Source organism: Pogoniulus pusillus, chromosome 9 (genome assembly GCF_015220805.1).
Source record: "Pogoniulus pusillus isolate bPogPus1 chromosome 9, bPogPus1.pri, whole genome shotgun sequence".
NCBI lineage: Eukaryota > Metazoa > Chordata > Aves > Piciformes > Lybiidae > Pogoniulus > Pogoniulus pusillus.
In genome coordinates, this window is record NC_087272.1 from 10,766,181 (window position 1) to 10,882,459 (window position 116,279).

A 116,279-nucleotide genomic window follows, 5' to 3' on the forward strand; every position below is an offset into this window, starting at 1 on the left:
AGCTGGGCAGCAGCATGTGACTACTCATTTCCTTTCATCAGCGAGCGCTACTTGGACTACAGCATCCCGAGGGAGCCGCCTTAGAGGTTTCCTCTCTAAGTGCTCTGCCTTTCAGAATTGCTTTCCAGCAGCACGCTGAGTGGTCTGAGCAGAGAGAATAGAGGTTTAGCAGGCAGGCAGGCATCAGCAGCACCCTGCTCTTCAGCCCAGGCAACCATCCCTGGCTGGGATCCGCCTGCCTTTGCCCCAGCAGCACGCAGCTCTGGTCGGTGACTGCAGGTACGTCTATGTGCGGAATTACCCCCAGCCTGTGCAGCAAAACCAGTTGAGCAGCATGTTTATAGGAACTGTCCTTAAGAGAGATTGCCCCTTGAAGGAGCACAGCTCCTCTAAGAGGAGTGGGACTGTCTCCAGCCAGCCCTGGGAGACGATGCTGAGAGCATATTGAAAAGCTGTCTCCAGCAAAAGCCTGCCAGTTTAACAACTCTGTTCAGTGTTCCTATTGCACAGTGGGCTCTTTGACGCAACAGAAAGGGCTGCCTTTTTAGGTTTGCTTCTTTCTTTTTTTTCCCCTTTTTGCTTCCTCTTAAATCTGCCTGCCCAATTTAAAGCTTGTGGATATTTCTTCCCCCCTTGGGGAAAGCTTATGTGAGCTTTTTATTTTTTTTTAATATTTCAGTCCATTAAACTATATTTTTTTCTTCTCTCTCTTTTTTTCCCCCTTCTTTCCCCCTTTTTTTTACTTGTTTGCTGTTAGAAAATGCTGGAGCTGAGGACAAAGCTTCCATTGCAGGTCAGTGTATGAACTCTTGACCATTTAATGTTTGAGCGTAGCTTTAGCAAGTGCTGTAGTTTGGGAGGAAAAAAGCAGCGAGTTAACAAGGTTGTGTCATGTGAGTCCATGTCTGCCTACTGCTGGAATAGGAACCTTTTAAGTGGCTGAATTCTGCACAGATGAATTTACCACCTTTCTTTTGCAGACAAAAGTACTAAATTAATATCTGGTGGAGATCTGAGGTGATGTCACAGTTAAAATCTGTATTCTTTAACCTCTGAATCTGCCTACTCCCTCAAAACACAATAAACCTCACTGTGAATTTTAAATCTAAAGGTTTTGCCATTTTATTTTGCAAGGACTGTTTTTTTTTATTTTGCAAGGATTGTGCCTTTGAATTGTATTTTTTCCCCCCACTTCTTTTCAGCACCCTGTACTGAGAAGCATGATACTCCTGGGCACGTGCTGTCTGCAAGGAAGATAGTTATTTGCTGCTTTGTATTTCTTCTTGGATTGCTATCAAAGGAACTAAGAAAGGATGTAGACATGCTGTTAATGTCTCTCTTCAAGCTGTATTTGAGGTAAGGTGATCTTTTTTTCCCCCCCTGCCTCTGAAATTAGAATATGAAGTAGATGCAGTATTGCTTTCATTTATAGCTACGAAGATCATCCTGTGCCTTTTTGCTTTTTCTCTTGATAGAATGTGAATATATTTGTCACAAAGCTGTTTCTTATCTGTGTGGCACTCGAAATCCTGTATTTTACTGTCAACAGTACCTGCCACACATCTGCATGCTTCTGTTAGCTTGTGTACAGTAGATCAATGAGAGATGATTTCGATGATTGCTTCTCCTTTGTTATCATCACATTAAGTGTGTGAGTGAGTGGATTTCTTGCCCTGGGCAGGCAGCTCTTAAGCAAACTTTATAAAACTGAATTACAAATTGTTTCCACTCTGAATCATTTTTTCCTTGCAAGAAGATGACTTTTATGGTAATGTTTAACTTGAGCAGAATTGTTTTCAAACGTACAGGGTGCATTGTTGGTGTATTCTTATTTTAACAGGAAAATAATGATTCATGTCAGACTGCTGGTTTCCTTCTCCACTTAATGTTGCCTCTCAGGGGAAGTTGATAGCTTTAAAAAGTTGAATAATTATTTATCAGGATCAGCATAGCTGAAAGGTGTTGCTGCATATGCAACTGCACTGGAAATGGAGTTTGTATGGGATATCACTTTTGGTGAGTTGCCATTGGTGCCTGGGCTATTAGAAAACACTATTTTTCCCCCAAGCAATTTAAGAAATTGCCATTCAGGGGAGATTTTTTTTCCTGTTACCTTTTTCTGTGGGAAGGTGGCAAATTTCATAATTCAAGATTCTCAGACATGCTTTTAATAATTTTAATGTTATTTAAATCAATCTATCTGACACTTTGTGACATCTCTTACAAGGAGAAATATGTTTTAAGAATGCTGCAAGTCCAGAAACATTCTGAATTAAGAAAAACCTGAATTTATCTTTTTTGCCTCCTCACATCTCTGAAACTGTTTGCTATTTGAATTCCAAGTAGTCTTGGCTCTCTTAACAGTGTGTCAAGAGGATTTTGACTTGGAATGGGGTAGGGAGTGTGGCATGGCAGAGTTATAGAGCTACAATGAACTATTTTTATCTCATAGAGCAAAAATATTTACTACTATAAGCCTTCATAACACAGAGAGAGTGATTTCCCATTGGAATGGGCTGCCCAGGGAGGTGGTGGAGGCACCGTCCCTGGAGGTCTTCAAGAAAAGCCTGGATGAGGCATTTAGTGCCATGGTCTAGTTGATTGGATAGGGCTGGGTGCTAGGTTGGACTGGATGATCTTGGAGGTCTCTTCCAACCTGGTTGATTCTATGATTCATATGAACCAATTCATTCAAAGGAAGCTTTAAAACCTATTGAGATTTTACTTTCTTTAGTCCACACCAAATCTTCTTGGCACTCTCCATCATGTATTTTTGGGAGATATGCACCCATATCCTGTCACAGTACAAATGCACAACTGGTGTTTGCAACCTGTTTTCTACTGTTAAACTACAGAAAGCTTATTCCCTCCTGCCATGAAGTTTTCTCAAGTTGAATGTGCCTTCAAAGCCTTAAAGTTAACTGGTGTAATAAATCAAGGCAGTCTTTATGTAACATGTTTCTGAACCCTTTTATCAACAACTGTCTCTGCTCCACCATCACTGTCAGGGAGTGTACTGGGCTGCATTCCTTCCCTTCTGATCTCTAGTTTGTGTGGCAGTCAGTCCTGCTTCAAGCATGCAACAGCTGTGATGTGTTGATATCTCTGCTGATATTACCCTGCCTGAAAGCATGAATGAGGCAGGTGGATATAGGAGATGGGTATCTTGGTGTGTTCTTTGGGATGTATGTTCTTGTTCTGGGAATTGCAGCAGATGTTGCAATGTCTCACTGACTTCCAGTTGTCTTGCTTATTGACAGTTACTGAAAGGAAATTGCGGTGCCAGCTTTCTATCTAGTCAATGTAACAAAGCTTGTGGCTTGCTGTGTTTCTCCTGAGCAAGGTCAGGTTAACGAGTGTTTGTTTTATTACCCTGGTGACCTTGTGTATGGATTGCCATGTCCTCAGCAAGGAAAGGTTAGCTATTATCTAGTTAGTCTAAATCATCCACAGCTTAGGCCTGGTTATGAAGAAATGCAGTAAGAACTTGTATTTGTAATGGTTAAAATAGGCAACACATTTAGAAACACTTATGCAAGATAGAGACAAAAAGAAAAGGCAAAAATGCTTCATCTATTTATACCGAGCTTGTAGTAGGAAGGTCTTGATCTGTCAAGACTTTCTTGTTTGCACACAGCTTATCTTTCAGGTCACATCTCTTAGAAAAAGCCTGTCCATGAGCCTCCATCAGTTACCCCTCTGATGAGAGAAAACTCCCATCCCACCATGTGCCTCAGCTCAGTTCCAAACTCCTGAGGAAGCCTTGATTTCTTATTCAGTCTTCTCTACATTTTTTTTCTGACAGTGCAGTGTTATTCTTTTATCTCCAAGCCCATTTTGCTTATGTCTATTCAGACAAGGTGTCATCAATGTTCTTAATTATTTCAGTATTAGACAGAAAGTTCTCTTTAATAGTGTGTGTGTGTTACCTTCTTACACCTGACTGGTTAGTCAAAAAAAAGGAGTAAATCTCTTTGCCTCCCTTTATAACTTTAGTTTTCAGGAAAAATGTCTTCATGTGTTCCCTACCAGTGAGGGTATTAACATACTCAGTGTTGTGCAGAGCAAGGGCTGGCTTTTTCCTAACACTGAAACAGAAGTTTGCTGTCAGGAGACAGCAGAGAGTTGTGTGCTACTATTTAAAGATGATCCCTGTACTGAATCAAGTAACAGAGTAGAAGACTTGGGGGGCATAAACTGAAGACTTTCAAGATTGAGGGCTAAAGAGAAATGACTCTGTAGTGCACTAGGCAAACATTTTCTTTTAACTCTTCAAGGTGCAAATATTTCACCCATATTACCTTTTCATGTGTGCATTTTAGGCTGAGTGTGCACCTGCAGTCTCTCTGAGGGCCTCTCGGCACTGTCATAATATTGCTAGTAAGAAATCATGTCTGAAGTCATGTCTTGGTCTGAAGAGAGGCCTTTGGCTGGATGCCATGCTGCTTGAAGGCTTGTCTGAACCTTTTCTTTGAGACTTGATTGCATTTAGGATTGAGAATAAAGGCTTGGCTAAAAATCCCCTACGCCGAAAGTCTCCCACAGCCTCAGGGAGCTTGACCAGCTCAATGGCAGTTGGCAGCATCTGCTTTAGGAAATGCCTTGAGCCTGTTGATCGAGCTGAAAGAGCTTTATTTCTTGTGTTCTACCTCAGCTGAAGCAAAGCATCTGAAGTTAGGGCCTTACTAACAGGTTTCCACTTGTTTTGGTTCATTAGCTACAGCTATAAATAGTAACTGCTCATGGGTGCAGAAAGCCTGTCTTCTTGGTTCACACCTTCATTAGGAATCACAGACATGGCAGGCTGCATTTGGAATTCTTGGTTGGGATGTTCCTTGTGTGGATGCCTAGTGTTTGTTAGGTTTTAGTGACTGGAAGGCATCAGAGAAATCAATGATAAGATTGTAGAGATTTTGCAAGTTTCTTTTGTGTTGGAGTCCATGCTTTGAAGGTTCAGAGCTGTAATAATTTCTAGCTACATTTAACTGCATGGACTGACAGAGAGGGTATAGATTATTTGCAGCTCTGTAGACTGTCAAAGGCAACCCAGACCACACACAGCTTCTTGCCTTTACTAAAACCTATGGAAGAAATGTAATAGTCAGTTCTGTAAAATTAGTACTTTTCCCAGTGCTGAAAGCAATAATTTTTAACCTTTGCTCCTCAGTTTTAGAATAGCTGCAGTCCTCTGTCCTGGTTTCTGGTTCATCATCAACAGATTTAGGGGGTGCAGGCTATAATGTATGGACATGGCGCATCAGGGCATGGTTTAGTGACTGTGGTGGTCTTAGGATGATGGTTGATCATGGACTTGATGTTAGAGGTCTTTTCCAACCAAAACAATTCTATGATTCTATGCTATTTCTGCTTGATGCCAAGCAACATTAAAGCCACTGGGAGAGTTCTTAAGAGTATGTTAGCATTAAGCATTGTTAAGACCATCACCTTAATGCCTTAAACACTTTGAAGCTGCATTCCTGCTCTCCCATTGAAGCCATACAGCTGTTCTGCCCAGTTAGTTGGTGGCCTGTTCCCAGCTTAAGAGAAGGGGCTTGCAGGAATGATATGAGCATAGCAGGGACTGCAAGCATCCAACTAAATTCAGTTTTGCTAGTGATGTCTGTGAGCAAGATCTGACAAACTCTAACAATGATGAGAGGCAAAGAACAGGAGAAACTTTGCAGGCAGTTGTCTTTTTTAGTAGCAAATAGAAGAGAGGATAGTTTTAATTTTCAAGTCTGTGTCTGGGTGGAAGTGGGCTGCCCCTCTGGGTACATGAATATCCATTGTCTTCATGTTGCATTGCCTTGATGACAGAGAAACATAAGCCTGCTACTTGGGCATGGGCATCATCCTCCTATTTGAAAAGGAAAATATAACAGGATGGTGATGGAAATGCTGCTGAAGTGAAATCCTGTGGAAAAAAAAATGTTCTTTTTTTCCTCTTTATTGAGTGACTGAAAGTGGTCCTGCAGCCTACTGTCAAGAAGATACAGAACAATATACACTCCAGCAACCTTGGAGAAGTGTGCGGATACCCCTGAGAGTTGTTTCTACTGGAGAGGGCTGAGGCAGCAACAGGATTGTGGCTTGCTCTTTCTGCAAAACCTTTTTTTTCCTTTTTGATATACAGCTAAAGCTATAAATAGTTGACAGTTCTTAAATTGAATAATCCTTTCTTCCTCTCCAGGATGAGAAACTGAATCAAGATTTTCAAAGCCAAAATGCTTGCCAGCAGATATCCTTATTAATCATCTGTTTGTAATGTCACTCAGATCTAGAGGGAGTTCTTTTATTGTTCCTGGTTTGTGTATGGTGAAAAGAACCACACAGAGTCTTTCCAGTGGCAGAAACAGAAGCAGGACTTGAAGTCTCCCACATTTGAGCTCAGTGTTGTGTCTGTCAGGTTATCTTCTGTTCTGTAGCCACCTCTGGAAATTAGAATTCCTTAATTTTCAGAACATTTGGGCCATCTCTAAGTCCACCTGATTTGGACATGGGCAATCACTGCCCTTGAAAGCTGGGTTGATAAAAAATTAGAGAGTAAAATATTCAAACTACAGGAGTCAATGAGTATGCAAAAGAGCTCCCAGGCACATGCAGTAATGCAGATGACTTCAGTGACTTTCACGTTACTCAGATCATCACTGGTGCTCTCTGGTTTGTGTTTCCCTCACAGCTTTAGCTGGGATGCAAATGCTGAAAGGCAGATGGACATTATGTCACCTATACTGCTACTTCTGCTGCGAAGGTAGTACTTCAGCTGCATCAGGGAGAGCTTACAAAGGAGAATATTTCAGTCCTGAAAATGGGATTTAAGAGGTTTTTCAGCATTTTCCCCTGTGAATTTATATTAGAGAAGATAGCTGTGAGAATACTTCCCGTGGTGATCATAATGGAGTCAGGTAGAGTTGCATGTGCCAGGGATCAGTGGTAAGCATTCAGTGTTGGAACAAGGAGGCTTTGTGTTAGGAAGGAGGCATCATGCACATTTTTATTTGTTACCTTTTGTAACCTGTCAGCCAGGCCCAATAAGGCTGGGAGGGCTCAATTTACCCTGTAAGAGTGTGTCTACACTTAGTCTCTTTGCCTTCATCTGTCCTACAACTGATGTTTCTGTTAGCATTTAGATCACAGAAGTACTGACATCCTTCACAGTGGGAAACTTCAGGAATTGTATTGATTTGGAAGGGAGAGCTTTGCTCTGGCAGATCAGACAGTCCTTCCTGTGTGCACTTTCAGTGTGCAAAACCTTTCCTCTTCAGTTAAAATAGCCTGAAAATAAAGGCAGCAGTTTCGCAGCACCCTTCTTTTACAGGAAGACTGCTGTTATTTGTGAGAAGGTGAAGCCTCTTGAATTCAGGGCAGGGATTTTAGACTAACTTTTGGAAAGCTTGTGTTACAGCAAAGTGTACAGCAGTGTGGATTGTGAATTAGGATACCTGCACTGTTTTTTTTCTCTCATCAGACTGCTATTAAGTAAATAAAACCAAAACTGAGTGGAGTATATAACACATCAGAATATTGACTCAAATACTAGCAAGCTGTAATACTTTAGACTGATGCACTTATTATGAAAGAGGTGGTTGCTAGCTTAGAAACTGATGAGATCTGTTTGAGCCACAGTGATAGGAAGCACAAAAGAACCTGTTCAGGTTGCAGGAGAGTCTAAGGCGATCCAATGAGATAAAAGTCAGTGGTGAGCTTTTCTCATGCCTAACTGAACCAAGCATAAACATTTATGAATGAATTAATAAGCTATTCCACAAATAGCCCAGCTCTCTCTGAGAGTTGTTCAGGAAATGAAAAGCACTTAGGTAATGCTGAAGGAATGAAAGGAAAATTTCTTAGCATTAGAGGAGGAAAAATAAAGCTTCGCTCTCAAAATCCTTAGGAGCTAACTATACTGGGAAGCTAGATCACTGCAAATGTGAAGTACCTGCAAAAGTGTAATTTTGAGAGCACATCTCAGAACCTCTCCAAAGTATCATAATGAAGCAGGAGTCCTAATTTTCAGGTGTGGCCACAAAAGCTTTATAACTCTGTGTACATTGAAGTTTGCATTTGTCCAAATGTAGCTTAAACTTCCTTCTTTTTGTCTCTATGCTGGATTTGCCTCCTGGTATCACAGCCAGATAGGAGCAGCTGAAGAAGGTTGCTGTAACATGTCTTGTTTGCTAGCAATTCCAGGTAGCAGTGTATGTGCTAAGAGGGCCAGAGCCATACAGAATGCCTGACTGTGCCATGCACTGCAGCTACAGGGAGTGTGTGGGAAGCAGACCACTTCTCTTTCATTAGAAGCACCTCTTACACTGGGGTAGTAGTTATTCTTGGTGAGCACAGGTGGGCAAGGGAGCCACGTCCAAGGAAAATGTAGGCTTTTCAAGGAAATTTAAGGGAGGTACATTGCAGATTTTTTTCCAGTAAGTGCAGGGCTGTTCTTTTCTTACCTTTTTTTCCCTTCCCCCAATTAATTTGCTTGAGCTGGCAAAACCAAACTTATCTGGTGGAAAAAGCTTTTGTTTTTTGGTGTTTTTTTGTTTTTGGTTTTGTTTTTTTTTAATAAGGCAGTTGTCCATTTCCTGTACTCTGATTAGAATCTTTTTGGCTGTGAACTACTCAGAGTCACAACTTCGGAGTCTGAGTGAAAAAAAGACTTGGCTGGCAACAGTTTAGTCATCTTGTAAACCTATTAAACCTCAGCAGCAAAAGAGACACAAAGGTCTAGATTAGGATTTAACAATTTCTCATTTTCACCTCTTTCCAAGGATGCCAGCCTGTAAAGAGCTTTTGAAAAGACTTTGCATCTCTGTTGGAACCTCCTGGCATTTTACTGAACTATTCCTTATTTGCTTTTTAACCTCTATCCCCAATACCAAGGGTTTTTCACTGATTTGAAATAACACTATGGCTGCACTCCAGCATGCCCTTTATGTGGGTCACATATTCCTCCTTCTCTGCATTGGTCTAAGATTTCCAATTATTTCCATATTCATTAAGCCCAGTCACTACACTGCCAACTGAAATGGGCAGGCTGCTCAATGTCTTTTCCAACTAGGTTGGACTGGATGCTAGGTTGGACTGGATGATCTTGGAGGTCTTTTCTAACCTGGTTGATTCTATGATTCTATGAATCCAAGACTTCACTTTTCATTGGTATAGTGACTGAGGAAGAGATTTGCTTTGTCTTCACAAATACATCCAGACACGACACATATTGTCATACCTTACCATTGAAATTTGTACGAGCATAGGCTGGGAAGTTCCTGAAAGATGGATAATAATCAGCAATTCCTATGAAGTGATGTTGACATGCTCAGTAAAGCACTGCAGTTATGTGGCAGGGACCTGGACTCCCACACTGTGGAAGGAAACAGAATGAGGCTGACACATAGACCAAACAGGCAACACTCACAACCTGCAAGGAACTGGAAACTTCCTCTTCAGGAGCTGGAGAGGAATCTGGGTTCAAGATTTTGACCGATAGGTCTTGCTCCCAGATGTCCCAGGAGCTCAGTTAGGAGTCTACAGTGCTGAGCTGAGGTTGGCTTTTGGTTGGAGACCAAGTGCAAATTCACTCCAGAGAATTGCTCAGAAAAATGCCACTTCCAGATGGCTTGTGGGAGATATCTAGGCTATGTTGTGACCTTACATTTCAGGCTTTATTGCTGCTCACCATGGCAATGGGAACATAAGTGGAGAAATGCTGGTGGTAAAGAAACACTGATACCTTTCATTCAGCTGCTCCACCAGGCAGATGGTTAAGAGCCCCGTTGAAATGGGCTGCCTGGAAAGGTGGTGGAGTCACCATCCCTGGAGGTTTTTAAAAGGAGGCTAGATGAGGCACTTAGTGACATGGTTTAGTTAATTAGAAGGATTAGGTGATAGGTTGGACTCGATGAGACTAGAGGTCTTTTTCAACCTGGTTAGCTTTGTGATTCTGTGAAGCACAGGGCTATGGGTCTAGGGAGAGAGGCAGAGCAGTCAGAAAATGCATGGGGAGACAAGAAGACCTTTAGCAGCCCCTCCCCAAAGTCAGAGATCACAGGATATTAGGGGTTGAAAGGGACCCAAGGAGATCATTGAGTCCAACCTCCCTGCCAGAGCACTACCACACAATCTAACACAGATTACAGAGGAACACATCCAGACAGGCCTTGAAAGTCTCCATAGAAGGAGACTCCACAACCTCTCTGGGGAGCCTGTGCCAGTGCTCTGGGACCCCTAAGGTAAAGAAGTCTCCCCTTGTGTTGAGGTGGAACCTCTTGTGCTGCAACTTACACCCACTGCTCCTCTCAGAGAGAAGAGCTAAGCTTTGTAAGGTGAAGTTATGTAGGGATTTGTCTTTTCTGACATTTGGGTATTTTTCCTCCCTTGGCTTATTAAGTTTCTATGAACAAATAAAAGATGTTGTCCTTCTGATGTAGCTTGCCTGAGTCACTCCATTTCATAACAGCCACAAATGGCCAGAAAGTTTGTTGTAGCTGGACTCAGGCCCATTGGGACTTGCTGAGATAAATATAGTTGATGGAAAAAGAAGTGATAAGAGCTGCCTAACACAGCCTGCCCTCAGAAAAAGCAAAGCTGGGAGTCCCTTGCTGCTCAAGACTCCCCAGGTAAAATTCTAGAGTCACTTCAGTAAGGCTCCCAGTCCACTCTTCACTTCTTTGTGAGAAGTGTATTGCTGGTGCAGGCCCTCTTCTGCTCTCTAAGGTTCTATGGATGTTCTATGTAAATTTGTCTTGGACAGGTGGATATTTTGGTGTTTTTTCTTCTCATTTTTGTTCCCCCCCCCCCCCCCCCCCCCCCCCCCCGCCCCCCAGACATATTTCAGAATCAGAGCCAGCTGCTACAGCTTCTTCTCTTCAGCAAAACCACTTGAAACTGCGTGGAGGTTTTGTGGCTCTTCGTAGCTACAAACCTACTGGCAACCCAGTGCCTTCACACTGCATGTTTATTTTAGCAACAACATGATTCAAGTGGTTCCCACAAACGCCCTCATCTTTTGTCTCCACTTGTTTACTCCTCAGTTTTATCTTCTAAACACATTTCCCCATCCATTCAGCGAAGCAAAGGAAGCTGTGTTAACTCCAGCTCGGGCATATCAATGCTAATGACCAGGCTGGAGGAATGCTTGAGGACAGCACAATCTCCTCTTCAGCCCAGTCCTTTCTGCTTCCTAGAGTGAAGGTTTCAGGTTGGAGTGTGTGGTTTGTGTTTTCCCAAACGTATGGCATCTTTGCACTTGTGTGGTCTGAGCACCCAGCACAGCCTGCTGCGTTGGGAAATCTAGGCTGTGCTGCATGTTTCCTCTGAGAAGAAATGTCATCTGCCCTCCTGCATGCACTAGCTTCATCATTTCATTCCTCAGTGAGTTGGCATAGCCTTGGCAAGGAATTCTAAAGCTCACGTTCCTTTTCTCTAGTGACCGTGTGTACGTGATGTGGAAGTGCAATGCAAATCCCATGAAGCTGCCTTCAGATGTTCTGCCACAGCCTATGTCTTGAGCTAGTCAGAGGCATTTGACATTTAGAGACAGGGTGGATGGATTAAGGAGAAAAGAGGAAATGGTTATGGCAATTTTCAGTGAAGTCATATTGTGCTCTAGTTTAAATAACGGCTCCTGGTTGTGGCTTCTTGTCAAGATGGTCTACTTGCAGCTTTCATTAGTAGCACTTTCTGCTACTGGTCTGGTGTCAGCAGTGTGCCCAGGTGGCCAAGCAAGCCAATGGCATCCTGGCTTGTACTGGAAACGTGGTGGCCAGCAGGAACAGGGAGGTGATCATTCCCTTGTACTCAGCACTGCTGAGGCCACACCTCGAGTTCTGTGTTCAGTTCTGGGCACCTCACTACATGGGAGACATTGAGGTGCTGGAGCATGTTCAAAGAAGGGCAACAGGGCTGGTGAAGGGCCTGGAGCACATGGCCTGGGAGAGGTATCTGAGGGAACTGGGATTGTTCAGTGTGGAGAAGAGAAGCCTGAGGGCAGACCTCATTGCTTTCTACAACTACCTGAAGGGAGGCTGGAGTAAGGAGGGGGCAGCCTCTTCTCCTTGATGACAAGCAACAGGACCAAAGGAAATGGTTCCAAGCTGCACCAGGGGAGGTTCAGCCTGGATGTTAGGAAATATTTCTTCACTGAAAGGGTTCTCCAACACTGGAATGATCTGCCCAGAGCAGTGTTAGAATCACCATTCCTGGAAGTGTTCAAGCAGTCTGTGGACCTGGCACTTAGGAATACAATTTAGTGTTGACCGTTCAGTGGCCAAGGCCTGGACTGGATGATCTTTGAGGCCTCTTCCAACCAGACATATTCTGTGATTCTGTGTTTGTATTTTGATCTGGCAGAACAGCTTACAGAGAATTGGTGCCAGAGAAACAGAATAAGATTCAGCAGTTGATACTGTTCTAAGCCTTGGAATCACAGAATGGTAGGGGTTGGAAGGGGCCTCTGGAGATCATCTAGTTCAACTCCAGATCACGTAAAGCAGGTTGCACAGGAATGTATCCAGGCAGGTTTTTAAAGTCTCCAGAGAAGGAGACTCTAGAACTTATCTGGGCAGCTTGCTCCAGTGCTTCAGCTCTCTCACAGGGAAGAATTTTCTCCTTAAGTTTAAATTAAACTTCCTGTGTTGCAGTTTGTGCCCATTACCCCTTGTCCTATCACTGGCCACCACTGAAGAGACCAGCTCCATCCTCTTGAACCCCTCCACTCTCTCCATATTTCATAGAATCATAGAATCAACAAGGTTGGAAGAGTCCTCCAAAATCAGCCAGGCCAACCTAGCACCCAGCCCTAGCCAGTCAACTAGACCATGGCACCAAGTGCCTCACCCAGGCTTTTCCTGAACACCTCCAGGGATGGTGACTCCACCACCTCCCTGGGCAGCCCATTCCAATGGCAAATCACTCTCTCTAGGAAGAACTTCCTCCTAACATCCAATTTATAAGCATTGGTAAGATTCCCTCTCAGTCTTGTCTCCTTCAGGCTAAACAGCTTCAAGTCTTTCACCCTCTCTTCATAAGAGAGATGTTCCAGGCCCCTCATCATGTCTGTGTCCCTCCAGCAGTTCCCTGTCTCTCTTGAACTGGGGAGCCCAGAACTAGACACAATACTCCAAGCGTAGAGGCAGAATAGAAGGGAAGGAGAATCTCTCTCAACCTGCTGCATAGACTCTTCTTAATGCACTCCAGGATGCTAGTGGGCTTCTTAGCCATGCCAGCACACTGCTGGCTTAAATCATTATGACATGGATAATATTAATTTCCTTTTATTTCATGCAGAAATACTCTCTGTCTTTGGGACATCAGTAAAATCCACTGGAGCCCTGATGCCTGATTAGGTCAATAGCATTCCAGAGTAAATGGGAATAGTTCACAGAACCACAGCATTAACCAGGTTGGAAAAGACCTTTGAGATCATCAAATCCAACCTATCACTTAACACCTTCTAATTAACTGAATCGTGGCACTAAGTGCCTCATCCAGCCTCCTTTTAAACACCCTCAGGGATGGAGAGCCTATTCCAATGGGCAATCACTCCTTCTGTGAAGATCTTCTTCCTAACATCCAGCCTAAGCCTGCCCTGGCACAGCTTGAGGCTGTGTCCTGTTGTTCTGTCACTGGTTGTCTGGGAGAGGAGACCAACCCCACCTGTTCTTGGGAAAGTGCATGTTTGCAGGAAGTAACAAAGGGTAAATAAACGTTTCCAGTTCCAAGGGCCTGGAAATAGTTTTCATGTTGTGGTTGTGGTGTCTTAGGAATCTACCTAGGAGGGACAAAATCAGAGGTGTGAAAAGGTTTGTGTTCCATTACTAGAGCTGACTCTTGTTTTCAGCAGGAAATGGTACTTTGTAAATTCCTTCTCATCTCATTTACCAGGAGTTACTGGAGTCATCTCTACAGCTCCCTCGCATTACCTGACAAGTGCTAACAAGCTGTAGTGTCTGTGTTGTTGAGTAGTGGGACAGAGGTTCTTTGTCTAGCCTGTTTTATCTCTGGCAGAGGAAAGCATGCCTTGATTTTCTGTTACAGTAGAATTAGAGCTACTGATTACAAATGTTCCTCTTTCAGCACTGTGTCATCACACACCTTAGCTCCTTGGCCACACTGTTAGTGCTGGGTTCAGTTTTGGATTCCTCATTACAGGAAGCCACGAGGATGATCAGAGGGCTGGAGCACCTCTCCTAATGAGGACAGACTGAAAGAGTTGGGGCTGTTCAGTCTGGAGAAGAGAAGGCTCCGAGGTGACCTTATTGTGGCCTTTCAGGATCTGAAGGGGGCCTACAAAAAAGCTGGGGAGAGACTTTTTAGGCTATCAGGGAGTGACAGGACTAGGGGAGATGGAGCAAAGCTGGAGATGGGGAGATTCAGAGTGGACATGAGGAGGAAGTTTTTCACCATGAAAGTGGTGAGAGCCTGGAATGGGTTGCCCAGGGAGGTGGTTGAGGCCTTCTCATCCCTGGAGGTGTTTAAGGCCAGGCTGGATGAGGCTGTGGGCAGCCTGATTTAGGGTAGGATGCCCCTGCCTATGGCAGGGGGGTTGGAACTAGATGATCCTTGTGGTCCCTTCCAATCCTGACTGATTCTGTGAGTCTGTGAAGACTGAGTTGCTGGAGCATGTCCAAGGAAGAGCAACTAAACTGGCAAAGGGTCTGGAGAACAGGTCTGATGAGGAACAACTGAGGGAACTGTGGTTGTGTAGTCTTCAGAAGAGGAGGCTGAGGGGGCACCTCATTGCCTTCTACAACTACCTCAAAGGAGGCTGGAATGAGGTGGGGGTCAGTCTCTTCTCACATGCAGCAAGTGACAGGACAAGAGTAAACAGTCTCAAGTTGTGGCAGGGGAGGTTCAGGTTGGATATTATGAGAAACACTTTTCACAAAAGGGTTCTCAAGCAGAGGAAGAGGCTGTCAGGGAGGTGGTGGAGTCACCACAGAATCATAGGATGGTTTGGCTTGGAAGGCCATCCAGTCTAGCCCCCTGCTATCCCTGGAGGTATTTAAAAGACACATGCTTAGGGACATTGGTTTAGTAGTAGTAGCTTAGCATTAGTGCTGGGGTTGTGAGCTCTAGGTGAGGGATTGAACTTGAAGATCTCAAAGGTCTCTTCCAACCTCAACAGTTGTGTATTTTTATCATTTTAACTTCCCTTTCCCAAAAAAGAAGAAGAGAATCCAGTGACCTTCCCAGCAATAACCTTTTTTCTGTTTGCCTGTCTAATGAAATGTGAATGCTAGCTGTACTTTCCACAGCACACCATCTCCTTTTAGCCAGCTCTTTGTTTCAGGAGCCTAGCTGCGCAGTGTTTGGATTGTGTGAGAGACCTCATCCAGCTCCATCACTGCCACACTGGTGAAAAACAGTGGCCTGTCATTCAGAATGCTTCCTCAGTGTTCTCTCCGTGATGGACACAGCATTTTCCAGCTGAGGTTGATCAGGTGTTTATAACACCAGGAAATGGGCATGCTGGGGTCTTTAAAAGCCTTTGGTGTGGCATATTTTTAAACTGGACAAGTTGACACATAGATGTGCTGCTGAAAGACATGATTTAGCACCAGACTTGGCAGAGTTAGATAATGGTAGGACTTGATGAGCTAAAAGGTCTTTGTCACCTGAAGAGAGTCCAATGGAGTGCTACAAGGATGACAAGGATTGGAGCATTGCCTTATGAGGAAAGACTGAGAGACCTGGAGCTTTTTAGTCTGGAGAGGAGTAGGAGGGGATCTAATAAATGTATATAAATATCAGAGGGCTGGGTGTCAAGAAGGAAGGGACAGATTCTTAGCACTTGTGCCCTGCAACAGGATAAGGGCCAATGGATGTAAACTTCAGCACTGAAGTTCCACATCAACACGAGGAAGAACTTTTACAGTGTAAGGGTCACTGGAACAGCCTCCCCAGAAGGGTTGTGGAGTCTGTGAACCTTCAGACTTTGAGCTGAACTGTCTTCTCTAGATGTGGTAGAAGCATTTTCTGGTCATTTTGTGATTGATCTTTTTTTTTCCTGATGGCTTGAAAGTGGAGGAAGCCTGAGAACCAACCTGTCCACTGAACAAAGCTTGTGTTGTGCCACAGTGTGGATTTGGGCTGAGGGAGGGCTGTATTTTGCCAGCACATTGAAGCATAAATGGTTGGACTTTATGTGTTTGCAGGCCATAAAGTGTGCTGCTAAGAAGTGCTCTGCTGCGTGAGCAGGTGGTGGAGTGTGTCCTCAGGGAATGACTTTAACTTGAATTGGTCTGGAAAAAGAGGCTGTCTAAAAGCAAGTTGTCTTGGTTCTAGTTTAAATTTTCCAGAAACTCAAATATAGGTAATAGAGTCACTAACAATTTCTAGGATGCCTTTTCCTCTTCCCTCCTCCCCCCCCCCTTTTTTTTTTGTTTCAAAGAAAAGGAATTAGATGTAGAGAGGAAAAGGCAACACACACCCAAATAAATAGACTCACTTCGATTTGGAACTTAAAAGAGAAAACTTTAACAACAAATAAAAGGTATTTGAGGTAGGGGAGTTAGAAAGAGGTATAGGGAAGGGAAAACAAGATACAATATATATATGTGTGCTAGTTTGAAGCTAGCTAGAATGTTTTGGTGAGAAGAACAAGATTACAGGCTGTGATAAGGAAAACAGAATAATGTCTACTTCACTCATAGGCTTACTGAGAGATACAAGAAGAAGAATCTAAACATAGATAAGGCTCTTCTGCTGGGGAACTGGCTGAACTGCATTTCTCTCTCCAGCCTCTCTGCCATTTTTCTGATTAATACACTTTGCTTCCTAACCCCCTGGCTGAACCTCTATTCTTCCTTGGGACTGGGGTAAGATTGAGAGGGGAAGGGGGAAGGTGAAGGGGTGGTTGGGAGCCCCTCCTGGGGACTCAGGTTTCTGGGAGGGCTGTTGTGTTTCTGTATTACCTTTTACCTTGTCTATTTCTGTCTATAACTGTATATACTGTAAATATCTGCTTGTATATTGTGCTAGCTGCAAATGTAAGCTTCATTCAATTTCCAGAGCCAGCTGAGTCTAGTCTAGGTGATTTACAAAGTGTGGGGAAGCAGGGAACACCCAAACCATCACTATATATATATATGTGTGTGTTGATCTATAATAGCCAAAACCTAGTATGAACTGCATATAAATTTAGTTTCTAAGCTGTGTTAATTCCCAACTCACAAGTGGATAATTTCTGTGTTTAATGTGAAAAGACTCTCACATATTATATCCCAATACCTTATTCTTCATAGATCCTCAGAGATAGTTGGTGAGAAGATTTGATCATCAAATAGAATTGTACCTGGTTGCCATATCAAAATGTTAGTAAAGAACCTTACAGGTACAATTCAGTGGATACAATAATTCAAATTATTTCAATGGAAAGGAATAAAATAGAAACTAATCATTAATTATTTGGGTATCTGATATCTCTTTAAGCTTGAATTGTGAGTCTAGCTTTTAATTCTCTGTCCTCTTCTGTGATAATTACTGAAACCCATACTTTATTTAACAATTTCTGAGCCACAGTTTGTATATCCTTCTTTTCTGCCAGAAGACTGTGAGATTGTTTAACCTGCAGAAGAGGAGGCTCAGGGCAGAGCTCATTGCTGCCTGCAGCTCCCTGCAGGGAGGCTGTAGCCAGGTGGGGTTGGGCTCTGCTGCCAGGCAAGCAGCAACAGAACAAGGGGGGACAGTCTCAAGTTGTGCCGGGTGAGGTCTGGGCTGGATGTTAGGAGGAAGTTGTTGGCAGAGAGAGTGACTGGCATTGGAATGGGCTGCCCAGGGAGGTGGTGGAGTCTCTGTGGCTGGAGGTGTTGAAGCCAAACCTGGCTGAGGCATTTAGTGCCATGGTGTGGCTGATTGGGCAGGGCTGGGTGCTAGGTTGGGCTGGCTGAGCTTGGAGGTCTCTTCCAACCTGGCTGATTGTGTGAGTCTGTGAATAAAGCCAGTTCTAGCTTCATTACAAAACAAAACAGAATTTTAGCTACTCTGACACAAAGGAGTGCCAATGAGATTGGAGTTTTGTTCCACTTCCCTTGTCAGGGACTCTCAGACGTTCCCTCCACGCTCATTCAGTGTTTCACAGATTCAGTCCTGCCCTTTCTACAGTGTGACAAGAGAGCAGAAGGCAGCAGCTAAACATAGAGGAGCTCAGCCAGCACCCCTTGGTGATGTTAGAGCAATCATCAAGCCTAGCCCTACATAGCCGGGGGGCCACCAGGCCCCCCGGCCTTTGATCACCTCCACCATTCACCCAGTGTGCACACACCAAGGTAGGAGACTCACCAGTGGTGACTGGAGGAGGATCCTCCGCCCAGTTGGGCAAGCTTAGGGCTACTGCCTCTTCTGGGGCTGATTATAAAGGGGAGCAGGGAGGGCAAAGTGGTCACACCTGGGGTGGGAGGAGACTGCAACAGCACCCAGGTGCTGTGGGTTTGGGGGGATAAAAGGGGAAAATGTGGGATGGGAAAAGAGCAAAGCTTATATTATTCACAGAGAGAGTGACTGGCATTGGAATGGGCTGCCCAGGGAGGTGGTGGAGTCACCACCCCTGGAGGTGTTTAAGAGGAGAGTGGATGAGGCACTTAGTGCCATGTGTTAGTTAATTAGAAGGGTTTGGTGGTAGGTTGGACTCGATGATCCCAGAGGTCTTTTCCAACCTGGTTAATTCTGTGATTCTGTGATATATATGTATATGCACATGCAACCAGATTGATGACAATGAGTTTGTCCACCTGGTGGATTGATGGCCATGTGGTAAAACAAAGAGTGGCAGGAACAGGAGGGTGGTGCTGTCAAGCAGGGAGGCAGGGCGAGAGGGAACGAAACAGGCAGTTGCTCTGTTTCTATAGGGGGCTAGCCAGGGAGCGGGAGTGGGCTAAACACTACACCTGGAATAATGGTCAGGCCCAGCCCCAGGGAGGAGTCAAGAGGACCTGGGGTCAGGGTCAAGACCACTCCCCCAGGCGGCTTAACCCTTTACACAAGTCCTCCTACCATTGCAGTTAGTTGTCTTTACTCTTACCCTCCCTTGCTGGTTATTAAGGAGGGACTATCTAGAGGGACATATCTAGAGGGACCTCCATGTGTAGCTCAGCATCTAAGGAAGTTGTTACAAAATCACAGAAACATTCAGGCTGAAAAAGACCCTAGGGATCATGAAGTCCAACTAATATCCCTGCTCTGCAAAGTTCACCCCTAAGCCATATGCCCAAGCACCATATCCAAACGGCCTCTACACGCATCCAGAGTTGGTGACTCAGTCATCTCCCTGGGCAGCCTATTCCAGTGCCTGACCACTCTTGCTGTGAATTTGTTTTTCCTAGTAGCAAGTCCAAAACTACCCTGTCACAGCTTGAGGCCATTCCCTCTTGTTATATCACCAGTTAACTGTGAGCACCAACCAGCACCAACCTCTCCACAATGTCCTTTCAGGTGGTTGCAGAGACCTATAAGGTTTCCCCTCAGCCTTCTCTTCTTGAAACAGCCCCAGCTCTTTCAGTTGTTCCTCATAAGTTTTAGTCTCCAGGCCCTCAACCAATTTTGTTGCTCTCCTCTGCTTGACTATGCAGCTGCTTCTCTTGTCTCTCTTTATACTGTAAATCTTAATTTTCTCCTGTGCTGATGGACATAGAAGGGCACATACTATAACTGCACCCTGAAGTTTTGGTCTGTAACTCTACTGCTTTAAACCACAATTTCCCACTTAAAACAGAGTGTGCTTGGAGGAAGTGAATTTCGTGGGGCATCTCCTGTGGAAGTCAAGAAAGAGTGGGCAGAGTCTCCACCCAGTCAAAGGCACACACATCTAAACAGTGAGCCTGAGGGCATGCACTTCTTGAAAGAAGGAAATGAAAAAATGGTGTCCTGAAATCCTGACCAAGGTATTTGCCTCACGTTTGCTCCTCAGATTCCTTCTCTCTGCTCCTGTATGACAGATTCATGTGAAATTCCAGCTATGCCAACAGCTGAGGGAATTCCTTGTGTAGCTGGAATATGTGCAGACTATTTAGTTTTAGGCTTCTCATTTTGAAGGCTAAGACAACATTCCAGAGGAGTCCTAATTTCCAGGTATTTATCATTTCCTTGCTGTTTTTCCTCTGGGCTGAAGCAATGGTTTCTATCATATTTGAAGTGATGACTGTCAGCACTAATATGTTGTTTCAGTAGACCACCCAGGATGGTTCTGCTGGAGCCTCTGAAGTGGCCAGTGCATCTTTTTGGGAGAATGAAGAAGGTGAATAAGCCACTATCTGGTATTTAATGCCTTGCAGTAGGTCTACTGGGGGGCCAAATGGATCTGATTTCCACTGTGCCAAGTGTCAAACAGTGAGCAACGTCACTGTTCTGGAGAGGTTCACTGTGCAGAGATACAAAATGTGGCAGGAATCTGTGCTGCTTTCATCTGGGGGAGAGCCCACTGCCTGGGAGCCTGAGTGTTCTGAAGGGTGTGCAGCAAGAAATCCCACATGAAGCACTTGGCTCTGACATCAGTGAGAACACTGGCAGTATTTGCTACTCGAAGTTGGGCCAAAAGGGCTTATTTATTTAACCATCTGTTTGCAATAGATTCTCACCATCTTTTCCTCTTATCCACTTTTATATCCATATGTCACAGCTTGCTGTCAGAATAGCTTCTCAAGGGCTTGCTATTTTTAAACCTGTACCAATGCAAACATGCATGACTCTTCAGCTAGCAAGCAGCTTCTTAACTCACCGTGGTGCCTGCTTCTTGCCTTTCTTGTGTTTTCAGTCAGCTAATACCTTCTGAGGTAGAATACATGAGATAAAGCAGCAGCAGGCTTATAAAACCAAAAGGGGGTTCAATAACGTCTGCTTTTTGTTGTATTCTTTGCCTTTATTTGCTGAGTTCATCTTGACTGTGTTTGACTTACTGCAGACATACTGTACTGTTGTACTGCACAGATTTCATGGTGCCCAGTACCTCATACGAGTGGCTGAAGTCAGCAATAAAATGAACAAACATAAACATGCTGGATGAGCCCAAGAGGAGGAAAGTCGAGGTGACAAAATTATTAGGAGGTTTCCCACTTCCTGGCACATTCCCTCAGTTGTGTCGTGGTCTTCTGCACTGTAAATATCTAACATAAGTTTTTTTGGCATAATGTGAATCATAGAACCATAGAATCATTTTGGTGAAAAAGAATTTTAAGACCACTGAGGCCAACCATTCTCTTACTTCACCAAGGCTGGTGCTAAAACATAGCCCTCAGTACCACATTCCTGCCTCTTTGAAACACCTTCAGGGATAGGGATTCAACCACCTCCCTGGGGAGCCTGTGCCAGTTTTTGAGAACCCTTTCAGTCAAGAAATTTCTTCTGATATCAAACCTAGACCTCCCCTGGTGCAACTTGAGGCCATTTCCTCTCATTTTATCTCTTGTTACTAGGGAGAAGAGACCAACACCCACCCAGCTCCAACCTCCCTTCAGGGACTTACAGAGAGCAGTGAGGTCTCCCCTCAGGCTCCTCTTCTCCAGGCTGAACAATCCCAGCTCCCTCACCAATTTGCTTGTCACCAGACCTGTTCTCCAGGTCCTTCACCAGCTTCTTTGCCCTTCTCTGGACCTGCTCCAGCACCTCAGTGTCCTTCTTGTAGTGAGAGGCCCAAAACTGAACCCAGTACTCAAGCTGTGGCCTCATCACTGCTGGCTACAGTGAGACAATCCCTTCCCTGCTCCTGCTGGTCAGACTATTCCTGATCCAGGCCAGGATGTTGCTTGCCTTCTTTGCCACCTTGGCACACTGCTGGCTCATTTCAGCCAGCTGCTGATCAACACTCCCAGGTCCTTTTCTGCTGGGCAGCTTTCCAACCACTCTGTCCCAAGCCTGTAGCATTGCATGGGGTTGTTGTGACCCACATGCAGGACCCACCAATTTGCCTTGTAGAATCTCAAGCAATTGGCCTTGGACCATTCATCCAGCCTGTCCAGGTCCTTCTGGAGAGCCCTCCTACCCTCCAGCAGTGCAAGCTGTTATTGTGTGTGTTATTTCATAACTCTGCAGGAAACATGCTTTGCTTCTGACTGGACTCTGAATTTGTTGTTTTAAGAGAAAGGCCCTTTGGAACCTTCCAGGAAATGCTGACCTGACTGCAGGGTGTACTTCTGCTGTGCAACAAAAGGGGGGAAAAAATATGGCTTTTACTGGCAAGGGAAACTGGCTTTACTTGTGTCATCAATCAGCTGTGACAGAAAACCAGGATGTCTCTTGTGTGAACTCTTAATATTTAACACTTTCCTAGCTGGATGGCCAGTGACAACTATACAATAACTGCTATTAGCATCTTCAATAGTAAACTACAGTTTGAACTCCAGACACCAACAGAGTTCAATAAAGAAACTGAAATTTCTTGATGATCAATGAGAAATTATGGCTGCAAACTAGGGTATCAGGCTGCTTGTTTAGACTGAAATATTTCATAAAGACATTGAAAGCATAGATGCCCTTTTCAGTGTGATCTGAGAATCAGAGATGAAATCCTGAAACCCAAGTAACTCTAAGTACATGTCTGTGATGGTTTGTGTGTTACCCACCCCCCCACACACTTAAGAAAATCACCCAGACTAGACTCAGCCGAACTGGAAATTAGAATGAAGCTTTATATTTACAGCTTAGCACAGGATCCAAGCAGGTATTTACAATATATACAGCTACAGACAGAAATATGCAAGTTAAAGGTAATACAGAAACACAACAGCCCTCCCAGAAACCTGAGTCCCCAGGAGGGGCTCCCAACCACCCTTTCACCTTCTCTCTACTCTTCTACCTTATCCCACACTTAGCCTTATGTTCAAGGTGAGTTTGGAGAGTTGGCTAGGGGGGGTTAGAAAACAGATTAGTTAGGCAGCAAGTTAGGGAGAGAAGTGCATACAGCCAGCACCCAAGAGCAACTCCCTTATCTATATTTGTGGTCTTGTTTTCATACATCTCAGCAAGCCTATGAGTGAAGTAGACATCACCACTGTTTCCTTTTCACAGTCTATAATCTAATTCTTCTCACCAGAATATCCCAGCTGGGCTCAAACTAGCACAACATCTCATTAACACTTGAAAAGGTGGCTTGTGTTACTTAACTAGACATAGAATCTAGATATAGATCATAGAATCATACATAGATATAGGAGATAGGATATAGAAATGTCCTGAGTTTTTCTTATAGCCATTTGACCCAAAGCAATGGTTTCTGTGGGCCTGTGTGCATTCTGGCAAGCTCCTGCACCTGGGCTGGGGCAATCCCAAGCACAAATGCAGGCTTGGTAAAGAATGGAGTGAACAGTGCTAAACAAAAGGACATGGCAATTCAAGAAGGATGTTGAGGTGCTGGAACATGTCCAGAGAAGGGCAACAAAGCTGGTGAGGGGCCTGGAGCACAAATCCTATGAGGAGAGGCTGAGGGAGCTGGGGGTGTTTAGCCTGCAGAAGAGGAGGCTCAGGGGTGATCTTATTACTGTCTACAACTACCTGAAGGGGCATTGTAGCCAGGTGGGGGGTGGCCTCTTCTCCCAGGCAACCAGCAATAGAACAAGGGAACACAGTCTCAAGTTGTGCCAGGGAAGGTATAGGCTGGATATTAGGAAGAAGTTCTTCACAGAGAGAGTGATTGGCATTGGAATGGGCTGCCCAGGGAGGTGGTGGAGTCACCGTCCCTGGGGGTCTTCAAGAAAAGCCTGGATGAGGCACTTAGTGCCATGGTCTAGTTGATTGGTTAGGGCTGGGTGCTAGGTTGGAGTGGATGATCTTGGAGGTCTCTTCCAACCTGGTTGATTCTATGATTCTATGATTCTATGTCCAGAGAAGGGCGACAAAGCTGGTGAGATGCCTGGAACACAGCCCTGTGAGGAAAAGCTGAGGGAGCTGGGGGTGTGCAGCCTGGAGAAGAGGAGGCTCAAGGGGGACCTTATTGATGTCTGCAACTACCAGAAGGGAGGTTGTAGCCAGGTGGAGGTTGGTCTCTTCTCCCAGGCAACCAGCAACAGAACAAGGGGACACAGACTCTACTTGTGCCAGGGGAGGTCTAGGCTGGATGTTAGGAGGAAGTTGTTGGCAGAGAGAGTGATTGGCATTGGAATGGGCTGCCCAGGGAGGTGGTGGAGGCACCGTCCCTGGGGGTCTTCAAGAAAAGCCTGTATGAGGCACTTAGTGCCATGGTGTATTTGATTGGTTAGGGCTGGGTGCTAGGTTGGAGTGGATGATCTTGGAGGTCTCTTCCAACCTGGTTGATTCTATGATTCTATGATTGAATGTAAGCCCATCCACTTTTCAGTTCCCTCATCAGAAGACTATGGTATTTCTAGGGACGTTAACACTTCTGAGGCTTTCTTGTTTTGTTTCAGGCTGCTTCTAATAGCGTTTGTAGCCTATTTGCAAGATGATCTGACTGTTAATTATAGAGATCAGGGTAATTGTCTTTCTCAGGCTTTTCTCTGAAAGAACTCCTGGTAATGCAAGTAAGATTTTATGTTGAAGATTACTCTGAGATCAAAGATTAGGAAATGACGATTTGTTTACTTAGCTTTCAAGTGCTTGTATCAGTTGCAAAAGAGATGTTAGAATTTTAAGTGGTGTGTTTGGGATGTGTCAGCCTGCTTCCAAGAGGGAGCAATGGGTGTGGTTTTTAACAGGGGACCATACAGAAAGGCTATGCGGGTGCACTCGGTCCATTTATCAACCAGGTTCTTTTTAATTCAGCCATTGACAGATGAACTGAGCTGAGAAGTAGCTGAGAAATCAAGATTTGGCATTAAGGAGAAATCATTTCTTTTTGCATTCCCTCCATGTGCACCTTAAACACTTGTATGAGGCTAGACTGTAATCTCTGTGACACGTCTCCTTCTAGCTTGAGTTTCTGTTGTGGGGGGGCATTTCTTTGTCCCTGATATTTATAGCAGACCAATTTGTCTGCAGGACTTCGTGCAGTCTTTCGTCATTTAAAAGTTCAAGGCAAATGCCAAGTGGCTGCAGAATGTGTTGGTCTTGTTTCTTTTTTCTTTTGGTATTCAAAGTCTCTGGGTAAAACATCTTTTTTCCTCCTCCACATAGCTTATTTTGGAGATTAATATGATACCAGTGAAATCTCCCTCTGATGTGTGCTGCTGCTCAGTGAAGATGTTTCAACACCTACAGGGAAAATAATTGCAACTTCTGCCATTCACTGCCTAAAAAAGAAAAAAAAGGCAAGAAAGAAAGAAAAAAAGCCATTCCAAAAGTTTTGTGAGCTACAATGGTTAGCTGTCAGTCTGCGATAGGAAACGGTGGCAGAAAGTATTTGGAAACATGGAATTATTGGCTTTGCCCATGCCTTATGTTCATAGAATCATAGAACCATAGAATCAACCAGGTTGGAAGAGACCTCCAAGATCAGCCAGGCCAACCTAGCACCCAGCCCTAGCCAGTCAACTAGACCATGGCACTAAGTGCCTCATTCAGGCTTTGCTTGAACACCTCCAGGGACAGTGACTCCACCACCTCCCTGGGCAGCCCATTCCAATGCCAATCACTCTCTCTGTGAAGAACTTCCTCCTAACATCCAGCCTAGACCTCCCCTGGCACCAGTAGAGTCTGTGTCCCCTTGTTCTGTTGCTGGTTGCCTGGGAGAAGAGACCAACCCCCACCTGACTACAGCCTCCCTTCAGGTAGTTGTAGACACCAGTGAGGTCCCCCTTGAGCCTTCTCTTCTCCAGGCTAAACACCGCCAGCTCCCTCAGCCTCTCCTCATAGGGTTTGTGTTCCAGGCCCCTCACCAGCTTTGCTGCCCTTCTCTGAACACCTTCCAACACCTCAACATCTCTCTTGATTGGAGGAGCCCAGAACTGGACACAGCACTCAAGGTGTGGCCTGACCAGTGCTGAGTACAGGGGAAGAGTAACCTCCCTTGTCCTGCTGGCCACACTGTTCCTGATACAGGCCAGGATGCCATTGGCTCTCTTGGCCACCTGGGCACACTGCTGGCTCATCTTCAGCTACTATACACCAGTACCCCCAAGGTACCTCTCCTCCTAGCTGCTCTCAGCCACTCTGTCCCCAGCCTGTAGTGCTGCTTGGGGTTGTTGTGGCCAAAGTGCAGAACCCTGCACTTGGCCTTGTTCAATGTCATCCCTTTGGCCTCTGCCCACCCATCCAGCCTGTCTAGGTCCCTCTGCAGGGCTCTCCTACCATCCAACAGATGTTCTGAGCCTGCTGCCTCTGCAAACATGTTCTTTTGCCATCCATTTCCATCCTCAACATGAAGAGTGAGAATTGTGTAAAGCTCAGGGTGGAGATACACATCGAGATAGGCTGGCTGCAGTCCCTTCCTTCTGCACAAATCCCCTTTGTTTTTTTGGGAGTCCAAAATTCAGGCTTGAAATAGGTTGCCTTTTCTGTGCAGAGAGAAATTTCCTGTACCTCTGCAGTCCACTGAACCCCCAAATGCTAATGGGGAAGCAGTGGTGAGTGCAGACCAATCAAATTTTCAAAGCAAACAGCTTTCTTGAGTTCTGCAGCTCCCTGTGAGGAGGTGCAGCACCATCCTGCAGAGCCATTTACATGCCACTTGCAGCGATGACAGAGCCTCTTTCCCAGTTTAGCTCATTTTCGGGCACAGGCTCCTTGAAAACAAGTGAAAAGCACCTCTGTGATCTGGCCTGACCTCTGGCTATGCTAACAGGTCGAGCTGGGGATGAAGATTTTTTTGCAAACAGGCTTTTTTAGAATCCCTGTCATTTTCCTCAGCTATCAGACTGGCCACTGCACATCCATGAAAGCTGCTCTTTGCAAACAGACTAACACAGCTGACTACTGCGAAGTACAGAGGTGGTTTTGTCAGTTCTTGGGGAAAAAAAAGACATTTCAGTTTGTCTCCCCTTCATCTCAAGCTCTCTCAGTTGGTATGAAACTGTGTAGGTCTGATGAAATCAACAGAATGGTTGTTAGGAGGAGTTACCATCCCCAGCTTGCTGGTACTGTCTGTGCAGCTGAGATGCCTTAGCTGTGACCACCTTCAGTGTTGACTTAAAGTAATCTGCTTTTTTTGGCACTGACATGGACTGGCACTGCTCTCATAAGCATGCCCATGAGATAGTAGTACAGTAAAGCTTATATTGAAATGTCAGTCAGTGTAAGGCAGTGCCTCCAAAGCCACTGATACAAGTTAATAAAATCTGGAAAGAAAGAAAAAAAGAAGGACAAGGATTGAGTGCCTGTTGTCAGGGTGCCTCCAGTCCTGCTGGTAAAATCCCCATCAAGAAGATGGAAATTCCCCTGCCTTTAACTTCTTGTTACGAGAATTGCAGTTCAAAGGACAAAGTGTCTTGCTTAATTTACTGTTCTGAAGTGTTTTTATAGATGTATTTTTTTGATAAGTGAGATTACAAACCAGAAAAGTAGATAGGAAAGGAAGAGTACCCTGAAGAGAGACCCAGTATGTGTTAGTGAAAGTAGCTCTATATACACATGTGTATTTTCAGGTCAACCCTTGAAGAGCTCTTTACCCAAACCTTGAATCTGCTGCAGCTTCCAGACATGAAATTGTGTATTTATCTAAGGCATTGAGATGTAATTTCAGTTTACACCATGTTAGCACAACTAATCCTTTCAGTGATGTTCAGCTTCTGCCAATTCAGTCAATGGACTAATTGTGTGAAGTGAAGCATACAAGCACAGCAGTGTTTTATGTGCTACATCTTACCACTTCCTGACCCTGTCTCGCTGCACACTACCTTCTTGCAGTCTTCTAGCCAGATCTGTTGTAGAGTTAGAAATGCCCAGATTAATTTCCCCTGCTTTGACAAGCTCTTTTACATTGCAGGAGACCAGCTTTTATAGTGCATCCATAGGAAGCGTTTCCACTACAAGCCTTTCACCACACAAGGAGACAGACTGAAGATGTAGGCAGCTGGCAAATGTGAAAGCAATGAAGAGGTGTGCTGAGGTTGGCAGTGCTTTTTATAGTACACACATTTTCTGGGAAAGGCATAAGAAGAGAGATAAGCAGGAGATGACTGTGGCAAGCTGAGAAGTAGCTGTGGCAGACCAAGATGTTCCACAGAGAAGATCACACCAAAAAGGTAAGGACATCGACTTCACCCTCTCCTTTCCCCTGCTGTTGATTATTTTCAATTCTTCCTCTGAAAACACTGCCATATTCTGGAGAATCCTATAAATCCTGCAGTAGCCATTCTGCATTAGTAGTAAGTTTTGCACCTTACTCTAGCTCCATCAAAAATGTGTGGGGGGTTCTTTTTTAGAATCTCTTCAGTCTAACAAAATATTGATAACACTTTGAAGATCAGAAATATCTCTGCATAACTGCTCTAAAGGAACAGTCAGTCAAGGCACAGAGAATAAGTCATGTAGCAGCTGATGAAAAGTCCTGCAGAAGACTGAGTCAAGGCTAGAAATAACTGAAAATAACTCTGAAACTCTTATTTTTAGGTGCTTTTTCTTGGTTTTTTTTTTTACTTAAGGATCTGATGGCAAGGACTGGGAAACTTTGTCATCAAAAGCAGTGTTGGAATGTCATTAATGCATCCAAGGGGACAGCAACAAGGGGTTAGTTTGCTTGTGCTTGAGCCTAACAATGTAGCCTCACAGTGCAATCTAGGATGTTACTCAGCTGTGGCCTAAATCTTTGGGGCAAAACTGAGAGATTTGGAAAATCACACCAGTAGTGTCCTCAGCACAGTTGCTTTAGTGTACTTTACAGCTAGATCAATATTCACATTCAGTCACCTAACTTTTCTTTCCTGTTGTTAACTAGACTTGAGGAAGTCTTACTAAAAATAATAATGTTCACATTTTTAACTCATTTTGAGAAAAAGAAGAAAAAGTAACTTTCACTAAACTTCCTCTGTGGCCTTCACTCCTTGAGCAGAGAGAATACCTGGAAAACACAGTGGCACTGTATGTTGCTGCCAGAGTATTTATTACAGTAGAAGAAACAAAAGAGGGCCTTAAAATGATAAGATAGGGTGCAGTAGAGCACTATAAGAAACAAAAGATGGCTTTAAAATTATAAGATATGTGCTAGTTTGAAGCTAGCTAGAATGTTTTGGTGCATTATAGCACTGAAGAGACAAGAGTGGCTTAAAATGATAAGACAGCATGCAGTATAGCACTGAAGAGACCAGAGGGCCTTAAAATGATAACATAACATGCAGTATAGCACTGTAAGAAACCAGAGGGCCTTAATCTGATAAGATAATGTGTAGTATCACAGTATCACAGTATCATCAGGGTTGGAAGAGACCTCACAGATCATCAAGTCCAACCCTTTACCACAGAGCTCAAGGCTAGACCATGGCACCAAGTGCCACGTCCAATCTTGCCTTGAACAGCTCCAGGGACGGCGACTCCACCACCTCCCCGGGCAGCCCATTCCAGTGTCCAATGACTCTCTCAGTGAAGAACTTTCTCCTCACCTCCAGCCTAAATCTCCCCTGGCGCAGCCTGAGGCTGTGTCCTCTCGTTCTGGTGCTGGCCACCTGAGAGAAGAGAGTAACCTCCCCCTGGCCACAACCACCCCTCAGGTAGTTGTAGACAGCAATAAGGTCACCCCTGAGCCTCCTCTTCTCCAGGCTAACCAATCCCAGCTCCCTCAGCCTCTCCTCATAGGGCTTGTGCTCAAGGCCTCTCACCAGCCTCGTCGCCCTTCTCTGGACACGCTCAAGCATTTCGATGTCCCTTCTAAACTGGGGGGCCCAGAACTGAACACAGTACTCAAGGTGTGGTCTAACCAGTGCAGAGTACAGGGGCAGAATGACCTCCCTGCTCCTGCTGACCACACCATTCCTGATGCAGGCCAGGATGCCACTTGCTCTTTTGGCCACCTGGGCACACTGCTGGCTCATGTTCAGGCGGGTATCAATCAGCACCCCCAGATCCCTCTCTGTTTGGCTGCTCTCCAGCCACTCCGACCCCAGCCTGTATCTCTGCATGGGGTTGTTGTGGCCAAAGTGCAGCACCCTGCACTTGGAGCTATTGAACCCCATCCCATTGGACTCTGCCCATCTGTGCAGGCGGTCAAGGTCCCGCTGCAGAGCCCTTCTGCCTTCCAACTCAGTCACATCTGCCCCCAGCTTAGTGTCATCTGCAAACTTGCTGATGACTGACTCCATGCCCTCATCCAGATCATCTATGAAGATGTTAAAGAGGATGGGGCCCAGCACAGATCCCTGAGGGACACCACTAGTGACAGCCGCCAGCTGGATGTGGCACCATTCACCACCACTCTCTGGGTCCGGCCCTCCAGCCAATTCCTAACCCAGCACAGAGTGTTGCCATCCAAGCCATGGGCTGACAGCTTAGCCAGCAGTTTGCTGTGGGGGACAGTGTCAAAGGCCTTGCTGAAGTCCAGATAGACCACATCCACAGGCCTCCCCACATCCACCAAGCGGGTCACCTGATCATAGAAGGAGATCAGGTTAGAAAGGCAGGATCTGCCCTTCCTAAACCCATGCTGGCTGGAATGTGATGTGATGACATCCCCATAGAGGGAAATAAAACTTCCTCTGATTTTGAGTAAGAACTTGCTCCAAAAGCTCCTGAAAATATCCTGTCTCTAGTTCTTTGGAGTTTGTGGCATCATCTGGTGGGATATGTCAGTATTAGTTGCAAAAATTGGCCTTGATACTAATTTCTGGGTCATCAAGTGGTCTTCTTCAAGCCAGGCATCATATGTTCAAATGGGACATTTTCCACCTGGTGTTTTGGAAAACATGCCTGGAAGCTGAAATGTGTATGGTGGCTGTGGGACCGACTGCCTTTAAAATAGGAGTGCTCCAAGAGTTGAGAGTGCTTGGACAGCCGTCATTGGCCACATGATTTCTCACCAGAAAAGTAACAGATGATGACTTCCTAGTATTGCTAAAGCATGGCAGACTTTGAGGCCTGGGGTAATTTTTCACTGGAATGGGCCAATCCTATATACATAATTGCATGCAGGATTTCCTGTGTAAGGGTCTTGGCACCTTTTTGGGTCTTAGCACTTCACAGCTCTGAGATCTGCCACAGCAGCTGAGAAATGAAGCAAATTCTTAGAACTGGACTGAATGACTCAATTCTAACCTGACTGAATGACTGTCCTTGTCATTTGTCTTTCAGGTCCTAGGGCTGCATCAACCACCAGCTGATCATGCTGCAGGAGTGTAGGTGTTGCCATGAGGATCAGAGGGTGCCCTGTCTGCTTTGCAGCTTGCCTTTTGGTCCTGCTGGGTAAACACTAGAGAGGCAGAGCAGGTGGTGTAAGAGAGCTGAGAAGCCAGTTCCTGCACATACATGCATCTGTGCAAGAGTACTACACGTCCAAAGGCCTCTGTGGCACTGCATGGTCATCAGAACTGTCACTTGTGGGGGATTAGACTTTGCTTTTGGAGAGATGATGTTCCGACGAGGATTTATTCTGTTTCTCCCCCGGCTAGCAGGCCTGCTAGTGGTGGCCTGCTGCTCAGTGTCTATTGTTTACATGTTGGCTTGCACACCCAAGGGTGACAACCAGCAGCTTGCTTTGCCCAGGGTGCACAGTCCGACTGCCAAGGAGGGATATGAAGCAATTCTGCAGGAGCGAGAAGAGCAACATCGCAACTACATCATCAGCTTGAAGAAACAAATTGCCCAGCTGAAGGCTGAGCTCCAAGGCAGGAGTAAGCAGCTTAAGAATGTGCAAGGCCAGCACCCAGACCCCTCAGATGTTCACAGTACTGACCACAGTAAGCCGGAGAAGGCCCAGGCTAACCTGCTGGCTTTCCTCCGCTCCCAGATAGACAAAGCAGAGGTGCACAGTGGCGTTAAGCTGTCCACAGAGTACGCAGCTGTGCCCTTTGAAAGCTTCACCCTGCAGAAGGTGTACCAGCTGGAGACAGGGCTGACACGCCACCCAGAGGAGAAGCCTGTGAGGAAGGACAAGCGAGATGAGTTGGTAGAGGTGATCGAGTTAGCTACTGGGAGTTTGAACAGTCCAGCGGGGGATGGCAATGCAAAACACCGTCTGTACACAGCTGCTGACTTTGTTGAAGGTTTGTATGCATACAGCAGGTTAGAAGGTCCACATGGTGCTGATGGCATTGCTGAGGGGGATGGATATTAGCTCAGAGCGTAGATGTAGGACAAGGGAGTTCTTCTTCCCCTGTATTCAGCAGCACTGGTCAGGCCACACCTTGAGTACTGTGCCCAGTTCTGGGCCCCTCGATTCATGAGAGATGTTGAGACACTGGAAAGTGTCCAGAGAAGGGCAACAAAGCTGTTGAGAGGCCTGGAACACAGCCCTGTGAGGAGAGGCTGAGGGAGCTGGGAGTGTGCAGCCTGGAGAAGAGGAGGCTCAGAGGTGATCTGATTGCTGCCTACAACTACCTGAAGAGAGGCTGTAGCCAGGTGGGGGTTGGTCTCTTCTCCCAGACAACCAGCAATAGAACAAGGGCACACAGACTCAAGTTGTGCCAGGGGAGGTCTAGGCTGGATGTTAGGAGGAAGTTCTTGCCAGAGAGAGTGATTTGCATTGGAATGTGCTGCCCAGGGAGGTGGCAGAGTTACTGTCCCTGGAGGTGTTCAAGAAAAGCCTGGATGAGGCACTCAGTGCCATGGTCTAGTTGACTGGATAGGGCTGGATGCTAGGTTGGACTGGGTGATCTTGGAGGTCTCTTCCAACCTGGTTGATTCTATGATTCTATGATTCCATGTCTAGGATGCTGTCAGTGCTATGACCCAGAGTTAGAATCATTTTTGTTAGAAAAGATCTTTAAGAGCATTGAGTCCAACCTTCACTTAACTAACAAGCCTGGTGTGAAACTGTCCTTCAGCGCCACATCTCTGCCTCTTTGAAATACCTTCAGGGATGAGGGTTCAGGCATCTCCCTGGGGAGCCTGTGCCAGTCTTTTAGTCACAAAGTTTCTTCTGATATCCAAACTAAACCTTCCCTGGCACACCTTTAGGCTATTTCCTCTCTTCATATCACTTGTTTTACTAGGGAGAAGAGGCCAACATTCTCCTTGCTCCAACCTCTTTTCAGGACTTGTAGGGAGAGGTGTAAGAAGGTTTCCCCTCAGCCTGCTTTTCTCCAGACTAAAGAACCCCATTTCCCTCAGCTGCTCCTCACCAGACCTGTTCTCTAGACCCTCCACCAGCCTTGTTGCTCTTCTCTGGACATGCTCCAGCATCTCAATGTCTTTCTTGTAGTGAAGGCCCCAAAACTGAACCATCTCAAGCACAACTGCAGAATGGCAACTATCCTGGGAATGGGGCTCTGTGGCATCAGAGCCTACCAATCTCTTATGGTGATCACCAGCACGTTTTTGCAGCTCTCTAGTCACAGGCTTGCCTCAGAACTGACAGAGAAAGGATGATTAGGCTGCAATACCGGATCAGACTTACAACTGCACTTAAAATTCAGACTCCACCGGTACCCTTACTTCCACTTGCACAGATCTGCCAGAGTCATTGTGACAAGTTAGCTTTTGAGGACAGCAGCTGAGGAGCTCAGTAACTCAGCTGGTATGACCTATCACTTCAAATGACTGGGAAAACTTAACCTTTACAGACTATCTCCTGTACCAAGAGTGGTGCACCTCAACCCTTGGATTCTAAAATGAGTCTTTTTGCTCTCATGTAATACTGAGGAATGGAATTCTCAAGTGCCACTTTTAACAGCAGAGGCTCCAAGCCTGAAAGTGTTCAAAGCCAAGTTGGACATGGCCTTGAGTGGCTTGGTCAAGTAGGAGATGTTGCTCATTATGGCAGTGGGGTTGGAACTAGATGATCTTTAAGGTCCCTCCCAACCCATTCTATGATTCTTTGAGTTGTTTGAAAAAGTAGGGATCCATGCATCAGGGCTGGAAAGAAGGAGCTGCCTTAGCAGAAGGCTTCTCTATGGAGTTCCTCTGAAAGTCTCTATTATCTCTTGAAAATCTATTTTCTCCTATCTTCCATTCTCTAAGAATGGCAAAAATCGCCAACCAAAGCACACAAAAATGCTATTGCTCTGCATAATTTGAGTAGGAGAAGGGTGGACTGAGTTTTCTATTCCAATTCTGCATTTCAAGTATGATTTGGACTCAGAATTTGTTTAGGAGACAGTGCTCTTCAAGTGCCACTGCCTACATAACAAGTTAGTAACAGACTGCATGCAGCTTCTGGCAGCTTTGTACCCATCCAGCAACACAGCAACCATGAGCAGCATTACCTAGCCAGCAAAAACAGCTGTTTCCATTTTCTGCAGCTGCCCAGGGTAGCTGGAGCTTTCTTGGAGGTGTGGCCCAGGTCTGCACTGAGAATAACACCACTTAACCCAGTAAGCTTTTTATCTTCCAGATGATTCAACAACAACAGCACACAAAAGCTGTATGCATCCCTCATGTTAAAAGTGGGGGTGCTGCCCTCATCTTCAGCTTTGAGCTGGTGGAGGGATGTGTTGAAATGAAAATTAGGTAATCAGGGTCAGAGACAGGATGCCGGACTGCTGCTCTTGACACGAGCCTTGTGTCTTTGTTTCTGCCATGTTCAGTGCAGCCTTTGATACAAGCTTTACTAAAGTGTGCTGCTGATTAAATTATAGAATCATTTTGATGGGAAAAAAACTCCAGGGTCATCATGTCCAATCATTCTCTAACTCTACCAAGTCTGGCGTTGAACCATGCCCATCAGCACCACATCTCTGCCTCTTTTAAACAGCTACAGGGACAGGAATTCAACCACCTGCCTGAGGAGCCTGTGCCAGGGTTTGAGAACCCCTTCAATCAAGAAGTTTCATCTAAAATCCAATCTAAACCTCCCCTGGTGCAACCTGAGGCTGTTTCCTCTCCCTTGTTTAATATCCTATGGACTGGTGCAAGTTATTCTTGTTTACTTGGCTCTTTTTGTGTGGAGTTTTCTATTCTTGCAGGGCACATCTGGTACCGGCTGTCACTTTTTCACTACTGGTTTGTTGCTAACATATGCCAATAGGCAGTGGTGGTGTAGTGAAAGAAGTCTGACTCGGGTCTTTCCCTCTTCCAATCCATGCCTTTATTCTTGTCTTTGCAGAGGGAAAATGTTTCTTCAAACACTTCTTACATTTGGGAAGAAATGTTTTGCCTCTGTGGCTGGGTTCTCTTAAAATAAGCGCTGCATCCTCTGCAGTTTCTAGACAGAACCACTTGTGCGTGGGAACGAGGCTGCAACCCCAGTACCTTACATCTGAGCTCAGCTCCTTCTCAGCATGTTTGCTGTTACATGAAATTTGGATGGTATTCTCATATGGTTCTCCTTCCAGGAGTAATAGCTGACACATGGTGGAATTTTCCACTTTGTCTAATTCAAAACCAGGAGAACCACACCTTCACCCTGAGGCCCTAAATGTTATCCATCTGGCAGCTACTCTGCGCTGCTTCTTTTTCCACAGAGGCACTTGGGCTGTCCAGCTGCTGGAATCCTTCCTTCCTCTCCCCACTCCCTATATTGCTCCCATTTCTATACCAAGTTCACTGCTTTTTTCTACAAGGAGTTAGTGAAGGAAAAAAAAACAACAAGGGAAGCATCAGAAATGACTGGGTATTATAAGCAGGCAAAGCTGTGCTCTGTTTCCAGTTGAAATCCAGTTGCTCAGTGGGCAGAATAATAGGCCTGGTCATTAATGGCAGCAGAGATGAATACCTTTAAAAGTCATTAATTTTCTCAAAGGTGGAGATAAGAATCTGAAGTCTCTGGCAAACTCAAGTAGTGTATTCATGAGTATCATTAGAGTATGACTCTGGTAATACTCACTCCCAGTAGGAACAGTTTCAGAAATTCCCTGGTTTGCTGCAGAAGTGCTCTGCCATGGCACTGCCAGATAGGCTGTACCACAAGCTCTGCAGCTTGGCATGGCTGTCTAGTGACTGGAATATTAAATAAGGCCTCAGAGACAAATGAAAAGGATCTAAAAGTTCTCTTCCAACCTCAAGAGTTTTGTGATTCTATGAGTAGCTTTGCTTTGTCAAATTGATGGGTACTGGTGATGAGCTACCTGATGCAGTTTTACCCTGGAAGCTCACTGAGAGAAAGGATGATGCCCTTCCTCAAAAGGATAAGGTGTTGCATTTTACTGTCTGTGAAGTGGGAACACCATGATAATATTGAGCTACAATGGGGACGATATATATTGGGAAATGCTAAAAGCAGTTCCTACAGCATCTAATGGAAGGCAAGTTGTGATGGTTTGGGTGTTCCCTGTCCCCCCACACTTTAGAAGTCACCCAGACTAGACTCAGCCAGCTCTGGAAATATGAATGAAGATTGTTATTTACAGCTAGCACAATATACAAGCAGATATTTACAGTATGTACAGTTATAGACAGAAACATACAAGGTAAAAGGTAACACAGAAACACAACAGCCCTCCCAGAAACCTGAGTCCCCAGGAGGGGCTCTCAACCATCCCTTCACCTTCCCCTTACCCCTCTCAACCTTACCCCAGTACCAAGGAAGAATGGAGGTTCAGCCAGGGGGTTAGGAAGCAAAGTGGATTAGTCCAAAATGGAGGGTGAGGTTAGAGAGTAAGATGCAGCTCAGCCAGCAGCCCAAGTGAGAGTGGTTATCTATGGTTTTATTTCTTGTTCTTACACATCTCAGCAAGCCTATGAGTGAAGTAGACATCACCATTGTTTTCCTTTCACAGCCTGTAATCTAGTTCTTCTCACCAAAACATTCTAGCCTGCTTCAAACTAACACACAAGAAATGAGCATGGGATCCAGGAAGTGTTTCTATTGCCAGGGAAAGGCCTGAAGCCTGTGGAACTGAGGCTAAAACTGTCATCCACTCAACAGCATTTTCTCCAAGTTCTGTGGCTGTTTGCTGGTTATCAGTTCCATGTAGATCAGAGAACTGTCAGGGTTGGAAGGGACCTCAGAGATAATCCAGCTCCAACCCCGCTGCCACGAGCAGGAACACCTCACACTAAACTGGGTTGTTCTGAAATTTGCCTGCCTGCCCAGCTGAACAGAGATCAGGTATTTTCCACTTCTTTAGAAAGCCCTGGGAGTTGCTGCTCTGAAGACTTGATACTTCCTACTCTCCACCAACCCTTCAGCCCAGATTTTTTTTTGCTTCTCACTTGTCCTTTCCCCTCATTTTAGGGCCAGTCTCTCTGCTGACCCAAAGCTCACTATTTTACACTGGGTTTCCAGAGGCCTTGACTTTTCCCCCTGCTTCTAGAGGGAGAAAGAGAATGGGCACGTAATGCTACATTTCTGAAACACAGCTACTCTAAAGGAAGTGACAGATGGTCATAGAATCATAGAATCAGTCAGGGACCACAAGGATCATCTAATTCCAACCCCCTTGCCATGGGCAGGGACACTCCACCCTAGAGCAGGCTGCCCACATCCAGCCTGGCCTTAAACACCTCTAGGGATGGGGCCTCAACCACCTCCCTGGGCAACCCATTCCAGGCTCTCACCACTCTCATGATGAAGAACTTCCTCCTCATGTCCAGCCTGGACCTACCCACCTCCAGCTTTGCTCCATCAATTAGCCTCCATTGATCCAGAGTGAACATTTAGCCTTTCCAAAGCTTCTGTTTCAGAAGGAAGCTTTTCAGGAAAAGTTTTGGGGGGTTTAAATTTTTTTAAGGGTTCCTTTTTCTGCCTCCTTGTAGCTCAGGTTGCAGAGCTGAGGCTGCTTTGACACAACTTTTGGATTCATGTAAAAAGTCCTGATGACATGAATATATTAGTGCCTTTGGGAATGGAAGAGGTGGGTGAGTCCCCAGAGTGACTCCACATCATGCAGGCTCACTTCCATTGGCAAATCACATAGTTCTCTGCTTCTAAAAAGAATCACACATTCAAGGGATTATTTTGGCTGGATATGTGCTAGTTTGAAGCTAGCTAGAATGTTTTGGAGAGAAGGATTAGATCACAGGCTGTGAAAGAGAAACAATGGTGACGTCTACTTCACTCATAGACTTGCTGAGATGTATAAGAACAAGAACATAGGCAAGGAGGAAGTTCCTCACAGAGAGAGTGATTTCCCATTGGAATGGGGTGGAGGCACCATCCCTGGAGGTGTTCAAGAAAAGCCTGCATGAGGCACTTAGTGCCATGGTCTAGTTGACTGGCTAGGGCTGGGTGCTAGGTTGGACTGGATCTTGGAGGTCTCTTCCAACCTGGTTGATTCTATGATTCTATGATACTTTGTCCAGGCTTTAAGCTGCATTTTTATCTCTAACCTCATCCTCCAGCTCTCTGATTAATCCACTTGCTTCCTAACCCCCCTGGCTGACCTCCATTCTTCCTTGGGGCACAAGGCAATGTCTGGGGTAAGGTAGAGGGGTGGGATAAGGTGGAAGGGCAGTTGGGAGCCCCTCCTGGGGACTCAGGTTTCTGGGAGGGCTGTTGTGTTTCTGTATTACCTTTTACCTTGTCTATTTCTGTCTATAACTGTATATACTGTAAATCTCTGCTTGTATATTGAGCTAAGCTGTAAATACAAGCTTCATTCAATTTCCAGAGCCAGCTGAGTCTAGTCTGGGTGATTTCCAAAGTGTGGGGGGGTGGGGAACACCCAGACCATCACACTGGAAAAGACCCTTAAGGCCATTGAATGCAAACATTATCTAACTCTAGCAAGTCTGATGATAACCCATGCCCCTCAGTACCACATCTCTGAGGCTTTTAAACACCTCCAGGGATGGGGATTTGACATATCCCTGGGGAGCTGTTTCAGATTATCTCAGTTGCAGGCTCAAGTTCAGTAACAGATGAGGTTCATGGTCTCCACCTTGGGCAGCCTGTATAGAAAAGGGAGTCAAGGGCATAGCTTTAAAAGATAAGCAGTGAAAGAATGATGGAGCTGCAATCTCATTAGATTCATCTGTTCTGCTGCAGGAGGATTGGGGCATTTGTTGAATCAGCTTATATTAGAAATAAGACATGAAGGAAATAACAGATCGGTAAATCTGCATAAAATATTAACCAGATCAATGTGCACTTAAATAAACCACACAGCCATAATGAAGATAAGACAGTCCACAGAACTCTGGCCAGATAAAATCACACCTCATTAATCTTTCAGATGACTTGGCCATAGCTATGTAAAAGCTGCAATACAACTACCTGAAGGGAGGATGTTGCCAGGTGGAGGTTGGTCTCTTCTCCCAGGCAACCAGCAACAGAACAAGGGGACACAGTCTCAAGTTGTGCTGGGGGAAGTATAGGCTGGATGTTAGGAGGAAGTTGTTGGCAGAGAGAATGATTTGCCATTGGAATGGGCTGCCCAGGGAGGTGGCAGAGTCACTGTCCCTGGAGGTGTTTGAGAAAAGACTGGATGAGGCACTTACTTGACTGGATAGGGCTGGGGGATGGGATGGACTGGATGACCTTGGAGGTCTCTTCCAACCTGGTTGATTCTATGATTCTATGAAGAGCTTAAAAGTCACTGCTGTTCAAAGAAACCTTCAACCCAGACTTTCACAAGAAACACAAAACAGAGATGATGGTCTTTGGGTCAGGTGCACAGCAATGTGCACATCAAAAAATGGCTAAGATTTAAAACCCCCAATATTATTTTGGCCAAGCTGTTCTTCATAGCCAGATGTGGAGAAGAGACCCCAAAGAAACAAGTCAAGCAGAGCAGTTTTCTTCCAGACCCATTCTGCTTTTCTCTGAAGTTCTGCAGGAGATGGAAGGCAATGCAATTACACTCATCTGCTGCTAAAGGTGTTAGGATATTTACAGTGGCTTAACAAGTAGTTAGAATTCTCATTTAATTATGTCTTCCCAAACCTACTGGGCCTAGCGAGGACAAAGCTTTGTTTCAGTATGCACTACAGGGACACATTCAATAGGTAAAGTCTGCAAGCTTTTTGCCAACTTTAGCTCATTTAAGGTAGCAGAATAGTATTCTAGTGGGACATGACAGTACTTCTACAGTTCATGACAGCCCTCAGCATAGGTTCAGGCCAGATCTTAATGGCTCTCACTACATGAAAGAGAGAATGTCCAGAGAAGAGCAATGAAGTTGGTGAAAGGTCTGGAGAACAGGCCTGGTGAGGAACAGCTGAGGGAACTGAGATTGTTTAGTCTGGAGAAAAGGAGGCTGAGGGAAGACCTTCTGGCCCTGAAAGGAGGCTGGAGTGAGGAGAATGTTGGTCTCTTCTCTTTAATAATAATTCATAGGAGGAGCGGAAATGGCCTCAAGTGTCAGCAGGAGAGGTTTAGGTTGGATATTAGAAGAAACTTCTGGACTGAAAGGGCTCTCAAAGATTGGAACAGCCTCCCTCATAGGGGTGGTTGAATCCTCATCCCTGGAGGTGTTTAAAAGACACCTTGGTGCTGAGGGCCATGGCTTAGCACCAGCCTTGGTAGAATTAGACAATAGTTGGACTTAATGGTCTTAAATGTCTTTTCCAACCAAAATGATGTGATGATTTTGTAGGACCAACTGCATCCATCGAGTATGTTTGAAGTTCTTTCTACACAGGATGTGGTGGTTTGGTTTGGGTGTTCCCCACACCCCCACACTTTAGAAAGCCACCCAGACTAGACTCAGCTGGCTCTGGAGATAGAATAAATCTTTATATTTACAGCTTAGCACAACATACAAGCAGAGATTTACAATATATATACAGTTATATACAGAAATATGCAATTTAAAAGGTAATACAGAAACACAGCAGCCCTCCCAGAAACCTGAGTCCCCAGGAGGGGCTCCCAACTGCCCTTCCACCTTCTCCTTCCCTTCTACCTTACCCCAGATGTTGCCTTGTGTCCAAGGAAGAATGGAGGTCAGCCAGGGGGGTTAGGAAGCAAGTGGATTAATCAGGTTAGGTTAGAGAGAGAGAAATGCAGCTCAAATCTCACACAGAGAGCGACTCCCAACTACCTTATCTATGTTTGGATTCTTGCTCATATACCTCTCAGCAAGCCTGTGAGTGAAGTAGACATTGCCACTGTTTCCCTTTCACAGCCTGGAATCTAGTTCTTCTCACCAAAACATTCTAGCTAGCTTCAAACTAGCACACAGGGAATGTATGGATTAAATATCCTTGGAGACTGTCTGATGCAGTCTCTAGGACTGTGTCCAGAGTCAGGCCTCTGACAAAGCCTATAAAGTGATCCCTGCAGACCATTTTGCTTGCCCAGGAGTGGGTATCATCACCACAAAAGGAAACTGGAGTCTCTCAAGATTGGAATAACATCATACTTTTGTCCTGTTTGACAGTGGGTGAAGGTGATGACTGTGGGGGCCTGGGTGCATAATTTTCTTAGGGGACTTTGCTGAAAACCTCCCAGACAGGAGGCAATGTATGTGCTCATCAGGAAATTGCTTTCCTGGTAGATGGTCTAATCACTCATCCAGCAAAGAGGCAGGCTGCTTCTTTCAGTCTCTCTGCACCACCATTACCATGCATGCCTGCAGTGTGCAGTTGAAGCAGTTTGAAAAACTAAGGACAGTTTGTCTGCAGGGTTATACTGAGTGTGAGCAATTGGTGACCTTCAGGGGTCTGTCACTCTGCCAAGCCTAGCAGTGTGCCTGTGAGAATAACAAACAGCTCCCGCAACCCGGGGCGGTGTTCCTGCCTGACAGGCTCCTCCAAGGGATGGTGGCGTGTGTGCTGATTTAAAATGCAATGTCTCACACCTCTGCTGCTCTTCCAGCTTAGATGTGAGGTATGGAGACTGCATCCTATGAGAACCTCCCCTCTGGGGACAGACTGCAAGAGCTGGGGTTGTTCAGCCTGGAGAAAAGAAGGCCTGGGGGGAGACCTTACAGTGGCCTTCCAGTATCTGAAAGAACCTACAAGAAAGCTGGGAAGGGACTGTTTACAAGTGATAGGATCAGAGGAAATCAGCCGAAGGTTGAGGAGGGTAGGTGTAGACTGGATGTTAGGAAGAAATTATTTACAGTGAGGGTGGTGATACACTGGCACAAGTTGCCCAGGGGTGTTGTGGATGCTCCCTCCCTGGAGCTGTTGAAGGCCAGGGTAGATGAGGCCTTGAGCAACCTCTTCTAGAGGGAGGTGTCCCTGCCCACAGCAACGGGGTTGGAACTGGATGATCCTGAAGGTCCCTTCCAATCCAAACCAATCCAAACCAAACCATTGTATGATTATGTGATCTCTTTCTCCCCACTAGAAGCCCAGGTTTAACCCAAAATCTGCTCTCTGTTTTGACGCAGGGATCTACCGCACCGAGAAGGACAAAGGCACGTTGTATGAGCTGACTTTCAAAGGAGACACGAAACATCACTTCAAGAAGGTTGTTTTATTCCGGCCATTTGGCCCTGTAATGAAAGTGAAACATGAAAATATCAATGTAGCTGATACCCTTATTAATGTCATTGTGCCCTTGGCCAAGAGAGCCAGCAAATTTCGGCAGTTCATGCAGAACTTCAGGTGGGTTTCCATTCCAGGGAATGGTTTTTTTTTAGGGCTTGGAAGATACAATTTCAGGAGTTACCAAGGCCTCACTCAGTAAGAATCCTGCTGCTTTTATGTAACATTTCACTGTGCCACTAGGAAGTCATTTTTAGAGATTGCAGACACTGAAAGGCTGCTTAACTCATTGTGATTAGCAGTAAAAGCAATTACAGTCCCAGTCTTCAGGGTTTCTGATTTGCATGTATCTGGCTTATGTGCCTCAGTCTGTTCTGTTGGGGCACACACAGCTGTGGCAACATGATAATTTTGTCCCATTAGTTGCAAAGGAATATCTTTAAGAAAAAAGGGAATTAGTGTTCCCAGACACCTAACAGAAAAGATGAAAGCAGCAAGAGGAAAGAGGGAAATGTATTGAAATTTTCAGGCTAGCTGTTGCTGAACTTTTTTTCTCTTTTAGTTTCAGCAGAGTAATGTTTGGAGAGAGACTTTAATTGAGATGTAGCTTTAAATAGCTGCCTAGAAAACACTGTGTTAGCAGCAGATCCTAACTCTTACAATGGGATTTGTTTTGCCTAATTACAGCCATCTAAAAATAGATTCTTTATCTAAATTAGTCATCTGATAGATGCTTGATTTAGGATGGGAGAAATCATCCTCTGATCAGGCTGATCTCTTTGCTGACTGTAGATGAATTCTTGCTGACTATGTGCATGCAAAACATGATGCCTAACTTTAGTTCAGATTTGTCCTACCCTTAAACTACTGGTTCCATCTATGGTTGATACTTAGAGTATTGTAACTAGTTCTTAGTAAAATGCCAAAGGATGGGAGAAATCATCCTCTGATCATGCTGATATCTCTGGTGACTGTAGGTGAATTCTTGCTGACCATGTGCATGCAAAACATGATGCCTAACTTTAGTTCAGATTGCTCCTACCCTTAAGCTACTGGTTCCATCTATGGTTGATACTTAGAGTATTGTAACTAGTTCTTAGTAAAATGCCAAAGGATGGGAGAAATAATCCTCTGATCATGCTGATATCTCTGCTGACTGTAGGTGAACTCTTGCTGACCATGTGCACGCAAAACATGATGCCTAACTTTAGTTCAGATTGGTCTTGCCCTTAAGCTACTGGTTCCATCTTTGGTTGATACTTAGAGTATTGTAACTAGTTCTTAGTAAAATGCCAGAGGATGGGAGAAATCATCCTGTGATCAGTGGGAGAAATCATCCTCTGATCATGCTGATATCTCTGCTGACTGTAGATGAATTCTTGCTGACTATGTGCATGCAAAACATGATGCCTAACTTTAGTTCAGATTTGTCCTACCCTTAAACTACTGGTTCCATCTATGGTTGATACTTAGATTGTAGTAAATAGTTCTTAGTAAAATGCCAAAGGATGGGAGAAATCATCCTCTGATCATGCTGATATCTCTGCTGACTGTAGGTGAACTCTTGCTGACTATGTGCATGCAAAACATGATGCCTAACTTTAGTTCAGATTGGTCCTACCCTTAAGCTACTGGTTCCATCTTTGGTTGATACTTAGAGTATTGTAACTAGTTCTTAGTAAAATGCCAAAGGATGGGAGAAATCATCCTGTGATCAGTGGGAGAAATCATCCTCTGATCATGCTGATCTCTCTGCTGACTGTAGGTGAACTCTTGCTGACTATGTGCATGCGAAATATGATGTCCAGCATTAGTTTCAATTGGTCCTGCCCTTAGGCCACTGGTCCCATCTTTGGTTGATACTCAGATTGTAGTGAATACCTCTTAGACCAAAGATCTGAACCCTGGAACATCTTTTATCAAAAAATAGAAATTAAAAATATGATTGAAAAAAACAAAACCAAGGTTAAGAAGTGGTTCTGTGCAGCTCCTTTAAAATCCCTCTTCTCCTATATTCTCCTAAGTGCTGGAATTATTGCCTGCCTTGCCATTCTTCCTGGGGCTGGCTAGCCTATTTTAAGTGTCCTCCTATTATAACAAACACTGTTTCTAGAGGTAGTCTTTTTTCCCAGCTGAAAGAGCCCCTTTGTCAGGATAAACATCTCTGTCAGTGCAGTCAGGAATGCCTTCCAAGGTTCACTCTCCTATGCCTTCCCTCCTGAGTGTAGATTATTGAAGCAAGCTAACTTGTGGGACAAGTCACAAGTCTGTCTCTGTTCTCTAGGGAAATGGGCATTCAGCAGGATGGGAGAATTCACCTCACTGTAGTTTACTTCGGAAAAGAACAAATGAGTGAAGTTAAATCAATACTTGAAAATACCTCTAAGTAAGTACCTGAGTATCTGATGGGTGCTGTTCCTACACACTGATTGTGCCATGAACTGCAGGCTGGACAGCTGTCCAAACTCATAGTGGTGCCAAGAAAAGTTCTACACTGCATTGGAGAAAATGGCTTTCTTTTCTTGGTATCAGAGAAAAACAGTGATAGCCCAATGGTTCCACACCTGTGGTTGGGTGATGCTGGTTGTTAGAACCACAAAGCAGACCTTACTGACTTGACCTCAGTGCAGCTTTTGTTTGTTTGTTTGTTTGTTTTTAATTATTTTTTTTTCACATTGGTAACTTTTTTAGTGCTTTTGCAACAGGCTTTAACTGTTAGGACAAAGTAGCTTTAACTGTTACGACTTTCCAAGGGCAAGTGCAGGCAGTTTCATCACAGCACACAGGAACTGGATGCATTTGGCCAGTTCTGGTCTGTTGTGTTTGTTGCATAATTGTGTTTGTCAAGATCATGTGGCAGTGTAGCCTTTTGTTACTATCTCCAGGTGGGAATAGGACCTTTGCATAGATAGAGTACTATGAACCCAGGCCATTTATATTTGCCTACTAAAGACAGTTTTGTCCACCTAAGTGCTGTCAGGATATTTCTGAGGTCTGCCCAAGGAAGGTCTACGCCAGGAATGCCATTATAGGATTATGCAGGTCAAGCTCTGCATCATAGAATCATAAAATCATAGAATTATTTTGGCTGGAAGAGAGCTCTGAGATCAAGTCCAACACTCAGCCTAACACCACCATGCCCATTGAACCATATCCTGAAGAACCATGTGAATGCAGGCATAGTGGAAACCTCTGCAAGGTTCAAAAAGGGCATCTCTTCTCTCCAACTGCTCTCAGAACTGTGATTTCTAGGCTGTTTCATGAACCAACAGTGTGCTCAGGTGGCCAAGAAGGCAAATAGCATCCTGGCATAGATCAGGAGTAGCATGAATCGCAGAAGTGATTGTCCTCCTGTACTGAGGAGTGGTGAGGCCACAAGTTCAGTCCTGGGCCCTCACAATGAGAAAGGCATTGAGGTACTGGAGGGAATTCAGAGAAGGGCAAAAAAGCTGGTGGAGGGTCTGGAGAACAGGTTGTTCAGCCTGGAGAAGAGGTAAAGGAGAGACCTCATTGTTCTCTACAACTCCCTAAAAGGAGGTTGGAGCCAGGTGGGGCTTGTTCTCTTTTCCCAAGTTACAAGTGATAGGATGAGAGGAAATGGCCTCAAGTTGCACCAGGGGAGGTCAAGGTTTGATATGAAAATAAATTTCTTGACTGAAAGGGTTCTCAAAGACTGGCACAGGCTCCCCAGGGAGGTGGTTGAATCCCCATCCCTGGAGGTGCTTCAAAGAGGCAGAGATGTGGTACTGAGGGCCCTGGTTTAGCACCAGATTTGGTAGAATTAGAGAATGGCTGGACTCAATGATCTAAGTATTCTTTCTAACTGCAATGATTCTATGATTCTATATTGGGTTCCTGCTCTCTACCTGTATGAGGAACTGGAAGAACAGGCTAAGTTGCTGAATATTTTCCTTCTTCTAGGTCAGCCAACTTTAAGAACTTCACCTTCATCCAGCTGAATGAAGAATTTTCCAGGGGCAAAGGATTAGATGTTGGTGCTCGATTTTGGAAAGGAAACAATGTTGTTCTCTTCTTTTGTGATGTGGACATATACTTCACAGCTGAATTCCTCAACTCCTGTAGACTGAACACACAGCCAGGTACTGTTGTTGTTTACCTATTGTCTTGCAGCCTTTTCCAGAGTAGTTTTGCCTTCAAATTGGTAATGAAGCTGCTGTAAATCATTCTTGAAAGCCATAGAACTAATTAAGACATGTATAAAAATTCCACTGCTGGCTGGCTTTTGAAAGGTTGTAATACTCCTGCTCCCACTGTGACTCAATTTCTTGCCTTCAGCATCTGTGACTTCTGCAACAAGATATTTTTGTTAATTATGCCTTCACATTCACATTCTCATGCAAAGAACATAGGCTCAGTCCAAAACTTGTGTGACTTTGTCTGGATTCAGTCTGATGTGGACAGCAGCTTGCAGGAGCGAGAATTATGTTTTATACAGCTTTTAGTCAAAGAATCACTCATTGTCATTTCCAGGGAAGAAGGTGTTTTACCCTGTCCTCTTCAGCCAGTACAACCCCAGTATAATTTATGGCCACCATGATTCCATCCCCTCTTTAGAACAACAGTTGGTAAGTCCATGGTTTTCTGAATGCCTGCTTTATTTGGACAAAGCATTGAACAAAGATGTGTGTGTGTGTGTGTCTGTGTCTGTGTCTGTGTCTGTGTGTGTGTGTGCTCTTGGGTAGCATTTCCCTGTTCCTCATGTGCAGTGACTACCACACAGATAAAATTAACTACCTTGCTGTGAATTCTGCAGTGAAGTTTCACAGGGAGGTATCTTGGTAACATTTATTTTGACCCTTTTAAAAAGGTTTTACACATAGAACCTAAGAATCATAGAATCAGTCAGGGTTGGAAGGCACCACAAGGATCATCTAGTTCCAATCCCCCTGCCATGGGCAGGGGCACCCTACCCTAGATCAGGCTGCCCAAAGCCTCATCCAGCCTGGCCTTAAACACCTCCAGGGATGGGACCTCAACCACCTCCCTGGGCAACCCATTCCAGGCTCTCACCACTCTCATGCTGAAGAACTTCCTCCTCATGTCCAGCCTGAACCTACCCACCTCCAGCTTCACTCCATCCCCCCATGTCCTGTCACTATCTGATATCCTGAAAAGTCTCTCCCCAGCTTTTTTGTAGGTCCCCTTCAGATACTGAAAAGCCACAATAAGGTCACCTCAGAGCCTCCTCTTCTTCAGACGGAACAGCCCCAACTCTTTCAGTCTGTCCTCATAGGAGAGCTTCTCCAGCCCTCTGATCATCCCAGTGGCCCTTCTCTGGACACACTCCAGCACATCCACATCCTTCTTGTAATGTGGGCTCCAAAACTGAAACTGTCTGATTCGCTGTCAGAAGGGAAGTTCTAATTAGTGAACAATTCCTTCATGGTGTGCTGTATCTGGGTGTCACCCCTGATCTTGCTCTCATTTCTCCCTTGCACTGAATAGTTTCTGTGCTTGCATCTTGAGGAGCTGACATTTGTAAAAGCACATCTCTCCTTAGACGAGTTAACAAAAACAGAGTTCCAGTGGCTGTCAAGATTATTCCCCCACTTACTTGGACACCTCCAGTGACTCTTCCCATCCCACAGCTGATGATTACAGTGCCTGGAAGCAGACCATGTGTGTCTGAAGTGTACCACATCAGCTCATAGTCAGCTGACTTGTTTGGAGTTGTCTCTTCTGGCTTTCATCTGGCACTGATGTAACACAGCACACCCCCACTGATTTCCATCTTGCCTGCTTATTTTTGGTGTGAGAAGATAGTGTGATTTTTAAAACCACTGCCAAAAGACATCTGATTAAAAAATGGAGTTAAATACAGGCGAGTCTCCTTGAGGAAGAGGAAGCAACTGTGAGGAAGAAGCAGAGCACCCAGACAAGAGGTTCATTTGAATGCCTGTGGCACAGCCACAACCTGGCACTGCCGTAGGTTCTGTTTTCCATTCTCTGGTGCTGCACTGTCTTGAAGATAAATGGGTGACAGAAGAGGTGACTTTTTACAAGGGCTTGTAGTGATAGGACTTGGGGCAATGGCTTTAAGTTGGAAGAGGGGAGAATTAGACTGGAGATTAAAAGTAAATTCTTTACAGTGAGGCTGGTGAGAAACTGGAACAGGTTGCTCAGGGAGGTTGTGGATGCCCCCTCCTTGGAGCTGCTGAAGGCCAGGCTGGAACAGTACCTTGAGCAGCTTGGTCCAGTGAGAGGTGTCTCTGCACATGGCACAGGGGTTGAAACTGGATGATCTTTAAGGTGCCTTCCAACCCAAACCATTCTACGCTAGCAGTGCTGGCTTTCCTTTTATCTACACCCTCCACTCTCCCTCTCCAGAGTCAGACAGGTTACAGTCCTCTGCCCACAAGTCCTGTTCAGTGGCTCAGTTCTTCTGGGACAGATCTCATGCTCCCACTGCTGCCCCTCTTACTGCCCAGCACTGCACCTGTCAGGGCTCATCCTGTCTCAGGCTGTCTCCAGAGCATCTCAGCTTCTATTGCTGTTCATGGTAGGTAAGAATTAGGGGTGTTGTGATCCCAGCAACAGTCACAGCTAAAAGAGATCACTACCAATCTGAGCCCAGTCTTCTGTCATCACTACAAATATCTTGTGGCATCCCTCTAGAAAAAATGTAGAATGGAAGTGGGAAAAGTCCACTCTAAATATATATATGTGTGTACTCTCTCTCTCTATATATGTGTGTATATATATATATAGTCTACTGCTCCCAGAAAATCTTATACTAAAGAGCCTGGAAAATCCTTGCCACTGCTGTTTTTTTCAGAGGAAACTTGTTTCTACAATCCCATGGGATTCAGATTAGCTTTTCTCTCTCTGCTGAGAACCACTCAGGGAACCTCAGGCTTGTAAGCAGAGTGCTTTGGAAATGAAATAGACTTCAGCTCTCAGTTCCATGGAGTGTGTTGTCAGGACTGTGCCAATGTTTATAGCTAATATATGAATTGCAAAACACACTGGTGGTTTGTGTCCTGACTGAAGGCAGCACTGCCAATCTCATTTTCATCTAGGTGTTTAGATTTTCAGCCCACATTGGTTCCCAGGCACGAGGCCAGCTCTGTGGCATTAAAACAAGGCCGTGGTAGCACTCTGTGCTGGTGCTTGGGCTGCTGAAACAAACTAAACCTCCAGAAATCTTTGAGTGAATTTGATTTGTGCAGCAGCCACTTGCACTAATGGGAAATAATAATGCTAATGCATATGAGTAGCCTGTTCTGAGGGCAGTATTATGGAGATTTCTTGTTACACTGCAGACCTGGCAGATACAATCATGTTTCCTTTTAATTGGCTCCTGCAGCAGCTTGGCTTTTAAAAGGAAAAGAGAAATGAGAAAAGACAAAGATAGCAACATGAGCAGTAAAAGAAAAAAAATAAAGCTTTTTCTTTTTCCTTAATAGTGTGGCCAGCAGGACTAGAGGGATGATTGTGCCCTTCTACTTGGCACCTTGTACCTTGAGGACCTTGAGTCTTGGGTTCAGAGGACATTGAAGTGTTGGAGTGGGTCCAGAGAAGGGAAATCAAGTCAGTGAAAGGTCTGGAGAATAGGTCTGGTGAGGAATGGCTGCTTGAACTGGAATTGTTTAGTCTAGAGAAGAGGAAGCTCAGGGAGGACCTGGAAGGAGGCTGTTGCTTCTAGTAAGAGGTGATAGGATGAGAGGGAATGGCCTCAAGTTGCATCAGGAAAGATTTAGGTTGGGTATTAGGAGAAATTCTTGACTAAAAGGGTTATCAAAGACTGAAACAGGCTGTCCAGAGCAGTTATTGGATCTCCATCCCTGGAGGTGTTTCAAAAAGGCAGAGCTGTGGTGCCTAGGGCCATGGTTTAGCACCAGGCTTGTCTGCTGCTCACACTAAAAGCATTTCTGCTCCCATATAAACACTCCTTTCCCTCCATGTAGGTTATTAAAAAAGAAACTGGATTTTGGAGAGACTTTGGATTTGGGATGACTTGCCAGTACAGATCTGACTTTATCAACATAGGTAAGTATGCACCTACTTTTTACTTGACCCTCTCCTTGACCTCTAATTTGCAGCAGTGCTCTGGTTAGGTGTTCAGACTGTTCCTAGGTGCCACAGAGGTTACTAGAGTCTAAGCACTGTTCAATAGGGCATTTTGTCAAAGAGTGAAAGACCTAAAGCTAAGATCTGAAGAAGAACTGAAAGAACTGGGATTGTCTAGTCTGGATAGGAGAAAGCTGAGAAGGGCTCTTATTAATGTTTATCTGAGGGGTGGTTGCCCAGAGGAGGGTGCCAGGCTCTTTTCTGTGGCATCCAGTAATAGGACAAGGAATGATGGATATAGAACACAGAAGGTTCCACCTCAACACAAGGAGAAACTTCTTTACTGTGAGGGTGACAGAGCACTGGAACAGGCTGCCCAGACAGGCTGTAGAGTCTCCTTCTTTGGAGACTCTCAAAGTCAACCTGGCCATGTTCCTGTGGGGCCTGCCCTAGGTGGTCCAGCTTTGGCAGGAGGCTGGATCTGATGATCTCTGGATGTCCATTCCAACCCCTAACGTTCTGTGATTCTGTGGACAGTTGGATGCTGGCAGAATGTATGAGTGTTTTAAAGAGCTGCCTAGAGCCAGAGGACAACTGTAGCACAGTTTGCTGGTACATACTGACAGCTTTATTTTGGATGTCGTGTGTGTCAGGTGGCTTTGACCTGGACATTAAAGGCTGGGGTGGTGAAGATGTCCATCTGTATCGTAAGTACCTCCACAGCAACCTCATCGTGATCCGAACGCCTGTCAGGAGTCTCTTCCATCTCTGGCACGAAAAACAGTGTCTGGATGAACTGACCCCAGAGCAGTACAAGATGTGCATGCAGTCCAAGGCCATGAACGAGGCTTCTCATGGCCAGCTTGGGATGCTTGTTTTCAAGCAAGAGATTGAGACACACCTTCAGAGACAGAAATTGAGCAGTAAGAAGACATGAAGCCAGAAAGGGAGGTGAAAAAACCCTCTGGACTGAACTATAAGGTGATTTAGAAGTGTTGCTAACAAGAAGAGACTGAAAGAGGATGGAAACTCCAGCAAGAGAGAGCAGAAGAAAATGAGGGAAGTGCTTTTCCTCCCTTCTTCCTTTTCATTTTTTTCCCCTTTTTCACTCCTTGATAAGGCTTTTAAGTATTCCATTAGCCTGACTGTTCAGTACTTGCCTCTGGGGAAGACTTGAGCACTTGAAGAGATTCAAGGTCACGGAGACAATGAACACTGCACAAACACCGGTGTGGTATTCACAGTAACAAATGGATGTGCTCTTACATTTACATGTTTGTAAGATGTGTACAGTTCTTTAAACGATTGCCCCTTTAGTGGGCCAATGCTAATGAGTTCTTTTCTACATCTAACCTGACATATCTAGAAAGGGCTATTTTTGAACCAAGTACAGAGCTTCTGCTCTGAGAAGGACGTCTGACTGTTAACCATGGTTAAGCTGGAGTGACCAAAAATATTTTTCTCTTAAGGGTCTTGGATGAGGTGGGTGGGACACAGCAGCAGTGCACTAACAGGGGGGTACTCCTGGTTCCTTCAGAAATGGCAGACATCTCAGAAAGTGCTTTCTAAAATTCAGAAGGCCCAACTGGCCATTAAAAAAACAAATGCTGGAGGTTAGTGATTGTTCTCTCATGCGGCCAGTGAACCAAAAGCGGTGACCCATGTCTGGACTGCATCAATCAGGTGGTTTGGCTTTGCTTTAGAACACTGTAAGTATCTCAAGATCTATTTTTAAATGAAATTGGTTTTCCTTGGGAATTATTTTGTCCTACTTTAGGTTTTCTACCTCTGACTAGGAAACAGTGCAGCCTTCCAGCACCTGGGAAAGGCTCTGTAGATCTGTGTGTCCCCTGGATGGGAAGTGGGTTCAGATAGCAAGTGATTTTTCTACATGAGCTGGGTGCTGGAAGGCAGAAGCTTTGCCATGATGAAGAAAAGGAAATACCAGCTTGCAGTACAGATCTAGCAGGAGGCTTTAAACTCTGAATGTCAGCAACCAAAACTGATGACCCTTTCCTGCCTTTATACCAAAGTATTCCTTCTAAACCAAATATAGAGTCTTGCCCAGGGCACAGCAAGCTTTTTGTAATCAACAAAATAATTTTTTGTGATGGATTGCTGGACCCTGCAAAATCTCTCATGGTAATTATAGCTGCATCCTAAAATTTAATAGATCTTCCTTTTCAATTGCCTAAAAGTGTTGAAAGCATGAGTTACTGCTCTTATAAAGCATTTCCTTGTAATGCTGACTGCTGTTTATCATTTTAACGTATACTGGCCAACAAAAACTCCATGGCCTTGGAAAACCCATTTGCTTGCCTCGATGCTGTTTCTCCAAGCGATCTCTTTGTATTATAGCTTCAGCTTAGTTCAAGTCAGCTTGAAAACAGATTCTAATTAGGTCTGGGGCTTGTAAAAACTGAGGGAAGAAATATGCAATGCAGCCCTGAGGAGCGAGTAAAGCAGTCTCTGTTGTGCCACCGTGTGGTAGGAGGAGCACTTCGAAACGCCTTTGGAAAGCACTGTGTGCAGAATGTGCAGATAGAGACCTTGCTGCTGTTGAGCACCTTTGGCCCTGACATGTTTCCACCACTTTGTCTTTGCCAGATGCAAATGATCTGCATTTTACTTCCCTAGCAAACCACCCAATGTCCAAAACCACTGCAGAAGTACAAGCTGGGTGGAACCTGGATGCTTCAGAAACCCAACCCTCAAACACATCACCCAGCATAAAAACTTCATCAATAACTCATCTAGGTCCTTCAAAGAATTTTTTGTCCCCATCATTCGTGACAAATTGTTTCTAAAGGGCTCTGTTTTGGTGCAGTAACTTTACAAATGCTCTGCAGTAGGAGGAGACAGGTGGGGCTTGCTGAAGGCATGAAAGAGCTATGGGAACTGAACTGCTCCTAGGTAGCTGATCCTGCACTAGGTATTAGTTGATCCTACAGTCCCACTTAGTCTGTATTTTAAGCCAAGTGATGTATATTATGAAAGTTTCATAATCATAACCTCCCTTAACAATTTCAGTGGTGGCTTTTCATTATCTTGCCTTAAGTCCTCAGCAACTTAATGTAACTTTGAAGCTGGCCATACTTGTAGAGCAGGGCTGGACCAGATGATCTGCAGTAGTCCCTGTGAACCTGTATTAGTCTATAATACCCCTTCCAATATCTCTATTGATAAAGAAAGGTCAGTGTGGGATTTAAACAGAGGTTAAAAGACTGAAAATCTGTAATCAGAGTCTAAGGGAGTTTAAAAACCCCACACTTTTAATGAAAACCCCTCCTCACAGAAAGGCACTGAGAGTCTGTTGGATATTTGGCTTGAACATCCCTGATTTCAAGGACACAGCATTCCACAGGATTAAGCTTTGCATTATGCAAATTGCTACAACAAGGCCAAGTTGTTTTGTGCCTTCAGGAAGGTATGATCTCATTTATCTGTAGATCACTATTTCCCAGATGACATGCAACCTTGCATTCAAGAGCAAAAAGGCAGATCAAGTACAGAAGCTCCCCAGAACATCTGAAAAAGCCCACTGGAAACACATGGCAGTATCTTATCTCCCTGTTCTACTGACTGCTGCACCACCTTGATGTGCGGGATACATCAAGTGGTTTGCAGACAGCTGGGCTGCTGCATCCTTTAATTAAGGTGATACCACAAGCCCACACCAGTGTTTCTCTTCCTACTGCTTTGTTTTGAAGGATATGAAGCAGCGGCACTCATGGCAACTGTTTCAGGTAAGCATCAGCAGCTCTAGTTGGAAGTTCACTCTTGGTGAGTACAAGCATGGGGCTGCACTGTGAAACCAGAGTCAGAGAGAGAGATGTAATATGGTTGTTGGTCCTCTTGACCAGAGAGGTGAAACAACATCTCCTTCCCCAGTGAAGTGAAGATGTACTATCGTTGTTGGTCCTCTTGATCAGAGAGGTGAAGCAACAACTTCCCCAATGAAGTGATGGGTTCTTCCTGTTGATAGAGGGTATGATTAAACCCCACCTTTCAAACAGACCCATCCCACCACAGCATCACAGGGTGGACAGCAGGCTCCCTGCTTCTGTTATGGTGGGGACTTGTTCATCTTCACTACCCTGGGAACTCAGGGAAGGAGCCACATGGCAGCGCTACACCTTCACCAAACCATGTGCAGTACTCCAGTGATAGGACTGTCAGTTGAACTCGATGATCTCCAAAGGTTCCTTCCAACCCCCACCATTCTGTGATTCTCAGAAAGAGCTGTGCTCATCTCACAGGTAGCCACAGTTTCTCTGCTGTGAAATGTTGCCATGGCTAGGAAGTGCTGGGGTCAGGAGTGTGTGGCAGGCACTTGTCAGGACAGGGTGACAAATCTCCAAAGGTTCCTTCCAACCCCCACTACCCTGTGATTCTCAGAAAGAGCTGTGCTCATCTCACAGGCAGCCACAGTTTCTCTGCTGTGAAATGCTGCCCTGGCTAGGGAGTGCTGGAGCCAGCAGTGTATGGCAGGCACTCGACAGGACAGGGTGACTGTGTCAGAACAGGGTGGCTGTGGACTGCACTCCTGATTGTGTTTGTGAGAGGGATAAGGGTGGACTCTAGCGTGAGTACTGTAGTGCTGCACAGCTGTAATGCTGCAGAGTTGTAGGGCTGGGGCTGCAGATCTGTAGGGCTGTAGGTCTTTAGTAGTGAATGGAATCAAGTCCCCACTAGGACAGGCAAGTAAAGCCTTTCCATGCCCATTATCCCCACCAGGTGCCACTGTGTAATACATTGGAGGCTCTAGAGGAGGAGGATCAGTCAAGAGACCGTCTGGGTGTGGATTCAATCACAAAACACAATCTACAACCATCAACAAGAACTACCTCTTGTAGGATTACCACTGCAAAGAAGAAAAGGAGAGATGCAGTTGTAGGTGACTCTCTTCTGAAAGGAACAAAGGGTCCAATATGCTGGGCAGACCCTTCTCATAGGGAAGTCTGTTGCCTCCCAGGAACCAGGATTAGAGATATCACCAGGAAACTCCCAAATCTAGTGAGACCCTCGGACTGCTGCCCACTACTGCTCTTCCATGTGGGTGGTGAAGAAGCTGTAACATGTAGACCGAGGGCAATTTAAAGAATTGTATGGCCTTTATTTGGACCTCAGTGTCTCCCCTCCTCTTTGTGTTTACAGCCTCCTTTCCCTCAGCAGAGGTCACACATGTGCCTGCAGCCAGGCTGAAAAAGTTCAGCTTCAGGGAATCATCCTCTTCTTTCCATTTCAACGCCTTCAGAGTTCTCCCGTAGGTCACTTCTGCCTTGGCATTTAACAAGGTGCTGCACACGCCCATGAAAAGCAGGAGTGGAGAAGGCCTCGCACAGCTCAAAAGCCCTTCCCTATCCTTGCAGAGGAACAGCTGCTGCCAGCCAGGCAGAGCCCAGGCACTCCCCTGAGCACAGCAGCACTGGCACACGTGCAGCTCTCTGTGCATGGACCTTGTGGCTGAAAGGATGAAATCCCATTGTACAAACACGCCCACAGCAGGACCTTCAGGTTCTTTCAATGCCAAATTGCCTCCACTGGCTCTGGAAGGATGTGGAACAAGGACCACAGCCAATTCAGCTTTGTGGATGAAAACAGCAGGAATTAGGCACAGGAAGCATTACCTCTGGGTCTCTTTACTGTTATTACTTTTCCAGCCCAGACATTCTGATTTTTAAGCAATGCAGCACTCTGGGGAGCCCATTCCAGGACTTGGCAGGCCTGGGCCCAGCACTCCAGCCTGTGCGGAGCCCTCTGTAGATCCTTCCTGCCTTTAAACAGATTCACAGCCCAGTCCACGGCCTCCAAAGCTGCCCCACAGCCCCCCGCAGCTATCTGTCCCCCACGTAAGGCTGGCACAGACTCAGAGGCAAGAGCAGTGGTAGAGGAAGGCAGCAGCTCCCCAGTCACACCAGGCAGGGCTCCTCCTTTCCTCAGCAAGTGGTGCCCATGTGGCACAGTGGGTGCCTGCCATGCCCCCTTCCCCTCCCAATCACCATCCCTGCCTACCACCCAACCAGGAAAGGACTGAGCAAGCCCTCTGGGGGCAAGCCCTGAGGGATGCTTCCCCCAGCCCCACAGGGGTGCTCATTTATGCTGCCATTTGCTCTCTCCCCTCCAGCAAGACAGCTGTGCCGCCAGGCAAGCGTGGACCCGGAGCGGGGCGGCCGAGACAGAGAACCACAGTCTCTGTGTCCATGCCAACTGCGTGGGGAGCTCCCCACGGCCTCTCTCCTGCTCTCCCACGGGCTGACGCTGTCACACTCTCCTCATCAGCTCCTTCTCTGCCCTCTCCTGCAGCACTCTGCCAGCAGCCTGCCCCCGCAGGGCAGCTGGGCTTTAGGTGCTGCGCTGTTCGCCGAGCTGCGGAGCTGGCAGCACAGAAGGTGAGCACCGCACAAGAACAGGGGGATTTGTGCCAGGAGCGGTTTTCAGGAGCTTAGCTGGCACCTTGAGGAAGAAATCCCAGCCCTTCCAAGCAGCTCTGCGGGAAAGGCACATCCTGCACCCTGCCCAGGGACGTGGGGTTAGCTGTGGGGCTCCTGAGGCTGCTGCTGGAAGAAGCTGCTGTGCGCTTTGCAGGACTGCGTTGTCTGCAGTGGGAACGGGGCTGCCACCACCTGCCAGGAGACGGGCAGAGAAGGCAGCTTCCATCTCCCCTGTGCCACCTAGTACTTCGAGGAGTTCAGTTACAGGCAGGTGAACCTGACGGGGGGAGGCTCCTCTCCTGCAGTCCCTTTCCTGCCAGCCTCAGGCAGACAAGAAACCAAACCGCTGTGAGGCTTGCCAGCGGCCGGTCGCAGGCAGAGCCAGAGCCAGAGCCAGAGCCGAGCCAGCTCTCGGGCTCCTTCACGCCTCCTCTGCCGTCCTCTTGACCGCCGGGGAAGGGGCCGACCCTTGCCACCTCGTCCTCTTTCCTGATGCAGCAGTGGAGCTGCTCAGGAGCTACCCCAGGAGAGGCAGAGAGAAAGGAGCCTATCTCTGTGATGAGGCTATCATCTCCAAAGTTGCTTGATGGAGTTCCAAGATACTAAGTTGCCATGAAGCAGGAGGAGGAGTTTCAGCTCCCCATAAATGTAAATGCAGAGGAGATGTGCGCAGAGCGGGACCCTGCATTAGGCAGAGCACAGCGCCTGACCTCTGCAGTGCTGGCAAGGAGGAGAGGATTCCAGGAACACTAGTAGCCCATCCTATCCCTCCTCCCAGTGCTGCCTCTGGCCAGCAGGATCTCAGAGAGACCTTTTCCAGAGACCCAGACACTGCAGCACCTGGGAACATGCAGCTGTACAACTGCTGTCCCACATGCCTGGGCACTGAGAGGAGGAAAGCTTTGTGATACCAGGCCTCCATTTAGCCTGCTGCTCATGCATCCTGCAGTGGGCTGAGAGCAGGCCCAAGTGCTCCCTTGCCTGGCAAGCTCACACATTTTGCGTGCCTGTCTGGGCAGGACACACCATCAACCTCCACAGAAGACATGGAGGAGAGAGGCTCTGGTGCCAGGGATGGTGGCATGAGGCAGCCACCCAAGCCAGGGGTAGCGCAGGCAGAAGCAGCGTCCCAGTGCCCCATCTGCCTGGGAGCTGTCAGAAACCCAGCCTGTGGTGGTTGCCTCAGGCACTGGTTCTGCTTTGCTTGCACCTGACACTGGGCAAGAAGAAACATGTCCTGTCCACTCTGCAGACAGTCAGTGGAGAAGGTGTTGTGCTGAGTATGTGTCCAGGCCATCTGTCCCTCCTCCCAGTGCTGTCTCTGGCCGGCGGGGCCTCAAAAGGACCTTTCCTAGAAAGCCCAGCAGCTCTACTGCATGACACCACTGCAGAGTGGCCTGCTGTGGGCCTCCCTCATCCATCATTCCCAGAAGCACACAGTGGCCAAGAGGGGAGCCCGAGGACACCTGCAACAGGGCACAGCTAACATGAGTTAAACTCCTTAAAGCCAGGCAGATTAGCATGGGTCAGACCAGAGGAGGTGCAGGTGGATCTAACCACCGGGCAGCTGAGGATGACCCACAAGATGATGGATGGGGGGGGAGGGCACAGCTGGCCCTCGAGACACAGTTACAACCTGCACAGGTCAGGAGCAACCCCAGCAGAGGCAGAGAGAGAGGAGCAGATACCCATCTGCATGGCTATCATCTCCACAGTCACTTTGTGGGGTTCCAAGGAGGGCTCCAAGTGCAAGGCCTGAGAACAAGAGCTCTGCTGGACAACTGTGTGCTGCCCTCACCTTGTCCTCACAGCCACGAACCCCTTTGCTTCCCCAGGCCCTGGCAGCTGCTCCTGTGCAGCTCCTGTGCTGCTGAGGGTGCCCACTGCTGCTGCTCCCACCTGGGGGACAGCATGGCCAGCTGGGAATGCTATGGATGTGCTGGCCCCAACAATGGTAAGAAGCAAAAGGTGCCCCTGGGCTGGGTCCAGGTGCCAGGCAAGGCCTGGCAGTAAGTGCTCAGGCTGGGCTTGTCAAAGGGCCCCTGCCTCCTTAGGAGGGCTAGGGTGCTGCTCTGGATGGTGCTGCTGCAGGCACTGAGGCCCTTGACTTTCCTTCTTCCTCTTGCAGCCCCCAGTGCCACCGTGGATGTGGCTGGTCCCAGCATCCTCAGGCAGGCCATGCAGGCATCCTCCCCTGGCTCTGAAGCTGGTGAGAGTGGCAGCAGCTCCAGCCTGCCTGGGCCCATGTGGCTGCAGGATTGCACCTGCTTGCAGCCCTGTGCCCACAATCCCTACAGGCACGGTGAGTAGCTGTGTGCCATCACCAAGTGCTGAGAGCAGCACCCCCAGCCAGGCAGTGCTGGGCATGTCCCACAGCTTATTGCTGCCTTCACTTTCCTGCTTCCCCTGACAGCCTTGAGTGTCAGCTCGAAGCTTGTGGCCCCAGCACAGCCAGCCAGTGACGCTTAGGGCCTTTCTCCAACCATGGAGAACAGCAGCCACCACAGCTGCCCTGGGCCCCAGTGGCTGCAGGAAAGGTCCCACCTGTGCCATGGGTCCCAAGCTCCTTATAAACCGCAGGAGGAGCTGACACGTTCCATTAGAGGGTGGTGGAGACCTGTGTCACCACAGAAAATGTGAGTGGCCCCTGCATGTCTGTCTGGGCAGCACACAGCATCACTCTCCTCAGAAGACACGGAGGAGAGAGGCCCTGCAGCCAGGGATGGAGTCATGAGTCAGCCACGCCAGGCAGGGCTGGTGCAGGCAGCAGGAGACCCCAGTGCCCCATCTGCCTGGGAGCTGTCAGAAACCCAGATGGCTGCAGGCATCGGTTCGGCTTTGCTGGCACCTGCCGCTGGGCAAGAGAGAAGCTGTCCGAAACCCAGCCTGTGCCACTGGCTGCAGGCATCGGTTTGGCTTTGCTGGCACCTGCCGCTGGGCAAGGGAGGAGCTGTCCGAAACCCAGCCTGTGCCACTGGCTGCTGGCATCGGTTCGGCTTTGCTGGCACCTGCCGCTGGGCAAGGGAGGAGCTGTCCGAACCCCAGCCTGTGCCACTGGCTGCAGGCATCGGTTTGGGTTTGCTGGCACCTGCCGCTGGGCAAGAGAGGAGCTGTCCGAACCCCAGCCTGTGCCACTGGCTGCAGGCGTCGGTTTGGGTTTGCCGCTGGGCAAGGGAGGAGCTGACTCCTGCCCCCCTGCAGGAGCTGGAGGGCGGGGGCCAGGTGCTGGGCGCAGGAGGACAGGGCCCGCGTGCGGCACGCGTTTGGCCGCCGGTGCCCATCAGCGCGGGGTGCTGGGCATGGAAGGGCTCCCAGCTGCACTCCTCCGACACAACTGCAATCAGCGCAGCTGAGCTGCTCACGAGGCGCCCCACAGGAGAGGCAGAGACAGGTGCAGACCCCTGCGATCAGCTCCACAGTCACTTTGTGAGGCTCCAAGACGAAACTTCTCCCGGAGCAGGAGAAGGAGGTCTCGGCTTCCCAGAAACGTGAGTGCACTGGCGACTTGGGCTCCCCACCATGGCAGAGCACAGCCTCTGGCTTCTGCAGTGCTGCAGCACAAAGGGAGGGTTCCAGGCAGCATCACCGGCTGGCCTATTCCGTCCCTGCTCCAGTGCTGCCTCAAAGCGACCTTCCCCAGAGAGCCAGGCAGCTCTCCCGGGGGACAGCGCTGCAGCGGGGCCTGCTGCCGGCCCCCATCCGGCCGTCTCAGCAGCACGCAGCGCCCGTGCGGGGAGCCCGGGGCACAGCTGGCTTCAACTAAACTCGGGCCGGGCCGGCCGAGGTGCAGGCGGATCTAACCACCGAGTGGACGGCTGAGAAGGGCCCGGGGCCGGGAGACGCCATCAGCCCGGCCCGGAGCTGCGAGCGTCTGCGGCTGAGGAGCGGCGGTGCCGGCGAGGAGGCGGAGTGCGGGCCCGCGGCGGCTGTTCCAGGTAACCTCTTGCGTACAAACAGTCAAAGATCGTTTCTGCTTCTCGCCTTTCACCTTAGGCGTTTGCTGAATTGCCGCGGCGACCAGGAGCTCAGCTCTGCAATTAAATTAGTTTGATGGAGGTTCTTCTCTCCCGCTGCTCTGCCCTGCCCTGGGGAGACCTCATCTTGCGTACTGTGTTCAGTTTGGGGCTCTCCAGTTGAAGAGGCACAGGGATCTGCTGGAGAGGGTCCAGTGGAGAGCCACAAGGATGATTAGGGGACAGGAGGGCATGGCTGATGAGGAGGGGCTGAGAGACCTGGGGCTTTTTAGTCTGGAAAAGAGAAGACTGAGAGGGGGTTTGATAAATGTTCATAACTATCTGAGGGCTGGCCAGGAGCAGGGGGACAGGCTCTGCTCACTTGCTCCCTGTGATAGGACAAGGAGCAACGGGTGTAAGTTGCAGCAAAAGAGGTTCTGCCTCAACACAAAGGGGGAACTTCTTTATTGGGAAGGTCACAGAGCACTGGCACAGGCTCCCAAAAGAGGTGGAGTCTCCTTCTCTGGAGACTTTCAGGTCCTGTCTGGATGTGTTCCTCTGTGATCTGTGTTAGATAGTATTGTCCTGCTCTGGCAGGGGGAGTTGGACTCGATGATCTCCTTGGGTCCCTTCCAACCCCTAACATCTTCTCTCAGGTGGCCAGCGCCAGAACGAGAGGACACAGCCTCAGGCTGCGCCAGGGGAGATTTAGGCTCGAAGTGAGGAGAAAGTTCTTCACTGAGTCATTGGACACTGGAATGGGCTGCCCGGGGAGGTGGTGGAGTCGCCCTCCCTGGGGCTGTTCAAGGCAAGGTTGGACGTGGCACTTGGTGCCATGGTCTAGCCTTGAGCTCTGTGGTGAAGGGTTGGACTTGATGATCTGTGAGGTCTCTTCCAACCCTGATGATACTGTGATGTCTATGGAGCTACCTTTATATTTTTTCTCTGTGTATAAATATTTATAGAAAAAAAACCCCTACATCTAACAATTTCTTTAACTTCATCTTCACTACCTGTTTAGGCTTCTGTTGGTTTATTTTACACTTCAGTAGCTGGCTTTCAAAAATTAATCTCCCTAGCATGAAGTGTTATTATTTAATGTAAATGACAGCAGCAGATCCACTCAGATAAGATAGTGCTGTCTTTCAAAAGAGATACAGCCTCATTTAAAATGTGGGCAATACATCACAGTTGTGCTACTTTGGTTTTATTTCAGGTCCTGTTTACTGGTGACAGTATTGCCATTAATGCCAGTGTGTACAGCACAGGGCATGTGCAGTTGTCTGCTTGTACACAGTGGACAGTGTCTGAGGGCTGGGGGCACAGGCTTTGCTCACTTGCTCCATGGGATAAGACAAGGAGCAATGGGTATAAACTGCAGCACAGGAGGTTCCACCTCAACACAAGGGAGAACTTCTTTACTGGGAAGGTCACAGAATGCTGGAGGGGGCTCCCCAGAGAGGTTGTGGAGTGTCTTGGTTTTTAAAGAGAGACAACAGAAATGAAGCTCTCAAATTGGAGGAAAACTACAGAATTGTATTTGGAGAGATAAAGAAAAGAAATTACAGAAACAGATAAAACATTCATGGCAAACCCCTTTGAATTTCCCCCCAGCCCAAATCTGAATCTATAATCCCCAGTGCTCCCCCCACCAACGCCTCTGCCATCCATAGGCCTAAACACAAGCCTTTGGAGGCCCCAAAACAGGCCTGCTGCTTACATATATCTTTAAACAAACTCAAAATATTTCTTTAAACAGTTTCATCATGAGAGGAATGTAAACTGCAGAAACTTCACTTAAATGGATGTGTAGCATAAAGCATGAGAGCTTCAAGGGCACACAGCAGTGCAGCTCTGTTTTGTCATCATTCTAACCATCATTTTGCCATCAGTCAAACCGGTTCGGCTCTGCCTGCTTGGGCTTCTGCAGGATGAGCTGGGTTTGCCCTCCTCACTCCAAATTGTTCAGCTGGAGGCTAGAAGCTGGTATTCCTTCAGTCTGGAAGAGCAGTGCTGGAGCTAGTGGTCTGCTTGCACCATCTAGTGATGTGGGCTTGCACAGCTCCTTCCTTTCTGAAGCACAAATGCTAGCTGAGTACGCTAGACATCTCTGGAGGGAAACAGGAAAAAACCCTGTACTGTTACAACAACCAGCATTCCCAGTATCCATATTTCTTATTTGGCTTTCCCTCCAGCACACCATGAGATGCTAAGTGCCTTTACATCACCATTAGTATGGATTTTGTATGAACCACACCAGGTTTACAGAGCACAAGAGAGCAGCACTTGACTGGACTGGAGAAAGTGGGATGCAATGGGAAGGGTTGACAAGGTTTCCCCATGCTTTCTTCCGTAAATCCAAAGTTTTCAGACAAACAAATTCCAGGGGATTATTTCCATTCCACAGAAGCAACAATTTCTATATGTAAGAAACCATTTTCTGTGCAAAAAAACCCCATTTTCACTGTTTGCTTCACACTCATCTGTGAAGTGACTTTTCTTTCGAGATTTCTCAGGATCCAGACCATTGCAGGGAGTAGAGTTAGCTGATTGTTGGACTGCCTCCACGATTCTGTGAGGCTGCAGTGTCTACACAGTGATAGGATTTTGTGAAGAGCTGAAGTGCAATGCTGTCTACAGAATGAAAGGCTCTTTCTCTTTGTACTGGGTTTGAGGGACCAGGTTTTGGTAGCAGGGAAGTGAGAGGAGTGGGTTCTGAGAAGCTCCTAGAAGTCTCCCCTAATAATAGGATAATTTCTCCTTACCCTGCCCTGCTTTGATTAGCAATACATTAATTATTTTTTCCCAAGTTGAGCCTGTTTTACCTGTGACAGTAACTGCTGAGCAATCTCCTTGTCCTTATCTTATACTTTCAATTGTGTTTTGCTGCCTTTGTCTATCTGAGAAGGGAGAGTGATAGAGTGACTTTGGTGGTAGATATCTGGAATCCAGCCAGCATGAACCCACCACAGCACTGAAGGAAATTTGGCCCAGGAATTCACACTATGCTGTACACATTGGTGGGAAGAGCAGTATGCTATAAAAGGCATGTTTGGGTGGGGTTTGTTTTAATCAGAAGTGGGACACGAGAATCACAAGTCTCAGGATCTGCACTGTAAGTTACTAAGCACTTATTTTAGCTTTATTTGTACTACCTGTCTCAGTAGATCTTCATGTAAAATAGAAATAATTCTTACCTGTATTGTCAGTGTTTTCAGGCTTTTCTGTCTAGAGCTGGAAAGAAGTCTTTAAATGAAGATTCTGTGATGTAGAAATTCATGGGGCTAGACTGAAAACAGAATAAGAGAAAGAGCAGATTTGTGTAAATCACCCCATTTCCCTAGTCCTGCCAAGGGGAGTAAGGAATCTCCTCACCTTAAGATGAGCTTTCAGGCTACTGGTGACCTGCCATGGATGCTTGTTCTTTTTGTTGGAGGGCAGCAAAGGATGTGGACTAGAAGTGAGGTGCACCCCTTTATTCCTGGTAGTAGTGCTGAATTTGTGTTACCAGAGATTAACACAGGCCCAACATTTTATTACAATTAGCCAAAGAGGCCTCACCTGAAAAGTTAAGCTGCTGAGTGACACCTACATAGGAGCTGATAGATGCACTGCTGGAGTTGGCATCAGTCTATTAATGAGCCATGGGAGCTTCCTCATTGTACTCAGGGCTGAGAAGCTATACGTTGCCTTTTGTCTGCCTGAAGGTTTCTCTGATGACTAATCACTTAATTCCATTGGGCACTCTCCCTCCTGTAGCTGCAGAAATGAAAATGCTGTTACTTCAGGCAAGCTGCAGGTAATTGGGTCTGAAATAGGGGCGGGGAGGAGAGAGAGTGTGCAGGGGAGTGGATTTTCTGCTCTTTTGTTTTACTTGGTCTTTTCTGCTTTTAGTTTCTTTGATTCTGTCATTTAAAAGGGCAAGCCTGTTCATATGAAATCAATCCTTTCTTTCAATTCACTTGCAAGTCCATTAAGGATTTTACATGTTACTTGCTTTTCAGTAGGAGCATTATTAAAAATGAACCTCCCCAAAAGCAGACTTTTCAGGATCCTTCAGCAAACATAAGCCTCAACAACGTTAAGACTACTCTGCTTCTCTTCATAGAGGCCAAGAGAGCCAATGGCATCCTGGCCTGGATCAGGAACAGTGTGGCCAGCAGGACAAGGGAGGTTATTCTTCCCCTGTACTCAGCACTGCTCAGGCCACACCCTGAGTCCTGTGTCCAGTTCTGGGCCACTCAATTCAAGAGAGATGTTGAGGTGCTGGAAGGTGTCCAGAGAAGGGCAAAGCAGCTGGTGAGGGCCTGGAACACAAACCCTATGAGGAGAGGCTGAGGGAGCTGGGGGTGTTTAGCCTGGAGAAGAGGAGGCTCAGGGGGGACCTCATTGCTGTCTACAACTACCTGAAGGGAGGCTGTAGCCAGGTGGGGGTTGGTCTCTTCTGCCAGGCAACCAGCAACAGAACAAGGGGACACAGTCTCACGTTATGCTGGGGGAAGTCTAGGCTGGATGTTAGGAGGAAGTTGTTGTCAGAGAGAGTGATTTGCACTGGAATGGGCTGCCCAGGGAGGTGGAGTCACCGTCCCTGGAGGTGTTCAAGCAGGACCAGTGCTCAGTGTAGGCTTGGTAAAGTTTATTACCAAGAAGTTTAAGTCTTGACCCAGTAACAACTGCTTAGTCTGTAGAGAAATTCCTGTCTCCATGTCATTTGTCTGCCTACTGGCTTGCATTAGCATGAAAAAGAAAAGGTCATCAAACCGAAAGTAGAGCGAGCAGCAGTTCTCAGCAGGCATCTCTGAAGAAACCTCACCGATGTCTTTTTGCCTTTATGTGTTGGAACAGCATAGATCTGAACACGTAGAATGCTTGAGTTCCTAAAAGTTGGTTTGAAAATTGCTGTGAGCAGTTTCAGCACCCTCAAGTTTCCACCTCTCTGCCTAGAGAGTTAAGTTACTAGAGGAATAACAGTACTAAAAGTTCTCTCGGGCCAAACAGCTTCCAGCTGCCACATTCCCATATTCTTCAGATGGTTCTAAGGACCATTTATGAGTAGTGCCTTGCAGTTTGGCATGGAAAGCCAACAGTAATTTGGGAACTACCATACCCAAGATAACAAGCATCTGCTGGCTGCCCCACTACACTCTTGCAGAGCTGAAAAGCTTAATGGGGACAGAAAACAGGGTATCATCCTGCTTCCCACAGAGATGATTGATACCTTTGAGACAATGACAACTCGACCTCCTCTTATCCCTTGGAAAAGCCATCAATCTGTTTTGCTGGCAATTTAAAACTGGCTCTGCTTCAGCATAAACAAGCTGTAAAAGGGCAAGCCACCATCCCAGGCAAGTTCATTGTATGACAGCAGCATCAACAGAACAGCCAGTTATATCCCACAGAACCCAGCTCTGTGTGCTGGCCTTGGCAGCTGGATTGTGGCTCACATCCCACCTGTAGAACAAGACCTGACAACTATCAACAGAGCAGCTGGTGTTGTTGCCAGGTCTCACAATTTTATCACAAATACTATGGATTCTCTCCCATTCTCTCTCCAGGAGACTTGACATTTGCTTTTACTGAAAGTAGTTGGGTGGCTAATTGTCAACACAGCCAGGAACAAAACCCATTCACTCCTGTGCAGGTTCCTGCAAGAGGCCAGGCCTGTGGTTGTATGACACTGTAATATCAAAGGACATTTTCCTTTACTGGTAAAAGGCAGATCAAGAGAGGAAGGGCTGAGAACCCTGTGCATGACATACAGCTGAACACTCATGCCTAAACTGGTGTCACCTGCAGACTTACTGCTGACACACTCTATGTCTTTGTCAAGGTCACCAAGGAAGATGGTAAATAGAAGTGGCCCCAACACTGAGCCCTAAGGAATACCACTTGTGACCGGCTACCAGCTGGATTTAACTCCATGGAGCACCCCTCTTTGGGCCAGTTTGTTTAGCAGAACTGGGCTCATCCAAGCCACGAGCAGGCAGTTTGTCTATGAGAAGTCTGTGGGAAATAGTGTCAAAGGCTTTTTCAAAGTCTAGGCAGACAATAACAACAGCCTACACCTCCCCCAAGCAGCTCCTGCTGCCTCACCACTACCCTTCATCTTCCCAAAGCCGCTCCTAGCCCCTCACCACCACCCCTCACCTTCCCCAAGCAGCTCCTAGTCCCTCACCACCACCCCTCACTTCCCCCAAGCCGCTCCTAGCCCCTCACCACCACCCCTCACCTCCCCCGAGCAGCTCCTAGTCCCTCACCACCACCCCTCACTTCCCCCAAGCAGCTCCTGCTGCCTCACCACTACCCTTCATCTTTCCAAAGCAGCTCCTGATCCCTTCTCCACTCTTCCTAAACAGCTCCTGCTCCCCCACCACCATCTTTGCACCCATCCCAAAGCCTGGGGCAAGACCCTGAACCAGCCAAGACACCACACAGAGGAGCTCAGCCCCAGTAAGGAGGCCCAGCCAGCACCCATGGGCAATGTTGGAGCAGCCATCAAGCCTAGTCCTACCTGACCGGGGGGCCACCAGGCCCCCCGGCCTTTGTTGTTCCCTCCACCAGTCACCCAGTGTGCACCGTGGGTACTCACCAGCCGTGCCAGGAGGAGGTTCCTTCAGCCCAGTTGGGCTCAGTTGAAGGCTTCTGCCTTTCCTGGGGCAAATTAAAAAGGGGAGTGGGCAGGGAGCACAAAGTGGCCACACCTGGGGTGGGAGGAGACTCCAATAGAGCCCAGGGGCTCCGTGATTAGGGGGTAAAAAGGTGCAGGTGTGCTGTAGAGGGGCAGATCTGGCATCCCAGTGTGATCTGGTGCAGGTGCTCCTGCTCTGGCAGTGAGGTTGGACTGGATGATCTGTCGAGGTCCCTTCCAGCCCCTAACTATTTGTGATTCTGTGATTCTTTTATCATTGCATTAACCATATTTTACCTCTTTATAAACATGAATGAGGTCACCCCTCAGGCTCCTCTTTCCAAGCTAAAGAGCCTCAGCTCCCTCAGCCTTTCCTCACAGGGAGATGTTCCACTCCCTTCAGCATCTTTGTAGCTCTGTGCTGGACTATTTCAAGCTATTCCCTGAGGTCCTTATTGACCTGAGGGGCCCAGAACTGAATGCAATATTCCAGACACAGCCTCCCTAAGACAGAGTAGAGGAGAAGGAGAACCTCTCTAGACTTACTAAATGTATTGAACCACATTGACATTCCTGCATGACTCACTAAGTACATGCCTGAGTTTCCCTGCTGTTTGGTTACTCTTGGATCCACAGCTCAGGAGCTAAAGTTAGGCTGAAGTTGCCCCAGCTATCTAAAGCTGTTAAGCACTGTGGATCTCCAATGAAGTCTTTTTGGCACCAAGGCAAAATAAGTGTAAACTGAGTAAAGACTATGTGAAAACAGCATGATGAAATTTAAATGCCACTAAATAATGTTTATGCTCAACGGGAATTTAATTTAGGAGACACTGCTTTAAATTACCAACTACTGCAGCATTTGCAACCAAACAAACAAAGATAATTTATGGGCATTTTTCTTCATGGGCCAGGACAAATTTGTATAAAGACAAAAAGATGTTGACATTTTGGTATGACAAAGAACTTGCTGTCACTAGGTAAGCGTGGAAATAGCACACAAAGTACAGTATACCAAGTGCACAGTGGTGTGGTGTTACCTCTAGCAGTGCAAGTTCAGAATCACAGAATCACAGGACACATCTGTTGGCAGAGACCTCAGAGACCACCCAGTCCAGCCTTTGACCCAGCACCGAAGGGTCTCACATCCCTAAGCACCAACTCCACAGGCTGCTTAAACCCCTGCATGGCTGAGGACATCACCACTGCCCTGGGCAGTCCGCTCCAATGTTGGAGAGCCCTTTCAGTGAAGAAATATTTCCTACCATCCAGGCTGAACCTCCCCTGCCTTGAAACCATTTCCTCTGGTCCTGTCGCTTGACATGTTTAAAATGAAAACAGCTTCCAAGAGGAAAACAGCACCCAACTACTTCTATTCAAGTAGTTGATTAGCAGCTTAAAGCATACAAATCAGATTAGGAAAAAACCAAATCAGCCTAAAGCAACAACAGATGAGGTCTGAGACTTTGCACTGCCTGGAACAAGAAAGGTGGGAGGCTGCCATCCACCCCTGACCTCAGTGTCCCTCGCCTACTGGACTGGCACCGTGACTTGAAACATGTCTCCAGTGGACTTGAGTCCTCTATACACACTCCAAAACACTTTGAGTCCTCTCTCTGAGGGCTTTACATGCATGAAAATGCAGCAGGACGGTTCTCCATCTGCTTCCAAGTCACAGAGTGACAGACCCACAGAACCTTAAAGGTTGGAAAAGACCTCCAGAGATCATTGAGTCCAACCCAGCTGCCAAGGCAGGATCCCCTAGGGTGGTTTGCACAGGTGGGTTTTGAAAGTCTCCAGAGAAGGAGACTCCACAACCTCTCTGGGCAGCCTGCTCCAGTGCTCTGTCATCCTCACTGTAAAGAACTTTCTCCTCATGTTGAGGTGAAACCTTCTGTGTTCCAGTTTGTAGCCATTGTGCCTTGTCTTATTGCTGCTGACCAGTGAAAAGAGATTGGCCCCATCCATTTGACACCCACCCCTCAGATATTTGTATACACTGATCAGATCTCTTCTCAGTCTTCTCCAGACTAAACAGACCCAGGTCTCTCAGTTTCGATTTGTAGGGGAGATGCTCAAGTCCCCCATTTATCCTGGTGGCTCTCCACTGGACTCTTTCCAGCAGGTCCCTGTCTCTCCTGAACTGGGTAGGCTAAAATTTGACACAGTATTTCAGGTGTGGTCTCACTAGGGCAGAGTAAAGGAGGAGAAGAACCTCCCAAGACCTGCTGGCCACACGTTTCCTGATGCACCCCAGGATGCCCTTTGCTCTCTTGGCCACAAGGACAGCTTTCATTAAAACCATCACCACTTAGCTGTATAAAGACACTTGGAAGTGGCATCTGTTTACACTTAATAGTCAACACAAACAAACACTGAGGCTTCCTCTGTCAGACAAAGCCCCCAGTCTCATTATCTGGTGCCTCAGCTGATGGTTTCCAAAAAGCTAGGCTGCAGGACTTTTGAAGGCTGGCAGGCAGCAGTACTGCCCATAGAACATGACAGAGCAACACCTCAACTCTTCAGAGAAACTGTGCTTTAAGCATTGCTTACACATGTTTTCCCCCCCTGAAGATCACAGGACATAAAGGTAATAAAGGACTTGAAATGGCTGTGCGAGTCCCAGGCCAGTGGTCACACTACAGTCTCTTCCCTCTGGAGGGCTGAATAGGCTGATGCAGCAGGCACACATGTATGGCTGATCAGCAATGGCCACACACAAGTCTGGTTTGGAGGTGAAATTCCAATGCATTAAGGTGCTGTTTAGCACCTGGGCTGCATCAAGAGAAGTGTAGCCAGTGGGTGAAGGGAGGCAATTCTCCCTCTGTGCTAGTTAGAAGCAAGCTGGAATGTTTTGGTAAAAGAACCCAAACCATCACACCCTCTTTGCTCTAATGAGACCCCACTTGGAATACTGTGTACAGTTCTGGAGCCCCCAACACAAGAAGGACATGGAACTGTTGGAGCAAGTCCAGAGGAGGCCATGAAGATGATCAGAGGGCCTTCCAGTATCTGAAGGGGGCCTACAGGAAGGATGGCGAGGGACTATTTACAAGCTCTTGTAATGACAGGACAAGGAGTAATGGGTTTAAACTGGCAGAGGGGATATTTAAACTAGATGTTAGGAAGAAGTTCTTTCCAGTGAGGGTAGTCAAACACTGGTGCAGGTTGCCCAGGGAGGTTGTGGATGCTTCCTCCCTGGAGATGTTCAAGGCCAGCTTGGATGAGTCCTTGAGTGACCTGTTCTAGTGTTAGGTGTCCCTGCCTATGGCAGGGGTGGGAGTTGGAACTAGATGATCTTTGAGGTCCCTTCCAACCTAAACCATTCTATGATTCTGTGATTCTGCATATAAAACCCTGTGCAGCAAGACCTGTCTGTGTACTGTAATGCAATCCTTTTAATCTTAGCTTTTTTCTGTGCTCCTTCCCAGTGCTCAAGGACAGGTGACTGTAAATACACTACAGCTTTTTAGATGCTTTGACTAAATGTCATTTTGCCTCCTCAAGACATGCTCATTACAGTCAACACCTGCCAGCCAAACAGAAAAGCAGCTGGATTTTTTTTTCCCCTTTCCTTTCATGTTGTCACATCAGCCCAACCTCCTGCTATAATCCAGAGTAAGCACAGGCTGTGGTGTCAGCTCACATGAAGGCATCAAGTCTCTCTGGGGAATGACTTTTGGATATCTTCTTGCCTAAATGTTGATAGTGTCCATTCCCTTTTAAGAGCACAGTATTTGCAGAACCATTTCCAGCCTATGAAGCATTCCCATGAATGCTTGTAGCACTTTTACAATCATCCATTAGACCATGTAACAGCACTATATGTCTCTTCCTCATGAAGGGCATAAAAGCACTTAGGTTACTTGTGTATAGTCAGATAACAAATCTGTACTCTAAACGGGAATGGAGATGCAGCACTCCTTGTAGCTAAAAATATTGCTGTTTAATTTCTGTTGTTATGGTTGTTTAATATATTGCCAGCTTTCACCAGGGAACAATGACTACATCCACACTGGCTTCTTTTCACTAGTGCTTTCCATTAAAAAGGAAAGGGAAAGAAAGGGAAGGGAAGGGAAGGGAAGGGAAGGGAAGGGAAGGGAAGGGAAGGGAAGGGAAGGGAAGGGAAGGGAAGGGAAGGGAAGGGAAGGGAAGGGAAGGGAAGGGAAGGGAAGGGAAGGGAAGGGAAGGGAAGGGAAGGGAAGGGAAGGGAAGGGAAGGGAAGGGAAGGGGGGGGGAAGGAAGGGAAGGGAAGGGAAGGGAAGGGAAGGGAAGGGAAGGGAAGGGAAGGGAAGGGAAGGGAAGGGAAGGGAAGGGAAGGGAGGAGAGGAGAAAGGAAAAGGGAAAAAAACCCCAAGCCATAACTGTCACAAAGGAAACTCAACCATTTTAAAAACATGTACTCAGAAGCAGGCATCCTGGATCAAACTCTGTGCTAGACCTTTTCTGGGGCCCACTCACACCTCTGTCCTGCCAGCCTTGCTGCTTCTAAGGCCGCTAGAGAAAGGCAGATTGGGAGATGCTGCTACCATTACAGCTGCACCACACACTGGCCCTGCACCTGTGAGACATCTCCCCACAGTCCGTCAGGGCTCTGTCTTCCTGCAGTGGAACTGGGGCCAGCCCCTGTGAAACTATGTGCCTCTTTGAAACACCTCCAGAGATGGGGTTTCAGACACCTCCCTGGGGAACCTCTTCCAGCCTTTGAGAATCCTTTCGGTCAACAAGTTTCTTCTAACATCCACTCTAAACCTCCTCTGGTCTAACTTGAGGCCATTTGCTCTTGTCCTGTCACTTGTTACTAGGGAGACCAGCGTCCACCTGGCTTCAGTCTCCTTTCAGGGAGTTGTGGAGACCCAGGTGGTCTCCCCCTCAGCCTCCTTTTCTCCAGATTAAGCAGGTGCAGTTCCCTCAACTGCTCCTCACCAGGTCTATTCTCCATACCCCCTATCATAGGCAGAGGTCACCTCCCACTAGACCAGGTTACTCAAGGCCTCATCCAACCTGGCTGTCAACACTAACAGGGAGGGGGTGTCCATGACCTCCCTGGGTAACCTATTCCAGTGTCTCACCACCTCACTATAAAGAATTTCTTCTTAATATCCATTCTAAGTCTACCCTCCCCAAGTTTCAATCCATTCCCTCCTTGTCCTGTCACTACAACCCCTTGCCAAAAGTCCTTCCCCAGCACGCTTGTAGCCTCCTTCAGGTACTGGAAGGCAGCTTAGAGGGTACCTCTCCAGAGCCTCTCTATATGAAGCAATAGTGTAGTCTGGATTGGTAGGAGTATTATGAATGAAGCCCAAAGAACAGATCATGGAAACAAGAACTGCTCAGCTCAGGCTCATTACAAGTAAAATTGCTCCTCCTTCTGTATTTGCTCTTTCAGAACATGAACTGCTGCCATGAATTGAGTCCAAAATGGTGTGGTGTTTCACAGCAGCCTAAGCATCAGGCCAATCAAACAACAAGTAGACCAAAACATGAAGATTTGGTCATGTTTTGAGAGAGGTGCTCTCAGAAAAGAAATGATGGAAAAGGCACAAACCCAATGAATTACAAGGGAAGTCCATCTACAAAAGGAAGAGAAGAAAGAATAATTTGATACCATGGCTAATTCTACACTGTGCAGAACTGCCAGCTTATCTGCTGTAGCTGAACTGGTAAGTCTGATGAGAAATTACTGCCTTTATTTTGACTTGGTTCCTTTCCAGGAGTGGTTTAGGATATATATTCTTCCCCTGTATGCAGCAGCACTGGTCAGGCCACACCTTGAGTATTGTGTCCAATTCTGGGCTCCTCAACTCAAGAGAGATGTTGAGATACTGGAATGTGTCCACAGGAGGATGACAAAGCTGTCGAGGGTCCTGGAACTCAGCCTTGTGAGGAGAGGCTGAGGGAGCTGGGGGTGTTTAGCCTGGAGAAGAGGAGGCTCAGGGGAGACCTCATTGCTGTCTACAACTACCTGAAGGGAGGTTGTAGCCAGGTGGGGGTTGGTCTCTTCTGCCAGGCAACCAGCAACAGAAATGGTGACACAGTCTCAAGTTGTGCCAGGGGAGGTCTAGGCTGGATGTTAGGAGGAAGTTGTTGGCAGAGAGAGTAATTGGCATTGGAATGGGCTGCTCAGGTTGGGGCTGGAGTCGACATCTCTGGAGGTGTTCAATAAAAGCCTGGCTGAGGCACTTAGTGCCATGGTCTAGTTGATTGGCTAGGGCTGGGTGCTAGGTTGGACTGGATGATTTTGGAAGTCACTTCCAACCTGGTTGGTTCTATGATTCTATGTAGCAAAAAAGTTACTAAATTCCTGAAGTGAGCTAGCTGCTGGGAGAACCTAATTAACAAAGAAAAATGAGCTAGCCCACTGCATGCAACTCTCCAAGACCTTTTAAGTAACTGTTCACTCTTCTCTGCTGTGTAGTGTAGTCTTCACTGTTACAAAAAAATATTAAGAGGCACCATCTTAAATTATGAGATGTATTATGGCTCATTGGTAGTGTTTGAAATGCATGAAAAGGATATTCTACAGACCTTTCAGCATTTATAGGCTGTTGCATGCCAGCCTGTTATGGAATCAGTAGCTGGCATGGCCTCACCTGGTCCTTTTTTGCTGGCAATGATCCACACCCCTACCTCCCTCTTCTCTACTGTGTTAGGACCCTAGGCTCATGCTGGTATCTGAACTACTGCCACACTTTAAAAGGAGGAAAAGTATAGGAGAGTGGAGATGTTCCGAATTAGGGTCACACCTACAAAGCAGCGTAGCAAATTTACTGCACTGAACAAACCTGCCAGAGGGAGCTTGCGTTGCTGGCTGTGATGTTCCCTGCAACTTTCTTCAGCTGAACACTGATATCAAGGCACTACTGTAGCAGCCTGGAGGTGTCACAACAAATTCAGAAGCATTTTGACCGTGTTCTAAAAAAAAGTCATCAAGGGCTTTTAAGTCGCCAGTCAGTTCGGTGATTTCATTCCACAACACATTTCCCAGGTCTGTGAAAGGAAACACAACCCTAACATTTGCCTTTCAGTTATCTGGGGCAAGTGGAGAGAGCAGTTCTGTGATATCCACAGCAATACCTGTTTAATAAATTCATTCAGTGTAGGTATATTTTAGGTCTGCAGATATTTGCATAATTAGCATACTTGATAAATAATTACTAAGTTACACTTAATTGTCCAATTAATTATTAGAAAAGCCAGATGTAAGTTGGAGAAGCCTTGCAAGCTGCATTAAAAAGACTGAAGAGCAGATGAAAGGAAAAGGTAAATTTAATTAAAACCTCATCTAAGTCAACTTCATCATTTTTAAGACACTGAAAAGAGGTTTCCATTCTATTGCTGTCTGATAACCACTTCTCTGCCACTGAGATTTTGAAGACCACTAATTCTGACCCTCTGGACCTCTCTATGATGGTTTAACCTACTAGGTAGAGACCATTAGTCTTGGTGAGCTCCTTTGCCTGAGGAAGGTTTACATAGTTGTGCTAATTAGAAGGAAGACATTGAGCTGCTGGAGTGGGTCCAGAGAAAGGCAGCAGAGCTGGTAAAGGGTTTGTTGAGGAGTGGTTGAAGGAACTGGGGTTGTTTAGTCCAGAGAAAAGGAGGCTTCTTGTTCTCTACAAGTCCCTGAAAGGGAGCCAGGTGGGTGTCCATTTGTTCTTCTTCCTAGTAACAAGCGATGGAATGAGAGGAAATGGCACTCCTCCACAACATTCCTCTCTCTACGCTGGAGTGGTATCGTTGTGATATCTGAACTGTCCAGGGGCTACGGAAGTGGTTGATCACATACAAAGGGTAGTGGGCAACAGCTTGATGCCCAGATGGAGATGGGTGAAAAGTGGTGGCCCCCAGGGGCCTGTGCTGGGACCAGTGCTGTTCAGCATCTTCATCAGTGATACAAACAGCTAGACTGAGGCACCCTCAGCCAGCTTGCAGACGATACCAAGCTGAGTGGTGTGGTTGATAAGACTGAAGGATGAGGTGGGTGACGCCCAGAGGGACCTGGACAGGCTTGGAGGACTGGGCACAAAAGGCCAAGTGCAAGGTCTGATACCTAGGTTTGGGAAATTCTAGATATCAGTACAGGCTGAGGGGTGATGAACCTGAGAGCAGCCCTGCCAAAAAGGACTTGGGAGTACTGGTGGATGAGAAGCTGGAACATGAGCCAACAGCATGCACTTGCAGCCCAGAAGGCTAATCACATGCTGGGCTGCATTAAAAGAAGTGTGGCCAGCAGGTCCAGAGGTGATTCTGGCACTCGATGACACATGGATATTCCTCACTTGGTATTTAGAGATAAAAAGGTGGCATTGCAGGGGACACCAGGTCCCCTCTATTGAACAGGCTTGAGCCCGAGGGTCTCCTTTTCGGCTGTACCGCTTGATGGCAGACTTGCATCAGCACACTGCAGGCTGGCGGCAGGACAAAGCGACAAATCCTGTCCAAAGTTGTTCCACTTAATTAGTTTTGCATCGTGAATGTACCTGTTTAATTGATAAAAGGAATCTCACACTCTAGTGTTGGCTAAGAGCAAGCAGGGCACACAAAATAATTACACTCTGTATTTTGCAGCTTTAATCCCAGATATTCATTACTTTTTCATGCTCTCTGTAAATTTGATAGGAAATTTGCCTTTGCTTTACCAAGCCCTTTTTTCCCAATGGTGGCAGATTTTCCTTGCTTAACGTTTTCTTCTTCATCAGAAGGTTTGCAGCAGGTTTGTTTGTTGTACGTGTTCCTGCCCGCTTCTGGGTTTTCTTTTGATTCAATAGCAGCAATTAATTGCTACAGAAGCTAAACAACCATCCCTTGTGTTTGGCTAGATGGGAATTGGAAATTAATTCATGAGCACTGAGTAATAAAACTATGATTCAACATTCTCCAGTGGGCTATCTGAGGTTAATCAATGAGCATGAAGTGTTATCACATATGCCACATCTCTAGGTGGTTCTAAATGCTGCAGATTGTTACAAGCCACGAGCAGAAACAACTTGCTGGTCTGTTGGATTTTATGACTTCATGAAGAATGTATTAATGCATTTAATAGCTCTTTATATGTAGAATGTAACTGACCAGAAACTGAAGTTAAAATGTTTCAGGGACTGGGTGAAATCTTCAGAGTGTGCCTCACTGTCATTGTAGCATCTTCTGTTCAAGACTGGGATATAGGTTCAAGCAATAACCTCAAGGGGAAAACTGGAAGCACCAGGGCAAAAAGGCTGGTGAAGGGCCGGGAACACAAACCCTGTGAGGAGAGGCTGAGAGGGAGCTGGGCTTGTTTAGCCTGGAGAAGAGGAGGCTCAGGGGGGACCTCATTGCTGTCTACAACTACCTGAAGGGACATTGTAGACAGGTACGAGGCGGCCTCTTCTCCCAGGCAACCAGCAATAGAACAAGAGGACACAGTCTCAAGTTGTGCCAGGGGAAGTATAGGCTGGATGTTAGGAGGAAGTTGTTGCCAGAGAGGGTGATTGGCATTGGAATGGGCTGCCCAGGGAGGTGGTGGAGGCACCATCCCTGGAGGTGTTCAAGAAAAGCCTGGATGAGGCACTTAGTGCCATGGTCTGGTTGACTGGATAGGGCTGGGTGCTAGGTTGGCCTGGATGATCTTGGAGGTCTCTTCCAACCTGGTTGATTCTATGATTCATCCCCAAGTGAGCAAGAGACAGGTGACCCTCAAGCCCATATCTTTTATATCTTGGTATAAAAATCTTCTCTTTGTCCACAACACAGATGCTAGCAGTCCTTCCAGCCCAGGACTGCAACTGTTTGATTCCTGTGGCGCTTCATCAGCTCCTCCCAGGGCTAGATTAGTGAGTGCAGACCTCTTGCCTTTGTTCTGTAATTACCTTTCTTTAACTTTTAAATTTGTTTCCCTCCTCCCCCTCCCCCCCTAGTCTTCCCACCTCCTACAAATGCCGGGTAAAAGCTGGGCTGGAGGTTTAAACAAGGGAGAGCTCATGGGTTTTATTCTGCCTGGAGCAATGGAAGAGCAGAGAGGGAGCCTCACAAATAAGTGTCGTGGCTAGGTAGGACCTGAGAGGTTTTGAAGCATGCACTGTCTTGACTTCCTCCATTACCCACTGAATTGCACTGGCAGTGATAATTGCAGCTTCAGGAAAAATAACTGCTAAACAATGATAGCAGTAAAGCCCTACAGCCTTTCTCAATTATATCGAGTGGGAATTTAGTCCTTGAGTGCTGCTTCTGAAACTGGTTGAGCAGAATAAGAGCAAGTGGGTTGGAGGATAGTTTAGGGCAGGAGAAAGACTGCTTGCTTTGCTCTGTGAACCCCCTCCCTGTGCCCCCCTCCAAAAAGTCATTGGCCACCCCTGCCCTGTGCCTAATGTTGGTGTGTGAATAAAAGCAACAGATTGCAAGCTGGATCTGCTCTAACAGAGGCCATATGAGTTGTTAAATTTAAGGGAGGGCCGCTGTCATCTCTGTAGCCATCATTTCTCTTCTGGCTTTGCATCAGCAGCTTGTGCTTCCACCATTATTCATCTGTCTCAGCTGCAACCTCTTGATCTTTGAAGGCTATTTTGGTATTGTTAGTATGTCCTTTCTACCTCATTTATTTCTGCCCTTTCTGCTTATGCCAGTACTGAAGGGTTTTTATCAACACCATCTGCAAACACCTTGCATTTGTTAATGGGTCTTACAAACTTTAGTCCTGTGAAATAGAACTTTTTATCTCTATGCATTCCTCTGTGAAGGGGAACTGGAGTCGGTTTTAGCAACAAAGGAAATAACTTTACACTGGTTTGATGTAGACTACCCAAAATGAAGGAATGAAGGGAGCAAGAAGTCTTTGTCAGTGAATCCAGGAGATATTTTTCAAATTATATCTAAGAGCATTTATTTCAGCCTGCACAAATGAAGGGGAGCTCTGCCTTAATGAATGTTATTTGGGATAAAGATGGGATAGGAGTGACAGGTTGTTATGGAAGAGAACAGCTGCAGATTGATAGAGCCTTTTAACCTCTTTCTGCAGTGCTCAGAAACAATAAACCAAGTGAGTATAAAGGTGTTTTTTTTAGCCAACCTTTACATAATCTAAGTCTTATCACAGAATTGTTTTGGTTGGAAAAGACCTTCAAGATCATGAAGTCCAGCCATTCTTTAATACCAAGTCTGGTGCTAAACCATGTCCCTCAGCACCACATCTCTGCCTCTTTGAAACACCTTCAGGAATGGGAATTCAACTCCCTCCCTGGGGAGCCTGTTCAAGTCTTTGAGAACCCTTTCAGTCAAGAATTTTCTTCTGGTTTCCAATCTAAATCTCCCCTGATGCAACTTGAGGCCATATCCTCTTGTCGTATCACTTGTTCCTCGGGAAAAGAGACCCACACTTACCTGATTGTATCCTCCTTTCAGGAATTCAGCTTCCTTTTCTCCAAACTGAACAACCCCAATGCCCTCAGCCATGCCCAACTTTAAGGATCACTGTCTCTAAACTGTGCAGTCACTCCAGTAGCTACCTATTAAATGAAAGCCTTGCAAAAAAAAAAAAAAAAAAAAGAAAAGAAAAGCAAAAGAAACCAGATGGATTTATTATATTTGCCATTGCCATGGAAATGGAGTTTTCTGCAGCTCCTTCCCCTGACTGCACAGCATGTGAGAGAGTGCACACTGTACAATGTGGGTTTTCATTCAAAGTTTGAGGTGATTTGTGTCGATGGAAATCCCTTGGGGGAAACCAGCAGTGTGTGCATTGTTAGGATAGGCTGCAGAATCACAGTAGCTTCTGAAGAGTCTGCTCAGAATGCTGGAGACAGAAGTTATTCAAGGCATCTCCAGAGGATGTGGGCTCCAGCTGTTGCTGAGTGTGATGGTTTGAGTGTTCCCTGCCCCCCCCCCCCCCCCCCCCCCCCCCACACACACACACTTTAGAGATCACCCAGATTAGACTCAGCCAGCTCTGGAAATATGAATGAAGCTTATATTTACAGCTGGCACAATATACAAGCAGAGATTTACAGTATGCACAGTTATAGACAGAAATAGACAAGGTAAAAGGTAATACAGAAACACAACAGCCCTCCCAGAAACCTAAGTTCCCAGGAGGGGCTCTCTACCACCCCTTCACCTTCCCCCTACCCCTCTCAACCTTACCCCAGTGCCAAGGAAGAATGGAGGTTCGACCAGGGGGTTAGGAAGTAAAGTGGATTAGTCCAAAATGGAGAGTAAGGTTAGAGAGATGCAGCTCAGCCAGCAGCCCAAGTGAGAGTGGTTGTCTGTTTTTATTTCTTGTTGCTATACATCTCAGCAAGCCTATGAGTGAAGTAGACATCACCACTGTTTCCTTTTCACAGCCTGTAATCTAGTTCTTCTCACCAAAACATTCTAGCCTGCTTCAAACTAGCACACGGAGGGAAAGAGGCTAATTTCTCCCCTCCACTTCCTTGTGGCATACCTGGGTTAAGGGTCCCTACCCCTGACATAGAGGCTGTCCCCAGTATCCAGTCAGGAGTTTTCATCCTTACAGCACTTTTGCCCTACATCCATCAGACCTTCTATGAAGCAGAGAACTGAATGGACGTGCACATCTCTGCTGCTTAGTGCAAAAGGGAAGCAAGGATGTGGCCTTACACTTTCTTCCTTGTCTCAAGCATTTCTCATCCATTACAGTGATATTTTTCAGTGAAGTATCTGGGCACAGGTTTCTGTATCCCAAATTCTTCATGATGCTTAGAAAAAACAGCTAAACCTTTGGGAATAAGGCAGACACAGCACACAACTCTGACCCAAGAGAAATGGGCGCATTCATGTCTGTCTGCCATCTAAAGCTTGAATGCATGCAGTTTGCCCCAAAAGGTGACCAAGCTCTTCACAGTGCTTGGGCCTAGTCTGAGCTTTCCTTTCTCCCTTTCATCTTTATTTCTTGTGCCAGTTCCCTGTGTATTTTGAGCAGCACTTAACCCCAGGACTCTGTGGCAGGCAGTTTATCAGTGTAACTAAGCATCTTTGGTCATGTAGGAAACAGAAGCCATTGGCTGTCTGGAAGCAGCCAAGACTTAGTATAAGTTGTCATGCAGTCAGAGGCTGAGAAGAGAGAATTTGTCAGCTTTGCCTTGATAAGCCCATGAGTGTGAAAGACATGCCACATGCAATTTCCATTACAGAAATCACCAGGAATCCATGAGAAGTGAGAGTGAGTGAAAAGAGTCAGGCATGCAGAAAAATATTCAGAGCAGAAACCTCGGGCAGTTTCAGGTGTGCCTGCTTTCCTTAGGAATCCAGGGGCTTCTCAGATTGTCTGACAAGATCAAGAGAAGTGTATCAAGCTATCAAGATAACATTTTAAGACTAACTTCCTATACATGTTCTGGATGAGGGGATCGTGTGCATCCTCACTAAGTTTGCAGATGAGACTTAGTTGGAAGGGAGTGTTGATCTGCTTGAGGGCAGGAAGGCTCTACAGAGAGACCTGGAGAGGCTGGATCGATGGGCTGAGGTCAGTTGTATGAAATTCAGCAAGACTAAGGGTCATAACAACCTCATGGATGCTCCAGGCTTGAGGCACAGTGGCTGAAAGCTGCCCAGCAGAAAAAGACTCAGGGTATTTGGTTGACAGATGGATGAAGATAAGCCAGCAGCCTGCCCAGGTGGCCAAGAAGGCAAACAACATCCTGGCCTGGATCAGCAATAGTGTGACCAGCAGAACCAGGGCCACACCTTAAGTCCTTGTGATGGTTTGGGTGTCCCCACCCCCCCACACTTTAGAAGTCACCCAGACTAGGCTCAGCCAGGTCTGGGAATATAAATGAAGCTATTTATTTACAGCTAGCACAATATACAAGCAGATATTTACAGTACATACAGTTAGATACAGAAATATACAAGGTAAAAAGTAATACAGAAACACAACAGCCCTCCCAGAAACCTGAGTCCCCAGGAGGGGCTCTCAACCACCCCTGCACCTTCCCCCTGCCCCTCTCAACCTTACCCCAGTCCTAAGGAAGAATGGAGGTTCAGCCAGGAGGTTAAGAAGCGAGGGTGTGTGTTAGAGAGATGTAGCTCAGTCAGAAGCTCAAAGCAGAGTGAGCTAAAATGGTGAGAGTATTATCTAATGTTTTCCTTTCTTCTTCAGCAAGACTCTGAGCTGAGTAGACATCACCATTGTTTTCCTCTCACAGCCTATGATCTAGTTCTTCTCACCAAAACATTCTAGCCTGCTTCAAACTAGCACAGTCCTGGATTCAGGTTTGGGGCCCTTACTCCAACAAGGACATTGAGGTGCTAGAGCAGGTCCAGATAAGGACAACAATGCTGGTGAAGGGTGCAGAGAACAGGTCTGGTGAGGAGCAGCTGAGGGAACTGGGGTTGTTTAGTCTAGAGAAGATGAGGCAGAGGAGAGACTTCACATCTCTGAAAGGAGGTTGAAGTGAGGTGGGTGTTGGTCGCTTCTCCCTAGTAAGAGGTGATAGAAGGAGAGGAAATGGCCTCAGGTTGCACCAAGGGAGGTTTAGAATGGATCATAGAAGAAGATTCTTGACTGAAAGAGTTCTCAAACACTGGAGCAGGCTTCCCAGGGAGGTGGTTGAATTCCCATCCCTGAAGGTGTAGAGAGGTGGTGCTGAGGGCCATGGTTTAGCTCCAGCCTTAGTAGAGTCAGGGAATGGTTGCATTTGATGACTGTAAAGGTCTTTTTCACTTAAAGCAATTCTTTGATTCTGTGACTCTGTGTTCCCCTCAAGCAAATAAAACAAACCAAAAAACCCAACAAGAAAAGATGAATTCTCTCACAGCAGGAAAGCAATTTTAGTATCATCCAAAAATACTTTTATGCTTTTCCACATAGTTAGGGCTGCCTTCTTGGTTTGCTTCAGAGAAGTGAACTGCATCCTCCTTGTCTGTCCCTGACACTGGCAAGTTCATCTGCAGACAGAAGCATCCTTTCCCTTTGTACTGAAGGAGGGGTGTGGACTGTTGATGGAGCTGGCTTTCAGAGACTAAAAACTCCAGCTGTCCTTACAGCAAAAGATCAGACAAAGGATCCTTTTCTTTAGCAGCATCTCAAGTTCTGTATCCTCCTGAGCCACTCACTGCAAAAGAACTAGCACGCTCCATGGCGATGTGCAGGAAGATCCCATCCAGGAGCTGCCTGCAGCTTGGCAGTGAGGAGCACTGGATGTCAGCTGGACACCTATAGCACCTTTTCCTGTCTCTCAAGCACAGCAACGGATAATTATCTCCAGTAAATACCTGCACGGTGGCACCACTGTCAAACAGTCGCAATGCCACATTACCTTGAACTAGGGGTGATCAGACGAGAAATCATTATCTGAGGCTCACATTCCTGAAGCTGGCTGGTGCCAGGGAGATGCAAAGGGGACATGCAACTCAAACGTGGTAGTGCTTGGTTTCCAGGCACCAACTTAGTTTTAAAAGCTGATTGCAGTTGAAGATGGAAACAAGCTTTTGTTACAGAAAGCTTCTGCACCTGGAAGCTGGTAACAATAGAGAGTGTTTGTACAAATTTCACTTAGGAGAAAGAAAGAAAGAAAGAATGCCCTTTTAAAAACTGCAGCTAGTTCACAAAGTGGTGAAATGTGTGTGGAAGATCCTTCAGCACAACATTACCTGCAGACAAAATGTTTGTTCATCATCATTCAGCATTAAAATAGCATCACTGCAAACATTCAGCAGCTGAATTTCAAGAACTGGAATCAGATAATTGTTACTTTTGCAAGACAAGTAGAAGCAAAGTCTGCTTGTGTCAATCAGTATGAAAATGTAATTTAATTCAGTGCAACAGAAATCAATTCTTCTCCCAGGATCTAAGATAACTAAATATCATACAGTCAGCTTAATTAGTTCCTGATATTTGTACAACTTCACCTTTAGACTCTGGGGGAGCAAAAAAAAAAATCACACTTCATGTGTTTGTTCTTTCTAATTCCTTTCTGTTCTGCTTTACTGCTTAGAAGCTTTCCTGGCTTCACAGTGACTGTAAAATCTTACTCCACAGACTTTCATTTGGTGACCAGGAGATGGAATCAATGCTCCATCAGATCTATCAGGCTATCTTATTAGTGTCACTACAGCAAGCTCAACAAAAGGAAGAATGTAAAACCAGATATCCTTAAACCTTTACAAAATCCTCTTCTCATCAGATGCCTTCCCTAAAGAAGCAGCACCATATAAACTGCACATGACCTTCATTCAAACAGTTCCCTTTTTCATCCAGAATGTCTTTTATTCAGTACCAATGGCTTCTCTTAAAGGCCCTGCTCTCCACCCTGCAGTCCAGGAGCGCCTGGATCCCACAGCTGGTCTTGGAGCTCTCACGAAGAAACATAATTCTCTCTGCTGCAAACAGACTATGGCTCCTGTGCCTTTGTGTTGCTCTGCCCCACATAGTCCTCAGTTCCATTTTCTGTGCCCTCACACACATGGCCCTTCAAGGACCCTTGTTGCCAACACCAGCACCTGAAGGGAGGCAGTAGCCAGTTAGAGGTTGGTCTCTTCTCCCAGGCAGCCAGCAACAGAACAAGGGGACATAGTCTCAAGTTGTGCCAGGGGAGGTATAGGCTGGATAGGAAGTTGTTGGCAGAGAGAGTGATTGGCATTGGAATGGGCTGCCCAGGGAGGTGGTGGAGTCACCATCCCTGGAGGTGTTGAAGCAAAGCCTGGATGAGGCACTTAGTGCCATGGTCTAGTTGACTGGATAGGGCTGGGTGCTTGGTTGGCCTGGATGATCTTGGAGGTCTCTTCCAATCTGGTTGATTCTATGATTTTATAAGCTTGACCATCAGACAGAAAAGATGGTTGTACAGTGCAATCCATCTTGGTTTAAATAAGCTAAGGTTGGTCCGAGACAATTAATTTGGTGCCCAATGTGGGGCTTGAACCCATGACCCTGGAATTAAGAGTCCCATGCTCTCAAATTAATTGTCTCAGTTCTACTTTAAATTCCCAGAGACTCAAATATATTTGATAGAACCAAATAACACTTTATAGAGTGCCCTTCCCTCTTCCCCCTTCTTTCCTAAAAGAAAGGGATTAGATGTAGAAAGAGGAAAAGATAAGCACACCCAAATAAATAATCTCACTTAATTTGGAAGTTAAAAAGAAGAAAAGTTTAACAATAAGTTAAAAAGGTCTCTGAGGTAGGGAAGTTAAGAAGGTATAGGGAAGGGAAAACAAACACAACATGTGTACATACAACCAGATTTTGATGGTAAGGGGTTTGTCTGCCTCGTGGGTGATGGCCGTATGGTAAGATGGTGATGCTGGTAAGCAGGGAGGACAGAGAGAGAACAGGAATTCCCCCTGCTTTTATAGACCTTTAGACAGGAAGGGGGAGTGGGCTAACCATCACCTGGTGGTGTTCAGACCCACCCCTGGGGAAGGGTCGAGATCACCTAGGGTCAGGTTCAAGGTCACTCCCCCCTGGAGGGTTAACCCTGTACATGTTCAAAAAAGCCTGGATGAGACACTTAATGCCGTGGTCTAGCTGACTGTGTAGGGCTGGGTGCTAGGTTGGACTGGATGATCTTGGAGGTCCAACCTGGTTGATTCTATGATTCTATGAAAACAAGTGTTAGTGCCTGCAGCATGGGCAGACACCCTGTGCTCAGCCAGCCTAACAGTCATCAGTGCACAGGACACTTACACTGGAAATAGGAGGCCAGCAGCAGGGTGTTGGAAGAAAAGGTCTACTCCACAGAGGAGGACAAAGCAGGATGCACAGGTTACATTGATACACTGCCACAGCAACCCCCCCATCATGGGGCACACTGCCAAGCACCACAAGTAGAGCAGAACCAGTGGCAATAACAGGTCTCAGCAACAGGCTGGTGACCATCAGACAAATGGTGCAAGGATGAAGCAAGTCCCACAGCAAACTAGGAAATTTGCTAAGTGTGTCATGCGCATCAGATAGCAAGGCTGGGCCCAAATCCTCTCTACAATGCACCAGGAGAGATTTAAGGTGTATATTAGGAAAGAATTCTGTCCTGATAGAGTGGTTAGGCATTGGAACAGGCTGCCTAGGGAGCTGCTGAAGTCACTCTCCCTGGAGGTGTTTAAGAAATGTGTGGACATGGCACTATGGGACATTGTTTAATGGTCGTGGTGGTCTTAGGTTGGTGCAATCACCATCCTCAATGATCTGAGAGGTCTCTTCCAACCAAAACAGTTCTATAATTGTACAACACAGTTTAAAGGAAGCAGGGGAATGGTCAGATCTGAGCTCCTGGGCTATGGGTGAGATTGCTGGGGGCTCTCATGCCCTGCTAGGTGTCTCCTTCTGAGGCTGGTTTGTGTCAAGAACTGTACCACTGGTTCCATGGGACAGAGTAGACACTTTGGTTTCTGAAGTTCAGTTTGTGTTTCCTCAGTTAAGACTTTTTCTTATTACAGGTATTTCAGGCAGGCCTCTGCATTCATCCCTCATTTGAGATGAGGTTTGTCATGGTTGAACTAAATTGTCTCTTACACTTGGGTTTGCACCTCCAAGTCCTAGAGAAGAATGATTTCTGAGACCCCTGTGACATTTCTTTCCCAGTTTGTCCTGAAACACTATGCTTTTCCCTGTCACCCTTCTGGGTATTTAGTCCTTTTCCAGGCTTATATGCCTGCTGTGAGTGCTATCCTTGAAGAACAAAACCACATCTGTGCATTTCCCAGGCATTCAGTTCCCACCATGCCTACAGCCCTGAAGAGAACCAAGCATAGCTTTTAACCCAGCACTTTTATAAAGCCACACTTACCAAAAGGGGCTACACAGCACACTGTAGCTATCCAGAACTTTCTTGGCACTGTCTGGAGAGGGGATGGTTGCTTTGTGCAACCTATGGAGCTATGTGCTCCTTTAAGTACAAAGTCATGATGTGATAAAGTGGAAGATGGAAATGTGCATGGCTGTGATGATTATAACCTCCAGTTCTCTTTAAACTTACCAGGAGCAATGAGGTGAGAGCTTAGTTAATCAATCCTGAGGAATATTTTCCTGCTATCTTTTCCATCAGCAAAAGGATGAAAGCAGAAACGATGAAGATGATTCATACACAGCAAACAAAGGCATAAGGAGGTCAAAGTGCAGTTGGCTCAACACAGCTTGATTAAAACAGGCATTGCAAGAGACTGTTGATAACAGCTTCACAAATCTTTCCTTTTTGAAGTGGCCCCATCCCAATTAGATGGGGTCTTGAGGTAAAACTGCTCTGAAACTGAAGAGCATGTCATTGTCCTACCCTAGCACTTAGACATGCTGATGCAGAAGGCAGTGCTAGTATTCCAGGCAAGGTACATATGTCACAAGTTGTACTGGGGTCACTGTGGTTTTGCCACATGTGTGGCAGTTTGAGGCCTTCAGAGGGATTACCTGAGTGAGAAGCTGGTTATTGGCAAAAGCTGAGGCACAGTAAAAAAAACAAACAAAATCCTGCCCTCAGAAGCTTGTAAGTCAAGTTTCATTGTGGACTCTTGGATTAATTACAGGATTGCAGAGGGTAAAGATGTTAAGAAAGGAGAGCATGCATGTGTATGTGTCTGGACTGATTGCATAGGGAAAGAGAAAAGCATAAAATTACTCAAATCCAGACTGGCAGAGGAAGCAAGTTGGGGTGAGGCCAATCCTCTGCAGCACATTTGATTGCCAGTGATGGCAAGAATTCTGTGTGTGGTTGAAAGTCCTCATGTTCATAGTCCCATCAGAATCCATCATAGAATCACAGAATCATTCCAGTTGGAAAAGATCTTCATGATCATCAAGTCCAATCTTTCTCTACCAAGGCTGGTGCCAAACCACGTCTCTCAGCACTACACCTCTGCCTCTTTTAAAACACATCCATGGATGGAGAGTCAAATACCTCCCTGGGTAGCCTGTTCCAGTCTTCAAGAACTCATTCAGTCAAAAAGTTTATTTTAATATCCAACCTAAACCTCCCCTGGGAGAACTTGAGACTATTTCCTCTCCTCCTACTACTTATTACTGGGCAGAAGAGAGCAACTATGCTTCAGCCTTCAGGGAGCTGTAAAGAGTGAAAAGGTCAACCTCCCTTTCTCCAGACTAAGGGACCCTGGTTCCCTCACCCACTTCTCACAAGACCTTTTTCTTCAGACCCTTCACCAGCTTTGTTGTTCTAGTGCTCATGTCAAGAGTCGTAGATTCATAGAGTAGTTTGGGTTGGAAGGAACCTTAAAGATCACCTAGTTCCAAACCCCTGCCATGGGCAAAGACACCTTCTACTAGACCAGGCTGCTCAAGGCCTCAGCCTGGGCTTGAACACCTCCAGGGAATGAGCATCCACAACCTCTCTGAGCAGCCTGTTTCATTGTCTCACCATCCTTACTCTAAAGAATGTCTTCCTAGTCTCCACTCTGAATCTCCTCTCCTCAAGCTTCAATTCATTTCCCCTCATTTATGGCAACAAGCCCTTATAAAATGTCCCTTCCCAGCTTTCTGGTAGCCCCCTTCAGGTACTGGAAGGCTGCTCTAAGCTGTCCCTGGAGCATTCTCTTCTCCAGGCTGACCAGCCCCAGCTCTTTCAGCCTATCCCCATAAGGGAGGCTCTCCAGCCCTCTGATACTTTTGTGGTCTTCTCTGGACCTGCTCCAGCAATTTGGTGTTCCTCTTATGCTGGGGGCATAAGAAGTAGATGCAGTACCCCAGGTGGAGTCTCAGCAGAGCAGAGAAAAGGGGCAGAATCCCCTCCCTGTCCTGCTGCTCTCACTGCTTTGGATGCAGCCCAGCACACAGTTGTCTTCTGGACTGCCAGTGACCATTGCTGGCTCTTGGTGAGTTTGTCATCAACAAACACCCCTAAGTCCTTCTCCTCCAGACTGCTCTCCAGCCACTCCTCACCCAGCTTGGATTTGTGCTTGGGATTGCCCCAACCCAGATGCAGTACCTTGCACTTGGCCTTGTTGAACTTCATAATGTTTGTCTGGGTCCAGCTTTCCAGCCTGTCTGGGTGCCTCTGGATGCCATCCCTTCCCTTAATGTTCGTGTCAAGAGTTGGTAACAATGTGGATATTTGGACTGCTCTGGCTGCAGCCACCTTTTAAAGTGACCAGGGCCAAGTGTTTAGTGGCTGAGAGCAGAGTGGACCTTTGAGATCGTTCATGGGAGAAATATTAAAACCCATTTTAATGTAATATTAGCTTCAGATAATGTTACAGAAAAACTATGCAGCCCATATGAATGGAAGGTACAGGAGGTTCTCCTCCCTTTCTACTCTGCCCTGGTGAGGCCACATCTGGAATATTGTGTCCAGTTCTGGGCCCCTTAAGTCATGAAGGACCTCAAGAAACTGCTTTAAAAAGTCCAGTGCAGAATGCTGAAGGGAGTGGAACATCTCCTTGCTGAGGGAACTAGGGATCTTTAGCTTGGAGAAGAGACTGAGGGGTGACCTCCTTTGTGTGTAGTGCAGTGTCAGGAGCATGGAGCCAGGCTCTGCTCAGAGATGTCCAGCGACAGGACAAGGGACAGTGGGTGCAAGCTGGAGCAGAGGAGGTTCCATGTGAACCTAAGGAAAAACGTTTTCATTGTGAGGGTGACGAAATACTGGAACAGGCTGCCCAGAGAAGCTGTGAAGTCTCCCACTTTGGAGACATTCAAAACCTGCCTGGATGCATTCCTGTGTGACCTGAGGTCCCTTCCCACCCCTAACGGTCTGTGATCGTATCTGTCTGGGGCCTGCTGCTTTTCTTCGCTGCCACTGTCTATATTCAGATCCCATATGGACCATGCAGCTTAGAGCAACCTTAGGGCAGCTTCAAATGATAATGTGACAGTTCTAGTCTTGAGCATCATTCCATTACAAACAGCTTTCTCATAGCCTGCAATTTTTCACTTGTTAATCAGTCTGCCTCATGAAGCTGACTGCTGTATTTGAAGATAAAGAACTGAGGTTTCTAATGCAGTCTTTGTTAGTGTTGGTTGTTTGATAAGAGATAGCCAGGAACTAATTAACAAAGATTGTCTGATACACATTCTCCAATCTGATCTCCTGTCTGACCTTTGGTGAACAGGAAGGGCTATATATTACAGGTACTATTTCCAGCATGTCTGAGGAGACAATCTTCATTTTATTAACCTGCACATAAGTAATTTTCAGGCAGCCATCCTCTTGTTCCTCTGTGGGATAGAGGCAGATAGCAAAATGTGTCCAGTTTTGGCATAGAAAAGCAAAAGGCAGTCATGCCACTATCCCTTTCTCTGAGAGGGAAAGGGTAGGATGTAATTCCCTTCGTCTCACAAAGAAACTACTTGGCCATGCTGACATTTGCAGCCCTCTGGGATAGCCCCAGCTACTGACCTGTTTGCTAAACACTGGTTCAGGCTGTGTCAGCTCTGTGGAAAACTATTTCCTGGCATTTGTGCTCAGCTGGTATTGTTCTGCAGTACTCCAGACACAGTTGCTTCCTTTTTTGAGGAAAATAACCTCTATACTTAAGGCATTGAAAACCTGGGTGTTGAACACCTTGCCTGTCTTTTATCCACCTCCTCTGCTGGGAGACATCGTGGCTGGTCACAGCATGTACATTAGTTGTCCTTCACCTCTGCAGTGTCGGTGCAGTTGTACCTGGGAAGCTGGATGGCACAGAAATGACCTTTGAATGGTTTGGATTGTGCAAGTGCAGTTATGCTTAGACATACAACTCAGAACCACCACCCCTTGAACAACAAACCCAGCAACATCTGCCTTGGACTGGAAGGGAAGCTGAGGGACAAACGCCTCAAGCTATTTCCTTCTGTCAGGTTATCCAAGAATACATCTAATTAGAGAGCTCAGTTCTGCACATCATGACAGCACCATGCAATGGTAAGCAATGGAAGTTACTCACAGGCATGTCTGGAATTCTTTGAAGCTGTTCACACTGCAAGAAACTTTCTGTTTGCAGCTGTAGCACTGCTAGACAGTAATTCAGATTGGAGAACAGCACTAGGCACTAATTTGGATTGGAGGGTAGCACTAGACAGTAATTCAGATGGGAGAAGAACTCTTCTGCTTCCTTCCTCCAATTCTGTGCTGTAGACATCTGTAAGCTCCACAAGCCATTCCCCAAATCTCCAGGGAGTAGGTTTGAGTGAGTATTATGCCATAACATTCCAGAAGAACCTCATCCTGCATGATTAACAGGCACATGGTCAATGGGATTGGTTTGGGGCTTATGTTTTAGACAATGAGATGAACTGGCCTAAGTTTAAACAGATTCAAGAGAGATAAATGCATCAGAGCAGGGAAAAACTACAAAACTATACATGAAAATGTGTGAAGTTGTACAGAATTGCATTTTTGCCCAATAATTTTATTGAAAACATTCACAAGAACATATTTTGGGAGGAAAATATTGAAGGAGACAGAGTCTACTCTTCTGAGATGAGAATTAGCCATTGGTTTCCAACCTGTGTAGAAAAAGCCAGTGGCAATCTGGGCTGCCTTTACAGGCCTTTGGTGCACTCATTTCTTGCAAGTCGTGCTGAGTCTGTGCATTGTGAGATCAGCAGGAAGAGGTCAGAGCTGAGAGAGAAAAAATGATGAGCAGATCGTTGACTTGGAACGAGCAACTCGTGCAGTGTGAGAGAGATTAAAAGTACCAAAGTGATTTATGCCAGCTGAGGATCTGAGCTGGCTACTTTAGTTTTGGCCACTGGCCAACCTAAAGGGTGAGAATGGAGCTCAGCAGTCTGCAAATAACTGAAGGCTGTTAAATAACAAGGAGGAAATGAAATGATTTAATGAAGCACACAAAGGTGTAACTAGAAGTAGCTGGAGTTAATTAAGGAAGGGAAAATTGTAAATGAGTATCCAGAAAGCATCTTGCTAATGAAATATAATAGCCTGCAAATCACCTTCGCTGGAGACCTTTAAAACTGGGTGTGACACAATACAAATGTCTTGCAGGACCAGCAGGATTGTGTGTTTATAGCAGGTGAATTTATAGGTACCATGGGGCTAAGCTTGCTGAGGCTTTACAGTCTTGAGCTCATCATCTTTAATCTTTCCCTACCAAATAATATGTACATCTGACATGTTGCAGACCATCACCTACATCTGAGAGCCAGGCACATATACTCACCATTTTTTTTTCTCCTTTTAATGTATATCTGCTCCTCTACTGAAAAAAAAAACCAACAACCAACCCCAGCTGGTAAGGCTTGCTTAGTAGAGAACTGAGACTGTGGTTAAGTGGTGAAAAGTGATGGTAACTATAGAATCCAAATCATGGAATTGTTTTCACTGGTAAAGGCCTTTCAGATCATCAACTCCAACCATTATCTAACTCTGCCAAGTCTGGTGATAAACCCTGGCCTTTAGAACCACATCTCTGCATCTTTGAAATACCTCCAGGGATGGGAAGCCTGTTCCAGTCTTTGAGAACCCTTTCAATGAAGAATTTGAGGCCACTTCCTCTTGTCCTTTCACTTGTTACTAAGGCGAAGAGACCAATACCCTCCTGGCTCAAACCTCCTTTCAGGGAGTTGTAGAGAGCTGAAAGGTCTCTTCAGCCTCCTTTTCTCCAGATTAAACAACCCCAGTTCCCTCAACCTCTCCTCACCAGTCTGTTCTCCAGACCCCTCACCAGCTTTGCTACCCTTCTCTGGACTTGCTCCTTAATGTCTTTCATGTAGTTAGGGCCCCAAAACTGAACACAGTACACAGAGAAGAGTAGCCAGGAGAGCCCTTGCCAAAGTTCTTGTGTCCAGAGATGTTTTCTGAGCTGTCTCAGAGTTCTTAGAAGAAGTCCACCCTGCAGTGAAGGCACTGCAGTGGGACTGCCTGTCACCTTCCGGGTAGGAGACACCTTTGAGCTCGCTCAGGCACCTATGTGGTGAGAAGTAGAGGTAGAGAATTGTTACTGCTCCCTTGACATTAGAACCAGTAGCAACAGCCTTGGCTAACCAGCTCAGATATTCGAGAGATGGAGATCATTGTGCATTTGCTAAAACAGCCACATCTGAATTTATTTCACAGCTCATTAGGGAGCTGTGTATAATAAATTAGCCAGCATGTAATGATCAGCTAACCTGCCAGCTCCCTGCTTTGGTTTATGCTTTAAGCTGCTGAATGTGAAGAAGCAAATAGTGCATAATTTGACCATAGTTTCGTTCTGCAAGTGACAGAGACAGTGACTTGACAGAGGTGGGTTTTTTTTCTTTCCCTCAAACCTAAAGTGGATTCTCAACCACCTAAAGGTGGTTTCCTGCACTCTAGAGGGCTGTGGAGCTCATGAGGGCTGTTTCCAGTTGATAAGAAAGGACACATTAGCAGAAGGACAGAACTACCTAAGGGCAGGAGGGTCTATTTTCCTTTCCTAATTGGTTCCCACAGGGATGGTTCCTCTCTGACCAGTAATTTTCACTGCCCATTGGGCAGGATTTCCAGACAGGCTTGAAATGTCTTGTAGACTTCAAGGACATGCCAGGCTAGATGTGGGCTCAGCCTCACCATTTGTTGCTCACTCTGGGCTGTGGTGTCAGCTGGCTGCTACACAGCATTGGGCATAGGGAAGAGACTTCACTTCATTTTCCCCTGGGGTGTTGGAGTTTATGACTGCACAGCCCCAGTTTGCTTTCTGGTCCCACCTTGCCATCTCTAGAGCTGTCAGAAGGGACAGCTGCTGAAGTGGGAGAGAGTGACAAAAGCAGGAAGAATTCCTGTGAGCATTTTTTCTATAAGCAGTTTAGCTTTCCAAAGAATAAAGGCTTTTTATTTCTAAATGTTAGTGCTTTTCAGAATTTGAACCCCTCTTGGGAAGGGATTCTTACCTAATTCTCCCTTGCTATTGGGTTTTACAGTTATTGCCTAAAATAGGTGTCTGCAGAGTGAAGAAAAGGTTTTAACAACTTCTTTGGCGCTTCCCAGGAAAGAATAATTAATTACTGGAAGTAGAAAAATACAGGTGGATGGATGGATGGATGATAGTATTTATGCCTCCCCATAGCAAAAGCTTTTGATGGTGATCAGGGAGATTTTGTGAGATGTTTCACTGTGGAGTGTTTCCATTTTCTGTCAGTACCATTCGTTCACAGGATTGGTTCTTTTCACAGCCAGGCTGTCACAGGCCACAACACTGACTGTGAGACTGTGTGGGGACAATGCCTGTTCCCTTCTCTGGCATGTTTGTATTAAATCTGGTCAAAACACAGAAACTGTACTGTCTATGCAGATTTTCCTGTAATTTCATTATATCATCAACATCTCTGCCTTTGATGTGTACTTTAGATTGGAGAGTGCTTTATTCTATGTTCCCTGAGTTGTTAAAAGAGAAAAAAAGAGAGCAACCCTGACGAATCTTGGACACTCTTAGCTCATATTAGGAGTGTCCTGTGAAAGAAATGTGTCTTTACCAAATCAGATTTCAGATGTAGGAAGGCTGATACTCAGATGAACTCAGGTTTTTCCATGAAGTAAGTCACAAATGTAGACTTTAATTTACAGGCTGACATTAAGAAGTTGGCAGCGTTCACAGGTACAAAAAGCTAATACACAAGTGTTAAGGCAACTCAAACCAGTGGCCACATTTTGAAACTCAGCACCTTCCATCTGCTGGGATGAGGCTGAGGTTTTGTCCTCTCCTATAGTTGTACATTTGATGGGTTTCTGCACTGAGCTGCCATGTGGGAGCCACAGGCACCTTGCAGCAGGCAGTAACTGTGACTGTGTGGAGCCAGGCTGTGCTGTGCCTCTGTTTTGCCAGCTGAAACCACAGGAGAAATTGCACTTGCTTCTTCACACCTGTTTGGTGACAAGTGCTTTGTTACAGCAAGGACCTGAGGCTAAGAAAAATGCCTTGCCTTCATCACAGAATGCATGAGTCCAACCCCCCTACAGTAAGCAGGGACATCTCCAACTATCAGGTTGCTCAGTGCCCCATCAAGTCTGACCTTGAGAGTCTTCAGGGATGAAACCTCCACCACCTTACCAGGCAACTCATTCAGTGTTTCACAATCCTCATAGCAAAGAACTTCTTCCTAATGTCCACCCTAAATCTGCCCTTCTCTAGTTTAAATCACTGCCTCTTGTCCTGTTGCAACAAACCCTTCTGAACAGTTCCTCCCCAGCTTTCTTGCAGGCCCCTCCAGGTACAGGAAGATTGCTATAAGGTCTCCCCAGAGCCTTCTCCAAGCCCCAGTTCTCTCACCTTACTTTGTAGCAGAGGTGCTTCAGCCCTCTGATCACGTTTGTGACTTCCTCTGAACCTGCTCCAGCAGATCCATGTCCTTGCGTTGAGTGCCTCAGAGTTGGTACTCTAGGTGAGGTCTCAGCAGAGCAGAGCATAGGGGCATAATCACTTCTCTCAATCTTCTCATCATGCTTCTTTTGATGCAGCCTAAAGTGCCATTGGTCTTCTGGGCTGCAAGTGCATATTGCTGGTTCATGCTCAGCTTCTCATCCACCAGTACCCCCAAGCCCTTCTCTGCAGGGCTGCTTTCAATCTCATCGTCCCTCAGCCTGCATTGTTAAGGAGGATTGCCCTGACCCAAGTGCAAGGTCTTGTTACACCTTATGATGTTCACCTGGGTCCACCTCTCCATCTTCTCCAGGTCCCTCCAGCATATCAACAGCACCACTTGGTGTCCTCTGCAAACCTGCCAGGGGTGCACTCGATCCCAGTGTCTATATCATTGATAAAGATACTGAATAGCACTGGTCCCAGTATGGACTCCTGAGGGACACCACTTGTCACCCATCTCCACCTGGATATCGGATTGTTGACCACCACTCTCTGGATGTGACCATCCAGCCAATTCCTTACCCACCAGCCAACCCACTGAATCCATATCTGGATGGATTAGAGAGAGGGATGTTGTGGGGGACTGTGTCAAAGGCCTGTCAGAAGCCCAGACAGATGACATCCATGGCCCTTCCTTTGTGCTGCCCTATGCAACTGGTAACCTTACTACACAGCTACCCCTTTTACACACAGATCCACCCTGCAAGCTCTGCAAACCTCTGATGTTTTCTGACCTAAATAGGGGGTGGAAACAAGCTGCTGTGTGCAACAGGATGGAGAGATTTCCATTTCTTCCAAGCCATGCAGTCTACCGTAATTGCTTTCCTGTAATAGTGTTACAGTGTTAGTTTTGCATGAATAATTCAGGGACAGTAAAATGATAAAGCTATCAACAAAAGATGGCTTCCAGTGATTATTTAATGCATTTCATAGCCGTTTCAAAGACAAAAATATACATCCACGGGTGGAATGTGAAAGACTGCATTGAAAATGCATACAAATGTATTAACTCTATTGCTGGGGCAGAGCAAAAATAAGAGGCAGCTGAAGGCAGTGAATAAAGCATTTTTATATTCCCTAAACGTGTACTATCTTCTATTAAATAATGAACAAAAGATCTTTGCAAAACTCAGATGCTATCTTTTGTGTAAGAGGTACACTTTATTTTGTGAGAAGGAATGGGGAGACTTGAAGAAGAGAGAGGACTCTTTTCTAGTGGGCTGGTTAATAAATGTGGCAGGATGTGAGCAGCAGCAATATGTAAGGCAGCAGATTTTACACATGGGCTACAAATACCAGAGGGTCCTAGTGCTCTACTTCAGCAACATGTCCTGCAAGCAAAAAGCTCTTCTTTCTTTGTCCTTCTAACTCCCTCCCAAGTCTCCATGCACTGCCTGGTGTAGGGTTGGTGACCAAAAGTAGCAGCTGAAGACAGGTTAAAAACAAAGCATGAGAAGTCGCAGCTTAGAGATGTGGTGCTGAAGGCCATAGTTTGGCACCAGACTTGGCAGACTTAGAGAATGGTTTGACTCCAGGATCTTAAAGGTCTTTTCCAGATGAAATAATTCTATGATTCTGAGCTTTCAGGCTGCACTTGCTTTTTGTACAGTAACTCTCTGGCCCAGGGTACTGTTAGAACTAAAGGAACTGAGGAAAATGGCTTTTCAGAGCAAACTTCCATGGCTACTGAAACCTCCTGACAGCTTCAGCTGTGCTAACAAGTGTGAGAGGTGGCATGAAGAGCAGCTTTAAGTGGAGCTGGCCTGTGCATTTTGCTTCCTGCTTGGAGCACAGTGAAGGTGGGGAGCCTCCTCATAATGCAAAGTGGGATATATAGATTCATAGAATGGTTTGGCTTGGAAGGGACCTTAAAGGTCCTCTGGTTCCAACTCCCTTGCCATGGGCAAGGGCACCTTTCACTAGAACAGGTTGCTCAAGGCCCTGTCCTACCTGGCCTCCAGAGAGGGAGCATCCATGACCTCCCTGTGCAAGCTGTTCCAGCGTCTGCACTGCTCTTGCCAGCCAGCCACCAGGAAAACAGGTGAAACAAGATGCTTTATCTAGGAAGCTTTCTGCATGCTCAGTCCTTGCTTCCTCACTTCTCCTTCAAGGAAGGTTCAGCCTCCTGAAGTGAGGAATGCCTGGATGCAGTTTGGAGAATTGTCTGAGGCTCTTGGCAGTTTGCATGTTCAGCCACTGTCTCTGCTGAGGAGGCTCAGAGGACTCTGCTGCATCTCAGCAAACAGTGTGGGCACAGCCAACTGCTCAAGAGAGCAGCAGACTGTGCAGCCTGGATCTTGAGAATTAGTTGCCCAAAGACCGAGGCTTACCAGCTGCTGTGGAAAACAAACCCTGTAAAGGTGGAGGCTTTGCATTTTTAGAGACAAGTCTGAACTCACTCTTAATTTGACCACAATTTGCTTTATGTAAATATTTGTTCCACACACTAAAGGTCTTTATGGCTATTTACCCTTCCAAAGTGCAGACACCATTAGAGATCTGCCCCAGAACAAGCTTCAAAATTTCTCTCATATTAAGTAAATTGCTTTATTAAATCACAGAATCCAGCTGGTTGGGAAGGGACCTCAAAGATCATCCAGTCCAACCCTCAACTCAGCCCTGAAGGCTCTACACTAAAGAATGTCTCTAAGTCCCAGGTCCACATGCTGCTTGAACACCTCCATGGATGGTGACTCCACCACTATCCTGGGCAGACCATTCTAATGTTGGAGAACCTTTTCAGCGAAGAAATATTTCCTACCATCCAGGCTGAACCTCCCCTGCCTTGAAACCATTTCCCCTGGCCCTGTTGACTATCACCAAGGAGAAGAGGCTGCCCCCTCCTCGCTTCAGCCTCTCATCAGTTAGCTGTAGAGAGCAATGAGGTCTGAGTTCAGCCTCCTCTTCTCCAGACTGAACACCTCCAGCTCTCTGAGCCCCTCCTCCTAGGCCAGATGCTCCAGGTCCTTCACCAGCCCTGTTGCCCTTCTCTGGACATGCTTCAACAGCTCAGTGCCTTTCCTGTAGTGAGGTGCCTGGAACTGAACACACAACTTGAGGTGTGGCCTCAGCAGTGCTGAGTACAGGGGGGATGATCACCTCCCTGTCCCTGTTGGCCACCATGTTTCTGATACAAGCCAGGGTGCCCTCATCCAGATCACTGAGAAAGGTATTAAAGGGGACAGGTCCCAGTGCTGAACCCTGGGGGACACCACTAGTGACTGCATGCCAGACAGTTTTAGCTCCATTCACCACTACTCTTTGTCCATTTCCCCTCCCCATTCCTCCTCATTTAAAGTAAGTTCACAGATCACAGCATATTAGGGGTTGGAAGGGACCTAAGGAGATCATCTAGTCCAAGCCCCCTGCCAGAGGGGGCACACAATCTAGCACAGGTCTCAGGGGAATGCATCCAGACAGGCCTTGAAAGTTTCCAGGGAAGGAGACTCCACAACCTCTCTGGGGAGCCTGTGCCAGTGCTCTGTGACCCTTACAGTAAAGAAATCCCTCCTTGTGCTGAGGTGGAGCCTCTTGCACTGCAGTCTTCAATGTCAGATTAAAGGAAAAAGGAACATGCTTGACTTAATGTTCTTGCCTCTTTTCCCTCCCTATTCTATCACCCTTTAGGCTGCTCATTTACCTGCTCACCATTACAATAACTACCTGATGGTGGCATTTGGTGGCACAGTGATACAGCCATGCTACATGAAGTGTGGCAGATGAATTCCATCATTTGAAAACCTGCTAGCTATGAGGGATCAGGCACCGCTTTTTGCTGTCTTTATTGACTATTCAAACTCCATTTTGCAGCACATCTGTTCCAGTGGCATGGTTTTCATGCAAAAAAGTCTCAATTGTTTTCTTTCCTGAAACTGAAACTTTTGCCTTCTCAGTTCAGGTGGGCTGCTAATACTTCAGTTGTTTATTCAGACCAGAGAAAATGAGTTGTTTTGTTAATAAAATGGCTTTTCATTACCTTTCTAGAATTTGATTGGCTTTCAATAGGTAAATTAAACCCTTGCTTACTAACTGCAGCGCATGCAAGTGGCACTGGCATTCCTCCAGTATACCTGTGCCAAAGCTGAGCCTGGCCAGGATGTGACAAGGCAAAGGGAGAGATCTGAGACCATATGAATTCAGCTGGTCTGAGTGATCCTGGTGGGAGATTTGACCACAAATCCCTCCTAATTCCTTTCTGTGCTTGCTTTCTGCTCAAGTTGCTTTGTGAAAAGACAGAATGATTGTCTTTTCTGACATGCTTCTTCGGTTGGCACTGGGAAGTGTTTTCCTTTGGTGGAGGCTTCCACTTTGAAGGACTAGGAGTGCTTGCAAACTCAGTTAGCGTGCCTCATTTTGGCTCTGTTCAGTTTAGCAACGAACAGCTGAGGAGTAACTCCATTAAACATGTGCTGTGTGGCAGGGGAGCGTTGCTGTGCCAAAATCTATACTTCTGGTGAAATATGCTATTTTAAAGAGATTCTTGATGCATTTATTCCCACAATAAAGATAATTGTATTTGTCTCTCATACAGTAACTTTCCTGGGCTTCAATAAATGTGAATTAAAGTGAACACAGCCATTTACTCTGCCAACAAAATGATAAATATCCCTTTGGAAGGAATCATCTAGTCCCAAGCCCCCTGCCATAGGCAGGAACACCTTCCACTAGACCAAGTGATTTAAAGCCCCATTCAACCCCACTTTCAACATTTCCTGGGTTGGAGCCTCCAGATCTTCTCTGGGCAACTTGTTCCAGTGGCTTATCACCCTCATGGGGAAGAATTTCCCCCTAACATCTCATCTAAATGTAGCTTCTTCCAGTTTGAAGCCATTACCCCTCATCTTGTTATTCCATGCCTTAACCAAAAGCCCCTCTCAAGCTCTTCTGTAGCCCTCTTAGTCTGCCACGATGAGAGACAGGGAGCAGCTTGATGCAAGCTAAGTGCCATTTATTGTACTTTCAGCACTTGGTTATATACTCTTAACATATGAGCTAAAGATCGTGTGAAATCCTAATTGGTCATCAAGACAGACCTCAAGACAGACATCAAGACAGACCCTTGTACCTTAGCAACTGGATAAGCAAGGATTAATAGAAAACACAAGTTCCTGCTTTACTTGTTTCATCTGTTGCAACTTCCTCTAAGGTAATTTTGACCCTCTATTTTACTTAACTCATTACTTTTCCACTTATACATTCTGAACCCATGGCTTATGTTCCAGTGTGTCAAGGTCAAGCAGCTGTACAGCACTAAAAATCCTACCATTCCAAACACTTCAAATCCTGGAAGATGCTTTCAGCTGTCTCTGTAGCCCTCTCTTCTTCAGGCTGAACAACCTCAACTCTCTCAGCCTGCCCTCACAGGAGAGGTTCTCCAGCCCTCTGATCATCTTTGAGGGCTCCTCTGGACCCGCTCCAGCAGTTCCATGTCTTTCTTGTTTTGGGAGCTCCACAAATGGACACAGCACTGCAGGTGGAGTCTCAGGAGATCCCTCCTCTCAATCTGCTGCCTAAGCTGCTTTTGATACAGCCCAGGATTTGTTTAGCTTTCCGGGCTGCAAGTGCACATTGTCGGTTCTGAAATAGCCATATCTAGGCTAAAATCATCTGACCAAGACAGTAACTTAACTGCAACCCAGCCCCTTTCATCTCATCAAATGTTGCCATCCTAAGTAGCCATATCTAGGCTAAAATCATCTGACCAAGACAATGACTAAACTGAAACCTAGCCCCTTTTATCCCATCAAATGTTGCCATCTTAAGTAGCCATATCTAGGCTAAAATCATCTGACCAAGACAATGACTAAACTGCAACCTAGCCCCTTTCATCTCATCAAATGTTGCCATCCTAAGTAGCCATATCTAGGCTAAAATCATCTGACCAAGACAGTAACTCCATATCTAGGCTAAAATCATCTGACCAAGACAATGACTAAACTGCAACCTAGCCCCTTTTATCTCATCAAATGTTGCCATCCTAAATAGCCATATCTAGGCTAAAATCATCTGACCAAGACAATGACTAAACTGAAACCTAGCCCTTTTTATCCCATCAAATGTTGCCATCCTAAATAGCCATATCTAGGCTAAAATCATCTGAGCAAGACAATGACTAAACCGAAACCTAGCCCCTTTTATCCCATCAAATGTTGCCATCCTAAGTAGCCATATCTAGGCTAAAATCATCTGACCAAGACAATGACTAAACTGAAACCTAGCCCCTTTTATCTCATCAAATGTTGCCATCCTAAATAGCCATATCTAGGCTAAAATCATCTGACCAAGACAATGACTAAACTGCAACCTAGCCCTTTTTATCCCATCAAATGTTGCCATCCTAAATAGCCATATCTAGGCTAAAATCATCTGACCAAGACAATGACTAAACTGCAACCTAGCCCCTTTTATCTCATCAAATGTTGCCATCCTAAATAGCCATATCTAGGCTAAAATCATCTGACCAAGACAATTGACGAAACTGAAACCTAGCCCGTTTTATCCCATCAAATGTTGCCATCCTAAATAGCCATATCTAGGCTAAATCATCTGAGCAAGAACAATGACTAAACCGAAACCTAGCCCTTTTATCCCATCAAATGTTGCCATCCTAAGTAGCCATATTCTAGCTAAAATCATCTGACCAAGACAATGACTAAAGCTGAAACCTAGCCCCGTTTATCTCATCAAATGTTGCCATCCTAAATAGCCATAATCTAGCTAAAATCATCTGTCCAAGACAATGACTAAACTGGCAACCTAGCCCTTTTTATCCATAAATGTTGCCATCCTAAATAGCCTTTGCTAGGCTAAAACATCTGACCAAGACATGACGAAACTGCAACCTATAGCCCCTTTTATCTCATCAATGTTGCCATCCTTAATAGCCATATCTAGGCTACCATATCTAGGCTAAAATCATCTGACCAAGACAGTAACTTAACTGCAACCCAGCCCCTTTCATCCCATCAGATGTTGCCATCTCTGTTTTTTTCCGTTTCAAGTATTTATTTTCTAAGTCCTTCATTCAGATACTTTTAATCAAGGACACAAACATGCTGGTGTTACTCAACCAAAACCGAGTTTCTTCTGGCTAAGAGTTTTGTTTTGATTGGTGTTGTTTTGAGCTCAGCATCCAGGCCACTGTCTGCTGAGCCCTCTGAGGATTTCAGTTTTTGGTAAGCTCCCCCTGGCCAAATGCCCAGTCCATGCTAATGCACTTGCTGCCACTTCCAGAGTTCTGCCCAGATGGTCTTTTCCTCTGGAATAGTTTGGATGCTCATTCTCACATTTTCCTCAGGGGAGAAATACATAATTTAATTTGTGGGTTTCAGTAGTCTTACTAATGATGTTCTGCTTGTTCCCTTGTTTTTAAGTAGTTACAGATGCTTCCCTGGCACTTTTCTATTGTGCTGTATTGTTTCCATCAGTTGCTCCATTTCTGGAGGGAGACATGTAAACTGAACTTCAGCTTCTTTGAGACAAAGCTGACAGAGCTGTTGAAAATGAGCCATATCCTGATGCTGCAGGTCTTGCTTTATGTTTTTGGGTGGCACTTTGCAAGAGCGAGATCACAGAGTACATCTATGTGAGAAACTGCAATGCTGGAGTGCTTGTGTCGTAGTCTGAGGCCAGGACTGGGTGCGAGAGGTGACTCTTACTCCTCTTGGAGAGTAAGAATGAAGATCAGGTTACCTGCCTGGTGAATGTGGGGCAGGCTGTGGATGTAGTCTACCTGGACTTCAGCAAAGCCTTTGACACTGTCTGCCACAAGAAGCTCCTAGCCAAGCTGGCAGCTCATGGTTTGGACAGATTCACTCTGTGCTGGATCAAGAACTGGCTGGATGGCAGAACCCAGAGAGTGATGGTGAATGGTGCCACATCCAATTGGCAGCCAGTCACTAGTGGTGTTCCCCAGGGGTTAGTGCTGGGCCCAGTCCTGTTCAATTGATGATCTGGATGAGGGGTTTGAGTCCAGCATCAGTAAGTTTGCAGGTGACACCAAGCTAGGAGCAGGTGTTGATCTGTTGGAGGGTAGGAGAGCCCTGCAGAGGGACCTGGACAGGCTGGATGGGTGGGCAGAGGCCAATGGGAGGAGATTTAACAAGGCCAAGTGCAGGGTTCTGCACTTTGACCACAACAACCCCAAGCAGCACTACAGGCTGGGGACTGAGTGGCTGGAGAGCAGCCAGGAGGAAAGGGACCTGGGGGTACTGGTAGATAGTAGCTGAAGATGAGCCAGCAGTGTGCCCAAGTGGCCAAGAGAGCCAATGGCATCCTGGCCTGCATCAGGAACAGTGTGGCCAGTAGGACAAGGGAGGTTATTCTTCCCCTGTACTCAACACTGGTCAGGCCACACCTTGAGTGCTGTGTCCAGTTCTGGGCTCCTCAATTCAAGAGAGATGTTGAGGTGCTGGAATGTGTCCGGAGAAGGGCAACAAAGCTGGTGAGGGGCCTGGAACACACAGCCTATGAGGAGAGGCTGAGGGAGCTGGGGTTGTTTAGCCTGGAGAAGAGGAGGCTCAGGGGGGACCTCATTGCTGTCTACAACTACCTGAAGGGAGGTTGTAGCCAGGTGGGGATTGGTCTCTTCTGCCATGCAACCACCAACAGAACAAGGGGACACAGTCTCAAGTTGTGCCAGGGGAGGTCTAGGCTGGCTGTTAGGAGGAAGTTGTTGGCAGAGAGAGTGATTGGCATTGGAATGGGCTGCCCAGGGAGGTGGTGGAGTCACTGTCCCTGGAGGTGTTCAAGCAAAGCCTGGATGAGGCACTTAGTGCCATGGTCTGGTTGTCTGGCTAGGGCTGGGTGCTAGGTAGGACTGGATGATCTTGGAGGTCTCTCCCAGCCTGGCTGGTTCTATGATTCTATTTACAGTCTCATAGAATCTTTAAGGCTGGAGGAGACCTCTGAGACCATTCAGTGCAACCAGGCACCCAACACCACTGTGCCCACTGGACCATGCCCCTGAGTGCCACATCTGCACTTTTCTGTGACCTCCTTGTGAAGAGGCCAGGAGCTGCCCAGGGCTGGGTGAGAGGCGACTCTGCCTGCTCTGGGGGAGCCAGACTGAGGCTGCTGCACAGGGACTGGAGCTCTGAAGGGAGCTGCCCAGGGCTGGGTGAGAGGCGACTCTGCCTGCTCTGGGGGAGCCAGACTGAGGCTGCTGCACAGGGACTGGAGCTCTGAAGGGAGCTGCCCAGGGCTGGGTGAGAGGCGACTCTGCCTGCTCTGGGGGAGCCAGAGTGAGGCTGCTGCACAGGGACTGGAGCTTGGAAGGGAGATTCTGTTTGCAGGGGCACACATGCAAAGGGCAATCAGGTAGAAAGGACACATCCACAGGCCAAGCCAGGTCTGTGGGACTGAACCCATCTGGGATCCTCCACCCTTCTGCTCTCGGCAGGCCTAGGAGTAGGCCAGAACTGCGTCCCCGACCAAGGCCTGAGCAGGCCGCGTGAGGCAGCTGGGAGTGCCCTGCAGGCTGGGAGCCTCCTGCCCCACACAGCACAGGGGGCAAGGAGGGAGCTGCGCCTCCTGCAGCAGGTGTGAGGGGAGGAGAGGAGAGGGGAAAGAGAGAGACCAGCCAGGCACTGGGCTATGAGCTGAGACAGCAGAAGACGCCATGGAATGACAATGTTACAACATCCTTGGTCTCTCCAGTTCCCTTAGGGCAACCTCACGCTACAACAGATTGTCTCTCCAAGTCCACAGAGTGTCAAGTGGGAAACCATTAGCTCCCGCTTCAGAACCTGCCCTTTAGCAACACAAACGTTACTGAAACAACCTTTCAGGACTCTGCTGGTGAAGATGTCTGACTACTTCTGTATCAGCGTCTCAGCAGCGCTAACTTGAGGCGTGGGGCTGAGGAGCTCAGCCTGTCCTCTGATCTGACAGGTGCACAGCTCTGCCACTAGCAATAAATCCAGCCTGTGCATGGGCTGTGGCACTGCGGGGCTGTCTGCCTGGCGCTCCTGGGGCCTCTACTCTGCTTAAGAGAACCTCTCACTCTGTGTAAGAGTGTTTTAGACAAGGTGTGCTGCAGGAGTTGGCATATTTCTGCACACAAGCAGAAATTAGTTCATCCTTAGAAGATCTTACCTGTGCTTCTGCAAAAGCAAGAGAGAGGGTGGTTATGTTCCCGTTCAGGCACTCTTTTTTACCCTCCTGTGCTGCAGCTAGCTGAAAGCAAATGTTCTCTGGAAGAAACTTCCCCCCCACCCCACCTCTGTTAATTAGAGCTGTGTTTTTTATTCTGGATGAAGAGACACACACTTATCTTCTGAAAGAAGTGTTCTGAGGTGGAGTTCGTGGCTGCCTCTGTGTAGGTAGTGTGTCCCCAGCACCTGTGATCATAGAATCCTAGAATCATAGAATCAACCAGGTTGGAAGAGACTTCCAAGGTCATCCAGGCCAACCTAGCACCCAGCCCTAGCCAGTCAACCAGACCATGGCACTAAGTGCCTCAGCCAGGCTTTTCTTCAACACCTCCAGGGACAGTGACTCTGCCACCTCCCTGGGCAGCCCATTCCAATGCCAATCACTGTCTCTGCCAACAACTTCCTCCTAACATCCAGCCTAGACCTCCCCTGGCACAACTTGAGACTGTGTCCCCTTGTTCTGTTGCTGGTTGTCTGGGAGAAGAGACCAACCCCCACCTGGCTACAGCCTCCCTTCAGGTAGTTGTAGACACCAGTGAGGTCCCCCTTGAGCCTCCTCTTCTCCAGGCTAAACACCCCCAGCTCCCCCAGCCTCTCCTCACAGGGCTGTGTTCCAGGCCCCTCACCAGCTTTGTCGCCCTTCTCTGGACACCTTCCAGCACCTCAACATCTCTCTTGAATTGAGGAGCCCAGAACTGGACACAGCACTCAAGGTGTGGCCTGACCAGTGCTGAGTGCAGGGGAAGAAGAACCTCCCTTGTCCTACTGGCCACACTGTTCCTGATCCAGGCCAGGATGCCATTGGCTCTCTTGGCCACCTGGGCACACTGCTGCCTCATCTTCAGCTACTATCTACCAGTACCCCCAGGTCCCTTTCCTCCTGGCTGCTCTCCAGACACTCTGTCCCCAGCCTATAGCGCTGCTTGGGGTTGTTGTGGCCAAAGTGCAGAACCCTGCACTTGGCCTTGTTAAATCTCCTCCCATTGGCCTCTGCCCACCCATCCAGCCTGTTCAGGTCCCTCTGCAGGGCTCTCCTACCTTCCAACAGATCAACACCTGCTCCTAGCTTGGTCAGTCTACTTTGCTCTAAATGCTGTGAATGAAAAGAAAAGCTGTGAGTACAAATGTTGCTGAGAAACTGCCTGTTCTGGCACTACTAAAGCTGTACACACCAACAGTTCACACTGCATCTGGGTGCTCTGTTAGCTAACCTACCGATAAAAACTGCAGCAGAGAGTGGTCAGGTCTCTTTAGTACTTCTCCCCCGTGTTTGTTCTTGGCCGTTGTTGCTTTTGCATGCCAAAGCAGCTTTTCTTGGCGAGGGAATGAAACTTTGAATTCCTCTCTATTGACAGTAGCAACAGCAAGGCAGGTTCTTTATCTACAAAGAAACTGGCAGGCGCAGCCAGTTCCTCTTGCGGATAGAGTAATGCCAAGAGCTCTGGCACAAAGGCTGCTAAACTGGATGGATTCAGCTACAGTGTCTGTGGTGCCCATGCATGGTTTGCTCACAAAGGAAAGTTGCATCAGAAAGCAAGTTGTACTGAGGGAGGTTTAGGTTGGATGTAAGAAGAAAATTCTTGACTGAAAGGGTTCTCCAAGATGGGAAGAGGGAGGTGGTTGAATCCTCATCCCGGAGGTGTTTCAGAGGGGCAGAGATGTGGTGCTGAGGGCCATGGTTTAGCACCAGCCTCGGTAGAGTTAGATAATGGCTGGACATGATGATCTTGAAAGTCTTTTCCAATTGGAAATGATTCTGTGATTCTAAGTTGGAGCAAGGTCTTTTGTACAGCAGGGCTGCCTGCAGCTGCCTGCAGCTCTGCAGAAAGATACAGAGGCTGAGAAGGTGCAGTGGGGCTGTCATGCATGCACAGCCAGGAGCCCTGGCCGACTCGGACCTCCCAGTCAGCATGACAGAGCAGTACACAAGAATTATGTCTGGATACATCTGCAGCACAGCATGGTTTGCCAAATGTCTGACAGCTTGAGGTGCCTGGCATATGGAAAAGGACCTGATGGTCAGGAAAGGAAAAGCAAAGCTATACCTCATTGCTTTGCAGGCAGGACATAGGACCAATTAGTCATTAAGACTCTACAGGATGACTGGCAGCCTGTGTGATTGGAGGGGCTCATTTCAAATGCAGCCATTCCTCAGTTGTCTGCTGTAAGGTAGCAGAGGTGTCAAGGGCTAAGGCTGGCCAGTAACCAAATGCCGGGGATAAGAGAGAGAGAAAGGAGATAAGAGAGACTGATGGATTGGGAGAGAAACTAAACCTACTTTAATGAAAACAATGGCAATAAAATAGATACAGATAGATACAAACCAATATGGATCCCAACCCCTTATGCAATTGGTCATAATCACCACTGGTGCTGTGGCAGAAGCCCCAGACTGGACTCAACAGGAGACAGGATCTAGAGTCAGGAACTCACAGCCTGAGATTGAAAGCAGAACAAGCAGAGCCTTCCTTAGATTCTAGCCATTGAAAATGGAGAAGCAGCAGCTTGATCCTTGTGATCCCTCAGCTGTATGCTGAATATGACATCCATGGGATGGAATCCCTGATTGGTCAGGTCAAGCAGCTGAACTGTCCACTCCTCTCTCCAGGTGCAGCCTTTTACTCTGCACCCACCCACAGCACACAAAATGCAGCAATGCCCTGGGTCTGCACCCCAACCCTTGGTACTAACTCTGCCCACCAGTGTTGTCACTGCTAGGAGCAGCCACTCTCTGAAAACATTCCCTGAGCTGAGGAAAGGGACTGAGCAGAGCCTCAGGTGGGAAGTCACAGCACTGACCAGAATCTGTTGTAGCTCAGAATAGGACAACTGCTAAGCCAAGCTTCTTGGAAAGCTTCCCTATTTGTAAAAAAAAAGACAATTTTTTTTAATCCCATCAACTTGTGGAGCTAGTGACAACTGCAGTAAGTGCCATTAGGCAACTGTGTATTTTCCTATTCTACTGATCAATTCCTAGCTCAGGCAGATTGCAGATGTGATGCTGAATCTTCCTTTATTTCACTCTTATAAAGAGGCAGCATCTTCAGCATTTCAGAGCACTTCCTACCATAGAGTGTAGAGGGAGAACATTCTTTCTACCCAAGTGCTTGATTTCAGAGTATTTTTTGAGCTGCCTGTGAAACTGAGCTGCTTTTGGTGAAGCGTGCTGCTATCTTACCTGAGATTACAGGTAAAACACAGATACACTCCAGTGTTGTTTCCCAGACTGGTAAATGTCAGGGCTCTCCTTGTCACATCTATCTTTATGACCTTGCCCCCAGGGTGGCTATGGAAGTTGCAGGAATGCTCTTACCCAGACAGCTGTAAGCCTACCAAGGGCATCAGCTTTTCTTTTCTGTTTTTTTATAGGAGAGAATTCTGGCAGCTGCATGCAACCACACAGTGGTTGTTCTGACATTGTTTGCAAGCTGGTCACACTCATCCCTGACTAGGAGCTGTTAAACTGGAACTCACACTCCATAGGTGTTGAGTGACATGCTGTTGTCCTAATGTGTCAAGCAACAAGTGCTGTCTTTTGGCAGCCTGAGCTTACATATCAGTTCCTGACAAGGTTTCAGAGTCTGCTCTGGCAACAGTCTGCTCTAGCTTTGCTCCTCTTCAAAGCCAAACTGCTTACCACTGAGCTGTCACATGCTAACTAATACAAGCAGCAAGCCTCTCTCTTGTCTAAGTTGCCACAAGACAAGGGAAGTCTGTGCACTGCAAACTTCACACAAATTAAGGCACTCTTCCCTGCCAACTGTGCTGTGTAGAAGCACATTTTTACTTTAAAGTGCTGCTGTGTCAACATTGCTGTGATAAAACAAAGCAGGGATAAATTGGGATGTACAGGTCACAGAGAGCCAGGTGAAAAATGCTTTCTGCACTAGGAATGGAAGTGCTTCACATGAAGCCACAAAGGTATTTCTGGAGCTAATAGTGACCTGTTGCCTTGGAGTTTAAGTCTAAAACCCTGCTCTCAACTCATTCTGGATCATTATCAGAACACAGATGAAATGCTCACTTGTTTGTGTCTGTATTTCTTTCAGGGGGTAAATAATGGAAGTGGAGGCAGGCCTGGAGCTCGCAAGACCTCCACTCTTTCCTGTGCGGCTGGATGACCTGGCACTATACTGAGATTCATCAGCTGGATGTCTGTGGGCAGCTCACTTTCCCTACAGGTTAGTTCTGCTCTCTGCTCAGTGTACAGAATTGTGGCATAGAGGTTGATACCACAGGACACCTAAGTGCTACACCGCCTTGCTCTGAGGGCCCTGGAGAAGTTCAGTGCTGAGCTACCAAGGTATCCTGTACCTTGTGTAGGGGAGGTAGATGTCCCTTGCCCTTCGAAGCTAAGCAGAGAGTCAAGAGCCTGTTCTCCTTGTTGTTCTCCTAGAAGAGGTAGGTCCTCAGGAGTCACAACTTTCTGTGCTTGATTTCTGCAACCTTGTCTTGTGTAGGCAGGAGTTAAAGAGCCAGGTGGCTCAACCAGATAGTGCGAGCCAGCTCTCACTGTTCAACATGGCACAGCTGGATGTGCCACCAGGCTTCCCATAGAGCTGCTGCTAATGCTGATTCCTTCAGTACGCTCCCAGTCTGGCTGGATTTCCTGAAGAAAGGTTGAGGTTGTAGCAAGGTGAGTGTTAGTCTCTTCTGCCTAAGAACAAGTCATAAGAGTAGAGGGAATGGCCTCAAGTTGCACCAGGGTAGAGTTAGGTTGGATCTGAGAAGAAACTTCTTGACTGAAAGGGTTCCCAAAGACTGGAACAGGTTCACCAAGGAGGTGGCTTAAAACCCCAACCCTGGAGGTGTTTCAAAGAGGCAGAGATGTGGTGCTGAGGGCCATGGTTTAGCACCAGCCTTGGTAGAATTAGAGAGTGGTTTGACTGGACGATCTTATAGGTCTTTTTCCAACAGAAACAATTTTATGACTATGATTCTACGAAAGGCAGATTTTGTTTCAGGCTATCTGGTGGCTCCAGGTGCTGTGAGGATGACAGGTTTAATAAAATGGCAATCCTGAGTGCATGAGCCTGCTAAATGGGAGGTAGCAAGTCAGTGACTTCTTCACCTGAACATGTCTTGTGGTTTAACCCCAGACAGCAACTAAGCACCATGCAGCTGCTTGCTCACTCCTCCCTTCCCAGTAGGACTGGGAGAATTGACAAAAGGAAAACTTGTGGGTTTAGAATAAGAACAATGTAATAACTATAACAAACTAAAATACAATAACATAAGTATAAATACAAGTATAAGCATGAGCATAATGAAATAATAATGATAATAATGAAGAATATAACAAAAAACCCAAGAAAGGACACAATTGCAGAATGCAGTTGCTCATCACCTGCTGACTGATACCCAATCAATGATGTACTTTTGCAGCTAACCCCTCACAATTTATATACTGAGCATGACATTCTGTGGTATGAAGTATCTGCTTGAGAGTTCAGCTGTACTCCCAGCTTTTTCTACACCTGTCTGCTCCAAGAGCTTGAGAATCTGAAAAGTCCTTTGCTTAGGATAAACACTACTTAGTGACAACTCCAACATCAGTGTGTTATCAACATTCTTCTCACTCTAAATCCAAAACACAGCACCATACCAGCTCCTAGGAAGAAAATCAACACTATCCCAAACCAGCACAACCTGCTGCAGGTAGAGCTGCCTGGCTGAGCACTGCTTCACATGCTGGACCAAGTCCCAGCCCTATCAGAAAAATGATCTGACCTCAGGTGAAACTTCTTTCTGCTTCTGATATATAAATAATAGTCAAAATGAAAAAAGATGCACTATCTAGTCCAAGACAAAGCCCAAACTGGGGTAAGGTGGCTTCTTCATTGGGGTCATTAAGAATGACAGTATTCTTGGGGCAGTTGAATTAGCTGCAGAAGAGTCTAAGCAGGAGAAAGAATTAGGGAGAAATGAAGAGTATTTTAATCTGATGGGCATGCTTGCCTCTGTTTTGCCACTTTCCTGCATGGAAACCTTTTACCAGGTATTTTAATCATAGAATCATAGAACCAACCAGGTTGGAAGAGACCTCCGAGATCAGCCAGTCCAACCTAGCACCCAGCCCTAGCCAGTCAACTAGACCATGGCACTAAGTGCCTCATCCAGGCTTTGCTTGAACACCCCCAGGGACGGTGCCTCCACCACCTCCCTGGGCAGCCCATTCCAATGCCAATCACTTCCTCTGGCAACAACTTCCTCCTAACATCCAGCCTAGACCTATCCCGGCACAAGTAGAGTCTGTGTCCCCTTGTTCTATTGCTGGTTGCCTGGGAGAAGAGGCCACCCCCACCTGGCTACAATGTCCTTTCAGGTAGTTGTAGACAGTAATAAGATGACCCTGATCCTCCTTTTCTCCAGGCTAAACAACCCCAGCTCCCTCAGCCTCTCCTCATAGGGTTTGTGTTCCAGGCCCCTCACCAGCTTTGTCACCCTTCTCTGGACACCTTCCAGCACCTCAACATCTCTCTTGAATTGAGGGGCCCAGAACTGGACACAGTACTCAAGGTGTGGCCTGACCAGTGCTGAGTACAGGGAAATAACCTCCCTCGTCCTACTGGCCACACTGTTCCTGATGCAGGCCAGGATGCCATTGGCTCTCTTGGCCACCTGGGCACACTGCTGGCTCATCTTCAGCTTACTACCTATCAGTACCCCCAGGTCCCTTTCTTCCTGGCTGCTTAAGCTTAAGAACACCTGGCACTGAGCAGCAGTTCTAATGAAACAAACAAACCTCTCCTTTGTTCAACTTGACTAACTCCAACTTTTCAGGAGTTCTCAAAATCACTCTGCTTTTAGAGGAAAATGTCACAAATGTGTGGTTTTGATCAAGCGTCAAGGGACAGTCTATGGATGTCATCTGTCTGGACTTCTGTGAGGCCTTTCATACGGTCCCCCAAAACATCCTGCTCACCAAGTTGGAGAGATATGGGTTTGATGGGTGGACTGTTCAGTGGATAAAGAATTGGCTGGATGGTCACATCCTGAGGGCAGTGCTCAGTGGCTTGAAGAGCAGTTACAAGTGGTGTCCCCCAGGGGTCTGTACCGGGATCTGTGCTGTTTAATGTTTTTATCAAGAGTATAGACAGTGGGATCCAGTGCACCATCAGCAAGTTTGCAGATGACACCAAGGTAAGTGGTGCCACCAATACCCTAGAGGGACAGGATGTCATGCAGAGGGATCTGAACAAGCTGGAGAGATGGGCCCAGGTGAACCTCATGAGGTCAGCAAGAGTAAGTGCAGGGTTCTGCACCTGGGTTGGGACAATCCTCACTGTCAATACAGACTGGGAGATGAGGTGATAGAAAGCAGCTCTGTGGAAAAAGACTTGAGGGTGCTGAGGGCTGAGAAGCTGGACACAAGCAGTCAGTGTGTGCTTGCAGCCCAGGAGGCCAATGGCTTCCTGGGCTGCATCAAAAGCAGTGTGGCCAGCAGGTCCAGAGAGGTGATCCTGCCACTTTGCTCTGCTCTGGTGACACCTCACCTGCAGTACTGCATCCAGCTCTGGAGCCCTCAATAGAGGAAGCACCTGCACCTCATGGAGTGGGTCCAAAGGAGGATCATGACAATGATCAAGGGGCTAGAACACCTCTGCTATGAGGACAGGCTGAGGGAGCTGGAGTTGTTCAATCTGGAGAGGAGAAGGCTCTGGGGAGACCTTAGCGCAGCCTTCCAGTACCTGAAGGGAGTCTACAATGAAGCTGTTTACAAAGGCCTGCAGTGATAGGATGAGGAACAATGGTTTGAAATTAGAGAAGGGCAGATTTAAAGTGGATGTTAGGAACAAGTTCTTTACTATGAGAGTGGTGGAACACTGGAAAAGGTTGCCCAGGGAGGTGGTTGAGGCCACATCCTTGGAGATATTCAAGGTCAGGCTCAACAGGGCACTGGGTGACCTGACCTAGCATAGGATGTCTCTGCTTACTACAGAGGGGACTGGACTGGATGACCTATGGAGTTCCCTCCTGACCCAAACCATTCTGTGATCCTACTGGCCAGAAATTACATGAGAGATCAGATTATTGTGAACCTCAAAATCTTTTCACCCAAACAAGTAAATCCTTCTAAGTGCTTCAGCCTCAATGAAAACCACAGATTGCAGCAACATTTTGTATTCTGGAAAATAGTGCAAGCTGCTCCAAATTCATCTTGCCCATAACAGTCTGCACAAAAGAAAGATGCATTTAATGTCAGCTGTAAGAGCATGGATTTGCCAGTCCTGTACTGCTGCCAGTTGTGAGCAAGGCTTTGCCTTCCTCTGTTTCTTTTCATCATCCTTACTTAACTTCTGATAATGTGGCTGCTCGATCTTGCCCTGTGAAATGGCAACCCTTTATTTCATCAGGTTATGTTCCTGGACAGGGATTAAAAGAAAATGCTGTCAGTAATACATATCCTCAGTCGAAATTAAGTGAGGACACAAAGTGAGCTTACTGCTGCAAAGTACTGGGTATCAGCACCTGTCCTTCATTAATCCACTCAGGGCTCTCCTTTTACACTGCAAAGTGGTATGACAGCAGGGAGACACAATGAAATACATGGGAGCTTCCTGTCTGCCCATGTTTTGAGAGGTCTCATCCACCAAACTGACTGGATGGCTGGGCCCAAAGAGTGGTGCTGAATGGAGTTAAATCCAGTTGGGTGGCCAGCCACAAATATTGTTCCCCAGAGCTCAGAGCTGGGACCAGTTCTCTTTAATGTCTTTGTCAGTTATTTGGACAAGGGGCAGAGTGCTTCCTCAGTAAGTTTGCAAATGACACTAAGATGGGAGGGAGTACTGATCTGCTTGAGGGAAGGCTATGCAGAGGGACCTGCACAGGCTGGACTGATGGGCTGAGGTCAGTTGTTTGAGATTCAACAAGGCCAAGTGCTGGGTCCTACACCTGGGTCACAACAACCCCATGAATGCTCTAGGCATGGGGCAGAGTGGCTGGAAAGCTGCCCAGTAGAGATAGACCTGGGGCTGTTGGTCAACAGCTGGCTGAAGATATGCCAGCAGTGTGTCCAGGTAACCAAGAAAGCAAACAGGATCCCAGCCTGGATCAGCAGTAGCATGGCCAGCAGGAGCTGGGAACCGATCATGCCCCTGTACTTGGCACTGGTGAGGCCACACCTTGAGTATTGTGTTCAGTTTTGGGGCCCTTGCTACAAGAAAGATACTGAGGTGCTGGAGCATGTCCAGAGAAGGGCAACAAAGCTGGTGAAGGGTCTGGAGAACAGGCAGCTGAAGGAATTTGGGTTGTTTAGTATGGAGAAAAGGAAGCTGAGGGGAAATCTGCTGTCTATGATGCCCTGAAAGGAGGCTGGATCCAGGTGGGTGTTGGTCTCTTCTCCCTAGAAACAAGTGATAGGACAAGAAAAAATGGCCTCAAGTTGCACCAGGGGAGGTTTAGATTGGATCTGAGAAGAAACTTCTGGACTAAAATGTTTCTCAAAGACTGCAAAAAGAGAGGTGGTTGAATTCCCATCCCTTAAGGTGTTTCAAAGAGGTAGAGATGTGGTGCTGAGGGCCATGGTTTTGCACCAACCTTGGTTGAATTAGATAATGGTTGGACTCAATGATCTTAAAGGGCTTTCCCAATCAAAACAATTCTTTGGAATCTGCTTTACTTCAGGCTGCATGACCCCACATATTTTGTGATCTGGAAGCTTGTGTCTTAGGGGAATTGCTCAGTTCTGTGGCATCACAAATCCCATGGGAAAATAATAGCTCTCCTTCCATCAAGCATTCAAAGTGCGTGGGATAAAAATGTGACACTTGAGGGGCTGCTGACAAGCATCTGGACTGACAGATGACCTTCTGCTGCTCACTTAACCGTCGACGTTCAGCAGGCTGAAAGACAACCCAATCTCCGGGGAAGGGAGAGGACAAAACATGACCAAAGATGAAAAGGAACTTCAGAACTGCCTGAAGGCCCCAGCTGAGATCTTGGGAAATCCCTTTGTGCCAGGCTGTCTGCCCCTCGAAGAAATGCCTTTTAGAAGGCTGGCCTAGCAAAAGGCTTGCCTGTCTGCAAAACAGTCTGTGTGAGCAAAGTGCCAGCTGAGGGGAGGAGAGAGAGACAGTGTGAGGAGAATTATGCCCATTCTCGTGGCCATCCTCAAAAGTATCAGCCCCTTATATGGCAGGAAATTCAGTGCGAGTCACAGATGATTTACTTCTTGCTGAGTGCTCTTTGACTCATCTCAGAGTCCCAGAATGAAGCCGAGGTCAGAGACTCAGTGGCTGCTGGCTACTAACCCTGCCGCAGCTCTGGGAACAGCAGCTTGTACCCATGGAGAGTAAATCAGTAACTCCTACTGTAGGACTGACAGCTTGTCCCCATGTGCTAGGATTCCTTGTCTCCAGGGCTGGGGATTGAGATGAGGCACTGAAAGAGGGCATGTGCCTTTTGTTCAGCAATTCAAGTTTCTGTGTGCACTTCTACACTGAATGGGCTGAATCACCTCACAGCAAGTCAGAACATCCTAAGCTGTCGACGACTTTAAAGTAAGTGCAGCACTTGTCACACTGATGGCAAACTCTCTACTGCATTCATACACCTCCCTTTTAGAGTTTAGGTGATCAGTGGCAATTCTACCCCTGCTTATTTTTGGTAGAGTAGCTCTCACTCACCTTTAATGCAATATATTTGCCATAAACACGGTGCTGAAATCTGCTGCCAGACCCATAATTTAACAGTGAGCAAAGAGCCTGTCACCTTCAGGGAAGTCCTACTAGTTTATGCCAAGAAAGTATTTAGCTCTGTAAAGATTGTTGTGTGGCAAAATATTGACATTGCAGATGATTACTTCAGATTGAAAAAGTGAAAATAGATTTTAACAGGCATTTCCCTGGAGCTGGTTCAGATTTTCAAGTGTTCATTGGTCACTAATAAAATCCTGATCATTTAAATTTCTGCAGTAAATCAAAAGTTGGTTTGTTTTTTTTTTTTCAGAAGCATCAGCTCAGTTGTTCTGATTTTAAATGACATTATAAATATCCCAGAGTAACAATTGCAACACTGGTTTCTTATATACACAGGAGTTAGCCATGATCAAAAGAATCATAGAATCACTGAACTGTTTCAGTTGGAAGTGACCTTTAAGATCATCTGGTCCAACCATCATCTATCTGCACCAAGGCTGGTGCTAAACCATGGCCCTCAGCAGCACATCTCTGCCTCTTTGAAACACCTCCAGGGTGTTTGGTGGGGATTTGACCACCTGCCTGGGGAGCATTTTCCAATCTTTGAATACACTTTTGGTCAGGAGGTTTGTCCTCATATCCAGCCTAAACCTCCCCTGGTGCAACTTGAGGCCATTTCATCTCCTCCTATCACTTGTTACTTGGGAGAAGAGACCAACCTCCACCTGGCTCCAACATCCTTTCAGAGAGTTGAAGACAGCAAGGAGGTCTCCCCTCAGCCTCCTTTTCTCCAGACTAATCATCCCCCAGTTCCCTCTGCTGCTCCTCACCAGACCTATTCTCTAGACCCTTCACCAGCTTCATTGATGAGCCAGCAGTGTGCCCAGGTGGCCAAGAGAGCCAATGGCATCCTGGCCTGCATCAGGAACAGTGTGGCCAGTAGGACAAGGGAGGTTATTCTTCCCCTGTACTCAGCACTGGTCAGGCCACACCTTGAGTACTGTGTCCAGTTCTGGGCCCCTCAATTCAAG

General features: G+C 46.6%; 1 protein-coding gene and 2 long non-coding RNA genes across 11 annotated transcripts; 1 reads left to right on the plus strand and 2 right to left on the minus strand.

The window, feature by feature from the left end:
• Window positions 1-206: 206 nt before the first annotated feature.
• On the plus strand, window positions 207-52,496 carry CSGALNACT1 (chondroitin sulfate N-acetylgalactosaminyltransferase 1). Of its 4 annotated transcripts, none has more exons than XM_064148516.1 (11): window positions 207-279; window positions 758-793; window positions 1,203-1,356; window positions 27,803-28,061; window positions 31,096-32,006; window positions 42,120-42,336; window positions 44,501-44,602; window positions 46,138-46,316; window positions 46,708-46,802; window positions 50,145-50,226; window positions 50,901-52,496. In XM_064148516.1, exons 5-11 carry the CDS (start codon window positions 31,319-31,321, stop codon window positions 51,182-51,184), a joined length of 1,647 nt encoding a protein of 548 aa, XP_064004586.1. In that variant the 5' UTR covers window positions 207-279; window positions 758-793; window positions 1,203-1,356; window positions 27,803-28,061; window positions 31,096-31,318; the 3' UTR covers window positions 51,185-52,496. The 4 variants fall into 4 exon arrangements, with proteins under 4 accessions (XP_064004586.1, XP_064004585.1, XP_064004584.1 ...); XM_064148515.1 differs by lacking the exon at window positions 207-279 and adding an exon at window positions 19,709-19,877 and having other exon boundaries at window positions 415-793; XM_064148514.1 differs by lacking the exon at window positions 207-279 and having other exon boundaries at window positions 415-793.
• Window positions 3,506-18,315, minus strand: LOC135178055 (uncharacterized). The gene is made up of 3 exons (XR_010303334.1): window positions 18,280-18,315; window positions 9,232-9,361; window positions 3,506-5,081 (listed from the first exon to the last, which is right to left on the minus strand). It is a non-coding gene; the product is annotated as an uncharacterized LOC135178055 (long non-coding RNA).
• Window positions 52,497-62,457: 9,961 nt separating the features above from the next.
• Window positions 62,458-67,306, minus strand: LOC135178054 (uncharacterized). 6 transcript variants are annotated; one of them, XR_010303331.1, is made up of 6 exons: window positions 67,224-67,306; window positions 65,278-65,511; window positions 64,227-64,393; window positions 64,010-64,127; window positions 63,832-63,923; window positions 62,458-62,707 (listed from the first exon to the last, which is right to left on the minus strand). It is a non-coding gene; the product is annotated as an uncharacterized LOC135178054 (long non-coding RNA). The 6 variants fall into 6 exon arrangements; XR_010303330.1 differs by having other exon boundaries at window positions 64,010-64,115; window positions 64,196-64,393; XR_010303332.1 differs by having other exon boundaries at window positions 64,196-64,393.
• Between the last annotated feature and the right edge of the window lie 48,973 nt (window positions 67,307-116,279).

Bases quoted from the DNA above. Each gene is read 5' to 3' on its own strand.
- CSGALNACT1 (XM_064148516.1), top strand. From the start codon at position 31,319: ATGGTCATCAGAACTGTCACTTGTGGGGGATTAGACTTTGCTTTTGGA. The intron at 42,337-44,500 runs GTGGGTTTCCAT...TCTGTTCTCTAG, and splicing joins CAGTTCATGCAGAACTTCAG to GGAAATGGGCATTCAGCAGG. The intron at 46,803-50,144 runs GTAAGTCCATGG...CCCTCCATGTAG, and splicing joins CCTCTTTAGAACAACAGTTG to GTTATTAAAAAAGAAACTGG.